This window comes from Lemur catta, chromosome 1 (assembly GCF_020740605.2).
Source record: "Lemur catta isolate mLemCat1 chromosome 1, mLemCat1.pri, whole genome shotgun sequence".
Classification (NCBI taxonomy): Eukaryota; Metazoa; Chordata; class Mammalia; order Primates; family Lemuridae; genus Lemur; species Lemur catta.
Window position 1 is genome coordinate 48,694,425 of NC_059128.1, and position 144,179 is coordinate 48,838,603.

General features: G+C 35.6%; 3 protein-coding genes and 1 pseudogene across 11 annotated transcripts; 2 read left to right on the top strand and 2 right to left on the bottom strand.

Moving 5' to 3' along the window:
• Nucleotides 1-3,109: 3,109 nt before the first annotated feature.
• On the top strand, nt 3,110-3,170 carry LOC123631244 (annotated as a pseudogene).
• Nucleotides 3,171-3,433: 263 nt separating this feature from the next.
• On the bottom strand, nt 3,434-87,746 carry TOGARAM1 (TOG array regulator of axonemal microtubules 1). 8 transcript variants are annotated; one of them, XM_045567946.1, is made up of 21 exons: nt 85,474-87,746; nt 64,643-64,799; nt 60,746-60,871; nt 56,170-56,466; nt 54,336-54,598; nt 51,300-51,532; nt 48,733-48,833; nt 44,163-44,315; nt 40,126-40,224; nt 38,840-39,015; nt 38,188-38,341; nt 33,845-33,998; nt 20,433-20,538; nt 19,904-20,139; nt 19,365-19,523; nt 16,688-16,814; nt 15,055-15,173; nt 9,334-9,523; nt 6,344-6,563; nt 5,194-5,280; nt 3,434-4,570 (listed from the first exon to the last, which is right to left on the bottom strand). In XM_045567946.1, the coding sequence occupies exons 1-21, from the start codon at nt 87,517-87,519 to the stop codon at nt 4,305-4,307; spliced, it is 5,469 nt and encodes a 1,822-aa protein (XP_045423902.1). In that variant the 5' UTR covers nt 87,520-87,746; the 3' UTR covers nt 3,434-4,304. The 8 variants fall into 8 exon arrangements, with proteins under 8 accessions (XP_045423902.1, XP_045423895.1, XP_045423918.1 ...); XM_045567939.1 differs by having other exon boundaries at nt 56,158-56,466; XM_045567962.1 differs by lacking the exon at nt 44,163-44,315.
• Nucleotides 87,747-87,966: 220 nt separating this feature from the next.
• On the top strand, nt 87,967-115,102 carry KLHL28 (kelch like family member 28). 2 transcript variants are annotated; one of them, XM_045567994.1, is made up of 5 exons: nt 87,967-88,097; nt 98,183-99,081; nt 106,556-106,999; nt 108,475-108,683; nt 110,566-115,102. In XM_045567994.1, the coding sequence occupies exons 2-5, from the start codon at nt 98,183-98,185 to the stop codon at nt 110,727-110,729; spliced, it is 1,716 nt and encodes a 571-aa protein (XP_045423950.1). In that variant the 5' UTR covers nt 87,967-88,097; the 3' UTR covers nt 110,730-115,102. The 2 variants fall into 2 exon arrangements, with proteins under 2 accessions (XP_045423950.1, XP_045423958.1); XM_045568002.1 differs by lacking the exon at nt 87,967-88,097 and adding an exon at nt 88,114-88,176.
• Nucleotides 115,103-124,867: 9,765 nt separating this feature from the next.
• On the bottom strand, nt 124,868-133,573 carry C1H14orf28 (chromosome 1 C14orf28 homolog). The gene is made up of 5 exons (XM_045568014.1): nt 133,302-133,573; nt 130,176-130,700; nt 127,431-127,520; nt 126,184-126,318; nt 124,868-125,316 (listed from the first exon to the last, which is right to left on the bottom strand). Exons 2-5 carry the CDS (start codon nt 130,697-130,699, stop codon nt 125,133-125,135), a joined length of 933 nt encoding a protein of 310 aa, XP_045423970.1. The 5' UTR covers nt 130,700; nt 133,302-133,573; the 3' UTR covers nt 124,868-125,132.
• Between the last annotated feature and the right edge of the window lie 10,606 nt (nt 133,574-144,179).

Consider the following 144,179-nt stretch of genomic DNA (forward strand, 5'->3'; position numbering starts at 1 on the left):
CTCTTCTCCCTTGTTTCTGGTTAGGTGTGGCCAACACAGAGTCCTGACAGAATGGAAGGGAAGAGTGAGGCCACGGTATTTATTCCCTAGCTCCCTCTATGTGGGAATCTCAGCTCTGATCAAGCTGACCCTCTCTACATATCTCTTTCTTCTTCCAGGTTCTGGGTTTCCCTAAACCCTGTCTTTTTAAATAGTCCCTTCTCAAATTATCCTGATTTTGGTTTGCCATCTATTTCCTTCTGGGGTCCTGATTTATAAAAGAGTAAAATGTTTCTTGTGATACCTATTGTTAATCACAGTTTCTTTCTGAGCTATTTAGTACAAGGTTCCTGTTTATTCTCTTCAAAATGTAACATGCAATGAAACGGTGTAGAAAACACCACATGGATCATTTAAATTACAGAGTATATTTGCTCTGGGGAATTGTCAACAGAAAAGAAACCAAACTCTGTAAAATAACTTTAAAGAGATTTATTCTGAGCCAAATTTGAAGATCATGACCTGGAGCCACGCCCAAGAGGCCTTGAGCAAGTGGACTGGCTGTGGCTGGGTTACAGTTTGGTTTTATGCATTTCAGGGAGACAGGGGTTACAGGTAAAGTCATAAATCAATACGTGGGACACATACATTGGTTTGGCCAGAAAAGGTGGGCCATCTCGAAGCGGGAGGGAGAGGATTGCAAGTTATAGGTGGATTTAAAGATTCTTTGGCTTGTAATTGGTTAAAGACATGAAGCTTTGTGTAAAGGCTTGGAATGTTTTAACATAGTTGCTGTTTGTCAGAGATAAGCCACCAGACATAGATTTGTTGTGTAAATTGAGGGACTGTAGGTTTGTTTTGCATACCCTGAGGCTTCTTAGTGGGTTACAAAGGATGTCCCCAAGAAGGGAGGGAGGCATGATGAGGCATAGGCATATCTGACCTCCCTCCTCCTGGCAGGCAATTTAGTTTTAGGATATTCCGTTGGCCACCAGAGAGTCCATTCAGTCAGCGGGTGGGGGTGGTGGTGAGCCTTAAAATTTTATATTAGTTCACAGAATGGAATTTGTTCATTTACATTATAAATAAATCCATCATTAAATAAATTGTGGTGGCTCTTCTATTAGAAACAGACTCCTATATTTAGTGTTTCTCCTTACTGGTACTGCAAGTAAACTTAAAACTGTAGCTCCAGGAGATTTAAACCCAAACACAACATGAAGCTTGTTTCCTCTCTACGATTACTTGATCTTTAAGATTTGCTTCAAATGGTATCTCCTTAGTTCAGTCTTCCTGAAAAGTTATTTATTTTGATCCTGTTGTTCCTCTTTCAGGATAGTTTATTAGATTATTAATTTGTGTAATGTTTTCACAGCTTTACAAATGTCCAAATGAAAGAGATATTTGTGTTTTAATCTCTTATCTTTTTCTTTTTTCCGCCATTTCCCTATTCCAGGTCTTTTGTGTTCTCTTGTCACAGGGTTACGAAACCATATTCATAATTGGTCTTAGTTGGAGCAAATCTCAATGATTCTGCTGGAAAAAGGAGAGAATTATTTTGGGCTAGATAGCTGAGTTTGAGGCACACTTCCTTCTCACCATGGCCTGCTCATGTTGTACAAGAGATTTTCAGTTTCTCCTGTGGCCACTAAAAGAACAAAGAGGTGCTAAAACGGCAAAGGGGGGCAAGTAGAAATTTCATGACTAAAGGCAAAGGGCCAGGTGCAGATTCGGATGATGGGCACCAACAGTACAAGCCTAAAAGCCTGGGTCAATGGCCCAGTCCATGGTGCAGTCTAGTCCATACACACTGAAGCTGAGACCAACAAGGTTGGTAGAACTGAGGACTGCACCAATGACACAGTGATCCCCCTCCTACATTCAGATATTTTAGCAGAAAAGAGGAAAGGGTAAAATCTGAAAAGTAAGTGATCCAAAGACTTAATGATCTATAAATTAATATCAGAAATGAAAGAGGAGTTAATACTACAGACCCATATTTTTGCCAAGCAGTCTCATCATTGTTCAGTCTTTTGTTTTTAGGGTGATCATTTTTATCCCTTATAGCAGAAATTACTTATCTTCAATTAGAAGTAGAACAAATATGTCTGGTGAATCCTATGTAGGGGCCATGAAATGCACATCTCAGATCCACTAATATGGTAAGCTAAAAATTAGCCAAACTGAAAGTCTGTGTCCACAGGTTGCCAAATTACAATATCAGTTGAATTCATAGTCTTGTCAGGACTCTTCTGTCAAGAGTAAAGGATTACTCATGAAAGAGCAGGACCAAAACAATGGAACAAGTCCCTGGCAGAATTTAAATAATATGGAGTACCCTGAGCTCATAACCAATCACTGGGTCTCATTCAAACTGTATCATCTATTCAAAATAAGTTATACATAAAGTAATGGTCTTGTTTTGCCTTTAAAATTTAAAGTTTACCTTCAATTTATCCAACAAGGGATACTGCAAATTTAGCTAGCACAAGTGCAGTGACACAAGAGCAGTGGTCATAATTAATAAAACAAAATCTATTTAATAAAACAAAATCTATAACTGTTGTTTCAATGATGCATATCAAGAAGGGTTGAAGCAAAATTTAATGATGATCTCAGACTTACAACTGAGGTCAAAAGGGTCTAAATCAGGTGTTGGCAAACTATGCCAGAGGACTATTTTTCCATGGCCTGTGCTTAGAATGTGTTTTACATTGTTAAAGGATTGTTTAAAATAATAAAAAAAAAGTCATAATTTTTCTGTGGCTTACAAAGCCAAAAATGTTTGCTTTCTGGCCCAAACAGAAAGTTTGCCCACTCTAGATATAAACTATAGGACTATAATAAAATACACTTAGAAGAAAATATAAGGCATTTTTAAAGTATGTATGTAATTATATAACAGTGTATATAAAAAATTAGCCAAGTCTTTACACTTCTTTTAGCTCAGCTTCAAATAGCAGTGAAACCTGTTTGTATTTTTCTCAGAAGTTGTGGATAAATACAAAGAATCACAATTTGAAAAGCAGCCAAATGCATTAGAAAACTGGTCATTTACACAGTGAAAAAGAATAAACATAAAATCATAAAATTTTAGAATAGGATAGGACCTTAAAAGTCATCTAGTCCTGTGCTCGCTTCGGCAGCACATATACTAAAATGGGAAGGATACAGAGAAGATCAGCATGGCCAAAAAAAAAAATCATCTAGTCCAGCCCTCACATTTTAGAGATGAGAAAGCTGAGGCCCAGACCTGGCATGTGACTTGTCTAAGGTCACAAAGCTAATTTCCTGTAAAGCTAGAATGATAACCCAGATCTACTGTTTGGTTAATAGTGATAGATAAATATCCTATCAAGTAGATCAAGTAAAAGTAATAGGTCAGTATTATAATATATATTTTTTTCCATCTTAGCATATATGGAAATTGGAAAAATAGGACATCTCACACATCTACAGAAATAAATCCTTTTATTTTATAACATTCCCTTTTTTTTTTTAAAGATGCATACAGTACTTGTAAGCCCAAGAATTCTGAGAAAAGCTATAGAAGACCTGGCACTATTTTTGAGAATTACACAACTGGGCAACAAAATAACACCTTTATAAATGTCAGGGCATATAGAAATAAAATTTAGTGCTCACACACAAAAATAGGGAAGTTACATTCAACACGTTTTCTTAAACGTGCATTTAAAATGTTTTATGTTTTCTAAAACTTTGGTCATGCTTTATTATAACCTACTAAATTTCACAATTATGCAGATAATTAAACCCAAAAGGTAAGCAAATATATCACATTCACAGCAGCAAAAGCAAGCTAATACTGCACAATTATATTAGTGGATTGATTCAAAAATACATGTTTTTCACAAATAGCACATAAAACTTAGTTTGTGATAACATAGTTCATTGACTTCCACTTCATAAAATAAGGCTGAGTAATGAGACAGAGCAGAACATGATTACATAAAAAGTATATTTTTAATTACAAATCTAATTGTAAATACAGGGTAATAAATTGCAATTTCTATCGACTAGTGCAAATGAGCAGGACTTTTCTCAAAAATATCAAAATTGGATTTATCCCACATGCCTCAGATTTCATGAATAATAGGATATATTGATTATTTTAGGGTTTTGTGTGATAGGTACAAGTAGTAGGGTGATATAGGATAGATATGTGCTCACAGGCTGCAAATAAAAATAGCCATTGACTTAATTTGCTGAATGTAAAGTACAGGCACTAAAAATGTAACTTTTAAAAAGTTCCATTTGTCATCATGTAAACAGTTTTGTTCATCATAACATATTTTATCAAAGATTCATAATTCATTTAAAATTGTCATATCGAGCAATTCCTCTAAATTCTTTTTGATATGTGGTGGTTGAGATGCAGCCTGATTTAACAGATTCTGACCCATCTGGGCAAAAAGTGCTTTTGATAATTTAGCTGTGGCTGTTCGTATATTTCCTCCAGCTCCAGGCAGAGAGCCACTATTTGTCATGTTCCCTAAGAGGTGCCATAAAACCACCAACACTTTCTGTTCTGTGGCATGGGGCTTCCTTTGATAGAGTTCCATAACAATATCTGAAACACAAAAATATGGTGAAACAGTGAGAGTTTTTAAACAATTAAGTTCACATTTTGCTAATTATAAAGCACTTAAAATATACTGAGCATCTTCCTCATGCCATTTGTTCTAAAGTTAGGCTTCTTAAGGAAGTAAAGGCAGAACCCTCCTCTTAAAGACTGAGATCTTCAAGTACAGTATTAGCATTCCATATATGATGATTAGTACATGCAAAAGTGATAAAGAGAGGAATTAAATTCAAAGTTCACCTCAATGTTTTCCAAATGTAGTTAAATAAAAATTTATACATTTTTCACCCATGGACATTTTATCAAACATAACTTTGAAATAGCAGTTTTCTGTGAGCACCAATATGTGATTTTAAGGTCTTTTTATTTTTCCTGTATTATTTCTACTAACAGAAAGATTACACACTTTCTGGAAAAAAAGAATAAAATTCTTCTGAGTAAAATTTCTGGGGTAAAAGTTGTAAAAGATCCTCTTGTGGATCATTAAACAATTTATTTATACTTCATGGGTACTGATATTGAATTGGGAGCTATTCTAAAAATAAGTTGAAATACTCATCAGTTCTTTGTTTATAAAATGTTTCTTTAGAATTACAATTAAAAGTCTTTACCAGCAAGCTTTTCCGTCATATCCTGTTTTGCTTTTCCATTTAAAAATTGAGCTTTTGTGCAAAATGGCTGTAGAAGTAAGTAATTGTCTAAACAAAAACAACAACACAGAGACATATGTTTAAAGAGTAATGAGATCTTAGTTATTTTCCATTATATAATAGCATTGAAAGGAAAAAACATACTCATTTCTAAGGTGCAAATCTTTTAAGTTTTAAAAATCTACATTGCTAATCACTATTTAAAATTCTCTATAAAATCTTTAATAGAGTAATATTGAACAAACGGGAAATAATATCTCAGAGCATTAAAGGAGCTATCACGTGGTATTAAAAAAAGAATTGCTTATCTCTAGGCATCTTGTTCTAAATGATAGCACAGGTTTATCAAAAAGCAGAAAGAGAATTTGCTTTTGGCGGGGGGAAGGTTTTACATTTACTGATTTTTAACAACGTTTTAATTTTGAAATAATCATAGATTCACAGGAAGTTGGAAAGACAGTACAGGGAGGTCCTGTGTACCTTGCACCCAAAGATTACATCTTACATAATTACAATTGACCCTTGAACAACATGGAGGTTAGGGAAAGCGACTCTTGCACTATTGAAAATCTATGTATAACTTTTGACTCCCCCAAAAGTTACTACTAATAGCCTACTATTGGCCAGAAGCCTTACCAATAACATAGTCAATTAACACATATTTTGTATGTGTATTATATACTGTATTCTTACCAAAAAGTAAGAATACAAAAGAAAATGCTATTAAAAAGATGTCAAGGGCCGGGTGAAGTGGCTCACACTTATAATCCTAGCACTCTGGGAGGCTGAGGCAGGAGGATCACTTGAGGTCAGAAGTGTAAGACAAGCCTGAGCAAGAGTGAGACCCCGTCTCTACTAAAAATAGAAAAATTAGCTGGGTGTCCTGGCACCCGGCCTATAGTCCCAGCTACTCGAGAGACTGAGGCAATATCAAGGAGTTTGAGGTTGCAGTGAGCTATGATGACACCACTGCACTCTTCCTGGGGCAACAGAGCAAGTCTCTGTCTCAAAAAAGAAAAAAAGAAGAAAAAAAAAAACAAAAAACAAACTGGACTCAGAAAGTATGAAAGTAATGTCAAAGCAATTTGAATACCAAAGTAAGATTTCTTACCTACATGCTGACTTAGTGCCTGAACAACATTTGTAGCAGCAGCGTAGATGCCTGGATTCTTGGAATTCAGATTATTATCCACAATTGCTGGAATTAGCATGTTGATTATTGGAGACAAATTGTCTCCAAGTAAAGGAATCATTTTGTACATTGTTTCCAGAGCCACCAGATTTACTTTACTATTGGAATCATGAAGTCGAGATTTAAAAGCATCAAAGATCTGAAAGTAAATTGGTAAATTATTTAAAGTAAAATAATGTTTATACCTATTATATTTAAATTCTCTTGGCATTTCATAATATTTCTCCTGCTTTACTCAGTTTAAACACACACACAAAATATCCTATTTAACCTGAACTTAGACAACAGGAACTTTATAAAAATTTGGATGCTAAATCTAAGTGAAGAATTTTCTTACAGCAAAAAAAAAAAGGCTTCAAAAATCACTGCAAAAGACATCCTAATAAAGGATGAGAAATATGGTTCAGTAAGCAGATAACTGACTTATTGTAAATATCTAAACGTGCTATTTTCTGGAGGGTGCAGGTTAGCTTAGCTAACTCTAAGAATTTAAGAAAAGTTTCTGTTTTTATTTCTATTCATACCAGAAGCAGACATGCAAGTATTACTGTAGAGATTTGACCTAGTTTTGTTTAGGTTTGGTATGAAAATTTTAGATATAATTGCAGAGTTCGATTTTTATTATTACTTCTTCACCTGATTAACAATGATACCTTTGCTCTTTGATTTCTTTATTTTTTTTAAAGGAGGGGTGCTCAGTTGCATTTTGTTTTTGTTGAGACAGTCTTACTCTGTTGCTCTGAATAGAGTGTAGTGGCGTCACTGTAGCTCACTGCAACCTCCAACTCCCAGGCTCTAAGTGATCCTTCTGCTTCAGCTTCCTGAGTAGCTGGGACTACAGGTATGCGCTGCAACACTGGCTGTTTTTTTTTTTTCTCCTTTCTTTTTGGTAGAGATGGGTCTCATTTTTTGCTCACCACGGCCTTCCAGAGTGCTAGGATTACAGGCATGAGCTACTGCGCCCAGCTGATACCTTGTTCTTTGGAATCCTTAAGTTTCATAAACTCAATATATAATAAAGTAAATGCTAAACAATCTTTTAATTATGTCAGGTGAACGAAAAGCTACTCTATGAGGCTGAAACTATTAATAATTTCCAATATTTATTTATTGTTTATTTATTATTTTTCATGGACCCTGATTCAAGTAAGCAAACTGTTAAAAAAAAAAAAAGAGACAAGGTAACATCAACTTGGATATTTGTTTTTTATTTATTTATTTAACGGCCCATCACTTCAGAAGATATTTGTTGATATTAAGGAATTAATGTTTTTTTGGCATAACAATGGTGTTGTTTATAATTTTATGGGAGTCCTCTTCATTTAGAGATACATGCAGAAATATTTATAGATGAGATGATACAGAATGCAATCCTTTTATAATTTTCCTTACGGTGAGGGGATAGAGTTAAGATACATACAAATAAGATTAGCCATGATCTGATAACGGTTGTTTTTTTCTTTTTTTGAGACATAGTCTTCCTTCGTTGCCCTGGGTAGAGTGCCATGGCGTGATCACAGCTCACTGCAACTTTAAACTCCTGGGCTCAAGCAATCCTCCTGCCTCAGTCTCCTGAGTTACTGGGACTATAGGCGCATGCCACCACACCCGGCTAAATGTTTCTATTTTTCTATTTTTAGTAGAGACAGGGGGGTCTCACTCTTGCTCAGGCAGGTCTCGAACTCCTGACCTCAAGTGAGGCTGCTGTCTCGGCCTCCCAGAGTGCTAAGATTATAGGCGTGAGCCACTGTGCCCAGCCTGATAATTGTTGAAGATGGATGATTTGCCTATTGAGTGCTTTATCTAATTTGTCTTATTCCATTATAGGTTTGAAATTTTTTATAATAAAACATTAAAACAAAAACAAAAAGACCTCCTAAACAAACAAACCCAAACAGTCTTCCCAAGAGATTTATTTTTATTCAACAGATATCAGAAAATGTACTTTCTGGCTCCCATGACATGGTAATGTGGTACTTTCCTTCTGAAAAGTGACACAACACTATTGGAATTAAAGAACAGTTATGGTATGTTTGCGAAGTTTAATATATATTATGTAAATTTAAAATAGAATTTAATGAATAAGTTACTAATAGAATTAACTGAACTAAATTCTGATGAGACATAATTAACCTAGGCTCTGCTACTATGAACATTTATTAATATTTCCTTTTCTTTTGTTTGTGGTCTTCCTAAAGATAGGTATATAAAATCAGTATATAGAGATTTATAACCCACATATGAAAAGTTTTATTCTAAAACAATATCAAGTCTCTTAAATGTCCTTGTTTACTTTCTATTACTAATATTTATTGATTCACTTAACATATATTTACTGAATGCCAGGTTCTGAGATCACCATCTTGTGGGAGGATTCAAAAAAATAAGTGGCTATTTTTTTATTTTTTTCCCAGTCACCTTGAATTGTTCTAGTATGCCTATAACATAGCAAAACCTAGGCAATCGATTCTTTTCACTAAGCTTATTTTAACACTTCAAAGTAATATATGTAAAGTTTTAAGATTTAAGGCAACAGTTTATTAATGAATTTTATTATTATTTTTTCTGAGACAGGCTCTTGCTCTGTTGCCTGGGCTAGAGTACAGTGGCATCATTATAGCTCACTATAACTTCAAACTCCTGAGCTCAAGCAATTTTCCTGCCTAAGCCTCCCAAGTTGCATGGACTACAGGCATGCATCTCATCATACCCAGCTAATTTTTTTATTTTTTTGTAGAGATGGGGATCTCACTATTGCTCAGGCTCGTCTTGAACTCTTAGCTTCAAGTGACCCTCTCCTCTCGGCCTCCCAAAATGCTAGGATTACAGGCATGAGCCACAGCACGTTGCCCTAATGAATTTTATTGGCTGCAGATTTCAAATGAATATTAATTTTGACAGGTCCTTACCTTCACAATGTTTCCAATAACAAGCTCTTGATTATTTTCAGTATCTGATAAAAGCTGCTTAATCCCATTAATACGATCACGAAAATCTTTTGCATTTAATAAACCTGTTATGACTTTAATGTACTCAGCACTTTCAAAGGAATTACGAGGAACTGATTTTCTAATGACTTCACGAACTTCAGTCACCTCTCTAAAGTGAAAGAAAGGTTAATTTAATTTCATTTTTACTTTCCTATAAAAACTACAAATATAACAAAAATTCTCATCACAAATTCGCTTCCCAAAATTTATAAAATGATCTAACCTACAGCCGCAATGTCTGTTGGGGGTCCCCAAGATCTCCTCTAGGATTGATTTGCTAGCAGGATTCACAGGAGTTAGCACATAATTTTACTCATGGCTAAAATTTATTACAGCAGAAAGATACCAAGCAAAATCAGCAAAGGGAAAAGGTACATAGGTCAAAATGCAGTGGAAGCCATACTCAAGATTTCAAGGGTCCTTTGCCAGTGGAATCACACAGAACACACTTAATTCATTCAACAATGAATTGTCACAACAGATATGAAATGTTGTCTACCAAAAAAGTTTATTAGAGACTCCATGCCCAGGTTTTTTATTGGGAACTGGTCACATACAGACTCTTTACCTAGGACACACCAAAATTCCAGACCCACAGAGAGAAAGTAGATCTTTAGCATAAGCCACACATTGTTTGCCCAAACAATTTAGGCACAGTAAACTATCTTATCAGTTAGAGAATAGTGGGGATCTTCTTGAAATCCCAGTTTCCCATGCTAGCCAAAAGCTAACCTTGCAAGCAGGCCTTTTTGTGTTTTTTTTTTGTTGTTTGTTTGTTTGTTTGTTTAGAGACAGAGTCTCACTCAGATATCTGGGATACAGTACAGTGGCATGGTCATAGCTCACTGCAACCTCAAATTCCTGGGCTGAAGCAATCCTCCTTTCTCAGCCTGCAGAGTAGATGGGACTACAGGTGACTGCCACCACACGTGGCTAAATTTTGTGCCTCCAACAATCCTCCTGCCTTGGCCTCTCAAAGTGCTAGGATTATAGGCATGAGCCATTGCACCCAGCCAACAAACAGCCCTTTTTAAGGATGGTAGTTTCAGGGCTGCAATGTTAACTCTTTTCTGAACAGGTTTCCTAGCCCCTTAGGATCTAGATAAATTTAACTTGCACCTCTTTCTCAATCCCATCCTCCATGCAAGATCAAGTAGGCCACTTTTATCAGGGAATAGTAGGAATCTTTCCAGAATCCAAGTTCATTGATGTCAATCAATGGCCAATCTATCTAAGCAGGCATTTTTCTGAAAAATAGCAGTCTTAGGACTGCTATGTTAACCTTTTTCTACAAAGTAGCCATGTGAACACATATGGGAAAATGAGAAACTTGAAACCCGCAGGACATACTATGACAATGACTTAGTAGTATATATGTTTAGCATGGCTATAAAGTGGTAAAATAATGTTTATCATGGCTCTAAAGGGGTAACTCAATGTGGCAGATGATGATCCCCTTGAAACTAAAAAGTCATGCAAATTGTCAGGTCTTCAAGACAACGGTAACAATTACCAGTTACCACCATGTCTATGACTAGCATTACTAAAATCAGCACTAAGGTTGTCTTAAGGGCAGTGATCAATGGATGACTCAGAATCATTTTGAAAATGGATACATGATTGTAATCTAAAACGCAGATTCCAGATATATTTATCATTAGTTTTAATTTGTTTAAATGAATTAATCAGGTTAATTTGTACAACGATTAATTATATAATAAGAGAAAGAGAATTAAACTTATATTTAAACTGAGGGCTATACGGTATATAATAGGTGAATAATCACTTCTTGGCCTTTCAGCTAAGATCAAGTGTAAAAGGTGAGTAAATGAAAACAGTAAAACAGAAAAACACCTCAAAAATCCATCTAATTACTGAAACTGGTCTTTAAAGATGGATTTTTTTGGTTAAAAACAAGATGGAGGGGGGAGGGGATGGAGGTATGACTACATGATGAGTGCCAGGCGCACTGTCTGGAGAATAAGAACGGATGCGCTTGGGACTCTGACTCGGGGGGATGGGCAGGACATGGACAATGTATATGACCTGAACTTATGTACCCCCATGATGAGCTGAAATAAAAAAAAGAAAAAAAAAAAAAAGAAAAGAAAATGATGTGAGTCAAAAAAAAAAAAAAAAAAAAACAAGATGGAGTTGATAGTAAAATAACACTTAACATACCTTGGGGAGAAAAGGTAAAGTAACAGCCAAATGGAGAGATTTATCAAGTATATGAACATTAATAAAATTTAGAAAAAAGAAGACATTAAGAATAAACAGTCCATAGTAGTATTATTTATATAATACACTGACTATTCAAAGCAAATATAATAATAATGTTTTGAGGGATTAGACTACAGGTAGAAATAAAATGCATGACAAAAACAGCATAAAAGATGATGGGGAGGAATCAAATATACTGTTGTAAGGTTCTTACATTATACCTAAAGTGTTCTAATATTATTAGAAAGCAGATTGTGAGATGGTAAAGATGCATATTATAAAGTATGTATATTATAAAGCCTAGACCAGCCACCTTAGACAAAAGAACCAAGAGGTATAGCTAATGAAGGAAATGAATGAACTACCAAAATAATCGCTTACACCCCCCTCAATCAATCTGAAAGAAGTCAGAAAAAGAATAGAAATAGAAAATATAAAACAAATAGAAAATAACATCAAGATGAGAAGCTTAAACCCAAACATATGAATAATTACATTAAACATAAATGGGAAAACAACCCAATTAAAAGGCACAGATTGTCAGATTGATAAAAAGACAAGACTGAATTACATACTGCCTACCAAAAAAAAAAAAAACACTTTAAAAAGACATGTCAGGAAATGCAAGTCAAAACTATAATTTGTTAAAGAAAAAATTATTCTGACATTTGTTAAGATGGTAAAAAAAGACTTTATTCAAGAGGAATCATGACTCTTGAAATAAAGGAGAAAAATTATGCTTACATCTGCATACAATGAAGACAGCTAGGGATTTATGGCCAACAAGCAGAGTGAGGGGGGCCAGTGGATGGAAAATTACTAAGAGGTAGGGGGGTCTCTTGCCAAACTGGACCAATGAGGTTCTGATTAAAGGCAGGCCAAGATCCTATACATAAAAGGTGGGGGGATGAGGAACTTGATCAAGTATGAAGGGTGATCACATATTAAGGGTGGAGAGACCGGCTAGGTGCAGTGGCTCATGCCTGTAATCCCAGCATTTGGGGAGGTCAGGGGAGCAGGATCACTTGAGGCCAGGACTTTGATATCAGCCTGGGCAACACAGTGAAACCCCATCTATACCAAAAAAAACAAAAACAAAAACAGCTAAGTGTGGTGGTATGCACCTGTAGTCCTAGCTACTTGGGAGGCTGGGGTGGGAGGATTGCTTGAGCCCAGGAGTTCAAGGTAACAGAGTGTTATGACCATGCCACTGCACTCCAGCCTGGGTGAGAGGGAGACCCTGTCTCAGGGGGAAAAAAAAAAAAAAAAAGGGCAGGGGAGATGACTTAGCAGGTTACTTTGATAAGACTGGGGTTAGGCAGACCAAGGACACAATCCAAGGACAAGGCCTAATTGAAAAGAGGACTCAGAGGAGCCAGTCTAATGTTTGGTTAAGAAAAGTCTTTGTCAAATGAGATAACAGTTACACCCACTATGATAATAACAAGTGAACAAGTGTTGGTGAGGATGTGGAGAAATCAGAACTTCTACACTGCTGGTGCGATGTAAAATGGTGCTACTTTGGGAAAAAAGTCTGGGAATTCCACTCCCATATACCCAAGAGAATTGAAAATATATGTCCACAACAAAACCAAATGTCCAACAACTGGAGAGACAATATGTCATAAATTTATATGCAATGGAGTATGATTTAACCATAAAAAGAAATGAAGTATTGATACATGCTATATAACATGGATGAACCTTGAAAAACAAAGCTAAGTCTAAGAAGCCAGTCACAAAAAACCACCTATCATATGATTCCATTTATATGAAATGTCCAGAATAAGCAAATCCATAGACACAGAAAGAGACTGTCTATGGATTGGGGGAAGGGTTGGGGAAAGGAGGGTTGTGGGGAAATGGTAAGTAACTGCTAATGAGTATGAGATTTCTTTTGAGGGTGATGGAAATGATCTAAAATTGATTGTGATGACAGTTGCACAACTCATTGAATATACAGATGCTTCTTGACTTACAATGGGGTTATGTCCCAATAAATCCATCCTATGTTGAAAATACTGTAAGTAAAAAATTCATTTAATACACTTAACCCACTAATCATCCTATCTTAGTCCAGCCAACTTTAAACGTGTTCAGAAGTCTTATATTAGCCTACAGTTGGGCAAATCATCTAACACAAAGCTAGTTTTAAAATAAAGTGTTGAATATCTCATGTAATTTATTGAGTACCATACTCAAAGTGAAAAACAGAATGATTGTATCAGTACTCAAAGTATAATTTCTATAGTACTAAATGTGTATTGTTTTTGCACCATCATTAAGTTGAAAAATCATAAGTCAAACCATTGTAAGTTGGAGACCATCTGTACTAAAAAACATTGAATTGCATGCCCTAAATAGGTGAATTATATGGTAAGTGAATTATATTTCCCTAACACTGGAATTTAAAAAAAAGACATTCCATGCAAATACTATCAAAAAATGCCTAATATCAGATTAAACTAGTCTACTAAAACAGATTTCAGGACAGGAATATTACCAGAGATAGAGGTACTTCATAATGACAAAAGGGTCAAAAACTCACAACCATCCTAAATGTACCTGAACCTAATCACATTGTATCAAAATATATGAAGCAAAAAATGATACAATTGAAAAGTATAAATTTAAAAATCCACAAAAATTGTTGGAGATGTCAATACTCCTATTTCAGTAATTGACAGAACAAGTAGACAAAAAATCAGTAAGGATATGGGAGACTTGAACAACAATCAACTTAACCTAACTGACGTTTTATAGAACACTATACTCAACAAGAGTAGAATGTACTTTCTTTCAAGTAGAAATAAAATAATCACTAAGATAGAATACATACTAGACCATAAAAAAAGTTTCTCTCTCTCTCTCTATTTATTTATTATTTATTGAGACAAAGTCTTGCTGTGTCACCCAGGCTAGAAAGCAGTGGCTAATCATAGCTCACTGCAGCCTTGACCTCCTGGGCTAAGGCAATCCTCCAGTCTCAGCCTTCCAAGTAGCTGGGACTACAAGCATGCACTTCCACACCTGACAAAATTCTTGTTATAATGTTTTTATTTTCTTAATTTTTTTCTTTAATCATAATTATGTATTACTTTTATCACTGGGGGAAAACAATAAAGGGTATAAATTAAAGCAAAATTAATCAGAGATGTCCAACAGAGACCTAATATTGACAAGTTCAATAATACTAAAGCTTTACTAAGGTTTAGTGAATATAAAAGCAAACTGCTGTAAATATATAATTGCCTTATTAAATCTAATTATTTCATACTTTCTAGGTCTTTACCAAACTTTTAAAACTCCATTAAATTTTGGAAAATACCCGAGATAGTTCATGAAAACATCCAAATGAGACTACTATCACTAGGGAGTAATTTCTCTAATGATGTTGACTATCAGAAATCATCTTACCTTTCAGCTGAACTGAAAGCATCTCTAGAAACAGACGAAGATCTTGTATTTCCAACACTGCCAGGATGAGATCGTCTTCCTTTTGCTGAAGGAGTATCTAGTGGTATCTCTCCCAAACCCTGTCAGTAAACACAAACAAAGGTAGCATAATGGAAGTCTTACAACTAGTAGTGAAATAACTTGCAGAATGTAATTTTCAAAGTAGCCATTATTGACTTTTTTAAGATTAATAGCATTTTAATAATCTGCTAAACTTACGCTTTATAGAGTATCAGATACGTAAAATACTTTATAATTAGTAGTAAATTAACAAAATATGTGACTAATAGGAAATTATGAACTGACTTAAAACAAATTGTTTAAAAATTAAAATGCTACATTTTATAACCACTCTTCTTAAAGCATAAAATCTATACAGAAAATATGAACACATTCCATAAATGATGAATTTCTCTGCAACATTAGGAGTTTGAGAATAAACATTTTGGAAAGAACTATTTAAAACCTTTTTGTTCCTGACAATTGTACTGGAAACGACTCACAAATATAATCTGCCTCATTTTAGTTAGATAATTTTTTGCAGTTATTTTAATAAGTTCTATATGAATTAAGCTGAAATCATCAAGAGCAATGAGCAGGAAAAAGTCTATTACCACATGTCTTTGTAATATTACCCCTTCATAAATGAGTCCTGAGTCCAAGGTCATCAGAGAAAAATGACGTAAATTACAATAGAAAAATTGTATATTATTAAGTTAAACATAGTCTTCAAAAATAAGATATAAATAATCCGGGCGTGATGGCTCATGCCTGTAATTCTAGCATTCTGACAGGCCAAGGCAGGAGGATAGCTTGAGGTCAGGAGTATGGAACCCTGTCTCTACTAAAAATAGAAAAAATTAGCCAGATGCAGTGGCTCGTGCCTGTAGTACCATCTACTCGGGAGGCTGAGGCAGGAGGATGTTTTAAGCCCAAGAGTTTGAGGTTGCACTGAGCTATCATGACACCACCACACTCTAGCCTGGGCAACAAGAGCGGACTCTGTCTCGGGAAAAAAAAAAAAAAAGAAGATGTAAATAGACTACTGTTCACATTTTATTTCACTTGGTATTCTCTCACTCGTTTCACAGACATTACTGAATCCCTACTATCTATCAGGATGTATTCATGCGGCACTTATCCTCAAGGGACTCCCTAGTAATGCTCTGCAGTGTGGTAAGAGCTCTAATAGTGGGATATACAAGGTAAATACAGCAGGGACCAAGCATGGTAAACAGTACTATCTGCATTTTATAAAAATTAAAATTCTAGTCAAAGAAATGAGTGGCATACCTCAAGTTACAAAGCTGCTAACTGTCAGAATTGTGATTCAAACCCAAGTGTTATAACTCCAATAAGCCAAACTATATTCTACCAAACATCAAGCTTCTTCTGTTCAACAAACATTTACTTCCAAAGGCTGACACTCTGTATGTCTACTTAGTATAATATTTTAGTTGTTGAAATACTGTTACAGATATATTTCAAATGATTAATAGAGAAATAATTGAAGTAATTATTTCTATTCTTTGCCTTGATGGAAAAATATACTTTGCTTTTAAAGTTGTTTATTTAACTAACTTTTTCCACATACCTTTTGCCGTAAATTTTTAACAGATTCCTTAATATATGGCAAATCTTTAGATGGGACATATTTTTCAAGCATTTTTTCAAAGTTAGGATGACACATCATGAGGAAAAGCATCTTTCGACCATAATACCTATGAATATTTGAGAAATAGGTAAATAATCTTACATATGTTAACTAGCTGTTTCTGTCCTTAAATGCAATTTTTTTTCAGTAGGAAAAAAATCTATCAACGTCAAGATTACCATCCCTATTTTAAGGAAGCCACTGAAATGTAGATACACTAACAGTGTAGTACTAGAAAGTACAAATAGTCCCCAATTTACAATGGTCTGACCTATGATTTTTTGACTTTACAATGGTGTAAAAATGATACAAATTTAGTAGAAACTATACTTCAAACTTTGAATTTTGATCTTTTTGCAGGATAGCAACATACAGTATGATAGTCTCTTGAGATGCTGGGCAGTTGCAGCAAACCGCAGCTCCCAGTAAGGCACACAATCATGAGAATAAACAACTGATACTCTGTAATATTCTGTGCTACCAGATGATATTGCCCAACTGTAGGCCAAGGTGAATGTTCTGAGCACTTTTAAGGTAGGGTGGGCTAAGCTATGTATGATGTTCAGTAGGTTAGATGTATTAAATACCTTTTCAACTTGATATTTTCAATTCACAATGAATTTTTCAGGACATAATCCCCTCATAAGTCAAGGAGCATATGTATAGGAGTCTCCTGTCCTCTCTCTACCTGCTTTTAAAATCACTATGACTTCAAATCTTTTAGTCATGGCTCAGATGGAGAGCAAAAAGCTTTGATTCTATTTTTCAGGCATCCCAGGGTCCATTATCCAGGTTGGCACTTGGCAGAATTGTGAGTTAGTATAAGTTTGTCTTTGTTCTGGGTTCCTTGCACAGATATTTTGCACCCACCTACTGGCCCAATGTTCTGGCCTGAGCCAACTTTTCCTAGATCCCATATTTCTCTCTCTTTTTCCCTAGTCAAAACTTACCTGGGTCCTAATTCTTCAAAATCCTATCCTCTGCTACCTAAAATACACCCACGTTAGTTGATAAATCATGGGTGAGTATGTTAATAAATGTTGTTATAATCTCCAAACTAGGGTTTTTATGTTATATGAATTTTAAAATAATCCTCTTAGGATAATACCTTAAGCCAAAATATCATTCTAATGGTAGAAAGTCAGATATCATTGAAGTACACATTGGAGAATCTTTTAGCACAGAGACATCTTATAGTACCTCAAAATAATACCACATTATTAATCTTCAAGGAAGCCTGGCCCTAAAATATAGTTATACATTTGCTTACAATGTGCAATATACGGGACTAGAAGAACTAGAGGACAGACTTTTGTGGGGGAGGACTATAGGATGATCTTAAGATCATCTATATCAACCAGACCCCTTCAAATGTAACGAAATTGCAGAAAGGGAGGTGATGTCAGAGAATAAATATTACCTTTCTCCACAACCAGAATAAGGTTTATACCCAGATAAGCAGCTCCTAATCAGTTACAGTTTCAAAGACAATTCTGACATTTAGCCTGGAATATTAAGGACTGTAGGTCTATTATAGGGCCCAACAATATGGGAAAGGTTAAAACAAACAAGTAAACAAACAAAAGGGACACAAAATGTGAGAAATTTGTGTTGCCTTAAGCTGCTATGTCTGTTGATTTTTTACATAGCAATAGAAAACTAATATATTTACTTCCTTCTTCTTCTTGTTTTTTTTACATTCACTTTCTTTATTAGCTTTAGGTGTAATGAGTTCCACAAGATTAACTCCAGTTACCTAAACTAATGAACATCTTTGTCTTAAAATATTAAAAATTTTATATCCTTCTTTACTTTAATCTTTATAACTTCAGGATCCTCTCTCCCACTTTTAATTATCTTCATATATTACTGCCATAAAATTTTAGATTTTGTGTGGGACATTGCTAGCTACCTAGTCCAAACTTCCTGATTTTATAGACAAGGAAACAAAGACTAAAAGAAGCTAAGTTACTTGCTTAAGGGCAAATAATGATGGGCCTAGGATTTTAACCTAGGCTTCTGACTATGTCCAAAATTTTTGTCACCACTACTGCTATTGTACTATCCACATCTTAATTATTTTGCCTTATTTGTCTGATTGCTCTTAATGTTCATAAAATTGTTCTTCATATATAACCACCATCACAAATTCATGGAGGTTTCCAAGTGCAGATATCTCATGTTTCAGGGCATAATATACTATTATGCATTATTCTAGCATTCACAGGTACCTACTTCCTTGATTTTACCTGATTGCTTGGAAAATATATCATCAACCCCTAAATGCATTACCTTACATTTGCCCATAATGAAGTTCTTCTGCCACTTTTCTGCCCACTCATACAGTCTTGTGCCGTTTTCGTGAAGTTCATCCCTGTGACTTGGCATCTCACTACCCAGAAGTATGTAGTGTCATCTGTAAATTTGGAGAATTCACTGTGCACTCCCTCAAGATCATTTACAAATTGGTTAAATAAGACTATCCCCCAGCACCAATCCCTAGGGACCCCACTTCTCCATGTAGAAAAATGTTCATTAGTTTTTAACTTTTATTTCTTTTCCTACTTTTAAGCCCTTACACTAACAGATTTAGCAAATATTATTAGCAGCTATTCACCTGGTTTCTTGTGAGCTGTCTTGAGCAAACTTAGTAGCAGCTGGTAATATACGTTCAGCCATATCCTTTGCTCCAGATAATATACGTTCTGGTTCCATAAATTCCACTATATCTGATAAGTGCTGGGCTGTACACCTTCTTACCGCAATGTGTAAATGGCTACAAGGACATATGATCAGTTAAAACAGTTGTATGAACTATTTTCCAAAGATCTATCTTAAATGATTAAACAGCCCAACATCATCCTGGGAGGCTAAAATGACAAATTATTTGTATTAGTTATCCCTCCCCAACAAGTTAAAAACAAAACAAACTCATAATCACTGACATTTATTTAGCTCCAGATCTATGAATGTTTAAGTATTGTTATTAAAATACCAGTGTTATTATTCTTTTTATGCTCAACATGTAATATGTTTATCACATAGGAATTATTTTTTACTGAAATAATATTGAAATTTGCTTGTTTGTTTCTATACCCTAGATTGCAACATTCCATTTTTAGCTTAAAGCCATTTCAAGATTATTTTGAACAATACCTTTGTCCTCCACTGATAAGAGAAACAACTGCACGTGTAGGAGTTACATTATTAACCATAGCTCTCAATGCTTTGTCAACATCTTCTCTTATAAATGTATTTGATTCTCCAGCCTTGTGCAACAAAACTTTAACTGTAGTATCTAGTTCTTGATCCATGTTCTTTTTCAGATAAGTGAAAAGATCACTTAAACAGACTACAGCAGCACGAGAAACTCCAGAACGTAAATTTTTCACCTAAAAAAAAATTTCCAAAAGTTAGGTTTTGCTGATTCTGAAAGAAAATAAGTAGCAATTACTTTGAAATGAATCTTACTATTAAAGTAATATATTTTAACATTATCTTTTGTCCTAATAATCAACATCTAATAAATTTTTTTAAACATTGCAAATTAAGACATGGGCTACTTTAACAAAATATAAGCCTACTTATGTCATATAGCACAGAAAAATTTAAAGGTCAAATAAACGTGGCATATTTATTCTTTGTTATTCAAACAATCTTTTTCTCATCTGAAAAACACATTTACCTCTTGAACTACTGCAATAGTTGTTTCATGCAACTTTGTGTTCAATATCTCAGAATGAAAAGCAGCTAAGCATCTAATAAAATTCAGTCCCTCAATTTTCTTCTCCCTATGGGAAAAAGAAATGACAGAATCATTTATTAAATGGAGTCAACTGAAACAGAATCTCAGATGTCTTCTTTTTTGTGTATGGAATACTGCCAATGAGGAGATCTCATCTGTTTTCCCTTACCATTTAGGGATCTCAAATAAAAAACATATAAAGATCTTTTAAGACCTAAAAGCACTAATGACAGTCAAACTAAGTTCATTCTTTGTATTACAAATAAAAAGAAATACTTCTTCCATATTCTTTCTAGATAGCAGAAGGACAGAAAGGAATGACAAAAGACATGGAAAACAATAAAACAAAAATGGAGTAGAAAATTAACTACCTGTTACTTTATTGGTGAGTACAAGTATGCCTCAGAGACATTGTTGGTTCAGTTCCAGACCACCACAATAAAGCAAATGTTACAATAAAGTGCAAGTTTTTTAGTTTACCAGTATATAAAAGGTTATCTCTATATTATATTGTAACTTAATATACAATAGCAATATGTCTAAAAACATCTATGTACTTTAAAAGTTATTTCATTTCTAAAAAATGCTAATGATCATCTGAGCTTTCAATGAATTGTTTTCTTTCTGCTGGTGGAGGGTCTTGCCTCCACATTGATGGTGGCTGACTGATCAGGATGGTGGTTGCTGAAGGCTGGGATGGCTGTGGCAATTTCCTAAAATAAGATGACAATAAAGTTTGCCATGTTGGTTGACTCTTCCTTTCACAAAAGATTTCTCTGTGGCACGTGATGCTGTTTGATAGCATTTTACCTACAGCTGAACTACTTTCACAATTGGAGTCAATTCTCTCAATCCCTGCCACTGTTTTATCAACTAAGTTTATAGAATATTCTAAATCTTTGTCATTTCAACAATGCTCACAGCATCTTCACTAGGAGTAGATTCCATCTGAAGAACAACTTTCTTTGCTCATCCATAAGAAGCAATTCCTCATCCATTCAAGTTTTATCATGCAATTGCAGCAACTCAGTCAAAGCTTTAGGCTCCACTTCTAATTCAAGTTCTCTTGCTATTTCTACCATATCTGCAGTTACTTCCTCCACAGAAGTCTTGAACCCCCTCCCCAAAGTAATTCATGAGGGTTGGAATCAACTTTTTCCAAACTCCTGTTAATGTTGCTATTTTGATTTCCCATGAATCATAAATGTTCTTAATGGCATTTAGAATGGTGAATTCTTTCCAGAAGGTTTTCAATTTATTTTGCCCAGATCCATCAGAGGAATCACTATCTATGGCAGCTATAGCCTTAAGAAATGTATATCTTAAATCATTAAGACTTGGAAGTCCAAATTACTCTTTGATCATGGGCTGAGAATGAATGTTGTATTAGCAGGCCTAAGGACAACATTAACTCCTTGTACACCTCCATCAAAACTCTTGAATGACCATGAATGACCAGGTGTGTTGTCAATAAGCAGTAATATATATTGTTTTATTTTATTTTTTCTTCTTGAGGCAGAGTCTCACTCTGTTACCCTGAGTAGAGTGCCATGGTGTCAGCCTAGCTCACAGCAACCTCAAACTCTTGGGCTCAAGTGATCCTCCTCCCTCAGTTTCCCAAGTAGCTGGGACTACAGACACTCGCCACCACACCAGGCTAATTTTCCTAATTTTAGTAGACACAAGTTCTCACTCTTGCTCAGGCTGGTGTCAAACTCCTGAGCACAAGCAATCCTCCTGCCTCGGCCTCCCAGAGTGCTAGGATTACAGGTGTGAGGCACTGCACCTGGCCTAATAAGCAGTAATATTTTAAAAGGAATCTTTTTTGCTGAGTGGATCTCCACAGAAGGCTTAAAGCATTCAGTAAACCATGCTGTATGCAGATATGGTGCCATCTAGCCTCTATTGTTCCATTTATAAAGCACAAGCAAAGTAGATTTAGCATAATTCTTAAAGACTTTAGGATTTGCAGAATGGTAAACTAGCACTGGTTTCAACTTAAAGTCACCACTGCATTAGCCCCTAACAAGAGACTCAGCTTGTCCTTTGAAGATTTGAAAGCAGGCACTGACTTCTTCTCTCTAGCTATGAAAGTCCTAGATAACATCTTCTTCCAAGATAAGGCTGTTTCATCTACACAGAAAATCTGTTCTTTAGTGCAGCTGCCTGGATCTATTACCTTAGCTAGATCTTCTGGGTAACCTGTTGCAGCTTCTACATTAGTACTTGCTGCTTTACCTAGCACTTGTATGTTATGGAGATGGCTTCTTTCCTTCAACCTCATAAACCAACCTCTGCTAGCCTCACACTTTTTTCTGCAGCTTCTTCACCTCTCTCAACCTTCATAAAATTGAAGAGAGTTCAGGCCTTGCTCTGGATTAGGCTTTAGCTTAAGGAAATGTTGTGGTTGGTTTGATTTTCTATCCAGATCACAAAAACATTCTCCGTATCAGCAATAAGGCTGTTTTACTTTATCATAATTCATGTGTTTGCTGGAGTAGCACATTTAATTTCCTTCAAGAACTTTTCCTCTGCATTCACAACTTGGCTAACCAGCACTAAAGGCCTAGCTTTCAGCCTATCTTGGCTTTCAACATGACTTCTTTACTAAGCTTAATTATTTCTAGATTTTGATTTGAAGTGAAAGACATGTGATTCTTCTCTTCCTTTGAACACTTGTAGGGTTATTAAATAATTGACCTAATTTCAATATTGCTGTGCCTCAGGGAATAAAGCGGCCTGAGGAGAGGTAGAGAGATGGGGGAACGGCTGGTTGGTAGAACAGTCCGAACACATGCATTATTTATTGACTAAATTTGCAGTCTTATATGGGCGTGGTTTGAGGTGTCCCAAAACAATTGTAACATCAAAGATTACTGATCACAGATCAACATAACAGATATAATAATAATGAAAAAGTTTGAAATACTGCAAGAATTACCAAAATGTGGGAGACAAAAGTGAGCACATGTTGTTAGAATAATGGTGCCAATAGACTTTCTTGACAGAGGGTTGCCCTTTGTAAAAAGCACAGTATCTGCAAAGTACAATAAAGCAAAACAAGGAAACAAGGAATGCCTGTACATGATTCAACAGTAGAAAATGGAAAAACACCATTAGTTGTTTCTGTAATTTTTATTTCTTCTTCATTACCTGACCTAATGAGCCAAATAAATGGTAGGTGGATACCAACAAGAGGGTGTGATGCAGATGGGATTTAGATATAACCTTTCAAACTTTATGGTCTTCATCTTAGAAATTTGAAGAATGTGAGTTAAGAAGAGTTCCCTTAGTTGGTAACATTGCTAGTGGTCATTTTTTAAGCTTTTAAATCCCTTGAACAATTATGGAAAATGGAGAGAAAAGATCTAAGAATTCAATGTGGCAAAAGTAAACCTATTTAACAGCTGTCCAGGTCAAAATTTTCATTGTTTGGATAAGCATAAAATATTTACACATGAGGTTTTTAAAAATTTATTTATTTTTATTTCCATAGATTTAGGGAGTACAGATGGATTTTTGTTACATGATGAATTGTACAGTTGTGAAGTCTGGGCTTTTGGTGTACCCATCACCCAAATAGTGTACATTGTACCTAATAAAAAATTCTTCATCCCTCTTCTACCTTCCCTCTTCTGAGTCTCCAATGTCTATTATGTCATTCATATGACCATGCATACTCAAAGCTTAGCTCCCACTTATAAGTGAGAATATGCAGTATTTGATTTTCCATTCCTGAGTTACTTCACTTAGGATACAGTTACAGCTTAGCCAGAAACAACCCAATTCTATACACATAATCAGAAAATAGTAGGAAGTGGAGTCAAGAAGGGGCACAGAAAAAGCAATTAATAAATAGTGGGTGAATTTTCCAAATTTGATCAAAACTATAAAGTCTCAGATTCAAGAACAAGCCTCAAGCAGGATAAACGACAGAATATCACAATGTGGAACAGCATAATCAAATCACTAAAAGGAGTGTTAAAGAGAATATTCTTAAAAATACCCACAGAAAAAAGACACATGACATACAAGAGAGCAAATATTATAATTACAGAAGCTGTCAGATCAGAAATATGCAAGTCAGAAACCAATTAGTTGAACAAAATCTAAGTACTAAAAGAAAAACAAAACAAAACAAAAAAACCCCGACTGTCAATCTAGAATTCTATAACCAGTGAAAACATCTTTAAAAAATGAAGGCAAAATAAAAGTATTTTTAGATAAGAAAAGCTAGCTATGCTACATGAAATATTAAAAGAAAATGTTAAGGTAAAGAAAATGAGACCAGCTGGAACTAAGATCTATAAGAAGGCATGAAGAATAGTGGAAATGATAAATAATATGTGAGTAAATATAACAGACTTACAAAAAACTTAAGAGATAATTGACTGTTGGGAGAAAAAGTAAGAACAACATATTATTGAGTTTATACCATATGCAGAAATACAATGTATGACAACAACAGCACAAAGGACAGGAAGATGGAAGGCCATTATTATAAGATTCTTATATTATATATGAAATGATAAAATAGCATTTGAAGCTAGACTGTGAGAAGGTAAAGATACATATTGTAAACTCTACAGCAAGAACATAAAAAAAAGAAAAAGGCATATCATTGCAGCCATGGGAGATAAATGGAATATTAAAAATATGCAAATAATCCAAAAGACGGCAGGGAAAAAAATAATAAAAACAACAATAGGATAATAAAAAATATGTAGCATGGACTTACCAAGATAAAAACTTTTGGGCACTAAAGGTCACTATCAACAGAGTAAAAAGGGAGCCCACAGAATGGGAGAAAATATTTATAAATCACATATATGATAAGGACTTAATATTCAGGATATATAGAGAACTCCTAAAACTGAACAACAAAAACAGCCCAATTCAAAACAGGCAAAGGACTTGAACTGACATTTTTCCAAAGAAGATATACAAATGGCCAAGAAGCATATAAAGGGATGCTCAATTTTACTAATTATTAAGGAAATGCAAATCAAAACCACAATGAGATACCACTCCACACTCATATTAGAATGTCTACTATTAAAAAAAAAACCCTCACAAACAACCCCTCCTCCAAAAAAACAGGAAAAAAAAAAAAAAACCCAAGTGCTGAAAAGGATGTGGAGAGAATGGAACCCTTGTAAACTGTTGGTGGGAATGTAAAATGGTACAACCACTATGGAAAACAGTATGGTGGCTCCTTAAAAAATTAAAAAGAGAATTATCATATGATTCAGCAATTCCACATCTGGATATATACCCAAAAGAACTGAAAGAAGAGATAATAAAAGATATTTGTATACCCATGTATGTAGCAGCATTATTCACAACAGTCAAAAGGTAGAAGCAACCCCAGTGTCCATTAATGGATGAATGGATAAACAAAGTGTGGTTATCTATACAATGGAATATTATTCAGACTTAAAAAGGAAGAAAATTCTGACACATGCTACAACATGGATAAACCATAAGGATATTATGCTGACTGAAATAAGCCAGTCACCAAAGGACAAATACTGTATGATTTCACTCATATGAGAAAGTAGAATGGTGGTTGCCAGGGCCTGAGAAGAGGAATAATGGGGAGTTATTGTTTAAAGGGGATAGAGTTTAGTTTTGCAAGGCAAAAAAGTTCTGTGACTAGTAGTGATAGTTGTGCAACAATATGAATGCACTTAATCCCACTGAAGTATACATGTAAAAATAGTTAAAATGGTAAATTTTGTTATGTGTATTTTATAACAATTTTTAAAAAAGCAAATGTAGCAAGATGAAAGACTTGAACCCAAACAAATTCATAATTACATGAAATATAAATGTTCAAAGCAGCTCAATTAAGTTAGAGAGGGAATGGACAGAGATGTTGGAATGGACAAAATAGCAAAATCCGGCTGGGCGCAGTGGCTCACACCTGTAATCCTAGCACTCTGGGAGGCCGAGGCGGGTGGATCGCTCGAGGTCAGGAGTTCAAGACCAGCCTGAGCAAGAGCGAGACCCCGTCTCTACTAAAAATAGAAAGAAATTGTCTGGCCAACTAAAAATATATATATATATAAAAAAAAAAATTAGCTGGGCATGGTGGCGCATGCCTGTAGTCCCAGCTACTTGGGAGACTGAGGCAGTAGGATCGCTTAAGCCCAGGAGTTTGAAGTTGCTGTGAGCTAGGCTGACACCACGGCACTCACTCTAGCTGGGCAACAGAGCGAGACTCTGTCTCAAAAAAAAAAAAAAAAAATAGCAAAATCCAACTCTATGCTGTATATAAGAAACATACTTTATAGATACATATAGACACAGATAAATTATAAGTAAAAGGATAGAAAAAGATACATCTTGCCAACACTAATCATAAGAAAGAGAAAGAAAATCACCAAAGATAAAAACAGACACTTCAGAATGAAAAAAGGGTCAAGAAGACATATCAATTTTAAATGTATATAGAACTTTATAATAAAGAAAAAACTGATAGAAATTTAAGGAAGAATACATAAACCTACAATTACGGTTGGAGATTTCAGTAACTCCTTCTCAGTAATTGATAGACCAAATAGACAGGAAATCAGTGAGGATATAGAAGACTTAAACAAAAACTATCAACCAACTTGGCCTACTTAACAGAGAATACTACAATTCAATAGCAGCAGACTGGAACTTCTTTTCAAGTTCATGTGAAACATTCATTTGAAAAAGATCAAAGTCTCTGCCTTCATGGATCTTATAATTTAATGAGAAAAATATATATAAGGGATAAGAAATAATGCAAGGGATATTAGGAAAAATAAAGCACAACCTGAGCAAGAGTGAAACCCCATCTCTACAAAATATAGAAAACTTAGCCAGTTGTGGTGGCACATGCCTATAGCCCTACCTACTAGGGAGGCTGAGGCAGGAGGATTGCCTGAACCCAGGAGTTTGAAGCTACAGTGAGCAATGATTGTCCCACTGCACTCCACCCTGGGTGACAGAGTGAGACCCTGTCTCTAGGAAAAAAAAAAAAAGAAAAATAAATTAGAAACAGAAGGGCAAATGAAGCCCAAAGAAAGTAAATAATAAAGATCAGTGTGAAAATCAGTGAAATAAAAAACAGACAAACAATAGAGGAAATCAGTGAAAGCAAAAGTGGGTTCTTGGAGAAGATCAGTAACATCAATAAGCCTCTAGTCAGACTGATCGAGGAAAAAAATAAGAGAAAAATAAATTACGAACATTAGGAAAGAGAGAAGGAACATCACTACTGATCATTCAGCTGTATTAGGTAATAAAGGAATATGATAAACAGCTTTATGTCCATAAATTTAAGAACTCTGGTGAAATGGACAAATTCTTTGAAAGATTCTAACTACGAAACTCTCACTCATAAAGGAATAACCATATATTGTATAACCCAATATTTATGAAGGAAGGGAACTGAATATTAGTTTAAAATTGTCCCACAAACTATCCAGGTTTGAATAGTTTCACTGGTTAATTATACCAAACATATTAGGAAGAAACCAATTCTATATAATTCCGTATTACTAAGGGACAGATACTGAAGGACTAGCTTACATGGGTCTTCATTATCTGTCCCTTACCTCTTTCTGCAGCTTCATTCCCTACTGTGCGCTGCCTTATTTATCCACTCTCATCTTCTAGCTGTTTCCGGGACACCTGAGCTCATTTGTACCTCAAGATCTTTAAACACTCACCCAATGGCATTTTCTCTTACTTCATTCAGATCTCTGTCAAATATCAACTCCTCAGAAAAGCCTTCTCTCATGACCCTAACTAAAATAGTATTCTTTTCCCCATCCTCTCAAGTTGCTTATTTATTTATTTATTTTTGAGGCAGGGTCTCACTCTGTTGCCCACACTGGAGTGCAGTGGCCTCATCATAGCTCACTATAACCTTTTACTCCTGGGCTTAAGTGACCCCCCTGCCTCAGCCCCCAGAGTAGCTTACTGAAAGCTACAGTAATCGATACAGAACTTTTCTTCTTTTGTAATATAAGTGTTATAGTGCTATACATTTCCTCTAATTTAGCTACACCCCACAAATTTTGGTGTTTCATTCTTTATTTCAATAAATTCAAAATACTTTACAATTTCCCTTTTGATTTTTTCTTAGATACACGGGTTATATATATTAATAAGTGTTTGTTTCCAAATGTTTGGGAATTTTCCAGATACCTGTTACTAATTTCTAATTTAATTTCACAGAACAAAATCTATATAAACTGATTACCTTTAAATTACTTGTTTTTTGGCCAAGAATAAGGTCTTTCTTGGTAATGTTTTTTCTTGTGGACTTGAAAAAAATATGAATTTTGCTGTTTTAGGTGGAATGTCCTATAAATATTAATTTGATCAAGTTGGTCAATAATGTTGTCCAAGTCTTCTATATCCTTCCTGATTTTCTGTCTACTTGTTCTATCAATTAATGAGGGTTGTTAAAGTTCCACCTACAATTGTGGATTTATTTATTTCTCCCTTGTAGTTTTATCAGTTTTTGCTTACTATATGTTGAAGCTCTTCTATATGGTAAATAAATGTTCAGGATTGCTATGTCCTCTTGATGACTTAACTACTTTATAAAATGACCCTCTTTATTCTGCATGTGGTACACAGAATTCTAAGATGGCACCTATGATTCCTGCCCCCTAATGGACATTCTCTGTATAACATCCTCCCCGTGGTCATGAATATATGATAGGATATCACTTCCTGTGATCATGTTAAGTTAGATGGAAAAGGGATTTACAGATATAATTAAGGTCTGTACCAGCTGACTTCAAGTTAATCAAAAGGAAGATTATCTTGGGTAGGCTTATTAGGTGATCTCTTAAAAGAGATAAAGAATAGCAGCAAAGATTCTCCTAAGAAGTAAGCTGCCATGTTGAGAGGGCCTATGTTTGTGTGTGTGGCCCATAACAAGGACACAAGAGTGGCCTCTAGGAGTTGACAGGGTACCCTCCCTGGCTGACAGGTAGCAAGAAAATGAGGACCTCAGTGTCACAGCTACAAGGAACTGAATTATTCCAACCATTGAGTTTGGAAGAAAATTGGGAGATGAGATTGAATCCCTGGCTGACACCCTGATTAGCCTAGTGAGATCCTGAGCAGAGAATTCAGTTAACTGGGATCTGAATTTTCTTTTTTTTTTTTTCTTCTTTGAGACAGACTCTCTGTTGCCCAGGCTAGAGTGCCATGGCATAAGCCTAGCTCACAGCAATCTCAAACTCTTGGGCTTAAGTAATCCTCCTGACTCAGCCTCCTGAGTAGCTCGGACTACAGGTGCATGCCACCACGCCTGGCTAATTTTTTCTTTTTTTTAATTTCAAAATATTAAGGGGGTACCATATCTCAACTCTTGACCAAGGAAACTAGATAATTAATTTGTATTGTTTGAAGCCACTGCGTTTGTGGCAATATGTTATATAACAATATAAAATAAAAACATTAGTATCTTTGCTTTGAAATATACTTTGATATTAATATAGCCATGCAAACTATCTGTTGATTAGTGTTAGCATGGTATATATCTTTTGTGTTTCTATTTTTAACCTGCTTGTGGTCATATATTTAAAGAGAATTTCTTATAGGTAGCATATAGTTGCATCTTGCTTTTATATCTAATCTCACTAGACTGTTTTGTTCATTTTATTAATATATTTAATGTGATTATTTAGAAGGTTAGGTTTAAGTCTTACCATTTTGCTATTTGTTTTCTATTTGTCCCATCTTCTCTTTTCCTTTTTTCCTCTTTTTTTCTGACACTTTTAAATTGAACATTTTTATAATTACATATTATCTCCTTTGTTGCCTTACCAATTACAATAGCTATGTTATTTTACTGGTTGCTTATGGATATGTAGTACACATCTTGAAATTACCAAAATCTACCTTGAAGTGATATATTATTTCACATATAAGAACCTTATAACAATACTTCCATTTCTCCCCTCTGGGCCTTTGTATTATTGTCATACATTTTATTTCTATATACGTTATCTACCCCACGATATGTTATTTCTTTAAACAGTCAACTGTCCCATAAACAAATTTAAATAATAAAAAATGACTTTTAAAATAAAAAAAAGAATGAGTTGGAATTATATCAAATAAATATACAAAATTTTATGGTTTTCTATATATAACCAATCACAAATTAGAAAATAGTATAAAAAAGAATACAATCAAAACAGTAATCATAAATATCTAAAAATAAACTTATGAAAGAGTTCCATTGTTTTTTTTTTTTTAATTTTTAAAATTGTTTTTATTTTTCCATCAAGAAAAAGCATGAAGGAAGAAAGAGTTCCATTGTTAAAAGAAAATGCAAAACTTTAATTATGGTCATGAAAAATCTTAATGTATAGATATGTCATATTTTAATAAAACCTGTATGAGATATGAGAAATTTTTTAGTATTATAATTGATCTTAAAAGTGATCTGGATGGATAAATACACAGCTATATAACAGCTATATTAAACCAAGATGGTACTGAAGAAAAGAAAATAATGAATGGGAAATTGTCCTAAGTGATAGGAAACTTAATGCAGCAATTAAGCAGTGTGGTTCCGAAATAGGAATTAACAAATTAATTAATGGAAAAGAATAGCAGGTCCAGAAATCAATTCTGGTACACATGAAAATGACACACACATGCTATAGGGAAAGAAAAAGAAAAAGAGACTGAAAGAATCTGACTGCATTCTAGAGAAGCAGCAGAATTCATTTCTGCAGGAAACTCTCTTATCTTTAGAAGAGATGAGACTCTGTAGATCCCCATTACCCGACCCCTGCTGTCAGCCCTGGAAGATCCCAGGGAGAGGTGGCCAACTGATTCCAGTGGTGCTTCCTCCTACTTCCTCAGGAGGCTCTGTTATCTGCTTTCAGAGGCTCTCAGGGTAGAAGTTACTAGAAGACATACACAATCACTTCCCAGGTGGCACAATTATGGAGTATTACAATGAAAGGATACAGAGTTAAATCAAGGCACAAAGGGCAGAATCCTGGAGAGTTCCACACACAGAGCTTCTACTTTTCCTCGCTGCGTGGAGTCACAGACAGCACTAACTTCTCCCCGTAGCACACTGGATCCCTGTGGAGTATAAAGCAACTCCATCTGGGATGATAATCCACCATGGTGACTTCTGATTTCAGCAAAAACAATTTTATATTTATCCATGTAGTAACCATTTCCACTGCTGTTCATTCCTTAGTATTTTGATTCAGATTTCCATTTGGTATTATTTTCCTTCCATCTTTCCTGTGGTGCAGGTATGCCGATGATGAAACTTTTCAGGTATTACAGGTCTAAAAAAGTCTTTATTTCACTACTCCTATTTTTGAAAGATATTTTCACTGGATATAGAATTCTAGGTTGACAGTTTTTTTCTTTCAGTACTCCAAAGATCTTGTGCCAGTGTTTTTGGCTTGCAGTGGTTTTTGATGAGAAGTCTGATCTTTGTTCTGTATGTAATGTGTCTTCTTCATCTGGCTACTTTTAAGATTTTCTCCATCATTAATTTTAGGCAATCTGATTATGATGTATGTCCCTTGATATAGTTTTTATCATATTGCTTGCACTTGATGTTCATTGAGCTTCTTGGATCTATGGGTTAATAGCTTTTACCAAATTTGGATAAATTTTGTCCATGGTTTTCTTCAAATATTCTTTTCTGTCCCCCTTTCTGTCTGGTAACTCCAGTTATATATACATTAGGCTGCTTGAAATTATCCCACAGTTCACTGATTTCCTGTTTTTGTTTTTTTTTTCAGTTTTTTTTAGATAGTTGCTATTGCTATGTCTTCAGATTCACTAATATTTTCTTCTGTAATGTCTAATCTTCTGTTATGCCACCCAGTGTAATTCTGATCTCAGACATTATAGCTTGCATCAATACATATTATATTTGGGTTTCTTAAATATTTTACTTGTCTTTATTTGCTCAGTCTTTCCTCTAGCTTCTTTAATGCATGGAATAGAGTTATAATGTCTTTGTCTACTAATTCTATCATCTGTGTCATTTTTGGATTGGTTTCAATTGTTTGCTTTTTCTTCTCACTATAGGTTATATTTTCCTGCTACTTTGCATGTCTAGTAGTTTTTTTTTTTTTTTTTTTTTTTTTGAGACAGAGTCTCGCTTTGTCGCCCGGGCTAGAGTGAGTGCCGTGGCATCAGCCTAGCTCACAGCAACCTCAAACTCCTGGGCTCAAGCGATCCTACTGCCTCAGCCTCCCGAGTAGCTGGGACTACAGGCATGCACCACCATGCCCAGCTAATTTTTTCTATATAGATTTTTAGCTGTCCAAATCATTTCTTTCTATTTTTGGTAGAGACGGGGTCTCACTCTTGCTCAGGCTGGTCTCGAACTCCTGATCTCGAGCGATCCACCCACCTCGGCCTCCCAGAGGGCTAGGATTACATCTAGTAGTTTTTTATTGAATGCCAGACATTGCACATTTTACTTTAGGTTTTGTTGTTGTTGTTTTTGTTTTGAGACAGCGTCTTGCTCTGTTGCCCTGGGTAGAGTACAGTGGCGTCATCATAGCTCACTACAACCTCAAATTCACAGGCTCAAGAGATGTTCCTGCCTCAGTCTGCCGAGCAGCTGGGACTACAGGCATACACCACCACACCCAGCTAATTTTTTCTATTTTTGGTGGAGATGGGGTCTTGCTCTTGCTCAGGCTGGTCTCGAATTCCTAACCTCAAGTGATCCTCCTGCCTTGGCCTCCCAGAGTGTTAGGATTATAGGCGTGAGCCACCTTGCCCAGCCTAGCACATTTTAAAGTTGATGAATATGCTCTAGCAGAGAGGCAAAACTAAAGAAGAGGTATAGAATGGGGACCAAGGGAGATACTGAATGAATAGGGAAAGAAATGAGACAAAGGCAGTGAGCAAGTGAGTCCTCAAGCTGAAACAAATGGGATGCCTGTTGTCACTGTCTTTTTGTTTCCCTGAAGTTATTGGCTGAGCTGGCTGGGTAGCTGCTGTAGCTGTAGGACGAGCAGATAAGTATTTCCAGGATTGTTCCAGGTTACATTTCACAGAGAAATCCTCTGATAAATGGTGAAATTTATATTCCAATACCAATGAGTTTATATAATCCATAATAAAGCTAAACTAGGTCCTCATGGTACATAAGTTATAATACAACTGGTAATACAGTACTGCTAGGGCCAGAGTTCATCTACATTAATAAGTTGAAAAGACTCCAGTGCCTAAGAACTAAAATAATCATTTCTAAGACTATTTTAATAGGAAATATGTTTCAAGGTTTTTAATAAAAAATTTACAGAAAACTTTTAGAATTCAACTTGGTTTTAAGTTAAACATGGTGAACTTACCAATCCTCATCAGCTAAAAGTCTCAGGGCTTCTATCAGTGCTATTTCTGGTTTGGAAAATGGCCGTAGTTCTGATAAATCCATTATTTCTGGACTATGAGTGACAGAAGGCATCCTTTCTTTATACTGTGAAGTAGTTCCAGGAGATGCTTCACCTAAAACAAAACATATTTAAAAAAGCATAAGAGAACCTCAATACAACAGACACAAATAGGCCAGGCATGTTGGCTCATGCCTATAATCCTAACACTTTGAGAGGACTGAGTGGGAGGATCACTTAAGGCCAGAAGTTCGAGACCAGCCTGAGCAAGAGTGAGACCCCGTCTCTACTAAAAACAGAAAAAATTAGTTGGGTGTGGTGGTACACACCTGTAGTTCCAGCTGCTTGGGAGGCTGAGGCAGGAGGATCGCCTGAGCCCAGGAGTTTGACTGTACTAAAAATAGAAAAAATTAGTTGGGTATGGTGGGACACACCTGTAGTTCCAGCTGCTTGGGAGGCTGAGGCAGGAGGATCGCCTGAGCCCAGGAGTTTGAGATTGCAGTAAACTATAACGATAGCACTGCATTCTAGCCCAGGTGATAGAGTGAGATGCTGTTGACCCCCACCTCCACCCACAAAAAAAGGACTAAAGTAGTATTCTGGCTACAGATGTTACAAATATTTTAAACTAGTACTATTAGTTTAGTCTTCAAAAAAATTTTAATACTCTGAAACCAAAGTTATTTAAAACTTTACTTTTTGTACATAAAATTATTAAGAAAGTACATTTAATATAAATGGTTTTTTAGTCATGAATCATAACAAAGCCTAGCTTTATTTTAATAGCTAAAAGTAAAAGAAGCAGTATGATCCCACTTTGTAAAAACATGTGGCTATATACCTGTTTTACTATATAGTTGACAATTGAAAATGAAGCTTCATGGTATCTGCATATAGAATTCTAACTGATTTTCTCTACTGGTATTGAATTAATCATCTATTACAAATCCTAAGACCACATGTAGTAAGCAGAACAATGTTTCTTCCATAATCAGACATTTACTAAGCATTTTCCATATGTAAGGCACTAGCGTAGATGTTGGGGAAACTAACCATCATCCTTGAGTGCTCAGAGTAATGCCCCAAGAGCACCACACAATCCATGACATGTGCGGTGGAGGTGTTAGAAAGAACAGGATCAAATAGACTGAGCCTTTGTAAGTGGGTAAAGATTTACTTTTTTCCCATGTTAAGAGATATTTTTAAAAAGAAAATTTTAGCCACTAGAAAATGACTATCAAAGATTATTCACCATGTTATTTATGAGAAAATGTTATATGAAATCACAAATACAAGAAATTTCATTTGATGTTGCACACTAATTACATATTTAGATGCTTCTCTCACTCATTTAAAATCCAAGGGCAACAGGTATTAATGATATTAGCTAAAATTTATCAAAAACTTTGTACCAGACCTTGTAATAAATGCTTTACAAACTATACTGCTTTTAGCTATCTCAATACAGCTAAGGCAGACACTCTTATTATTTTTATTTTGCAGCTGAGAAAATAATTGAGTTCCACAAAGGTTAAGAAATTTGTTTGAGGTTCCAATGGTAATGAGTGGCAGAAGCAGGACTTATATTGAGGTCCACTATCACCTATGATTTCATATAAAAAGGTCTAAGACAGAATCCTTGCTTTCAAAAAATTTATCACATACCTAACAAGAAAAGATATGTGAAAGGATAAACATGATGCTTTAGATTACTATAGTAATAAATCAGTACTAGTTTTTGTTAGAGTAAATCATACATGAGGAAGATGATGTGCCAATTATAGTATATAATAAATAGACCCATTTCATTTTTTTTCATGGTTCAGATATACACTCATTAGGCTTCATATGTAAGACTGATATAGATAGGTAGGTAGATAGATAGATATATAGATGATAGATAGCTAGATATAAAAATAAAATCCTCCAGCTTTGGAATATCACAATCCTGAAAGAATAGGAAATACAAAATAGCACTACTATCATTTATTATGTTGCCTAGTATTGTGCTAAATGCTTCATTTACATTACCTAATTTAATTTATCCAATTTAATAAATTACATTTAACATAAATGGTTTTTCAGTCATGAGTCATAACAAAGCCTAGCTTTATTTTAATAGCTAAAAGTAAAAAAAGCAGTATGATCCCAACTCTATGTAATGGTTATTATTATTCCTACATTATAGATGAACCCAGTGCTGAAGCTTTAAGAATTCCCTTCCTATATCTAATCCACTCCCATTCTCACGAAATAATAACTCATTAGGAAGAGATGCAGATAAACATCAAATTATCAACCCTGAGGTTATACCAGTGTGAAATACCATCACTTATCTTTACTTTGTTTTCACCTGAAAAATACTATTCTGGAAAAGAAGGTATACGGAATATCTAAAGCAGTGCTGTTCAAACTAAGGGTTTTTTTTCTGTTAAACTTCCATTGTGTGACAGGTGGATACTTTTCTAAATGCAATAAAAGCACTATAGCAGTGTCTATTGTTAAAACAATTTCTAAAAGATGAATACTTTTTGTATTTATTTTGTCACAGGTGAGTAATAAACAGTTCATCCAGTCCATGGCCCATACTTTGAGTAGCAGTTATGTAATGGACAGAAACTTCTTAAATGGAGACATACTTAGAATTTTCCTATTAGAAATTATTTCTGACAATATGTTCATAACTATAAGTGGAGTTAAACATTTATATTTTGGGTTGATCGACATAAAAATTTTGTAAATATATTATTATTTTCAAATAACATAAGGGTGATTTCAAGGAAGCACTGTCCTTATACTATAAAGATTAGGCAAAACTCACAAAATTAGTTGATGTCTCTAGTAAGCTTAACGACCCCAAAATTTATGATTTATTACCATTTGTACTATTTGCTACTATTTGTACTTCTAGACCTACTTTTAATACTGGCTAAGTTAGGCAAGAAGTTTTGTGGGGTTTTCTCTCCTTAGATTTTAAGACATTATCTCAGAAAATTTATAAAATTACCTGAGAATGCTAATAGGCTTAACTTTCACAAACGCCTACATTTAACGGGTTCTAACACCATGTTTAGCTAGAAATTTTACAGGTAACACTTCTCATCGGGCATTCTCAACAATGATTAGCTTTGAGAATACAGAATTTTAAAAACTTTTCTATGTTTCTTGCATTATAAAAGAAATAAAAGCTAGGAAAAACCGCAGACATTAATTTAGTTTAAATCTCTTTTATTTTTATCTCCAAGAGAAGCATGCTGTCCAAAAGTACATTTATAGTATTTATTTATTTCTAAACTTTTTGGGTATTTTGTTGGTATCTAGGTTTCAGATGCAGCATAAATTTAAGAATTTTTACAGTTTACATATTTTATTCCTTAATAATATTTAACAAAAATAAAAATTAATAATACTTAATGTTTATTATAGTTCACATTTTCATTTCAACCTGTGATTTTTTCCTAGTTGCTACTATACTTAAGATCTATGCAATGTTTTAAAACAGCACAGGAAACATAAAGCCAACTCTTGGTCAAGCACAGAACATAGCAGGTACTCAATGACAAGCTGAATAAATGATAAATGCAAGGACTTTTCTAGGTCATGATCTAATATAAACCAATTTCACTATCTCAGTTACCTTAGCTTTAAAATGGATACCAGTCCTTAGGCAAAACAGGACTATTTGCAGGGAGTATGGAAGGAATCCTTGAGATAATCTTAACCTTTGAGATAATTTAGATATTTATAGGGGCAGAAAATTGAGGCCTGTTTCCAGGTCACATAGCTAATTAAAGGCAGAACTAATACTTAAGAAGTCAGGTCTGTCTATTGACTCCTAGTTCAGTGGTCTTTCTTTCACAAATGCGCTGAACCACATGTAGTGTCTTCAGCTTAACAAGCATTTGTGACTTTACTCTTCACATTTAAATAAGTGACTTACCTGCATCTGAAAATACTAAAGATGATGACTGTTCTAAACTGGACCCTCCTTTTAATGGAGGGCTGAAGGCAATGTTTTCTAAAGGGGAACTCTCATTTTTTGATATCCCCACCTCATCTCCAAAATTGTTTAAATCTAGAAGGGAGAAAAATAATCATATTTCTTTTTATGAGAATGAATTAGTATTATAATAGTTATATATAATTATAATAGAAGCTACTGGGTCTTGCAATTTTAGTGTTATAGGTCAACATATTCCACTCCTAGTCATATATCAACCTTAGTTAAATCATATTTCACCAGCTTTAGAATATTACTAGGAAAAAAAAAAAAAAAACTATACCAAAACTTAAACTCCCCTTACTTTCAGATGCCATTTTCTCAGTTCCTGTGTGTTTCATCTGTTCCCAGGGATTCTGTTCCTTCTTTTCACAGTCTTTAATGTCAAAAAGTTCTTTTTCTTCTTTTCTCTTTTGTCTCATCTTGTCATAGGTAGACTTTGAAATAGAAACTTTAGTCTGCATGAAAAAATTGAAATCTCTGAAAGTATTCAGGTAGTCTGACATTTAAAATATCTTCACCTAACTATATATATGTACATTAAATGTCTAGGCAAAATAAATTATATCTTTCTTAGTCCTAATTCAAGGAATCCTAAAATCTACTAGAATTACATACTTCTAATATCCAATTAAATTTGTGCCTGAGGATATTAATTTGTTACTACTTGAGTGAATCCTAAAAAATTATTGAATATATACATATACATATATGTATATAAAGTACATGTATAGTATAAAGTATGCTAGATACTTTATCACCAGAATGAGAATGCATTGATTTAGTGGGAAGGGAGAATAATATATTATTTTAATGATCAAGGATCAAAAATTTTAATTATACCAAGATTTTAAAAATGTTAATTGAAATACTTTCACCACCCCACATCTGATATACACAAAACAGTGACATATTGTAAGCTTAAATTCATTCTAATAATTAGCAAATAACCTTACATCTTTTTCATTCTCAACATCAAGATATGACGGAACACTCTGCTGGACTGCTCTTCCATAAATCCCTGATGGTGGTTCAAAACTTTGTTTTTTTGAAAATGTGTCCCCATTTTCCACAGAAGATATCACTGATTGGCTGCAGGTTGCTGGTGCTGAATTTGGACTTCCAAATACACCTAAAATCAACCAACCATCAAATAGTCATTAAGTATTTATGTGATGGCATTCAGGATAACAAAGTTTAAGACAAGGCTCTTGCTTTCAAGAGGTAAATAATATAGTTAGTGAGAAAGATATGCTAAGTAAGTACAAAATATAAACCCAAATACCCTAACAGGATAAATACTCTAACAGGACAATAATAAGAGGTGCCAAAAGGCAGTTCGTGATAACATCAAGTGAGAACTGCATATTATAAGTGCTGAGTTCATAAGAAGGAAATGTTGGTGTGAGCTGGGTTTTTAAGCTGGTTTTAAGGGGCAAGGATTTGAGCTGAAATTTGAAGACAGGAGGGATTTGTGTACGTAAGTAAGGAAGGGGAAAAGGAAATCCTATGAGATAGAGATGTTTATACAGAGAGATGAACAAGTATAAAGCATGTATGTGCAGTAATAATTTAGTTTAGTTGTGCACAAGGCAAATAGAGGAATAACAGAATATAAGTCTGCAAGAGGAAGCAGGAGACAATCTAAGGAGGGCCTTAAATTAACCTAATGAGACTTATCAAGCAAAAAAGTTAAAAAGGATTTCAAGAATTTTATTCTAGTTAATTATATTGAATAAAAATAAGATGTACACCCTCAATGTATACCACAGCATTCTAGTTTTTCAATTAAAAAAGAAACCAGCTTTCAAAGATATTTGCAAGTATATTGTTCAAAGGTCCCCTAGCCCCTCTAAAATATGTAACAGGTTAATTTTTACTTCATTTAGACTTTGTATGGAGTATACAATTATATTAATTATATTGATTATTAAGCTGATAAATAAGGACTACCATTTGAATTTAAACTACACTAAACCTATGTTAGCTATCCTAAAACTGTTTTAGAAGTAACTAAACTGCAGTTGTCACATAATATATCTCTGGAAATAACTAACAAGAAATTATTATAGTTTCATTAGAGGGTAGAAATGTGAAGGTAAGCATTCATTTCTAATTCTTTCAACTTAATTTTTAAGAAGTTCTATTTAACCCTTGAATCACATTCTTCATTCTTTATCCATATGCTTTGCTTATGTGTGAAGAACACATACAATTAAAAAGCTAAATAACTTTGAAATACCTTTTCCAACAACTACTACTGAGTCTTCTGATAAGGTATTTGTGGGTATGATGTCAAAACTGGAAATTTGCTGTAAATTTGATGATGACCTTGTAAATCCTATAAAAAAACAAAAGAAAAAAAAAATATATATTTAAAAATATTTCTGTAGTATTTCAGGATATTGTAAGACAGTTTTTTAAAACTGAAATGAAGACTTTATAATTTATTTATTCATACATGTTCATTAATTCAATAAATATTTATAATTAAAATACCTAGTGTGGACTAGGCACTAGAAAGAAAAGAAACTTTCCTTCCCTTGAGGAGTTTACACAAGCCAGGGATGAAGGTGGGAGAGACAGCAAATAACCACAGCATGATAATCAGGCAATAAAAGAGTCATCAAGAAGGAAATCCTTTGACATCCAAAACAAATCAGGTCAATTTCACAGCAACCTGTACTTTTCCAGGTTGACGTTTATCTCAGTTTCTGATTATTTAATTATTCTCTTTCCTACTAGACTGTAAGCTTCAGGGGGTTAGAATCTATGTTCAATAAATATATGTTAGATAAATATATCATGGCAAAAAACAATGAAAAGCAAAATATAATTAATTTAGGGTCTATGAAAGAAAAGCAATTAATTACTGATAAATTTAACCAAATAACTGTTTTTTAAAAAAAATAAACAGATTGTTTTGCTAACCTAACTTATTTTGGCTTTGTGTGAAAATGGCAGAGATGAAAGAAAAAACTCATGTAGGTGATCATTTTTCATATATTCCTTAAGTATGGTTTGAAATAATCCAAATTTATGTGCACTTTTATAAGACATACTGACTAATAGAAACATTAGATAGTCCAAAAAGGTGTTCTGTGACAAAGGGAAGCAAATCTTAGTAAACGGAACAATTTACTCAATGGTCCACAAACAAAACTATACATAAACTGTCAAGAGATGAATGAATAATCAGACAAACCTCATAAGGAAAAATATGAAGGACATGTTATCTTAAAGTAATTTAACTTCATTTATAAGAGAAGCTAACAAGCACTTTTAGCATACTTTAATTTTTACACTATATTTTCTTCTAAACAAAGAAATGTTGAAAGAAATATTGCTCATTAATTTTCAATTCTAAAATATGAGGAAAAATGTTTAAAGGCTTCTTCACACACAAATATCCTTAAGTAATTTTGCTTCATTACTTCTGTGTAATTCAAAGACAGAAAGAATATCAACTCATGGCATGTAGTTTGCTAATATTCCAAGCATCCACCATTAATCACTTTCTCAAGTAATTAATTGGGCTACAGGTTATGTAGAAAATGGGTATGTTCAAAGGGACAGCCAGCCAGGAAAGGAATGGGAAAAAGAGGTGGTTCTGAGAGCTAATCCTAAAAAAGTCTGAGGTTTCTTACAAAATGGATCCATTTGGCCACTCATTACCAGCATTTCTTTTGGAAGTCTTTTTATTCCCTTTAATATAGCACTCAATGTTCACTTTAACTTAATTATTTGAGGATGCAATTTTTTTTTTAATTTTCATTTTTTTGAAAAAAATTTTAAGACTTATCAAGTGCAGTAGTGAGAAGGAGAGAAAGAGTAGAACAAGGAGTTTCATCTATAATGGACTATGAAAAATCAATTGAGGTAATTTACTACCTTTACTACCAGCCAGAATGCAATTTTTGAGTGATTGTGCCCAAGGCTACACTACTAGCTCTGACTGGCTAATCAATACTTCATACATTTCACGTGTGGTCATTGAACACAACGCTATACAAAGCAAGATGGACATATAAAGATGACAGTATTTTACTCTTAAAAAACTTATAATTTAATGTGAAAAATATTAAACATGAATGAAAATTAACTATAAGGTAGAATGCGTGAACACAAGATGGAAAGACTACTCTAGACCAGGAAAGTGAGCAAAGTTTTCTAAAGAAGTGGTTCTTAAGCCAGTGTTCAAAAAGCAGACATGATTTGGACACATTAAGATTGAGAAAATGCTTCTAGGCCTTATACATGCAAATTAAGAAAATTTCTAGTATTAAAAGTGCTAGAACATAAGGCATGAAAAGAGGAATAGTAAGAGGTAATGCAAAATAGTTAAGCTGAGGCAAGACTATTCAGGGTCTTAAAAGTTATGCTACAGAGTAGGAACTTTATTATGTGGGAAATAGAGAACCACTCAACATTTTAAGCATGGAAAAGATGATGACTGTATTTTAGAAAGACAATTCTGGTAGCTTATGCAGCCTGGATTTAAGAAGGATGAAAATAACACATGAGCCTTACCAGAAAGCTTTTGTAATTATCTAGGGAAGAGGTAATGAAGGCCCAACTTACAACTGTGGCAGCAGATATATTAAATTAGACTGAAGGAAATAGCAGGATGGACTGCCACCTGAACTTGAAAGGTAAGGAGAAATGGACAAAGATGACTCTAAAGTTTTAAGCCTCCATTATTGGGAAAGTGATAATGCTACTAATAAAAATGGGTAACAAAGGAAGAGGAGCAAGTCTGGAAAGGAAGATAAATTTGGTTTTGATCATGTTTGCTATTGTTGCTGAGATAGATCTAGTAGGTTATTTGGCTTAGAGTTAGATGCTTGAGTATGAAGCAATTAATTTTCTGGAGTAGGACCAACTGTTGGTTAAAAGATGTAATGTGTTTATTGAAAGAATGGCCTTGTTAATAAACTAGCTAACAGAGAAAAAATAAACTATCAAACAGAAAGAGGAATAAGCTCACAGCACATAATTGCCCCTTTGAAGAGAAAATTCACCACAACTGCCCTTTGTTTTATTTGATCTACCACCTGGGACTCAACTTATTGTCTTTAAGATTAAAATTGTTTTATTTGAGAGTTTTGTTTTCACAGTCTTTTTTTTTTTTTTTTTGAGACAGAGTCTCGCTCTGTTGCCCGGCTAGAGTGAGTGCCATGGTGTCAGCCTAGCTCACAGCAACCTCAAACTCCTGGGCTTAAGCAATCCTACTGCCTCAGCCTCCCGAGTAGCTGGGACTACAGGGTATGCGCCACCATGCCCGGCTAATTTTTTTTCTTATATATATATATTTTTTTAGTTGGCCAGCTAATTTCTTTCTATTTTTAGTAGAGACAGGGTCTCGCTCTTGCTCAGGCTGGTCTCGAACTCCTGACCTCGAGCAATCCACCCGCCTCGGCTTCCCAGAGTGCTAGGATTACAGGTGTGAGCCACCATGCCCGGCCCTGAGTTACTTCCACACACAAAAAATTCACAATTGCCTGCACATACGTGATTTAGGATGATCAGAAATAACAAAGAACAGAAGGTGACCTTACCATGACCACAGCTGCTACCCAAACAAAAAAGTCAGCTCCTTACTTACTTATTTAGATTACAGGTACCTTCTAATTACTCTACTTAAATATTCATACCTTTTATAATCACTTATTTTTCACCCTAAGGGAAATTTTTAAAATACAACTGTAACACAATTTCTTAAGAAATGGACAGAGCTGTCACAGAGGTGCTGCTACCTGCTACTACTCAGTTAAAAAAGATGTAACTGTTAACAGTGGTTAGTGACAACAAAGAAACTTTCTCAGGTTTTACCACAGGGAAATTACATTCTTTTTGCCACAGCTTTATTCCATGGTTACACTCTAACTAGGCATCTGGGAGTCATTAACTCCCATGATTTCCTCCACCTCATTTTAGTGGTAAAATGCCTTGTAAGAACTGTGTGTATGTGTGTATTCATATGTGTATACCTGGTGCATGTCCTGGGGGTAGAGTTTAGCAGGGATTCCCTAGTTTTAACCTCAGGGGTAGTCACTTCCCTGCATTGGCTCCTCAGGCAAGCCCATAAACCATATCTGAACCTATGAGTTCTCCAATTCGGCAAAATTATTTAAGCAACAACACATCAACAGAAGGGAAACATGAAAAACCTCAAAACTGAGAATTCTCAGTAAATTTTTCTTTATTGATATGCTCAGGGAGGATTCTGATTTAGAGATACTCAATCTTAAAAATTAACTTATCATGGAATTTACTAACCTTTTGTATGCTTATAATGTCTTGAGTGTTCCTTATTTTGTATTTTTACAGCACTAGATGAAATGTCATGTGACCTATCATCTTCAAAATCACCACATCCAAACCTATAGTTCATACGTTGACCAATTATGCTCACATTGGGTGTTGTAATCCCTATAAAATAAAATAAATATTTATTTGAATAAGTTAGGGACTATTATATGATAGGTACACATCTCCCCTCTTTTAACCTTTAAAAAGGTTGGTAACATATTAGAAATTATAAATAATATTATAGAAATTTTTAAAGTTCTGTCTTATTTTATTTTTTTATTTATTTTTATTTTTTGTAGAGATGGGGGGGGTCTCACTATGTTGCTCAGGCTAGTCTCGAACTCCTGGCCTCACGCAATCCTCTGGCCTCAGCCTCCCAAAGTGCTGGAATTACAGGTGTGAGGCACCACACCTGGCTTTTCTGTCTTTTTTTAAATTATGTAATATTTTTTATCTTACTAACAGATAAGAACATTTATTGTAAACTGCCCAGTGCAGTGGTTCACGCCTGTAATCCCAGCAATTTGGGAGGCTGAGGCAGGAGGATTGCTTGAGCCCAGGAGTTTGAGACCAGCCTGAGTAACATAACAAGACCCTGACTCTAATAAAAAAATACATATATATATTAGCCAGGTGTGGTGGCTCACACCTGAAGTGCCAGGTACTCGGGCAGCTGAGACTGGAGAACAGCTTAAGGAGTTAGAGACTGTGGTGAGCTATGGTCACACCACTAGCCTGGGCGACACAGTGAGACCATCTCTCTCTAAAAAATAATAATAATAATAAAGAACATTTATTATAAATGATATTACAATACTTCATACAACAGGCTTTAAAATTACAGTGCAATACAAAATGCAATGTATGATAATCAAATATACTATATGTTTTTAAGAATATAACAAGCATTTAATATTTAAATGACATTTTTAACTTTACGCTAAAATGAAAACTTTTAAAATCCAGAATTTTTAAACTGGCTTGAGAGATGCCTATACTCTCCATTTAAATCTACCCTTTCTCCTACTTCCATGTAATGATCTATACTGGCCTGTCTGGTGAGGCAGTGAACTACATAGTGATTAAGAGGTCAGTATTTGAAATCATGCTTCCTGGCTTTAAATCATAGCACTGCCACTTAAACTGCTGAGAGAACCTGGGCAAGACACTTAACCTTATTTGTAAAAGGTTAAGTGATAATAGGGATAATAGTAGTACCTCTTCTAGAACTGTTATCAGGATTAAATAAAAAAAAAATACATGTAAAGGGCTCAGCACAGTATTTTACACACTGTAAATACCCACGTTATTATACCTCTAATTAAAAATAAAAGCAAAACCTTAATGTAGGCCTCCTTTTTTAACAAATAACAAAATTTTCATATACACTTGAATGTTTAAACTGATATTCCTTTACTAATATTTTGCAACTATTACAACCACAAAATGTCTTCTAAGTGAAACATCCTAGGCAATGTATATTTGAGCCACTGTCCATTTTTATATTTAGTTCCAATGCAAATCATTAAGTCATAATAAAATATACCTTGTTTTTTAATAATGTATTTTAATAAAAACAAGACGGTAGAGAGAGGAGGTAGCTGATAGCAGCTGAGCTAGAAAGGACTGTAAAGGATACTAAGTCAGTTCATAGGGAAAAGATTCAAGAAATATTTGATGTTAAATGATAGAGAATTTCTGGAAGTAACACAGATATCTTTCTAAATTCTTAGTTTTGATAGTTAATTCATAAAAGTAAGACTGACAAAGATACTGGCTTTGGGTGGAAATGTTTTCTATTAATAGTTGACACTAATCTAAAAAAGAAATTTAGCACAATTTGCTCTAATAGGTAATGGTAGAATATATGTGGAAACTTTTATTAGAAGCATTGTATAATTTTTACATAATTGTTATTTATTTATTTATTTTTGAGACAGAGTCTCACTCTGTTGCCCTGGCTAGAGTGCCATGGCGTCAGCCTAGCTCACAGCAACCTCAAACTCCTGGGCTCGAGCTATCCTCCTGCCTCAGCCTCCCAAGTAGCTGGGATTACAGGCATGCACCACCAAGCCCGGCTAATTTTTTCTATATATATTTTTAGCTGTCCATATAATTTCTTTCTATTTTTAGTAGAGACAGGGGTCTCACACTTGCTCAGGCTGGTCTCAAACTCCTGAGCTCCAACAATCCGCCTGCCTAGGCCTCCCAGAGTGCTAGGATTACAGGCATGAGCCACCGCGCCCGGCCCATAATTGTTATTTTTATCTTCAGATAGTCTTTATTCTGAGCATTGCATTGCCATTTTTGTTTTACAAATGAAACCATAATAAACTTGCAGGAATCACTTACTTACTGAAATCAATACAAAACCAAATATATAAAATCCTAAACCATTAGCAACTTATTTTGAGAGAATATTAAATTTAATTAACATTCAATAACAGCAGTGTTAAGTAGTAGTCTAAAACTTGATCCTTGAAATACTTAAGTTACTTATTAAAAATACAGATTTCTGACAATGAAGATGAATTCAAGAGGTATGAGGTAGGGCCCCAGAATCTGTAGGTGTTACACACACCCAAGTGATTCCTAGGATTAGGCAATTTGGGGAAACACTGAACATTGCACATAGAAGTATATGCTAGTATCAGATCAATCACTCTATTGAAACTTAAATGACTCCCACAACTCACACAACTAGGGTCAGAAGGGAATTCAAATCCAGGTTTTCTAAATCTTACTCTTTTCCATTTCCAAAGATATTCTTCCAAAAGAGGGTTCCATTTTCACAAACTAGATACAACCTAGCAATCAGATGTCTCTTCAATCTTATATAAATAGTTGTAAAATTATAAATAGATTTATTAGGATGATCAGCCTTAAAAAGCATTAAGGATAAGTTTATGTATTTCTTTGGGGTCTCTCCCTCTAGGGCAACAAATGTGTACTGAGTGCCCACTATGAAGTAGGTAATTTATATATACTTAAATCTTCACTACCCTCCTCAAGGTTTATATTATCAGATCAGAAACTAAGTTCCAAAGCAGTTAAGTAACTTGTATAGTGTGAATACTATTATTAAATATCAAAGTAGGATTTCAGCTGGGATCTTTCAGACTCCAAAGCATTTATACACTGTTTTCGTGTGCCTAGTAGACTAGCTATTTCTTTGTTAACATTAGTTTTGCACAAGCCAGTATACCAGGCACAACTGGTCAGTCAGGCATCCATGATTATGACAGGCACATGGCAGGTAGTCAGAGGTAAATAATCTCTGGGGATCAAGAATCTGAAAGTTGAAGAAAAGTAAAATAATTGCTATACCATTATAAGTGCAAGATGTAATGGTATCACACAAGAGGTAATAATCTTGTTTGTGAATTAGGGAAGGTTTCCCAGAGAAAGCAACTGAGCAGTTTTCACAGCTGAATAAGGTGTGGTATGGATTCCAGATTTCAACTAGAAAAAAAAGAATATGTAATTTCAAAGAGATAGTACTGAAATGGTATGGAGGGTGGTCCAATTTAACTGGAGCACAAAGATAATAGTAGGAAAGTGAAAAATGAGGCTGAAGAGGTAGGCAGGTACCAGATCATGGGAAGATGTCCTAAATGAATACAGACTGGCCAATATAGTCAGATTTGCATTGTGGGGAATAGAATCTAAGTGAATGAAATTGAAGATGGGGAGAAAACTTAGGAGGCTAACTAGGTAAGAAATGAGGAAGAATGTGAACGAAAGCCATGGTAAAGCCATGGGAATTAAAAAGAGGGGATGAAGTTAAGACATATTTAAGAGTAAGAAATTAAAAATCTTAGCAATCACATGTATGTATAGCTTTTTAGGAAGTTAAGTATAATGTAAAATAAAGTAGCCTTAAAATTGTTAGAACTTTTATATTGAGATGATCATGTGAAACTAAATGTCATATCCAAATTTGTTAGGATTCATTCACAATTCAATATAGTTTTACTAATCATAAAGAAGAATCAGTGTAGTTTCCACCTTAAATAGATAAATAGATCATGGTGCAAATAATTTTCTAATTGATTACTAGTTACTAATTTATTTTCTGAGAAGTGATGTTATAAAATTAGAGACTTCCACATTAGTTCACAAAAATTCTTAACACAAGATACACATGAAGTTAGTTACTAGTTAAATATTTTTTTTAAAGGAAATTGTCTTGTGATGCCCAGTGGTTCCGAAACTGTGCTCCACATTAGAATCAACTGTGAAGTTTTCAAAACTCTGAAAACCTGGTCACTTTCCACATCAACAAAATCAAAATATCTTGGAGCCAAGCACAGGTATGCTATGGGCTTAAAAGGAGATCAGTGATTCAGGAAAACGAATACTTTTTTCTTCCAAAAATAATATAATATTTATTCCTATCAAAATATTTTAAGAAGTTAAAAAATGATTAATATTGATTGGTAACTACAAACCTTGAAAATCTGAAATGCACTTGCCACCATTTTTGACATCATTTAAAAATTATACTTTTTAAAAATTATAAATAGTCATAGAATACCTGCATTGGGGCTTTGTTCAGCAATATGAGAGTTTTTATTCCTTGCAGAAGAAAGTCTTGTTGAACAAGGTTTTGATCCAAATGTTGGAAATACGTCTGACCTACAATGAAACAAAAGTAATTTCAATAAACATTAAGATTCAGAGCTGTTCAACACTCGTATCATACATTCTCTATTCTTTTATAACTCACTAAACGTTTATATAAGACAGCAACAAGTATGAAAAACTATAGCTAAATGGTATTCTTAATTCACCTTTTGAACTTTCAACCTTTTATCATACGGCCAATTCCTAATTATTCATAAGAGTATTGCCACAAGAAATGACTCTCTGACTTATACTGTATAATCCCTGGGGGAGTTAAAAAAAAAATTGATTCAAGAGAATTCATTCCAAAATCAAATCAAATGATTCCTAATCATCTGTCATATTATCTACCCTCATATGTCACCAAAAATAGAAACTTAACTATATTATAAATAAAAGATCAGCAACAAGTTGAGTTTGGTAAATATCACTTTCTTCTTAGACTATTCTTTGCTATACTTTCTTGACATTATAAAGGCCTACAGGCCTTGTTTTCATAAAGAAAGCAAACCAAAGAATGTTAAATCTGACTGTAAGGAAATTGCTTTAAATCAGTATATGGTGTAATGTCAATAAGTCAGTGATGAATATTATAAAGAAGAGATTTTACAAGGAAGTACAATTCTTAGTAGTTGGGTAGATATATTTCTCAATGAGCCTAGTGAGAAATATCTGTTAAATATTTTGAAGGAATAATTTCTCTAGAATAGACTACAGTAAATTTGGATTCATGTTGAGTATATTTGACTTGGATGAAAGAAAAAACTTGAGTCTCTAGAAGGGTAGTTTTCAACAACTTTTCATCCCTAACTCACCTAAGGATAAAAGCCTTGCTTCGGGGAGTAGTAGCTTTCTTTGGCTCTGAATCTTAGGGCAGGATGCAAGCTGATCAAGAATAATTATTGTTTTAAACTATTAAATGTGAAAATTGCATATTCGTTGAAGGTAATTCAGTCCATAAATGAGGGTGTAGTGAACTCCCTTCTCACTGAATTCAGTATCTGAAGAGAATAACTCCATAAGGCAATATAGGAAATACTGGATTTTAAATGTTACAATATAAAATGAACTTTTCTTCCCAAATGGTTTCCAAATTACCTTGCAACTGTAGGAGTATATAACATAAAATTTCATCTTCATGGAAGATCAAAGGAGGACTTTAGGTCTAAAGTCTAAATACATATATTTTAAATGTCTGATAACTTAATGTAAACAGTTACTTCACCAGCCCATTTATTCATTCCAAATTCATTTTGTAAATGTATTATATTTTTCTACCAAGGTAATTACAACAGAGGAATTGTTGTAAGAAAAAAATTACCAAGTGAGAAATAAGCTGCTATTTAAGTTAAAAGTATGGAGGGAAAACTATGGGCTGAGACAAACTTCTAAGAACGGGACACAAAAATTCAGTTTAATTCTATGAATTGCTGAAACAAAACACCCCTTTCTATTAAAGTTACTACAATACCACCTCTCCTTTGACTATGCAATCTCCATTTACCCACATTTTCTTAGAAATTCCAATTCACTAAAGTAAAATTAATTTTAATTAAAAAAATTTACTTCTAATTGCAGTAAACATGGTCCAGGATAAAATCAAGGAAAATAAAATTTAAACAACTGACCACACCAAATATTAGCAAGAATATTAAACAACCAGAACTCTCAAATCATTTTAGAAAACTATTTAGCAGTTATTTAAAAAGTTACATACACATCTACCCTATGCCCTAGCAATTCTACCCCTAAGTTTTTGTCCAAAATAAAGGAGAAATGGATTCCTCAAAATCCTACAATAAGGTCACAGAGATCCCCACAAATCTGGATAGGATCTCTTAGAGGTTAAGGGTTAAGACTTAGAAGTTATAGGAGTAATCTGGAAAAGCTGGTCCAATTGCTATGCTGGAAAACAATTTTCTGTTGCCGTGGGGTGGCCAGGATTCTAATTTCAGCACCAATGCTGTAGAGAGACTCCTGAGAAGGCTGTGATAGCTATAGTATGGAGTCCTGAACTTCTACCAGATAATGGAAATAAGATACAAAAAAATAGTGGGATAACAGCTACATGGAACATATACATAAATTAGAGGAAATTGGTGCTGAGTTTAAAATGAAAGCAGTAATATTAGCTACAGGTAAACTGGCAAAAGAGTCAATGATCCAGAAAAGAGCTAAAAGACAAAGAATATTAGGATAAATCTTAGGAAGAACAACCGTGGCTTTAGGAATGAGGTTTATATTAATTAGGTACTCTAGATTACAGTTGGCATTGTGTTTTCTCATTCCACCCCATCCCAAACCAAAGCCTGGCAAAGTAATATCTGTGAACTTTTCCATTGTCTTTCAAATGTATTTTAACATTTTAAAAACTATTAATAAAAAAATGATTTTAAGTTTTTTTCCAAATATGATATTAGGGCTCTAGATCATGAATTACAGATGAACATTCATTTAACATGCCAAAAAATAAAATACATTATTCTCTTCCCCTGGGGAGTTGTAGACAGAGAAGAAGTCAATGATTCTTGGCTGTAAACTCCACTTTCACTGTAAGAGCTGATGTTTGGAGAAGAAGACCGAGATGGGGAGTCCATAGTCAAGTCAAGTTTCATTGCAGAATCAGGGCTTTCAAGATCAGAAGTACTGCCACTTAGTTTAGCTCTTTTCTTAGCTGCACTATTACGAAGGGACCTAAGAGAGCTCTGCATCTAAGAAAAAATAAAAACAATTAACTTTATAAGATAACATAAATTCCTTATATTAGTAAAAGTTACCCTTAGATTTTAAATTCTATTAACTATACCTAATTAACAACTCCATAATCCAGTATTAACAAGATGAATGCTAATATATATGTATATAGTATAAATACACAGATTTCATCACCTGGGTATTTATAAACAATGTATTAGGTTGTAAACTTGAGAGGAAAAATCTCAGGTGTTGTTCACCATGGTATTTCCAGCACTGGGCACAATGAGTAAATATATTGTATTAATTCAATTACTTAATAAATGAATCACTGAATCAGATGGTAGATATCAGAGTTGAAGTCACAGGTACAACTGGTCTTGGATCACTGGTGTGCTGATGTGGCTACTTAGAAGTTCAAGGAGAAGGTTAAAAAGTAAAATGAGTTTTCTAAAGTTTGACATTTATATCAAGCTTGTAAGTGTTAAAGGTCAGAGAATTAACAGAATCATTGTATGTCACTTCTGAAGCAAAGTATTTTTAGAAATGCATAATAGAAACTTATTACAAACTATTAAGGCTGGGAATAGAACTTTGAACAAATTAAGGAACATAAACACATATGTAAACTGCTTTGTTTAAATTTCAATTCATAAAGTTAAGCATTTAACGAAAGTATCTGTCTTCTATTAATGAAAATGTCCATAAATTTCTTAAGTCTTCACACTTGGAAGGCACGTTCAACAAATCCCTTAACGGATTTATCACAGTGCAGTGCAGTTAGGTGAACCAGGCTTGAATTCTAGCCCTACTGGTTACTTTCTGACCCTGAGCAAGACACATAATTATTTCTGAGACCCTTCTGTAAAAACAAACATAAATATCCACAAACTAAAAACACAATATTAATAGATATTGCCTTGCTTAACTTGGGGAGTTATTGTAAAGATTAAGTGAAGTAATGAAAATTAAAGTGTGTGATACATTATTAAGTACTATAAAAACTTAAATATCAATTTAAATATAAAAATGTGTATGGAAGAATAGAATTGAAAAAGTTGATTCATGTACTTTACTTTGTGACATAAGAATGCAATTTTAATGTATAAAATATGTAATGCCTCTTAAAGTCAACTCACACCAAAGAAGATAAATAGCGACCCACTCAAAATAATAAATGAAAGTGTCATATTAGCAACTATAAGGCAAAATAAGTAATTCTCAACTGATTCAATAGGGCCACTTCTCTAATAAGAACTTGAAAGGCTGAATATCTAAAAACAACAGTATCCCCTTGTATTTACTAATAATTGTATAAAAGAATCTCTCCTTGCAATTATCCACTAAAAGAAAAAAAGGCTATTTTTAAGTTAACATTAAAATATAATGCAAGGCCAGGTACAGTGGTTCATGCAGGAGGATGGCTTGAAGACCTGCCTGGTCAACACAGTGAGATCTTCACTCCATAAAAAATAAAAAAACAGCCAGGTGCGGTGGCCTACACTTATAGCCCTAGCTATTCAGCAGGCTGAGGCAGAAAGATCACTTGAGCCTAGGATTTGGAGCCTGCAGTGAGCTATGATTGCATTACTGCACTCCAGCCTGGGTAACAGAGTGAGACCCTGTCTCTGAAAAAAAAAAAAAAAATGCGAAATTGTGTAGGATCAGGTGAAATTTATGAGTTACGTAGAAAAATGCGTTTTTAAAATATGTTTCTTCTCTTCAAGTGAATTCCCTTTCTAGCACCACTGAAGTACAAATGAGTTGGAAAAAAAAAATCAAGGAAAGATTTCACAAGCAGTTAGAAGTTGCAGTGACTATTTTAATTCATTAAGAACCAATTTTGGTACTTTAGAAGTTAGTTTTAAGAATGTTTAATGTTAAAGACATATTTTTAAAATGAATATGCATTAATATTAACTCTATTTTACTGAGCAAACTATCATTACAAGAAGCTTACATCTTGAAGATTGAAACAAGACCAGAAAATATCATGACTGTTTACACTTACATATTTAATGTAAAACATTTTTAAAACCTGACATCAGGCAAATTGAAATGGAGGCATCTATGGAAATAGTGCTCTGAACCCAAAGTAATACAGCAACCACATTCCTTCTCTGACATAATTAGTATGTACAGAATTATTATATTGGCAATACATTTTTACAGCATAGAGTGATCGCGTATTCAAAGATAAGTGTACAATATGATCTCAATTTCATAAAGATAAATAAACTTGCACATACACACAAAGGACAGGTTCAAGCATGCTTATTGCAGCATTGTTTGCAATAGCAAAAGACTAGTTATAAGTCAAAATCAATTGTGTGACTATACCATAAATTAATGCATAAAAATAATACATTAAAATAAAAGGTGCAAAAATACATAAAATATGAATTTATAATAATAGTGGTTGTCTGTGGTGAAGAAGGGAAAAAATTGGATTGGGATTCCTATTGTTTAAAAAGTAGGAAAGAAATATGACAAATTGTTCATTGGGAAGGGTCAGACGTATGTGAGTGTATTGCTGTATTATTCATACTTTTAATTTAAAAAGGAATAATATATGAATAGAAAAATACTGCAAGTAAAAACAGTATTAATAGTAAATTTTTCTGGGTAGCAGGATCTAATATGAATTTCCTTTCTAATCACGGTATTTTCCACATTTTCTATAATGAACATGAAATATTTTTATAAATAAGAAAAAATGTTATGAGATAAAAAGTACTTGATTTTTCCTTACATAACAACTGATATTATAGAAAATTACAAATATTTTTGAATTATTACAAAATGATATTTGGTTCTAACCTCTTCTTGATCCAAATCTTTATCCCCGAAATTTAATTCTGAAAGATCAATTGTAAGACTATCTTTTTCATGCTTCCAAATATCATCAGGCTCTTTCTTTTTGTGTCCTACTGTGCTTAAATCGGCTTTATCAGGCAAAAGGCTTATTCCCCTTGGTATGGGAGGGACAGGCTTTGTTCCATTTAGGCCTCGTCGGGAAGATGGTGATCTCACCAAGGCAGGTGTAAGCTGAACTGGAGGCGGTTTCTCCTGAGAATTTTCTCCTGCATGAAAAATATATATTTTACTTTAATTTCTTTTCAATTTCAGAGAAAGGGTGTTATAGTCACAAGTGTTTGGAATACAGTGTTTTTGAATTTAAAAGCACATTATCTTTCATTAGAAATGAAGATTACTATTTAAAATGAGATTTTGAAATGAAAATATCAGTGTCTCTCCTAATGAATATAACAAAAATGAGCGACCCCAAATCCTTGCATATTATATAAAACCATTACATGCCAAGTTAAATTTTTGTTATTCACCTTCATAAACATAATCATGACTAGTATTTGCTATGGTAAAGTCTATAATAAGCCAGAAGAGCTACTTTTCTGGCTTGACTTAACTATATAAGTAACATTTGAATGACTACTATATGCAAAAGCTGTTTAACACTGGGCAGTGGGAAGAACAAGCTGAATAAAGTCTCAGTTTTCAATACAATTTTTGATCTTGTAGGAAAGACAAATAGAAAGAAATTAATAGATGGGAATGAAGGTTCAGCACTAAGAGAAAGTAATAAAATTGACTGAAGGGGCTGGGCGTGGTGGCTCACGCCTGTAATCCTAGCACTCTGGGAGGCTGAGGTGAGAGGATCGCTCAAGGTCAGGAGTTCGAGACCAGCCTCACCAAAAGCGAGACCCCATCTCTACTAAAAATAGAAGAAAATGATCTGGCCAACTAAAAATATATGGAAAAAATTAGCCGGGCATGGTGGCGCATGCCTGTAGTCCCAGCTACTCCGGAGGCTGAGGCAGTAGGATCGTTTGCTTAAGTCCAGGAGTTTGAGGTTGCTGTGAGCTAGGCTGACGCCACGGCACTCACTCTAGCCCAGGCAACAGAGCGAGACTCTGTCTCAAAAATAAATAAACAAACAAACAAACAAACAAATAAATAAATAAATAAAATTGACTGAATATGCAACAGATTGAACATTGGTGCTGTGGGGTAGTTTAAAGGCAATCTAAAGGCAATCTTACCTCAATGGCTGGGGACAGAAAAACATGTGGGGTAACAGGGATGCCTTTAATAGACTTTTTATTTTGAGACTGGATGTGTCCTGAATGAACTTATATGTGCTAACTTCGTGATTTTGGAGTGGGTTACTGTTAAGAAAAAAACACTTTATAACAAATAATAGAAAACTTTTCAAAATAATGTTAGCATATAATAAATATTCAATAAATGTTGAATAAATGAGTACTAGGCATTATTTATCAATGACATTTTATATTTGCAAAGCTAAAATTTGTTAGTAGGCTCTCAGGCAACATATGTCTGTTACAAAGCAATATGATTTGCCTGATTCTGAAACAAGATTTTAAATGGCAATATAAAAAAGAAAGAAATGACCGTTTCAAATGAATTTTATCTTATCTTGTATATTTTATCTATTTAACACAAGTTAAATTTTAAAACAAATTTACTTTCCCAAGTATTTAATAATTCGGAGAGAGAAAATGTAACTTACCAGCTTTTAAAGATCTAACAACCCTATTTATTAACTCCAAAGAACTAATTCAAACACACAAATAAATCTGAACAAAGTATTGACTTTTACCATCATTTCTACCTGTAGGGTCAGATGATTTTGAGCTGACAATCTTTTTCTGTGGACTTGGTTTTGATAGCCCTTCGAAGCTTTTAAGAGGCCAGGAATTTGAGAAATTAATGGAATTATCTTGAGACTTCTTCGGAGATATAATAGGAGGAGATGTGTGCTTTGGACTAGTTCGAGGTGATGAGAGAGGATAGGATGGAAGGATGTAGGCTCCTGGACTTGGAGTTGGACCACAGTATGACGAAGTACGCTCTGTTTGACTACCAAATGTTTGCTGTGTCTTACTGCCAAAATTTAGGCTACTATACACTGTAATAAAATAAAAGAGAGTGTTACTTATGCAAACACATCTTCAAAGAGTTTAAAGTTTTTCTGCTTTTCACAGTCAGGTTTTCATCTCATCTAGCATTTATATTTTTATAGGTGTGAGGTAAAGATCTAATTTAATTTGTGTTGTTTGAACATTCTGTATCTTCTAATACAAAACTTCTTTATGCTATTAAAATTTTCTTACATTTATAGATTTATTTTCTCCTGATAATTCTGTCAAACTACACATATACATACATACATGTATACACACATATATATCAGAAAAGTCTTACCATCTTAGTGAATTGTGCTTTTTCTCATTATGAGATACTTTATAGCACTAAAATGTTTTTAGCTTTAATGCTAGCATAATTAGCATAATGTTGGCATATTTTCCCTATCATCAACATATTTGAGACTCTGTCTCAACAAATACCTGTTTTTCTTTGAGCATTTGCCTAGTATACCTTTTCCGTGCTTTACTTTCTCCCCATCTATTTTGATCTATTTTAGGTGATGCTCCTAAAAATAGCACTTCAATGAAAACAGAAAAAATAAAATCTACACTGGATGCAGTGGCTTATGTCTATAACAGCACTCTGAGAGGCTGAGGCAGTAGGATTGTTTGAGGTCAGGAGTTTGAGATCAGCCTGAGCAAGAGCAACACCCCGTCTCTACCAAAAATAGAAAACTCAGTTGGGCCTGGTGGCAGGTACCTATAGTCCTAGCTACTAGGGAGGCTGAGGCAGAAGGATCACTTGAGCCCAGGAGTCTGACATTGCAGTGAGCTATGATGATGCCACTGCACTCTAACCAGGGCGACAGAGTGAGACTCTGCCTCAAAAATAAATAAAAAATAAAAAATAAAATAAAATCTGATCATCTCTGTTATTTAAATGGTAAGTTCTGCCCATTTATATTTATGGTAACCACTGATATATTTGGCTTTAATTCTATCTATCTTATTTTGTGCTTTCTATGTATTGTGTTTTTCTTTATTACTTTTTTGTTACCTTTTATTGATCTTTTCTTTTTATTCCTCAACTAATATAAAAGTCTACTTGTAATCTTTTAGGGATTCCCATGAATTTTCTTTTAATATTTTTTAAAAGATTTTCCATGACAAAAGACCTGCCAAGCTTACGTATACTAACAAAACAAGCATGCTTCTGAAGACTTAAATGACTGTATATATTACATATCCTTTATTTTTAATTCATTAGGACCTCTACTTCTACCAAAATCTTATTTAGGTGGAGGGGACTACAAAACACTTAACTAGTCACAGATTTACATATAGAATGAAAACTTTCAGTGTCCTGATTTCAATTACAGTATTCCATTAATAGATTTTGATGCTTTCATGGCAGTGTCTCATATATTCCTTTTCAGAGATTTAAAAATATTTCTTACAAAAAAATCAAACATCAGATCTTTTGTGGTTATAAATAAAAACAATTCAATGCAACATACACCAACATTTCCAACATTTTGTGTGGATCACTACAACATTTAAAATTGGGATGGGACTCTGGGAGGCCGAGGCAGGAGGATCGTTTGAACTCAGGAGTTCAAGACCAGCCTGAGCAAGAGTGAACCCTATCTCTACTAAAAAAAAAAAAAAAAAGAAAGAAATTAGCTGGAAAACTAAAAATATATACAAAAAATTAGCCAGGCATGGTGGTGCATGCCTGTAGTCCCAGCTCCTTGGGAGGCTGAGGCAGAAGGATTGTTTGAGCCCAGGAGTTTGAGATTGCTGTGAGCTAGGCTGATGCCATGGCATTCTAGCCCAGGCAACAGAGTGAGACTCTGTCTCAAAAAAAAAAAAAAAAAGGGATGGGGGCTGGGTGTGATGGCTCACGCCTATAATTGCAGCATTTTGGGAGGCCAAGGCAGGAGGATTGCTTAAAGCCAAGAGTTTGAGACCAGGTTGGGCAACATAGCAAGACACTGTCTCTATCAAAAAAAAAAAATAATAATAATAATAACAAAATTGGGATAAGAATGTCCATATGGTTTGGCATCCACATCTCACGTCCTTCAGAGATCCCACGGGGAATATTAGCTGAGATGGTGGTCCTGGCAGAATTTTTAATGTATAGCCAACTATTAAGTTAAATTCTATTAACTTTAGAACAACTTGATATCCCTTTATACTTGCTGCTCTAATTAGTAAACTGAGAAGTTATGGAAAACTAGAGCCACTACACAGATCTGATTAAATACTAAAAGTGAGGTGGTCTTCAAACGTAATACAATCATTCAGGGATAGCCTAGACAGAAACAGGCTAAGTGACACAGCAAATGCTCTCTGGTTCTACTAATTGTGAATCCTAAAGGTATTCAAGAGTCAAAATTTAGAAGAAATTTAGTCAAACTTTTATTGTGGTGTGGATAATACCACAAAGAAAAACTTTAAGAGATCATGTGGGAGTTTGGGATTAGTGGAGAAAAGAGTAGCTAGAATACAAGTGCTATATGCACTAAATCTTTACTAATTTTAAATGATTATTATTTTTTCCTAACAAATATAGAAGTACATCCCTACCACTCAAAAGAAAATTTTAGTAAAGGACATACAACAAAAATTAAAATACTTCTATAAATATTTAATTTGATTCTACTTCTACATATATTAATAATTGTTATCACTATTAGCATAGAAATTCAAGAAACACCTGCAACCCCAAAATTCTTATGACCAACAACCAGCCTCAAATCATTCCTTTTCTTCTGTAACTTATGTCTTATCTGAAATAATAACCTGTCAGGAAGTTATGGTTCCTAGCAAGAGACAATAAATTTTAAATAGTCTTAAAATTTAAAGCTGTTAGAGAAAATCATCATCTGCTAACACAGTCCTCTCTAATGGATGTTACTTTCAATGACTTTGTATTAAAATGCTCTTCACTCTGATGATGAGTGATGTTAAGCATTTTTCCATATACCTGTCGGCCATTTATAAGTCATCTTTTGAAAAATGTCTATTCAGATCTTTTGCCCATTTTTAATAGGATGATTTAGTATTTTGCTATTGAGTTCCTTATCTATTCTGATTATTTATCCCTTGTCTGTTGAATAGTTAGCAAATATTTTCTCCCATTCTGTAGGCCATCTCTTCATTTTGCTTATTGTTTCTTTTTCTGTGTAGAAACTTTTTACCTTGATATGATCCCAAAAGACGAAAAGTAACAGATGCTGGCAATAATGTGGAGAAAAGAAAATGTTTTTACAGTGTTGGTGGGGATACAAATTAGTATAGCCACTACAGAAAACTGTATGGAGGTTCTTCATCATACTAAAAATAGAACTCCCATATAATCTAGCAACCCCATTGCTGGGCATATATGCAAAAGAAGGGAAATCAATATACCAAAGAAATATCTGCACTCCCATGTTTATTATAGCACTATTCACAACAGCCAAGATTTGGAATAAACCTAAATATTCATTGACAAATGAATGGGTAAAGAAAATGTGGTACATATACACAATGGATTACTATTCAGCTATAAAAAAGAATAAAATCCTGTCATTTATAACAACATGAATGGAACTGGATGACATTATGTTATGTGAAATAAACCAGGCACAGAAAGACAAACAGCACATACATGTTCTCACTTACATATGAGAGCTAAAAAAAATTGATCTCATGGAGATAGAGTAGAATGATGGTTACCAGAGGTTGGGAAGGATATTGGGGAAGAGGAGAGATATAGAAGGATTGGTTAATGGGTTAAAAAAAATACAGTTAGACAGAAGGAGTAAGATCTAGTGTTTGGTAGCACAACAGTGCAACCATAGTTAACAATAAATTATCACATATTTTAAAATAACTAGAGGAACAGATGTGTAATGTTCCCAATACAAAGAAATGATAAATGTTTGAGGTGATGAATATCACGATTACCTTGATATCATCACTACACATTGTATGCTTGTATCAAAATATCATATGTACCCCATAAATACATAAAACTACTATGTATACATAAAAATTAAAAACAAAAAAATTAAAAAATAAAATGCTCACCTCTACTATGGATGAGTTTCTAAATTCTAATTTCAATCAGTCATATTTATATCAAGATTAAAAAATCTAACATTTTACGGTAACAATTAGAAAAAAGTTATTAAATTGTTATTAAAAATATAACAAAATCCTTCCTTTTTTGTGATGAGTATATTACACAAAATAACATATATGTTAGTACTGTAAATCCCATATAACATTTATAAATTATTTGCTTCCAAATAAATTTGGAATTTATACCTTTATCTTGATGACTGTTAGTTGTCCCCAGGAATTGTAAGTCAGAATCCACACTGCCAGTTTTACCACATATCTGTGAAAATCCAAGTTGTCCACATTTCCCAGAAAGATTTGTTTGATGAGTACCTTTTTAATGAAGGAGGGGAGAAACATAAAAGTCAATGTTAACTTTATTTCATAAATATATCTTTTTTCCACAAATGTTGGCATAATTCAGGTGGGAATAAACATAGGAATACAAGTGCAGTGAGGCAGGCAGGCAGGCAAAAAAGGGATAAAGCTTTTAATATTAGCAAATCTGATTAGTGGCAGGAGTTAAAGGACGAAAGATAGACTGGTAAAGAACAGGGAAAGGAAAGGTATATTGAAGAATATATACAAAGGCAGTTTCTTCCTACACCCTCCTTTCACCACAGAATGTTTCTCCAGACATGGCTTTCCTTCTTTCCAATATTTGTAGTATACAAACTACCTCAAAAGTTGTACTGCAGAACTTTTACTTTCTTTCCTATTATACCACACAGTAGTCACGTAATTTCCAAGCTTATCCAGGTACATTTCTCAGATCCCTTTCCCTCTCTTGTGCCTGGGTAAGGTTATTCCTGGGCTGGTAAATACGTCTTAAGAAAAGGAGGTGAGGCCGGGTGCGGTGGCTCACGCCTGTAATCCTAGCACTCTGGGAGGCCGAGGCGGGTGGATCGCTCGAGGTCAGGAGTTCGAGACCAGCGTGAGCAAGAGCGAGACCCCGTCTCTACTAAAAATAGAAAGAAACTATCTGGCCAACTAAAATATATATAGAAAAAATTAGCCGGGCATGGTGGCGCATGCCTGTAGTCCCAGCTACCCGGGAGGCTGAGGCAGTAGGATCGCTTAAGCCCAGGAGTTTGAGGTTGCTGTGAGCTAGGCTGACGCCACGGCACTCACTCTAGCCCAGGCAACAGAGCGAGACTGTCTCAAAAAAAAAAAAAAAAGAAAAGGAGGTGATAATGACCTCTCTGGCATTCTAGTTTATTCATCTATAAAATGAGCTGGTCTTCCCTTGTTTGGAAATTCCATGATTTAAAAAAAATTCTCTCCCTATGATATCAAGCCCCTTTATCTTTCACGTACTAGATATCTTCTAAGTTAATTCTTATGTCCATGCTTTTGGTTATACTTTCTCCCTGCCTTCAACAGTTCCTCTTGCCTCACTGCCTTTGGTAAACCCCACCCTTCTCCATCACTTTTTTTTCCCTCACTCTGTTGCCCAGGCTGTGGTGTAGTGGCAAGATCATAGTTCACTATAACCTTGAACTCCTGGGCTCCAGTGATCCTCCTGTCCTCCTGAGTAGCTAGGACTACAGGCATGTGCCACCATGCCTGGCTAATTAAAAAAATATTGTTTTGTAGAGACAAGGTCTTGTGATGTTGCCCTGGCTGGTCTTGAACTTCTGACCTCAAGGATTACAGGCATGAGCCAGAGAGCCTGGCCTCCACTCTTCTTTAAAGTCAAGTTTAACTTCTTTCCTGTGGTTTTCTGAAACCACTTCAAAACCTATAATCTCTTGCTTTCTTGAATTCCTGTAAGTATATATATATATATGTATATATATATATATATATTTTTTTTTTTTTTTTGAGACAAAGTGTCACTTTGTTGCCCTGGCTAGAGTGAGTGCCGTGGCATCAGCCTAGCTCACAGCAACCTCAAACTCCTGGGCTTAAGCGATCCTCCTGCCTCAGCCTCCCGAGTAGCTGGGACTACAGGCATGCGCCACCATGCCCAGCTAATTTTTTCTATATATATTTTAGTTGGCCAGCTAATTTGTTTCTACTTTTTTTTTTTTAGTAGAGACAGGGTCTCGCTCTTGCTCAGGCTGGTCTCGAACTCCTGACCTCGAGCAATCTACCCGCCTCAGCCTCCCAGATGGCTAGGATTACAGGCGTGAGCCACCACACCCGGCCCGTATTTTTAATTTATGTCAACCAATCTAGCATTACGCTATATATTGTCTTATTCTCCAGTTGTTTACAATCTGTACAACTAGGTAATGAGCTTCTCAGTGGTACAGAAACAATGACATGTATGAAAATTCAAAATAATGGATATATTCCTGCATTTCTTTTTCTCTATTAAATAAACAAATTAACCTATGTAATCATTATATTAATAACATTTTATTTTTGTGTGAAAATACTATAGAGTCTTACTGCATAAAAGTTTATAAATTCTCCTAGAAAACAATGTTTGGTGAATACTGTATCCAAACTCATAGCCAACAAATTTCAATAACTGATATCATCTGGATATTAAATAAATGCGAAAGTCTGTAACATACTCAGTCTTTACCTTCTAAACCATTTTCCCTTCCAGCTTGTATCGTTTTGCTAACACACTACCATTTTTCTAATTACCTGGGTATTAAGTCTTAAAATCCTTCTCTACTCCTCCTTCTTCATCTTTTATAACGAATCACCATATCCATCATATCTTCCTCATTATGCCTTCCTATTCCACTTACAAACAACCTTATTACCCTAGCTTTTTTCCTTAATAAAAGAAAAGAAATCTCTATTAGTCCTTATAGCTTGTAAGTACAAACTCAAATTTTTGAGCCTAACACACCAGAGTTCCCCTTCTCCCAGTTTATCTTTCACCATCTAAAATGAACCTTGTCTTGACACAGCTCCCACAATTATCTCCAGCCCATTCCTAATGTAAGCCTTTGCTCTCTTCATACTGTCCTTCTAACCACTTACATCACATGTACCTCAAAAAGATGCAGTTCAAGTACTAACTCTTCATTAATGCCTCTTCTAACTAACATGGCCAATGACAATGTCCTCTGAACTACCATAATATTTACTTTGTGTAATACTTCGGTAATTAAATATCTTTCCAATTGCTCTGGCCAAAAATCCTTACAGCATTCTTGACTCCTTTCTCACATTTTATACCTAATCTATCAGCAAATTATTTCAACTTTTCCTTTGACATATAATAAGAATCCAATCACTTCTCACTACATTTACTGCTTTCCTGGTTAAAGCCTCCATCAACTCTAGCCAGGATTACTATAACAGACTCTTAATCAGGCCCCGTTTTTGCCCTTGACCTCCTTTCATCTATTTTAAACATAACATGCAAAATGAACCTTGAAAACATGAGGCAAGTGATTTCACTTCTTCCCTCAAAATGCCCTTCATTCAGAGTAAAAGCTAAAGTTCATTCAGTAGTCCACTAGGCCTTATAAACAAGGATTCCTATTATCTCTTTAATTATCTACTTCTCTTCCGCTTACTCATTTCATTCCAGACATACTAGCCTCTTTTATCTTTCTCAAACATGTTCCATATACTTCCATCTTATTCACTCTGCATTGACTGTTCCCACTTCCTGAAATTATTTGCTCTTTTCTCCTAATATTTAGTGGTTTTCTTCAAATATTCCTGTCTAAATATGGCCTTCTTTCACCACATTATTTTAAAAAGACCCTGGTTCATACTCTTCTCTGCTTTATTTTTCTCCATAGCATTTATCACCATTTAACCTACTATATCTTGCATTTATTTCATGTCTGCTCCCCTCCCCAACTAGAATGTAAGCTCTATCAGGCAGATCCCCAGTACTAAGAAAAGTACGTAACACATAGCAGATGCTCAATAAACATGGGTGATTTATTAAGCAAATATTACCCTACATTACTATTTAATAAATTTTAATGAGAAATCTTTCTGGTGACTTACAAAATTAATAATGTCAAAAAGTGTTAATTTTCATCAGATCTTCAATAAGTGGTTTATTGAATCTGAATTGCCTACTAGATTGCAAGTTCTTTGAGTCCTTGAATGGACTAGAAAGTTTAGAAAAATCTTTAACTTAGTTCAACATGTCCATTACCTGTAACTTGTACTTACCAGCAGCACATATAGGAAGAGAATCTGGGTTAAAATCCCGACTACTTTGAAATAAATTTCGTGATACTCTTTTTCTGCTAAAACATAAATCATCATTGGCTGGCATTCCTTGAGAGGGCTTTAATTTTGGAGATGGGATGAAATCATATGCTAAAAACTATAAGAACAGAATAATAAATTAGCAAATTTTAAGCCTAGCTGATAATAAATATGATAAAATAACATCCAATTAAGAAATTATAAGAAAACAATTTTATCAAATATACAATGATACAAATAAACATCTGCATTTAGTATGGTACATTAACAGTATTTTTCATTCTATGATAGAAATGCTAATTTTCTTTTGCCTTTCTTACTACCTTCACCTCAACCCTTTTTTGTATCTTATCATTCTACAGTACACATCTGGCAACTAAGAAGGAGAGAATACAAATGACAAAAAGGATGAAATGACAACTGGCATGAAGAAAAGAACATTGGACTCAGCAGCATAACCTCTCAAACTATGCTATCTTTAAGCATCAGATAATAAATGCCAAATGAAGTCTACTAAACAAGCAAGCATTCCACTCTACTATTCTTACTGAGGCAAATTTAGTATCCATATTCTGTAACTCAAATGTAAAAGATGTGGTAACCTGTGTTACAGTTCCCTTAGGAGATTTTCTTTTTCTTTCTTTTTTTTTTTGAGACAGAGTCTCGCTTTGTTGCCTGGGCTAGAGTGAGTGCCGTGGCATCAGCCTAGCTCACAGCAACCTCAAACTCCTGGGCTTAAGCGATCCTCCTGCCTCAGCCTCCCGGGTAGCTGGGACGACAGGCATGCACCACCATGCCCGGCTAATTTTTTCTATATATATTTTAGTTGGCCAGATAATTTCTTTCTACTTTTTAGTAGAGATGGGGTCTTGCTCTTGCTAAAGCTGGTCTCGAGCTCCTGACCTTGAGCAATCCACCCGCCTCGGCCTCCCAGAGTGCTAGGATTACAGGCGTGAGCCACCGCACCCGGCCAGGAGATTTTCTTAAGATAGATCTCTTAGTTAAAACCAAGTATATAATACTTCATATATCTATAGTACTTTTATGGTTTCCAAGTCCTTTCTCATAAACCCCACATGATCGTAAAGAGACAAAAGTGCCAGGATGTAATATTGAAGTTATACATAATCAGTTAAAGAACTAAATGGAAGCATGTTCAAGTTTCCAGAATTCTTCACTAATGATGACCTCAATTGTTCTGGATCGCTTCACATTCAATATGGCTATAAAACATTTAAAAAATTGATTTGACAAGAAATTATATATATTTATTTGGAACTTAACAGATACAATCAAATCTACACATGTGGTTAACTATAAGCCTTGTCAGTATGCTTCTTTAGCAACTTTGCCAAGTATCAAAATAGTACAATAAAATTAAAGATATATCTATTTCAAAATTTCTTAGCCATTTGACTATTACAAGGTAAGACTGTAAGCTACCTAATATACCTCAGGGAACTCATTATTCCTCATCAAGTTTTGTGAAAAACCTATTAACTCCTTCAAAAATTAATGCAGAAAAGACAAATGAGGAATAAAAAATGCCCAGAAGAAAAAGGACTGCTTTCTCAAAATCCAATATTGTAATTCCTATGATTGATTATATAGTCAATATTAAAAGGATACAATAAAATAAAAATGAAACCAATTACAGTCAATTTCTGATTAGATACATTAAAAGAAGACATTAACACAGCTAAAATAGTAAATAATCTACAAATAATTCTTCAGTGTGGAATACATTTTACATTAGATTTACTTTGTAATTAATTTCTGCTTAGCCAGCAGAACATTAGTATATGTGCCAAATACATAAAACAACTAGTAGGGGTGGGAGTGGTGATGGGAGTAATGGGAGCAGGGGTGTGCGTGTATGTACGTGTATGAGTCTGTGTGAACATGGCATTTTTGGAAATCTAGAATTCAGGCAGAGATTCAGTTTTGCTATAGAAAATTGTGCAAATATTTGAAAGGAGACCATACGACACACCAATTATTATTAACACGAGAGGCTCTTTTTGATCTCTCTTAAAAGTAGTTTAGTGATTTTCATCAGAGTAAGTTTTGATGGGACAAAACAATGAAAAAAGGGAAAATAGTTTAGAGTAAAAGAGAAAAGTATAGATAAATTTTGAAAGAGTTGTGAGCTAAATTGACAAAATGTGAAGCACTCTATTTAGAACAGCACTTTATGACACTTAGAAATTGAGTGTTCAGTTTTTGAAGTTAATACCTAAAAATTTATTTAATTCCTCAGTTATAAGCATTATAAAAAGCAAGTCTCACACTTAATTTTAACAATGGTTTGAAATTTACATAGTCTTATATACTCTTTCAGTCTTGCTATTTCTTATTTCATATTAACTTTTTCATTTGATTCTTGTGTGTATATATATTTTTTTAATCTACCCATCTGCCCACTGAGTGATTCTTATATATTTTTCATTAAAAGATTATACAAATTTATAGTCATTCAATCCTTTGATCTAATGCATCTTATTTTAGCTTTTGGCAGAGGGTGTTAAAATATCTCAAAAATAGTTTTAATTCTATTTCAGTAGAGTTAGTAGCAAATGACTAATTCTCTCAGAAATCACCTACACTCTTGCCTTTACTGAACTCATACTAATCTTTATCTTGACTTCCAGTTTTTGGACCTTTTACCTTTTACCAGTTCCTTCTGGTTTCACCTGGACTCCAACCTTGCCCTGTAATGGTGGCCATTAAAAGTGTTTATTCCCATTACCTACAGTCACCTTCTGTAAACAACATCCTGTGTTTCTTTCAAATCATTTCCTATGTACACTTTAAGAGTTATAATACTGTATGTAAATTTTATATACTGATTTTACACTTTTTAAAAGTATTTCCTGGCCAGGTGTGGTGGCTCACACCTGTAATCCTAGCGCTTTGGGAGGCCAAGGTGGGAGGATCGCTTCAGGTCGGGAGTGAGACCAGCCTGAGCAAGAGCGAGACCCCGACTGTACAAAAAATAGAAAAATTAGCCAGGCATGGTGGTGCGTGCCTATGGTTCCAACTACTGGGGAGGCTGAGGCAGAAGGATTGCTTGAGCCCAGGAGTTTGAGAATGTAATGAGCCAGTGCACTCTAGCCTGGGCAACAGAGTGAGACCCTGTCTCCAGGAAAAAAAAAAAAAAGGTATTTCTTATGTTGCTAAAACCCCTTATAAGTGCTATAAACTTTTTTTTAAATTTTTTACAGACGAGATCTCACTATGTTGCCCAGGCTGACCTTAAGCAATTCTCCTACCTGAGCCTCCTCAGTAGCTTGGACTACAGGTGCAGGCCACTGTGCCCCGCTATAAACTTTAATTACAAAATAGTAACTGCTTATTGTAAAAAATGCAAACAATATAGAAATAAATAAGTTATAAAGTCAAATTCTTCTTTGGCTCCCTTCTCACTGGAATACTATTGAAAAACACTTTTAACACGTCTATTTATACATACAAACATTCTTCGACAAGCTTTTTTCTTTTCTTTTTTCTAAAAACAAGAGGAAAAAAATAAGTTTTTGAAAAACAAAAATAGATCACAATATTCTGGCACCTAGTAAATATGAAAATATCTTTCTGTGTTAACATATACATATCTGCTTATTCTTTAAAACACACACACACACACGCAACATTTTTTTTTTTCTTTTTTCTTTTTTTTTTTTTTTTAGAGACAGAGTCTCACTCTGCCACCCAGGGTGAAGTGCAATGGTATGATCATAGCTCACTGCAGCCTTGAACTCCTGGGCTCAAGCAATCTTCCTACCTTAGCCTCCTCAGTAGCTGAGAATACAAGAACACACCAGCACCTAATTTTTAAATTTTTTGTACAGACGGGAATCTTGCTATGTTGCCCAAGATGGTCTTGAGCTTCTGATCTCAAGCAATCCTCTCTCCTCAGCCTCCCAAAGTGCTGAAATTACAGATATGAACCACCACGCCTGGCCCAGCTTATTCTTTTTAATGGTGGCCCAGTATTCCACATTAGAGTTGGACTTATAGTTTCCTATTGATGGACATTCTGTTTGCCACAACTTTTCACTATTGCAAACAATCTTGCAGTGAACAATGTTATGCATATATCCTTGTGTATTACCCAAGTATTTCTGTAGAACAAAAATCCTAGAAATGAAATTGCTGGGTCTAAAGATATAAACTATTTTCAATGACTGCATAATATTACACTGACTAGATGTGCCATTGTTCTATGATGTAACACTTGGGTTGCTTCCAATTTTTTTTTCATATTGATAAGGAAGAAATTCCAATGAGGGAAATGGTACATACATGGCTTAAGGTAGCAGTGCTGATAGAAGGAGACAGGCAAACCTTAGAAATTGACTCATATATGTTACATAGCTAAAATCTTTTATAAAAAAACTAAAATGATTTTTATATCTTTAGTCTTTATACAAAGGCAGAATAACCAGCCCATAAAACGTGCAAACAAAATTTACTATGTTCAGTCTGCAATATTTTTTCTCTCTTTTATCAATCCTAATTTCTCCTTGATTCAGTCTATTACAAAACCCTTTTTTTAACTTGACAACAAACTGCATGCAAAATAACAAAACACTGTATGAAATAACCAACCAAGTGTCTCTGATTCCTTGTTTAACATTTATTTCTAGCAGTTTCACTAATATATTAAATAATATATTGTCCCTCTGTGTCATGAGAGTTAAATGTGTGGCCTGAAAGAATATCCTTTCTGAGACATGGACCTTTAAGTTCCCAATAACCTTCCCTTATACTGAGCAATATGGCTCTTGTACACTAAATTAAGATTCTTGGCAAAGCCTGGCGTTGGTTCTGAGTACATGGACAATCGTGTCCACATAGATGGCAGCAGTGGTGAAACTGGGTTTTGATTTTATGGTCTGACTGTTAAGTGATTTCTGCTACATAACAATATCCTGGTCAGGTAGCAGCTGACAGGGAATCTGGAATCTGGCTTCCTTATTGGTCTTTTTGTTTATTTTTATTTTTTGAATGGGCTCCTTTATTCTCCTTCTCCATCTAAAAGGTAAGGCTTTTTCATGTTTACTTATTACAGACCCAAAACTGGTCAATACCTACAAAAATGGAATTCCTGTACCAAAGATGAAAGAAAACAAAATTCATATCATTCAATGGTCAGCTTTCTTTGATATCTCTAAATAATTCAGTAACTGTAAATTAACATTACTTCAAAACTCTAAAGCAAAAGAGTGTTGAAGAAACTTAAGTATAAATTAGGCAAATTCAATTAGAAAAATGGTTTAAAAAGCCAAATAAAACAATATTTAATAGTTTTCCAAACCTTAAGCAAGTTTAGCCTTTTAAAAACAAAGAAAATTCAATGTCATTATTATATGGACATTGAAAAAAAAAGTATCTCACCAAATTTCTGGGAATCACAACTCTCAATCTATTAGTTATTAATATTTATTGCTGTGTAATGAATTATCCCAAAACAGTAAGTTAAAACAACAAACATTTATTATGTCTTTTTCTGTGGATAAGGCAGATATATCTGGAAGCAGTCTTAGCCAGATGATTCTGGCTAAGTGGCTTAGCTGGATGGTTCAGGTCTCTCTGAGGTTGCAATCAACATTTGGGTAGGTTGCTGTTAACTGCAGGCTTGACTGAGACTGGAGGATCACTGAAGTTCACTCAGGTGGCTACTGTCAGGAGGCCTCTATTTCTTGCCATTTGGGACCCCCCCAGGGGTTGCTAAAGACATGACAGCTGGCTTCCTTCAGAGCAAGTTATCTGAGCAAGAACCACCAAGATGGAAGCTGCAGTGCCTTTTTATGACATAGTCTCTGAAGTCACACACTGTTATTTCTACTTTGTTAGAAGTGATCCATTAAATACTGACACACTCAAAGAGAGGGGAATCAGACTCCAACTCTTCAAAGGAAGAATCTCAAAGAATTTGTGGAAATACATTTAAAACTACCATATTCAATGATGTTTCTGCAAGGAACATAATGAATCTATGTTTTTGCTTCTTTCTGTTTTCTTTTTCATTTTAGATCACAGCAGTTCATTCCACTAAAAGCAGCACCTCAGGGATCACCACAATCATACAAATAAGAATACACTTTCACCCTTTTGCCCGAAATGAATCAGTTATGTTTTTCTTGCAATTCAAATGTAATTTTTACAACTATCTTCATCAAAAAAGGTAGAGTTTAGATTTCATTTCATTCTAGTAAAGCTCTCATGAAACATTTTACCCATCATTTTAGTTACATTATATACAAAGTAATTTCACTGTATTTTTCCAGATTAAATATAAACAAACAATAAAATTAAATTGAAGTGAAAGATTTTCATAATATAGTAAAATTCACCTTTTATTTCTAGCTGGGGAAATGGAAGAGCAGCACTTATCAAATTTTAAAAAGCCCAAGCCAATATGTTTTTGTTTCTTTAGCTGATCAACATTCTTAATAGACTGGTACCTGCTTCTACCTTAAATTCTACTGCTTTATCATAATTAGATCCTCTAAGTTATAAAGGGGTAAAAATTTTCCATTTCATTAACAAAATACTTTTTGAATAAATTGATATAACTTATCTATCTGTGGGCAATACTAATAAATCAGGATAAAAATCAACTGGAACAAGCTCCTGTTTCAACTGGCTTATAAATAACATATTAATATAGTAAGGGCTTATATCATACTGAACTAAATAAAACTCAAAAGGTTTTTAAGATTTCTTTTTACTTAAGATTTAAACGTATTTTCTCTTTAAGGAAAAAAAAATGTTCTTGCCAAAACCTGTTATTCAGGAGAAAACAAAAGTTAATTGTGAGTTTAAATAATATCCTTGGTCACTTGCTTAAAGAACAAGTAAAAAAATAGTTCTAATTAAAAGCTTTAATATCTGGTATATAACTGTATAGAAAAAGTTCAAATAACAACCTAATTAAGATGTCTCTTTGGACAAATTAAACTCACTTTGTCTTTGTCCAGATCTTACCAGCATGTAAAAACAATATTATGTATGATATAGTTGCTTGTGCAAATCTTCAACTTATCTTCTCAGGAAAAACCTAACTAACTGAAATTTCTTCTACTGGTTTCATGGGTTGTATACATTAACATCACTGCTTTTCAAAATACAAAATTGTAAAATTATGTGTTCAATTAAGTTTTATAATAGATAATACCTTTATAAAAAGAGATCAATTCTTATAAAGCCACATATCTTGGCCGGGCGCGGTGGCTCACGCCTGTAATCCTAGCTCTGGGAGGCCGAGGCGAGTGGATCGCTCGAGGTCAGGAGTTCGAGACCAGCCTGAGCAAGAGTGAGACCTCGTCTCTACTAAAAATAGAAAGAAATTATCTGGCCAACTAAGAATATATATACAAAAAAATTAGCCGGGCATGGTGGCTCATGCCTGCAGTCCCAGCTACTCGGGAGGCTGAGGCAGTAGGATCGCTTAAGCCCAGGAGTTTGAGGTTGCTGTGAGCTAGGCTGATGCCACGGCACTCACTCTAGCCCGGGTAACAAAGTGAGACTCTGTCTCAAAAAAAAATAAAAAATAAAAAAAAATAAAGCCACATATCTTATAATGCTTAATATATAAGCTTATATTGCAATTTTCAGACCCTTAGTTAACTTTAAGATTTTAGACTAATATAAAATTGAATTAATGAAAACTCTTTAGATCCTGAATAATTTCTAATTAAGATAAAAATGAAAATCACTGATCCCTAAATATGTTTTTCTGATTTATCCTTGTGTCTTATATTTGCACATTAGAGAATAACCAACAAATGAACAGGTTAAAGAATATATAAATGCCTTTGGATGATATGTTAATACCACGTATCCAAATATACAATCTTATTTTTGCCATTTAAATAATTATAAAAAGGATATGAATGTATATTCACATGAACAAAATGAAAAGTTTGTTTGGGATTACATGACTTTTCTTTTCTTTTTGAGACAGAGTCTCACTCTGTTGCCCAGGCTAGAGTGCCGTGGCGTCAGCATAGTTCACAGCAACCTCAAACTCCTGGACTCAAGCAATCCTCCTGCCTCAGCCTCCAAAGTAGCTGGGACTACAGGCATGCGCCACCATGCCCAGATAATTTTTTCTATATAGTTTTAGTTGTCTAGCTAATTTCTTTCTATTTTTTTTAGTAGAAATAGGCAGGGGGGGGGTCTCGCTCTTGCTCAGGTTGGTCTTGAACTCCTGAGCTCAAATGATCCACCTGCCTTGGCCTCCCAGACTGCTGGCATTACAGGCGTGAGCCACTGTGCCCTGCCTGGATTACATGACTTTTGGTTTTCTCAGCGTTTGAGAGGAAACAAAAGTTGGTTTCTTTGGGTAATATTGAATGTAATATATACAGCTGACACTGTCCTTCGTACAAAAGTTACAGGGAAATAGAAATATGTATGTTAAGATAATGGATATGTTTTGTCCATTGACTAAAGGAACTGTTACAGCCTTAAGATGGCAGAATCAATATAACATATACCTTGTCTTATTTTAAATGCTTTTAAGGTTAATTATTTTAAAAAATTTTAAACTTTACTATTTAAATCCATGTTTGTATACATCTAAAGATATATTAACAAACACAGACATGATAAAGAAGAAAACAGTTCAGAAAAACATGGATATACTTTTAATATTATATATATTACAGTGTTTTCCAAGGCCAGGCATGGTGGCTCATGCCTGTAATCCTAGCAGTTTGGGAGGCTGAGGCCAGGAGGATTGTTTGAGGCCAGGAGTTCGAGACCAGCCTGAGCAAGAGGAGACCTTGTCTCTACAAAAAAATACAAAAATTAGCCTGGCATGGGCCTGTAGTCTCAGCTACTCGGGAGGCTGAAACAGGAGAATAGCTTGAGCCCAGGAGTTTGAGGTTGCAGTGAGCTGTGATGATGCCACTGCACTCTAGCCCAAGTGACAGAGAGAGAACCTGTCTAAAAAAAAAAAAAAAGGTATTTTCCATGTCTTTACCTGTTTTAAATAATTTTTAAGAAGTTTATCTCTTCTAAAAAAGACCTTGATATTCTCACTTTCTTACTTTGTTGCAAATATTGTCATTCTCAAAAAAGACTGTAACATTTGTCCACAGACACTTAGGTCTCATAATCATATGCTAATAGAATAACCAATTTTCTCTTACAACTAACTGTCTTTCTTAAATTCAACTTCTACATGAAAAATAAAATAGCCATTAATACTTAGTGCTCTGCTCATTTTAATTAGCTTACCCACTATTCATCTAAGCTGACTAAAACAAATGCCTCAAGACTTACATACAATAACTTCTAAATTTTCTGCTATAAAAAATTCTGTTACCAACAGTTCATTCTACTTAGCTCTGACATAAGCAACATCTGCACTTAAAGTAGATATGCTTTTCGATTGTTCATTATTTTTATAAGCATTAAAAATAAAAGTTTATTTAATTCTTCAGGTACCCCAATAAAATTTTAAAAAGAAAACTAATGACTACTTATGGGAAACAATCCAACATCTATACTGATAATAGATATGTTTGCCAGGTAGTTCATGATTTTGACGTGCTTTAAAATAAAAATATTTCTTATTCAGATACTCTGAGCATATTTTTAAAATTCTATTCATTTTATTTATTTACTGAGACAGAGTCTGACTCTGTCTCCCTGGGTAGAGTGTACTGATGTCACTGTAGCTCACTGCAACCTCAAACTCCTGGGCTCAGCAATCTTCCTGCCTCAGCCTGCCCAATAGCTGGAACTACAGGCGCTTGCCAAAGCCTGGCTAATTTTTTCTATTTTTTGTAGAGATGGGGTCTCACTCTTGCTCAGGCTGGTCTCAGACTCCTGGCCTCAAGCTATCCTCACGCCTTGGCCTCCCAGGGTGCTAGGATTACAGGTGTGAGCCACCATGCCTGGCCAATATTTTTAAAAGAAAATTAAAGGTTACTTATTGGAAATAATCCAACATCCAAGGAAAATCTCAGGTTTTAGAATTAAATCCTTACCAAACACATTAGCACAATTTCATAATTTTAGTTTTTCTGATTCCGTATCAAATTTGTTATATTACTTACTCTAGATCTTTCCCACATTTTTTATTTCAAATTTTTTAAAATTTCAAAATATTAAGGGGGTACAAATGCTTTCGCACATTCTTTAAATCGCTGATGCTCTGTTTTCCATTCTTAATTGTTTCTTAATTGAATAGAATCTGGAAATCTTGATCTCAAAATGTGGTTCACAGATCATCAGCAGCACAGAGGAGCTTATTAGACATGTAATCTCAGGTCCCAGTCCAAACAAACTGAATCAGAATTTGTACTTTAACAAGATCCTGAGGCAATTCATATGCACATTAAGTGTGATAAACATGGCACTAGAGCTACTTCTTCCTTTCTTTTGACTTAAAAAAAGAACAAACCCTTTCTTGTTACCTCAAAATTTTTTTATATTTTATGTCCTCTTCCTTTTGCTTTTCCTTTAGTTTCAGAGGAAAAAGCTTTTCTTCTATTTCAAAGCTAACCTCTCTATATGCATGGGTTTTTTGGTTTTTTTTGTTTTTAGACAGAATCCCACTCTGTTGCCCCAGCTACAGTGCGTGGCATCATCATAGCTCACTGCAACCTCAAACTCCTGGGCTCAAGTGATCCTCCTGCCTCAGCCTCCCAGGTAGCTGGGACTACAGGTGTGCATCACTACGCCCAGTTAAAGTTTTCTATTTTTAGTAGAGATGGGGTCTTGCTCTTGCTAAGGCTGGGCTTGAACTCTTGAGCTCAAGCAATCCTTCCAGAGTGCTAGGATTACAGGTGTGAGCCACCATACTCAGATGCAAACTTTTAAATTGTACTAAAACATTCTACTAAACCTGCTCTTTTTCCACGACTTTCCAATAAGCAAATCTTTTACCTTGAAAAAACGACAGATCTAGAAACTACATACACGTGAAACAAGTATATTGGTTACTTTTCAGTCGAGGTTACTGACTACTATGACTCTTAACACATTATAGAGAAATCTGTTAAGAAAACTAAAGCTAACATGGTAGCCAGCTAGTGATGCCTGATCACTTGCCTCTACTACCCCAAGAAAACACTTTTAAAAACACAGAAAGCGATACAAAGAATATCACAGGAATCTGACTATTATTCTGACTATTATTCTATAATATGTCAGAGCACAAAAAGGATCAACTACATGGTAGAAACAAAAATAATTAAAAAGCCTAAATATTCACAAGAGATCAGTTAACATACCATGACATATGATCCAATACTAAATAGCCATTAAAGATCCTACTATATATTATTTGATATAAAAGAAAAAAATGTTCATGATAAAGTAAGTGAAAAAGGAGATACCTTCATTCATGGAAAAAAGAATCTACACCTGTATACATAAATTGAAATGATACTGAATAGGCAATAAAATATTGACTGTAGACCTCTCCAGAAGAGAGACTGAGGAAAATTAAAAATTTTTTCCTTTGTGCTCTTTTATAGTTTCCAAATTTTCTATAATGTGCATATATTATGTAACTTTTTTATAATCAGAAGAATTAAGAGGACATATTTGCTCTCTACACATCAGATAAAGGGCTGATAACAAGAATGTATCTAGAATTGGCCGGGCACAGTGGCTCACGCCTGTAATCCTAGTACTCTGGCAGGCCAAGGCGGGTGGATCATTTGAGCTCAGGAGTTCGAGACCAGCCTGAGCAAGAGCAAGACCCCGTCTCTACTAAAAATAGAAAGAAATTATCTGGACAGCTAAAAATATATATAGAAAAAATTAGCCGGGCATGGTGGTGCATGCCTGTAGTCCCAGCTACTTGGGAGGTTGAGGCAGGAGGATTGCTTGAGTCCAGGAGTCTGAGGTTGCTGTGAGCTAGGCTGACGCCACGGCACTCACTCTAGCCCGGGCAACAGAGTAAGACTCTGTCTCAAAAAAAAAAAAAAGAATCTATCTAGAATTTTAAAAAATCAAGAAGAAAAAAATCAAACAACCCCATCAATAAATGGGCAAAGGAAATGAACAGAAACTTTTCAAAAGAAGATAGAATAATGGTCAGCAAACATATAAAAAAATGCTCAACATCTATAATCATTAGAGAAATGCAAATCAAAGCCACAATGAGATATCATCTAACCCCAGTGAGATTGGCCTCTATCAAAAAATCCCAAAACAACAAATGCTGGCGAAGATGCGGAGAGATGGGAACACTCTTACACTGCTGGTGGGAGTGCAGATTGGTGCAACCTCTGTGGAAAAGAATTGGGAGATACCTCAAAGAGCTGGGAGTGGACATAACTGTTTGATTCAGCAATAGCACTGTTGGGCATCTACCCAAAAGAGCAAAAGACATTCTATAATAAAGACATCTGCACCCGAATGTTTATGGCAGCACAATTCACTATTGCAAGGATGTGGAAACAACCCAAGTGCCCGTCAATTCATGAGTGGATTACTAAAATTTGGTATATGTATACAATGGAATATTACTCAATTATAAGAAATGACAGTGATCTAGCACCTCTTGTATTTTCCTGGATTGAGCTTGAGCCCATTATCCACAGTGACTTATCACAAGATCAGAGGAACAGTCTACACGTATACTTGCCGTCAAATTGGTACTAACTGATCAATTCTACGGTGCTCACATGGTAGTAATATTCTCCAGGGATTAGGGGGTTGGGGGTGACAAACTCACAACTAAGGGTCACAGACATGATGAGCATTGTAGAGGGGAAGGGCATGCCTCTAAACCTCGCTTGGGTGAGGCAAAGACATAAAATGTAACCAGAAGATATTTGCACTTCAGTGTTTATTGCAGCATTATCCACAATGGCTAAAATATGGAATCAGCTTAAGCGTTTATCAAGGGACGAGTGGATAAAAAAGATGTGGTGTACGTACACAATGGAATACTATTTTGTCATGAAAAAGAAGGAAATTCTGTCATTTGCAGAAACATGGATAGATCTGGAAAACATTATTTTAAGTGAAATAAACCAGGCACAGAAAGACAAATATTTCATTTTCACATTCATATATGGGACCTAAAAAAAACTGATCTCAAGGAAGTAGCGAATAGAATGGCGGCTACTAGAGATTGGTAAGGGTGGTGGGAAGGGGTAATGAAGAGCTGTTGGTGAAGGGGTAATTCTGTTAAATAGAGGGAAGAAGTTCTGATGTTCAGTGGTACAATGGGGCAACTATAGTTAACAATACTTCATTATATTTCAGAATAGCTAGAAGTTTTCAAATGCTCCCAACGTAAAGCAATGATGAATGTTTCAGGTGAATCATGTCCCAGTTACCCTGATTTGATCATTGTATGTTGTGTGCCTGTATCAAGATGTAACATGTACTTCATGAATATGTACAATTATTATGTGTCAAGAAAAAAAGTGAAAAAAAAGATAAAACTAAGAGAAAAGTACCTTAAAAATTATTTTATAAGTAGTAGGATATAATACATAAGAATAAATGATGCTTTTTCAGTTTTCATTCTCCTCAAGCTCTGTCTGCATTTAACAGTTCTGATCACTTCTTCTTCCACTTAGCTTCTAAACCTTGTTCTTTCTTGGTTCTCTTCCAACCCTTAGACATATTTTCTCTTTGCCTTATTTGATTGTATCTACTACTCCTATTCCCTAAATGGGCTGTATACCAAGATTTGGTCCTAAGCTCTCTGCTCTTGCTCTATATCCATTGGAGAACCCACCCATTCTCACAGTGTCAGTAATTACATCTCAGTATACTTTCAGAATCTACATTTGCAATTCTTTTCACATCCCAGTAGTCTCCAAATTCAACTAGAATAGTCCATCTTCCTTCACAAAAAATTCACATCTCCCCCTATTTAACTTCGTCCTTTTAAGGCTTCCTAAGTCTAGTCATAAGTCTATGATGTATTTAGTTATATATTAGAAAAGAAAGATCAATCTTAAATCAAACATCTAAGCTTGCACCTTAGGAAACTAGAAAAAGAAGAGCAAATTAAATCCAAAGTAAGCAGGAGAAAAAAAATAATAAAAATTAGCACAGAAATGAATGAAACTGAACACAGGAAATCTGAGAAAATCAACAAAACCAAAAGTTGGTTCTTTGAAAAGATCAATAAAATTGATAAATTTCTGGTCAACTCAACCAAGAAAAAGAGAAGACACATTACTAACATTAGAGATGAAAGACAGAACATTGCATGGACATTAAAAGAATAAAGAAATATTATTAATAATTCTGGCCAGGCGCGGTGGCTCACGCCTGTAATCCTAGCACTCTGGGAGGCTGAGGTGGGCGGATCATTTGAGCTCAGGAGTTCGAGACCAGCCTGAGCAAGAGTGAGACCCCATCTCTACTAAACATAGAAAGAAATTATACGGACAGCTAAAAATATATATAGAAAAATTAGCCGGGCATGGCGGTGCATGCCTGTAGTCCCAGCTACTCGGGAGGCTGAGGCAGGAGGATTGCCTGAGCCCAGGAGTCTGAGGTTGCTGTGAGAAAGGCTGACGCCACGGCACTGTAGCCTAGGCAACAGAGTAAGACTCTGTCTCAAGAAAAAAAAAAAAAAAAAACAATTCTATGTTCACAAATTGGGTAACCTAGATGAAATGGACCGATTCCTTGAAAGACACAATCTACCAAAACTCACACAGGAAGATACAGATAATCTGACTAGGCCTATATCGCTAAAGAAACTGAATAAATAATTAATAACCTCCAAAAACAGAAAGCACAAGACTCAGATGGGTTTACTGGTGAATTCTACTAATCATTTAAGAAATTATACCAATTTTCTACAATCTCTTTCAGATGACTGAAGTAGAGGAAATACTTCCTGACTCATTCTATCAGGCCAGCATTACTCTAATACCAAAACCAACAAAGACATTATAAGAAAACTACAGACCAATATCTCCCATGAACAAAGATACAAACATCTTGAACAAAATATTAGCAAACTGAATCCAACAATGTATAAAAGGACCACTACACCATCACCAAGTGGGATTTATCCCAGGTATGCCAACCTGGTTCAACATTTGAAAGTCAACTAATGTAATCCATCACATTATCAGGCTAAAGAAAAAAAAAAATCACGATTGTATTAACAGATGCAGAAAAAGCATCTGACAAAGTCTGACACCATACATGAAAACTCTTAGCAAACTAGGAATAGAGGAGAATTTTCTCAACTTGATAAGAACATCTATCATAAAACCTATAGTTTACATTTATATTTAATTGTGAGAAACTTGAAACTTTCCCACTAAGATAAGGAACAAGACAAGGATGCCCCCCCCCTCACTACTGCTTCTCAACATCATACTGTCAGTCCAAACTAATGCAATAAGGAAAGGAAAAAATAAAATTGTCTTTGTTCACAGATGATATGATTGTCTATGAGGAAGTCCAAAAGAATTGACAAAACAAAGCTCCTGGAACTAATAACTGATTATAACAAACTTGCACGACACACAGTTAATGTACAAATGTCAACTGTGCATGGTGGCTCATGCCGCAATCCCAGCACTTTGGAAAGCTGAGGTGGGAGGATCACTTGAAGCCAGTTCAAGACCAGCCTGGCAACAGCAAGACCGTCTCTACCAAAAAAAAAAAAAAAGTCAACTGCTTTCCTATAAGACAGCCATGAACAAGTGGAATTTGAAATAAAAAACACACTCCCATTTACATTAATATACACAAGAATGGGATTACAAAGGTATAAGTTTAAGAAAATATGTACAAGATCTATACAAGGAAAAGTACGGAACTCTGATGAAATATATCAAACAGCTAAATAAATGAACATAATTTATGTTCTTGGATAGGAAGTGTTAATACTGTCAATATGTCAGTTCTTCCCAACTTGATGTATAATAGACTCAATGTTATCCCAACCAAAATCTCAGCAAGTTATTTTGTGGACATTTTCAAACTGATTCTAAAGTTTATATAGAGAGACAAAAGACCCAGAAGAGTGAACTCAATATTGAATGAAAGAACAAAGTTGGAGGACTGACACTACAGAACTACAAGACTTATTATAAAGCTACAGTAATCAAGACAATGTGGTACAGGTAAAAATAGACAAATGGAATAAATGGAACAGAATAGAGAGCCCAGAAACAGGCCAACATGAATACAGTCAGCAGATCTTTGACAAATGAGCAAAGGCAATACAATGGAGCAAAGGCAGTATTTTTAACAAATGGTGCTGGAACAACTGGATATACTCATGTAAAAAAATTAATCTAGACATAGAACTTACACCCTAAGAAAAAATTAACTCCAAACAAATCATAGAACTAAATGTAAATGCAAAACTATAAAATGTCTAGAAGACAACATAGAAGAAAACCTAGATGACCTTCAGCATGGTGATGACTTTTTAGATACCACACCAAAGATACCATCCATGAAAGAAAGAACTGATAAACTGGACTTCATTAAAATTTAAACACTTCTGCTCTGAGAAAGTCAATGTCAAGTGAATGAGAAGACAAGACCCAGACTGGAAGAAAATATTTTTAAAAGATACATCTGATAAAGGACAGCTATCCAAAATATACAAAGAACTCTTAAAACTGAACAATTTAAAAAAAAAACCAAAACCTGATTAAAAAATGGACAAAACACCCTAACGGATAATTCGCCAAAGAAAATATACAGATGGCAAGTTAGCATATGAAAATATGTTCACCATTTGTCTTTAGGGAATTGTAAATTAAAACAATGAGATGCCACTACACACTGACAACACAAATACTGATGAAGATGTGGAACAAGAAGAACTCTCATTTATTGCTGGTGGGAATGCAATATGGTACAGGCACCTTGGAATATAATTTGGCAATTTCTTACAAAACTAAACATACTGTTAACATATGATCCTGTAATCACACTCCTTGGTATTTACCCAAATTAACTGAAAATTTATTTTCACACAAAACATGTGCGCAGATGTTTATAGCAGCTTTAGTCATAATTGTCAAAACTTGGAAGCAACCAAGATGTCCTTCAGTAGGTAAATGGATAAATAAACTGTGGTACATCCAGACAGCAAAATATTATTCAGTACTATTAAATAAAAAGAAATGAGCTATCAAGCGACAAAAAGACATAGAAAACTTAAATGTATACTACTAAATGAAAAAAGTCAGTCTGAAAAGGCTACATACTGATATGATTCAAATTATAAGACATTCTGGAAAAGGCAAAACTATGGAGAAAGAAAAAAGATCAGTGGTTGCTAGAGGGTAGGGGTAGGATGTGGGAGGGAAGGATGAATATGCAGAGCACAGATTTTTAGGACAGTGAAATTATTCTGTATGATACTATAATGGTGGATACAAGACAGATACATTTGCCAGAACCCCATAGAATGTACAAGAGTGAACCTTAATGTAAACTATAGACTTTGGGTGATTATGATATGTTAATGTGGGTTCATTGATTATAACAAATATACATCTGTGGTATAGGATGTAATGGGACAGGTTATTCCTGTGTATCGACAGGAACTTTCTGTAACTTTCTCTTCAATTTTGCTTTGAACCTAAAACTGCTCTAAAAAAATAAAGTTTATTAATTAAAAAATATATATGTATATATATATTTTTAAAAACTACACACATAAAAATATGTAAATATTCACCCCCTGTCCTCCATTAAGATAGTTTCCAATGTAGCTTCTCTACAGACCATTTCTAAGCAAGTAATTATAACTTGATTTCTGGGTTATGTTTTAATTTCACCACAGCATCTTTCAAAAGCAAAATATGTCTATGCTAGCATTTCAGAAATGCACTTATTTTCAGGTTCTTGTTATTTAGGCCAGCACCAGAATCTTCTTAATAAATATACACTGACATCTTAGACATGACGCATAACAAGCCACAAGATCAATGCTTACAGAAAATCATTTACTGCCAGGTAAGGTTTACAATACATGAGAATAACCATATAACCAGATTATATAAATCTGTAAATTAGTACAAAAAAAATCTACAAATTTTGGAATAAAAAGGAACCATAGAGAACACTTAGTTCACCTCCATCCACTTCAGGTCTATTACAAAAGTCCAAACTCATTATTTGCAAAATATGATCTGCATACTTTACTCCTACCTACATCTCCAATATCTGCAATTTCCCACTAGATCCCTTGTGTCAACTGGGCAAAAACTTCCATTCTCTTATTAATTTGCTAAGTGTTTTTGAACATGTTGTTCCTTCAGTCTGAAATTCATTGGGACCCAACCACACTTAACAAACTTCTATTCATCCTTCATCACACTGTCTGAATAATAATCACTCAGATAAAAAATTAAGAAAAGTTTGAATATAAAAAACTCTGAATAATTCTAAATACAAAAAACTGTAAATAAATCTTGAACTTTATTTAGTAGGTAGTTGGTGGTTGTGCTATTGGTCTAGTAATTTTTTTGTATATTGTAGGATACTGCATATGAATAAATATGATCAATGCTGGGAACCAGGGTTTTATTTTGAGAGAAGGGAGATTCAAATATGGAATAAAGGAAGATAAGGAAGAATCCTGTAAGGCTGGATTTTAATTGGAGGAATTAGTATGAATTCATAAAAAAAAAAAACCAAAAATCTGGTACTTCCTGGTTCTGTCCAATGAAAGGGCCAATCCACAATGGGAAGAAACAGCAATGAGCAAATCTATACCCAGATTTCGGTTTTTAAATACCACTCTCCACGAAAAAAGCAGTACCAACACTTTTGAAAAATGGATGTTCCAGGTCTGGAGCAAGAAGAATACAAGCTAAGTCTGGGCATCATGCTATGTTTAAAGTTAAAAAAGTACTCAAAAACTAAAGAGTGATGTCAAAAGGACTTTGGAGCCAGCCACTGGTCAAATTTGGGACAATATCAGCATCAAAAACATTAAAATATTTTTAGTATTGAAAAGTTAAGATGTACTTAATTATTAATATTGCACATAGAAGAAAAAAAGAGTTCCAGGTAATATAGAAGAAATATTAGAATTTCTTTTAAAATTACCCTTTTTGTAGTTCCCAGTGCAATAAATGATACAGGTAAAGATCATCAGTGGACACTAAAAATAGTGGGTGAAAGGTTGTTAGGGTATTCATGGGGTCTCAAAGTCTCATCCTACAGATTATATAAGCTAATTATAAAGTGGAAAATATACCTTCACAATGGAAAGACCTGGCCATCACCATCTTAACCAATTATAAAATTAAGCATCAGATCATTGGACAAATAATATCAATCATTACTTGCCCAGTGAATCATAATGTGGGACAACTTGATATTATTTGCCCAATGATGTGACATATTGTTAAGTTCACATTACATATCTCCTATGTAATATATACCTATCTCTTATGTAATATTTTTGCTAAAAATGTTTATCTTCAATCTAATCAAGGAAACAATCAGATAAATTTAAAATGTGAAACACTGTGCAAAACATCTACCCCAAACTCTTTAAAAAAAAAGTCAATGTCAAGGGGGAAAAAAAGAAACAACAGGTGGGGATATTATTCTAGATAAAACAGACATTAAGGCCAGGCCAGTGGTTCATGCCTGTAATCCTAGCACTCTGGGAGGCTGAGGCAGAAGGATAGATCGAGGTCAGGAGTTCAAGACCAGCCTAAGCAAGAGCGAGACCCTGTCTCTAATAAAAAAAAAAAAATAGAAAAATAATTAGCCAGGCAACTAAAAAAGAAAAAATTAGCTGGGCATGGTGGCACACGCCTGTAGTCCCAGCTACCGGGCAGGCTGAAGGGAGGATTGCTTGAACTCAGGAGTTTGAGGTTGCTGTGAGCTAGGCTAATGCCACAGCACAGTAGCCTGGGCAACAGAGGGAGACTGTGTCAAAAGAAGAAAAAAAAAAGAGAGAGAGACATTAACTATCATGAACCTCTCAACTGGATCCTGGATGATAAAGGTAAAACAAAAAATATAAAACATATTTTGGGGACAACTGACGAAATGTAAATACAGGCTGTCTGTTATATATTACCGAATTACTACTGATATTCTGAGGTGTGAAAATGGCATTATGGTTATAAAGGAGAATGTTATTCTTAGGAGATATATGCCAAGATATTTAGGAATGAAATGTCAAGATATCTGCAATTTACTTTCAAATGGGTCAGCAAATTTAGAGCAAATACCCGCAAGAATTTAACAACTGGCAAATACAGATGAAGTATATGGGCAGCCATGTATTCTTAAATTACTGGTAGATTTGTAATTTTTAAAATAAAAACATTAAGGGAAAAGTCTCAGTTCTAATGTCCCATCTTCTCTGAATGTTTTGACTTTTCTAGTGGAATTATTTTTCTTATCTTCAGTATCCCCAATGGACTCTGTTTATATTTCTATTTAGCACTTAACAAATTTGTTAATTACCAGTTCACAGGTCTGACCTTTTCCCTATACTGTGTGGAATTGTATTCTCAGAACTTAGCTCTTTATCCGGCACTGAGGAGGCAATTCAGCATTTGTTGTATGAACTGACATTCCAAAGTAACAAACTAAAACTGAAATACAGATATTATCTATTTCACACTGTGCCTCAAACTTAATCAAATACATCCAGCAATAAGCCTATTAAATGGTCCTCTGTGACCTGTACCATTATAACGAATACTCACATCAGCATTCAAATTGACTGGAAACAAAGCATAACAACCATCATGCAGCCTCACCCTTAAGTCATTACAGGAGTATTTTTATTTTAAATTCTTCAATTTCAACTCAAGGAAATTAGAGAAGCATACCTGTTCCATATCTTTGGAATTGGAGGGCTGGCTTTCTCCCAGGATTCCAAGCTGCTCACTTTCCCATGGTAATTTATTTTTTCTTTTGCCTGCACTTAATACCCTTCGGGTACAGATAGTTGGACTGTAAGATCCATAAATTTGCATGTTATCCCTTGTGTGGTCTCCACAGTGACAGTGTGCACTCTGAGTTCTGTTACCAGCCAAAAGCCAGTCTGTATCTGCTCCATGTGCCAAATGGCTTGACATACTCTGGGCAGAAGATGGCATGAGTATTGCATATTCTACAAATCCCTGTTCTGTTAGCCTTGGTAGGGTTTTCCTAGCCAATCTGGCCTGTACAGCATTCATCACTCCATCTCCATTATCTTGTAGTTCAACAGTATCCACAGCTTTGAAAAGAATGCTGGTTTTACCTGAGCCCATTGATGATGCCAACACAGCAAAAGCTTCTAGAGCTGCTTGTCGTACCCTGCGTTTGCTATCTACAAGAGCTGGGGCAAGATCAAAAGACAGTTTGGGTAAGTCAAAATCCTCACTGGGATAGGTCAGCAGGGAGCAAATGCAAATGTTCACCACCTCTTCTCTCACTCTGGAATGCTTATGTTTGAGATGTTCCAGGAGTAAACAAAGCACCTGTTGAGGACCTACTTCCTTCATTAGCTTGAGGAAGATTTTCATGTACTCTTGTTTGATTACCAACTTGTTGTCTGCCAGAACTTTGACAGAAGCTGCTATAACGGGTCCCAAGAATGGTTGTACCTGCTCTCCAAGGCGAATAACCAGTAAATGCAGGACCTGAAGCGTTCCATGGACCACTTTGAAGTTAGAATCATCTAACAAATTATATAGCAAGCTAATGAAACCAACAAGACTAGAATGAGGAGTAGAACTAGGGTTAAATTTTCCCAGCACCTGCTTTAGTTCTTCAACGGCCTGAGTCCGGTTCTTATAGTCTTCCTGATCCAACAATCTTGAATGCAGCTCCTGAGGAATAATCCCAAATTTAAGATTGCTGCTGGAAAAAGTCACAGCACAGGGAAGGGGATCTTCAGGAAATCCAGAGGCTTCAAGTTCCAAATAATAGGGAACCTGACTTTCAAGCTGGGACTCCAAGCGGCGATTGTAATGTCTCCTCAGGGCAGAGGGCAGGCGAGAGATATAGGATTGAAACCTGTCTTGGCCAAGTCGCTCCCCAATTTGTTGAAGTGCAGAGAAAGCTGTCTCAGATTCTTCTTCTACGTCCTGATCAACAAGCTTTCGGGCTAGGGATATTACCACCTCGGTGAGATCCAGGCCAAGCAACAAATCCTCAGGAGTAAGCAAGATAGGGAGGAGTAGTGCTGTGGAAGCTCTAAGGCGGGCATCGTTACTTTCCAGTCCTTGCTGTATAAGCGTTCTCAACACCTGTCCAGAACTACGTTTCAGACATACGTGCAGGATCTGCAGCGCATCTTTCCGCAAGGCTGGATTGTCTTCTCGTAAGGAGGTTACCAGTTGAGGCAGAAGAGCTAAGCTAAAGGCCTCTTCCAGCTGGCCTGCCTCCCCCTGACCCCGGAGAACGTCCGAGAGAAGTTGCAAGCAGAGTCGCTTCTCATCACTACCTCCTTCCACAAGCACTCGGCCCAGCGCCCGATACAATGCTTCCTTGCGTCGTTGGAAGCCAAGTCGCCCGCCCCGCCGCGGCAAAGCAGCCTGCAAAGCCTGGAAGGCCTCGGAAGGATCCGGAGCCGTCCGCAGGAGCTGAAGGAGCCGAGTCTCCTCTTCATCTCCCCCTGACAAAGCGCCCCCAGACCCAGACCTGCTACTTGACACTGCCTCCGCCGGCATCAAGAGGGCCGAGGCCAGAGGCAAAGGTGTAGGCGTACAGGAACTGTGGTCTCCCGCAGCTCCACGGCAGTAGTAGTTTTTTTCTCCTCTCATAGTGTCCCCAACTCGACTATCATCAGTCTCTGTGGCGGAAGGAAGATTGCGGCTCTGGAGGCGATAAGCACAGAGAGCTCGAAGGGGTGGCAGCAGAAGCAGCGCAGAGGGCGCAGCCGCCATCAAGGGTCGTCAGGTGGTGGTGGCGGGAAGGAACCATTGCCGTCTCCAAAGGGCTCGATGGAGCCCAGTCTTCCAGTTCGTCTCCAAGCCCTACGCTGCAGAAGAGGAAAAAGACCAGTTTCACCGAGCTGCCAGGCCGCCCCCGACTCCGGCAGGGAGCGTTAGGCAAAATGGCCCCCGTCTGAGCCTCAGACCCCCACAGCAGCCACCGGGCGTAACCAGGGGCACCACGTGACCAAACCGATCGCTTCCATGGTGATGCACCCAGCGCGGACCTCTTGACCCGGAAATAAACCTGCCGTGGTGAATGCTGGGCCATGTAGTCCACGTCAAATGGAACTACTAGGCAAAAGTCGGCTGGAAGAGGAAGTCAAAACGTTGAGAACGTTGCTAAAGCGCAGAAGGAGAGGCGGGGTGAAAACAGTAGGCGGAAGTGACGCTCTCCTTGCTCCGGGCGGAAGTTCCCCGCCCCACCCGTGAGAGTTGGGGTTTGACCAGAGCTAGTGAGGATCCTGCCCAGCCTCCAGTTGTCCACAACTCCTCCTCCTGTCTCTGCTGGAGTGATTCCTGGGACTCAGGTATTTTCCTTTTGCTGTCTTCCAGCGGTGCAGGCTTTGGCAGAGTTTTTCCCGAATGCTGCTGGTGCTAGAATGAGAGGTAAAGGAATGAACGGAGCAGGTGGGAAGAGGCGACATCTTCTTGTGCAGGGCTTGTTACCTTGTAAATGTGTTTCTCCCCAATCCTGAATAAGTGCGATCCTTTCCTCCTGCTTGTGCTGAGACAGAAGATCCGGACCAAGGCCAAAATCATAGATCGGGTACTCTTTTTCAGTTCCTGGTCTTTTGGGCCCTCACCCTCCCCGTTCTCCTCCCCCTTCTCTCCCTTTTCTACTTCTCTTAACCCTCCGGCTGTGGAGCGTTAATGGTTTTCTGTCACTTTTCCTTACTCCCGTCATTCTGAGTTCTCTTTAAAACGTACATAATCTGAAGATAAGTCTATTTGTCCCTGTAGCTAACTGCCTCTCCCTTATGCGTTCTCAAAGTCTTCCTAATGTCGTTCTTCTGTGGGACTCACCCCTTCGCCCCGCCCCCTCCCCCCAAGCTCCCGGCAGGATCCTCCTGCGGCTCTGCAGCCTTTCAAGTCTCCTGGAGACAGATTGCAAAGACGGTTTCAGTTGCGGTGGGAGTTCTTGGCGTCACGGTCCTAAGAGAATTCTGCCCTGTGGATTTAGAAATGATAATAGACATTTCTTTGTTTTAGACTGAGAATTTGGTGGACATTTTCTCCTTCTCAGAAATGAAACTTAAGCGGACACAACTGAAGAGTTGGAGTTCTAGTGTGAGGCTAAATGCATTGGTTTGTGGAAAAAGGATTTTTTTGAAGGAATAACACAATTATTTTTGAATGAGCCAGTGAGAAAAGTTTGAGTTATAATTTGAAGTCCCAAATTCATACACTTCAAATGCAAGGATTCCTACCCTGCTCTGTACCAGAGGGGATGTCTTTTAAATACTTTTAATTAATTAATTAATTCAAAATATTAAGGGGGTACAGTTGCTTTTGATATAAGACTTGACTCAGGGCTATAAATGTGCCCATCACCCCAGATAGTGTTCATTGTACCCATTAGGTGGGTTTCGTAAAAGCTTTTTTTTTTTTTTTGAGACAGAGTCTCACTCTGTTGCCTGGGCTAGAGTGCCGTGGCGTCAGCCTAGCTCACAGCAACCTCAAACTCCTGGGCTTAAGCGATCCTCCTGCCTCAGCCTCCCAAGTAGCTGGGACTACAGGCATGTGCCACCATGCCCAGCTAATTTTTTCTCTCTCTCTATGTGTGTGTGTGTGTGTGTGTCTGTGTGTGTGTTTAGCTGTCCCTATAATTTCTTTTCTATTTTTAGTAGAGACGGGGTCTCGCTCTTGCTCAGGCTGGTCTCGAACTCCTGACCTCGAGCGATCCGCCCGCCTCGGCCTCCCAGAGTGCTAGGATTACAGGCGTGAGCCACCTCGCCCGGCCTTAAAAGCTTTTTAAAGTCTAGGAATAATCCAGCCATGTATGCCAAACCACTTTATAAATAATGTTCATGGCCGATGCAAGTTCAAAAATAATTTCTGGACTTTGCCTTAAAGTACAGTTTGAATATCATAGGTTTCTTTTTTCTTTGGAGAATAAAGTATTCATGTAAATAAAACTGTGTAAACATGCATCCTGTGTTTTGGTTTAAATTCTGGGTTGTTACTTTCATGTTAATTAGTCATTTTGGTGTTGAAATGGATCTACCTAAATTTGGTTTGGCTAGAGTGTTTCATTTTAGGGGCAGGTTAACCATGATGATTGTAGCAGTTGTCGATGAGAAAGAGTGTCTGGTTCTGCTATTTCCAACCTAAGAAACTCAAATGTATACTTTTACTCTTGCATGCTCAGACTTGAGGAACCCAAATTCAAACTAAACAAGAGAATGATGTATACATTGGAATGTACACATTAGAATGCCAATTTCTGTTGGAATAGAAGATAAGCCTTTCTAGGAGAACTGAAAATCCAGTGGACTCTTTCCTGTATCTAATAATTTGGGAAGCCAAATAAATAAATAACTAGAGGTTGTGTGGTAATCATGAAATCAAAGAAAAGAAACTTGGAAAGTCTTGAATGGTATTTCTTCATCAAAATTATGGTTAGAAGAATTATCCCTTCTCTCTATAAAGAATGCTTTTCAAGGAACCTGGGTACTTAAATCAAGCAGTTATGCCCTTTTCCTGGGAACAAAGCAAGATAAGTCTTCTTTTGACCTGTCTTCGCCTCAGGTTTCTGTACATTACAATATGTTACAGATTCCAATTTATTTTATGTCTGTTACTTTTTGTCTCCTTGGTGAGTACTTGGAAGATGCATTAGTCTACATGGTGGATATTTAGGAAATGGGACTTCATTGGTATCACTTAAGTTACTGATTATCTTTTAGGGTTATTTTGTGGAACATAAATGTCGTCTGTTTACTTCTGTTATAAAGCGGGGTTTTGTGTTTGTTTTTGAGACAGGGTTTCACTCTTTTGCCCAGGCTGGAGTGCAGTGACATCATCATAGCTCACTGCAACCTCAAACTCCTAGGGTCAAGCAATCATTCCACCTCAGCCTCCTGAGTAGCTGGGACTACAGGCATGCACCACCATGCCCAGCTACTTTTTCTATTTTTTGTAGATACGGAGTCTCACTCTTGCTCAGGCTGGTCTAGAACTCCTGGCCTCAAGCAATCCTCACACCTCAGCCTCCCAAAGTGCTAGGATTATAGGTGCCCCTCCTGGCCTACAAAGCAGATTTTTTAAAAAATTTACTTTTGAATTCTAGTGATCCTCTGTTTATTAACTAGAAAAGCCTTTTATATTTAATCATAGATATAAATAGGATAGAAATTTTTAATCAAATTCCAGAACAGTGGGATACACTATTTGGTATATTATTAATACACATCAGAAAGTTGAAAGGAAGTAGTTAAGGATACATTGAAAATTGCAAATTCAGGTAAAACAAGTTAAAATTTTTAATAATTTCAAGAGTTTAGTTAATGGATAATAGAAATGTGTGTGATACATACATTAATTTTTTGACCTGAACTTCCCTAAAAATATCTTTTATTTCCACAGTCATAATATATAATGCGTTGCATGAATCTCTATAATATTTCTGTGTTCATACTCAAATTTTACGGACATCCAGGAATATTGGAAATCAGTGTGAATTCTGTAAACTATTAGGGATTTTGTGTAGTTTAAGAAGTTCTTGTGAAAAATGCTATGCAAATGAAAGGTGCTATTAACAAATAATTATAATAATATCATTTATTGAGTGTTTGTTATGTGCCGTACACTGTGCTAGGTACTTTATGAGCATAAACTCATTTAATCCTCACAATAATTTTTTTAGGTTACATCTACTTTTGTCCTATGGCACATTTTATGAGTGTTTCCACTGCAGAGTGGACAGAGGAAGAAAGTAAAAGTTAGTCAACTTAGGTATTTGCTTAGAGGTTTGGGAAAATTTTGGTGGGAGAGAGCATTGAAACTATAGGATAAAATTAAATTTTCCCATTATTATTCATATCTTTGATTATTATTTGATTATATATATTTTAATCTATCCTTTTGGGGCTTCTATTCTAAACCTTTTTAATTTCTTATTTGAATCAATGCTTTAATAAGGTTAAGAAATTATAAACTGATTTTTTTATATATAGGATTAAATAGGTTTTCTTGATGTATATCGGTGATATATTTTCATCTACTTAGGTTTATGTTACAAAGCCATTGCACATTTCTGTCCTGAGTCAAAACTATAATTTTCAACAAAACTCCAATTTGTATTGCATTTTAAACACAAATCTGTATAAGTTAACAGGATTTCACATCTGTTGTAACCAGTTTTTCAGTGCACCAGTTTTTCAGTGCACAGGGGTTAATTATGTAACTTAGAGCTTTTACTGGATGTAGTAATGGCTTTGGGGACTTGTGTTATCTATATTATTTCTTAATCCATGATAATGGTGATTCAGTTATTACAGCCTTGTAATTTTCCTTTTGTTTGTCCAGATATAGTAAAAGTCAATCTCAGAGAAAAGGAAAATATGCCTACTTGTTCCATAGGCTCACTGGTGAAATTATATACCATCATTTGTTGAATTCTACTGTGAGGAAAATTGAACTGTGGGAAAGAAATTTAAGGAAAGAGCAGTTTATAAAATACTTAACTAATTTCATAAATCATGCTTTTTACAGAAATGTGTCTGTTTGAATTTTTGTTTTTAAGCAATCCTCATTTCTCTTCACTATTTACTCTGGTTGTGCTCTGTATTTATATGTTGGCAGATAATTGCCTCCCAACTGATTTCAACACACTGCTTTGTAGCTTAGGTGTCAATTAAGTAGATCCTACTAGGGATGGGGAACCTGTGGCCTTTTGATTTCAAGAATCTTAGTTTTTAAGCATGAAAGGAGGCAAGAAAAGCTTCCTCTTTCTCTGCTGCACCCCTTTTAATAAAAAGATTGTTTCTGCAAAATTTAGATTCAGTCAAAAGACTGTCCTTAAGGACCTAGAAGGTCATGTTTTGCTTTAAGGCCACAGGTTCCACACCCGTCTCCTAAGCTCACAGCTTGACGTTTATTATCTTGGTTTCAGAACCTAAAATTGTGAAATTACTGTAGACTATGGAAAAGTTTGATTTTATTTTAATTTCATCTACCATTATTTGTATATTGTGGATATTGATACAATAAGAAAATGATTAGAAGTGAAGTACAATACTATTACCTTGTTAAAACTTTTCATATAGATCTTATTTATTCAATATTGACGAATTCAGTTACCTAGATTTAGAATATTCCTTTCCTTTCCTTTTTTCTTTTCTTTTTTTCCCTTTCTCTCTTTTCGTTTCGTCTTTCTTTCTTCCTTCCCTCTCCTTCCTTCCTTTCCCCTCCCTCCCTCCCTTCCTTCCTTCCTTCCTTCCTTCTTTCCTTCCTTTCCTTTCTTTCCTTCCTCTCCTTTCTTTCCTTTCTCTTTGTTTCCGCAGAGTCTTGCTCTGTCTCCCATGCTAGAGTGCAGGGGTATCATCATAGCTCACTGCAAACTCAAACTCCTGGACTCAAGCAATCCTCCTGCTTCAACCTCCCAAGCAGCTGGAACTACAGATGAGTACCACCATGGCTGGCTAATTTTTATATTTTTTGTGGAAACGGTGTCTCACTCTTGCTCAGGCTGCTTTCGAACTCCCATCCCCCTGCCTTGGCCTCCCAAAGTGCTACGATTACAGGCATCGGCCATTGTGCTCTTAAGTATTTGTTTTAGGGTAAAAAAAATTAAGAACAAAAAAATATGGCAGGGATGTGAGTGACCCTGCTATATCAAATCTGTTATTACATGAATAATGGAAGGGAATGATTATTCTATGGGTCCTTCTTTATTTCATTTTAAAGCCCTGATATATTTTTATTTGATGGGGATGTGTGTGTGTGTGTGTGTGTGTGTGTGTGTGTCTGAATGATCTCTCCTTTTTGGGTTCTGTTCTGTACACTTTCAGTTTCTTGTTTGAGTTAAAATTTTAACAGTATTAAGAAATTCTGAGCTTCTTATAGTAAATGAGGCAGTATAACATAGTATTTAAGAATTCTGGAAACAGAGTGCCAAGGTTTAAATCTTGCCTTAGACTTAATTTCTGTGTGCTTCAAATTGCTTCATCGATAAAATGGGAATAGTAATAATAACAGTGCTTGTCCCCTATTGTTGCTCTGAGAATAAAGGAAATTAATACATATAAAAAGCTTATAACAGTACCTGTTACATTATGACAATTCAACAAAGAAATTCTAGATGTTCTTTCGTAGAATAATTTAGACTTATCAGAGTAACAACAAATTGGTTCAGTAAATATTTTAAGCAGCTCAACGTTGTTTGGCATTGTAATTTTTAAAATGTGATGTGTGGAGAACATTGTTCTTATTCTAAGATTAAGAAAACTTTCTAATCCCAGTGATGCCTCTTACTAGTTGTATGATTTTGCTAATTCACTTAAACTCTCAGAATTTAAGATTCTTGGCCGGGCGTTGTGGCTCACGCCTGTAATCCTAGCACTCTGGGAGGCCGAGGAGGGTGGATCGCTCGAGGTCAGGAGTTCGAGACCAGCCTGAGCAAGAGCGAGACCCTGTCTCTACTAAAAATAGAAAGAAATTATCTGGCCAACTAAAAAAATATATACAAAAAATTAGCCGGGCATGGTGGCGCATGTCTGTAGTCCCAGCTACTCGGGAGGCTGAGGCAGGAGGATTGCTTAAGCCCAGGAGTCTGAGGTTGCTGTGAGCTAGGCTGACGCCATGGCACTCACTCTAGCCTGGGCAACAGAGCCGAGACTCTGTCTCAATAAAAAAAAAAAAAAAAAGATTCTTTATCTATAAGTCTTACTCGGTGTTTAGTGCTTTACATTCTCATTTCTTTTCACAAAAAACCTTTTTATTGTGCAAAATTTCAAAAACATATACAAGTAGAATAATATGATGAACCCCACGTACCTATCACCCAACTTCAATAGTTATCAACTCATGACATCATTCCTATCAGCTTTTTCATCGCTTATTATTTTGAAACAAATCCCTGACTTCATATTATTTCATCTAAAAATATCTCAGTATATATTTATAAAAGATAAAAGCTCTTAAAAACATAACTACAATAGCACTATTCAGCAACAAAAAATAACAGTGATTATTAATATAATCAATAGTCTAGTCAGTGTACAAATTTCCAGTTGTTTTCTAAATGTCTAGGTACGCACACATGTATGGTTCAGAGGTTGTATTCGGTCTTTTAAGATTTTTTTTTTTTTTTTTTTTTTTTGAGATAGGGTCACACTGTTGCCCCAGCTAGAGTGCAGTGACGTCATTACAGCTTACTGCAACCTCAAACTCCTGGGCTCAAACGATTCTCCTGCCTCAGCCTCTGGAGTAGCTGGGATTACAGTCGTGCGCCACCACTCCCATCTGATTTTTCTGTTTTTGTAGAGACAGGGTCTCACTCTTGCTCAGGCTGGTCTCCAACTCCAGCCTCAAGCAGTGCTCCCACCTTGGCCTCCCAGAGTGCTAGGATTACAGGTGTGAGCCACTGTGCCTGGCCTATTGTTTTTTTAAAACAGTCTCTAGTCCTGTGTCACTGGCAGTGATTCATGGATCTCATTAGCAGACTCTTTAAAATATCTTGGAACATAATTGTTTGAGAGAGATATGAACTTACAAAGTAGCTAGGTCTCCTTTTTCAGTCCCTTCTTTTATTTTTCATATCCATTCACCTTTCATGCTTTTTGTTCTTCACTTTTCAGTCTGTCATTTTCCTTGTTAGACAAATGAGAGTCAAGGTGGGGTATGTTTTCGGAACAACACATATAACTAAATTAATTGCATGTAAAAGAATGTAGTACAAAAATGCTTATCGACTTCCAGGGAAAGTTAATTTTGACTTAGACTGTTGAGAATTTGAATTAGAGGAATGGAACTTAGAGGAAAAAGATTATAGAGAAAATCTAACATGTAGAAGAAAATATTTGGGAGACAGCAAGTTTTATAGACAGCTCTTGTCATTGCATGAGCATTATTAGAATGAAAGGTCATTATGGGAAAGAATGGGAATTATGTGAAGTGGGGATCATGTGAGGAGGCAATTTTGTGAAGTGACACGTACTCCTGGCACCTCATGTTGTATGGAACTTTATGCTTTACACAGTCACTTTCATGTAAACTGAGATAAGTAGGGGTATTCTTATGTTGTCAATTAAAAAATTAACACTTAGATTAAGAAATGTACCAATTCCACATAATAATACATGACCCAGTTGGGACTCAAACTCATTATCTTACATTTCCAAATCTGTATTCTTCATCGATATTGTTATACCTCTATGGCCTCACCATAGGACTCTACATGTAAAACTCTTACAGTTTATTGTGCTTTCATGTACACTGTCTGATTTGACCCTCAAAAACCTTGTGAGGCATATAGTTCAGATATTATTATGATCTCATTTTGCAGATAAGGAAAATGAAGGTGAGAAAAGATAAAGTTAACTAGATGTAAAGTAACTACCCCATTACTTATTTTCTATATCTACTTGCCTTTCCTCTTTTTCATCACTTTTTAGTCTACTTATTAACTTTTCCATAAAACTGAGGCTAAAAGAAGTTAAACAGGTTAAAAACATCAATTCTATATAAGTAACAGAACATACCCAGACCCAAATTTCTGCTTTCTGATTGCTGTCTTCTTACCAGTATGTATTTTGTTCTGGAATAATGTACCTACTGGAAGACCTAGAAATTTCTTGAGACTTGTTCATACCCTGATTGAAATAATGCTTGAGAATTGTACTAGAAGATGTATGTGGGATTATTTGGAGAGATCAGAAGTGGAGGCTGATATCAGCTGTAAGGTGGCCATATTAACATAATATGCTAACTGACTTAAAATGCAGTGTTAAACAAGTGTCAAATGATGAGGTTCTTGACAAAGATAAAAGTTTCAATATTGGTATTTTTTCCACATAGAAATGCACAGGAATGAAGTGCTAAACTTTCCAGGTCCTGCCAGTACTTATATTGTTAATATTTAATAGTGTCCAAAATGTTTAATTTGGTAACACTTTTGTGATAAAAACCAAATCTACTTTTTTTTTGTTATCCCTATAACCTTTGTTTAAAGTGTGAGTGAGACAGGGAGGAAGCAGCTTACATTGTATAGATGTCCTATGTTACTTTTGTCTATTCTAACTAACTGCTACAATCCATTTTGAAATATCCATGTATTAATTTTTATGGCAGCTGTAACAAATTATCACAAACTCAGTTGCTGAAAACAACAGAAATGTGTTTTCTCACAGTTCTGGAGGCCAGAAGTCTGAAATTAATATTAGTGGGCTAAAATTAAAGTGGCAGGGCCATGCTTCCTTTAAGGCTCTAAGGGAGAATCTGTTCTTGCTTTTTCCAACTTACAATGGCTGCTAGCATTCCTTGGTTTGTGGCTGCAGCACTCCATTCTCTGCCTCTGTAGTCACATGACCTCCTCTTCTGTCTCTGTCAAATCTCCCTCTGCCACCTTTTTTGTTTTTTTAATATTTTTTTTCTTTTCTTTTTTCTTTTTTTCTTGCTCTTCTGTTACGGCAGATCCCTCTGCCTTCTTTTAAGGTACATGTTGATTGTATTTTGGGCCCACCTGGGTAATCCAATATAATCCCCCCCACTTCAAAATCCTTAATTATATCTGCAATGTTCTTTTTTGCCATATGAAGTAACATTCACAGGTTTCGTGGATTAGCGTGTGAATGTCTTTAGGGGAACCAGTATTCAGCCTACCACCGTCTTTATTGTCATTCTGCTTTCTTTCTTTTCCTTCTTATTCCTTTTCTTCTCTCTTATTTTTATTCTTTTTAATCTTCCAGAAACACAAAGGGGCAAGTAGATTGAGTGGGCATGATCTAAATTAAGGATCAATAGTTGAGTGGCTGTGGTGTAGATCAGTAAGTTAGCCTTATTGCCTTCACTATAGAACCTTGGATTCTGTTCACAATAATTTTGTTGTTGTTTTTGGATGAATTGACAGTCAATTCGTTAAATTCAGCATTCTCTATCAAAGCAATTATTGACTTTTTGGGTAAAGTGTTTGCGTTAACATGAAATTTAAATTAAAGCATCCATCAGTTGGCAAATAGCTAGTATTGTTTGAAAACTAATTTTACTTTAAGCAAGTTTCCTCTCCCCCACCCCACCCCACATTTGCATTTTGTGTCAGTGATAGCTCATGACTTGAATTTAATGAAGGGAAACAGAATGAAAGAGTTGGTAGAGTTCTCATCCAAAAGTTCATTGCCTAGAGACCGTTATGGTTTGGGGTATATCAAGTAAGCTTTTAGGCCTCCATTTTAATATCTCTAATAAAGGAGTTGAATTATGTGCCCTTCTATAAAGAGTTAAATCTCCTCTTACTCTAAAAGCCTCTAGTTCTACTATTTAGTATGAAGTATTTAAAAACCAATGAATAGGCAAATAAATAACAAAGATGATTTATTTTCTACTGTTTGAAAAACGGAATCATATTGTCAAGATTATTTTGAAATAACTGTGCATGCTTTTTGTTTTTCTGTAGATGGACCACACATCCCCGACCTACATGCTTGCTAATTTAACCCACTTACATTCTGAACAACTTCTACAGGGCTTGAATCTTCTTCGCCAGCATCACGAACTCTGTGACATCATTCTTCGAGTAGGTGATGTTAAAATTCATGCTCACAAAGTGGTACTTGCCAGCATCAGCCCGTATTTCAAAGCTATGTTCACTGGAAACCTTTCTGAAAAAGAGAACAGTGAAGTTGAGTTTCAGTGCATTGATGAAACTGCTCTTCAGGCTATTGTGGAGTATGCCTATACAGGGACTGTTTTTATTTCTCAGGATACAGTTGAATCTCTCCTGCCAGCAGCAAACCTCCTCCAGATAAAACTTGTCCTGAAAGAATGTTGTGCATTTCTTGAAAGCCAACTTGATCCTGGTAATTGTATTGGAATTTCTCGTTTTGCAGAAACATATGGTTGTCACGACCTTTATTTGGCAGCCACTAAATACATATGCCAGAATTTTGAAGCTGTTTGCCAGACTGAAGAATTTTTTGAGCTTACACATGCTGATTTGGATGAAATTGTTTCCAATGACTGTTTGAATGTAGCTACTGAAGAGACTGTTTTTTATGCATTAGAGTCTTGGATCAAGTATGATGTACAAGAACGCCAGAAATACTTAGCGCAGCTGCTAAACAGTGTACGATTACCATTGTTGAGTGTTAAGTTTCTCACTAGACTATATGAAGCAAATCATCTTATTCGTGATGATCGCACTTGTAAACATCTTTTGAATGAAGCCCTAAAGTACCACTTTATGCCTGAACATAGACTCTCTCATCAGACAGTCTTGATGACACGACCTCGCTGTGCTCCCAAAGTACTTTGTGCAGTAGGAGGGAAATCTGGACTCTTTGCCTGTTTGGATAGGTAAATAGAAGGCTTCCTTAAAGGAGTGATGCTAGTAGATTTTATGCTTTTTAAATGTGTAAATTTTCTATATTTTTAAAATACTTTGATTTTCCTTTTTACTTTATTTGCTTCTTTTTATTTTTTCTCTCTTCCTCAAATACTTATGGAGTTGTTTTAATCACATTGTCCTCCATTCCCTACAATACTCTCAATTATTAACCATTCCCCAAAGCATGCATACTTTATCCAGCCTGGTTACCCACTAACTGTTCTTCCATTTTATATCTCTTTTTTCTTTTTTCCTGGAACCATTTACATCTTCATTTGAGTCAGATGAGGTCAGAGGAGATTTATTATTGTCAACTATACCAGAATATGCTAAAGAAGAGAACTAGGAACCCGTGGTGAGGGCAGACTGGGGAGACGAATGTCTTTGAGTGAAAACAGTTAATCAGAACTACCACCAAAGAAATGAGAAAAAATAGGATACTGATAGAAATCATGGATTTTATGTGTAATTTATTTTCTTTAGTATAAGCATTTTTTCAAGACAGTAGTAAAAAATGCTTCCTTTTCTAATGACTTAAGACCAGGAGTTGTCAGAATTTTTCTATGAACGGCCAAATAGTAAATATTTTAGGGCCATATGATCTCTGTTGCATCTACTCAACTCTGCCATTGTAGTGTAAGACCAGCCATAGATAATACATAAATGAATGAATGTGGATGTATTCTAATAAAACTTCATTTATACAGATAGCTGGTGGGCTGAATTTGGCCCTCAGCCATAGTTTGCCAACCCTTGCCTTAAGAGCATTATACAAGTAACTTTTATACGTTGAAAATACAGCTTGATGTTATCTTTGGTTTTTCTTTGGCTAGGATGGCTTCATGAAAACTTCTGTGTTTGATGTATTTCTTTAATACTGTGGATTTCTTTCTGGCCATTTCCAAAAATTTGATAAATTGCTTTTCCTTCTCCAATGGTAGGAAACTATTGATGTTTCATTAGTGGCAACTCATGTATTCTGCATCTTTTATTATAAAAAGTGTGACTATACATTTTAATTGTAGGGGTTTTTTTTAATTGAGACAGGATCTCACTCTGTTGCCTGGGCTAGAGTGCGGTGGCATCATTATAGCTCACTGCAACCTCAAACTCCTGGGCTCAAGTGATCCTGCCACCTCATCCTCTTGAGTAGCTAGAACTACAGGTACATGCCACCATGCGTGGCTAATTTTTCTATTTTTTATAGAGACAGGGTCTTGCTCTTGCACTTGCTCAGGCTGGTCTTGAGTTCCTAGCTTCAAGCAATCCTCCCACCTCAGCCTCCCAGAGTGCTAGGATTACAGGCATGAGCCACTGTGCCCGGCCTTAATTGTAGTCTAAATTGTTTCATGTTGAGATTGGGCTACAAGTAGAACATTAGTTATGGTAGCTATACGAATTAATTGTTTAACTTTAATTCTTAAAGGCATTGATTATTGGCATCAAGTATTAGTCAATGTCATAACAAAAACTTCCAAATATAAATTTACATTGTAAAAAGTTTTGAACAGGTGCCTCTTAGTTTGTCACATATTAAAAATAACAAACATAAATTACTGAAGTCTTAAGAACTGTTCATATCTTTAGACCCAATAATCTTTGATCATAAAATCTATCATAAAATTTAAAAATTAAACATATCATTTGTACAGAGCTATTTACTGCAGCATTATTTATAACTCTGGAAAAATTGGAACCAACTTGAATGATTATTAAATATAATTCTACAAAAAATATTAAACATCTTTGTGACTCTGGTAGATAATGGGCCTTCAACAAGTTTTAATTTAGTAAAGGAGACAAATATTTAAATAGATAATTATAATGCATAGTGTTAATGCAGTGATAAACTTAATGTTATGGAAACATTAAGGAAAGGCAATTGTCTCATCTGAGGAACTTAGGGAGGATATTACAGAGAAGTTAATGTCCAAGTGGAGTATGGAAGGCTAAGCAAGAACCAAGTGAAGAAAGGGGGATCGTCACAGGGAATGTGCAAAGACACAATGGCATGATACAGTATAGGATCTGTAGGCAATGAAAAGCTGTTTGGTATTCAGAAGCATAAGGTTCTAACCAACAGGTGTCAATCGATGGTCATGATGAACCAAGTCAAAGAAATTATTGTAACTCAGAAGCCAAAAGTCAAATATCACTTTCTCAATTATAAGTGGGAGCTAAATAATATCTACACATGGGCATAGAGTGTGGAATAATAGACATTGGAGACTTGGAAATGTAGGAGAGTAGGATGGGAGGGAGGGATGAGAAATTACCTAATGGGTGCAATGTTCATTATTTGGGTGATGGTTACACAAAAAGCTCAGCCTTCACTACTACACAATTTATCCATGTAACAAACCTACACTTGTACCCCTCTAAATCTATTTTTACAAAAAAGAAGTTATTGCATGCTATGATAAAAAGAATATTTTTATGCGAGCTACAAAACTATTCTAAGGAGAGTAGTGAAATGATGAGATTTGTTTATTGGGTCATTCTGGCTGCATTATGGAGAAAGATTGAGAGGCCAAGATTAGCATCAGAGTGATTAGTTTAGAGATTATTATAGAAATACAAACGAGATTATGAGGTCCTAAATTAGGATAGAAGTAGCAAAGATAGAGAATTTAAGAACTGTTTTAACAGAGTAAATTGACTAGATTTGGTGTTTGGATTGGGGGGAGGAGTAGTGAGGCAAAGAGAGGAATCCAAGATGAGTGAGATTTTTTCTTTTTTTTCCCTAGGGAAGGTGGAAGGGTGGGGAAAGAACTGGGCAAGTGAGATTTTTTGATTAGATGATTGGGTGGATGGTTACATAGAGAGAGAATGAATGAATGTGGGAGGAGGAGTTATTTTACGGGGAAAAATAATGTGTTTAGTTTTGGACACACTGAGTTTGAAGTGTCTATGAAAAATATCCAAGTAAAGGGTTTCCTACTGCTAGCTGGATATGAGTGCACAGCTCAAAGAACAGATTAGGGCTGGAAATTGGGAAGTCATCAACATATACATAATTTAGAGGTATAAACTAAAGGCATGAAGTCTTCTAGGGACTTCTTGACTAGTTCCACCTTTCGCCTAATGAGAATATACAGAAAGGAAAAAGGATTGATTCATGAATGAAAATCTAAGGAACACTAAGATGAGGACAACAGGAACAATTTTAGAGACAGGAGACCCAAGAGAGGATAGTGCCATGAAAATCAAGGAATTTAAGTGTGTCAAGGAAAGAATGTGATCAATGATCAAAATGCAATGGAAAAATCCAGAAAGCTAAGGATGGAAAGGTAGCTATTAGGCTTGGCAATATGGAGATCATTGATGACTTTTGATGGAGTAATTTCAGCAGAGTTTTAGGAATGCTGTAGATACATTATAGTGGGTTGAGAAGTGAACAAAAAGTAAGGAAATAAATTGTGAATGAAGACTGTTGTTTTTTTGTTTTTTTTTTTTGAGACAGAGTCTCGCTTTGTTGCCCAGGCTAGAATGAGTGCTGTGGCGTCAGCCTATCTCACAGCAACCTCAGATTCCTCGGCTTAAGCGATCCTACTGCCTCAGCCTCCCGAGTAGTTGGGACTACAGGCATGCGCCACTATGCCTGGCTAATTTTTTCTGTATAGATTTTTAGTTGGCCATATAATTTCTTTCTATTTTTAGTAGAGACGGGGTCTCGCTCGTGCTCAGGCTGGTCTCGAACTCCTGACCTCGAGCGATCCACCCTCCTCGGCCTCCCAGAGTGCTAGGATTACAGGCGTGAGCCACCACGCCCGGCCCAAGACTGTTGTTTTTAGAATCTTGGCAGAGACAAGAAAGAGTTAAGACAGTACCTGATAGAGTCATGGGAAGATTTTGTTTGGTTTTATTTTGTTCTTGAAGAGAGAAAGACTTAACTGTGCTTATAATCAGATGCCAGAAAATAGGGATAGCATGAAGATGTAGGATAGAGGAATGGTCATTGGTGGAGCAACATCTCAGAAGAAGTAGAAGGAGACGGTATCAAAAGCAAGGATAGAAGGTTTTGAATAGGAGAAGAGGAACTCCTTATGCCTCAAGATCAGAATATAAAGGCAGGTTTACCTGTCGGGGGGAGAGGTGAGGGCAAAGATTTAAAGTAAGATCCTGCCCAATAGCTTCAATTTTTTTCTTTAACTAGGGGAGGAGATCGCTAGAGAAGGAAGTGGGGCTTGGGTAGGCAGCTTAAGGAAATTAGAAAAACTCCCACGATGTTATTGTTTCTACTTGCCAAAAGGGAGTCATAAGGATGGCAGTACACCAAAAGTGTTTTTGAATAATTGTGCAAATACATTAAATGTTGAATGGATGTTTAGCCATCACTCATCTCAACACTATAAACCATAGGTCTAAATGCCAAGAAAGAAACTCTCATTGGAACTGATTATCATTTATCCTCTGCTATGGTTTGAATGTGTCCCCCAAAAGTTCATATGTGTTGGATACTTAATTGCGATTGGAACTGATTCAGAGGTGGGGTCTTTAAAGGTGATTAGGCCATGAGGAATTTCTCAGCCTCCTGAACCATAAGCCAAATAAACTTCTTTATAAATTACCCAGTCTGCGGTATTCTATTATAGCAGAAGAAAACAGACTAAGACAGTCTGAAAAGACCATAGGACTAATAACTTTATATGTTGTATCTATTTACCTAAATCATCTCCAGAAATCCTTAACTTCTAGGTGATCCATCAAGGTTTTTAGTCTTACTATCACTGAGAGGTTTTTTCCCTCACGCCAACTAATTTTCGAATTCTCCAACACCAGCTGAGTGTCTAACAATTCAGTTCATCTGTCACTAACTCTTCAGAGTTAGCCCATACCCCACAGGTTAAGGGCTCAGTCTCATAAGACTGTACCTACTTTAGGTGCCAGCCTTTGTCATTACCAATAACTTCAACACGTTTAAAATCTTGGTTCACACATTTCATTCTCTGACCACCACCTCTTTTCTTGCCAGCTTCTTTATTTCAGTACATATACTCCAGTGATTCTTTGTTACCTTCAGGATTTTTGATCCATTGGCCCTATACTCAGTCAGGAGAACTGACTGCCATTCAACCACATGTTCTCACCTTCCCAGCTTAGATTCCAGGAACATGACTGCCATCATTCCTTTGAATACGCCCATGGCTTCCTTGCCTTTGTGTCCCTCCTTCATATTCATCTAGTTAAAATCAATTCTCCACTTAAGCCATGGCTGCACCTGGGCAGCAGGATGTAGCTAGAGAAACACACATACCCATTTTAACTGGTTTCACTTGGGGCCCTCAGCACTCCCCAGCAACCCCTCTGCATTTTCCTAATCAGTTTACTCTTTGCCTTCCTGGGAGGACTGTCTCACACCTTCTGCTCTCTCCATAAAAATATCTATAACCTCTTCCCCTCACCTTCTAAATCTTAGCTTGATTGCCTTATCTCTTATTCTACTGAGAGGATAGAAGCAACCAGAAGAGAACTATCTCATCTTTCCATCACCAAATCTACCAAGTTATTTCTGTCTAAGACCAACCCCTCCACTTCTCTCCTTATTCACCAGATTCCATTCCCTCTCCATTACACAAGGACTTTGCTCTTCTGGTTATCCCGTCCTATATCATCATCACCTTCTCCCACTGTAGTGCATCATTGCCATCAGCATACAAACATATTCTGGTTTTAATTCCCAGATTAAATTAATTTTCTGTCGTCCACGTGGTCTTTCTCTGCTCTACTTTGCAGCTACCTCCTAATATTTATTTTACTCTTTATAGTAAAATCATTGGAAAATTTGTACCCGCTGTTTTTGCTCCCTCATCTTCCATTCCCTTTTGAACCACTCCAGTTAAGATTTATTTCCACCACCTTGCTAAAACTGCTCTTGTTAAGGTCAGAGTGTTCCCTGATATATCAGTGTCATTGGAACAAATTCACATTGTAAAAATAAGCATTATAACAAAACTTAATATAAATAGGAATTCAGTAACTGTTGGATGAATGAATGCACCTTGATCATACTGGATGGAGAATATGTATTTTCATGCTATTACATTATTATTGAGTTTGGGGACATTGGCTACTTTTTCCCAACTTTTGGGGAGTAATGCAATATATATACATGCAGAAGACCATAAATCATATGCATCTAGGGTATCAAAAATAAATACTCAAGTACCTATCAACCAGATTAATAGACTATTAATACCCAATGTGTCCTTCCTTAATTCATCTCCCTCCCTCTCCCAGAAATAACCACTCTCCTGAATTTTCTATGTATTATTCCTTTCTTTTCATTATAATTTTGTCACATACTATATGTGCCCCAATATATTCTTGGGTCTTACATATTTTTATATAAATGCAGTAATACTATATGTATATGTTTTTTAGAGATGTGGTTTTTCACTAAACAGTAAGTTTATGGAATTCGTCTGTGAGCTTGCATGAGGAAATAGTTTAATTGCTATGTGGTATTATAGTATATGGGCATAATACGATTTTTGCTTTCTGAAAATGTTAATTTTAAATATTTTAAAGTGTGAGACACATACATAAAAGTATACAAATCCCAGCTGTATAGCTCTATGAATTATCAAAAAGTGAACATTACAAATTAGTTCAAGAAACAGTACATAACCAGCACCTAGAGGCCACCCTTGAACTCCCTTCTTCTCCCCAAAGGTAACCACTCTCTTCATTTCTAATTTATAGATTAGTGTTACCTATTTTTTTAATTTGAATAAATGGAATTATACAGAATATATTCTTTTGAGTTTGACTTCTTTCTCTCAACATTATATGTGTAAGATTCACCCCAAGTAGCTGTAGTTTGTTCATTTTCATTGCTGTAAATAATATTCTGTTATACAGTATGCCACAATTTATCTACTTTATAGTTGATGAATGTTTAGATTGTTTCCAGTTTTTGGCTATTAAAAATAATGCTGTGAATATTCTTGTACATGTACATATGCATGCATTTCTCTTGTGTACATATCTGAGAGTGGAATTGCTCAGTCATAGGACAGATAAACCATGCCTTATTTAACCATTCTCCTTTTGATGGATGATTGTATTATGCTGCTGTGAACATTTCGGTGTATGTGTCCTGGTACAAAACTGACTATAGTAGACATTCAATAGAGTAGATACGTAGACATGTAATTACAGAGTCAGGGCACGTGTATATCTTCAACTTGATTAGATAATGTAAAATTGTTTCCCAGAGCAGTTTGTGCCCGTTTGCACTCTCACCAACAGAGTATGCATTCCTTGCTACACATTCTTGCCAACCGTTATTATCTGACTTTACATTTTTGCCAAGGCGGAAGATGTGTCATGGTGTATTGTGGCTTTAATTTGCATGTTCCTGATTACTAATGAGGTTAAACAAATTTTTGTTTATGGACCATTTTGGGTTTTTAAATTTTAAATTTTTTCTTATTCTAGCGTGGAGATGTACTTTCCTCAGAATGACTCTTGGATTGGCTTGGCACCCCTAAACATTCCTCGCTATGAATTTGGAATATGCGTCTTAGACCAAAAAGTGTATGTTATAGGTGGTATTGAAACTAATGTGCGTCCTGGTGTCACTATCAGAAAACATGAAAATTCAGTGGAATGCTGGAATCCTGATACAAATACCTGGACTTCTCTAGAGAGAATGAATGAGAGCCGAAGTACCCTTGGAGTAGTAGTCCTTGCAGGAGAACTCTATGCTTTAGGTGGTTATGATGGGCAATCTTATTTACAATCTGTAGAGAAGTATATTCCCAAAATAAGAAAATGGGAACCTGTGGCACCAATGACTACAACAAGAAGTTGTTTTGCTGCAGCTGTATTGGATGGAATGATATATGCCATTGGTGGATATGGTCCTGCCCACATGAATAGGTATTTAAATTAATAATTAAATTATATTATGTTTGTAGATTTTTTTAAAGTATCATAAACAATGATTTATGAGTTGTAAACAATTTTGTATGTATGAAAAATTTATTTTTAAAGTTTTTGAGTAATATCAATAAGCTTTTGGGAAATTTAATCTGCTCTATGAGTATAATGGTAATTGTTTTACATGGGAATTTAGTACAAACCTAAGAATCAAATCCCTTGTATTAAATTTTCCATTTATTCACTATAAATGGATGAAATTTTAAAACTCAGGAACCTGAAAATAAGATAAAGTTAGACAATTTTAGATTTTGTGTGAGTATATATGTATGTACAGTATATATATGGTCTTTTATTGCATTGCTTAATAGAATAAAGAAGTGGGAATTTAATTCCTTTATGTCTACACAATATTTTAATGCATCATAAACTTAAAGCCTTATTTAAATATTACTTTCTAGCTTCTCTTTTTTTTTTTTCCTTTAGAGATGGGGTCTCGCTATGTTGCCCAAGCTGGTCTCAAATTCCTGGCCTTAAACGATCCTCCTGTCTTGGCCTCCCAAAATGCTGAGATTACAGGCATGAGCCACTGCGCCCAGCCTGGATTCTTACTCTATAATCATACATGTATATGAGTTGTACTGGATTCTGAATTTGAGATTCCTATATTCTGTAGTATTTGCTGAATAAAGGAGAAATATATATGAGAGCATAAAAGTATAAAGTTACTGCTTGTATGGAAAATTAGTCACAATTTTGAACTTTTACTGAAAATTGATGTTGCAAAGATTTTATCTTTAATAGTAATCAGAGTGGTGTGTGTTTTATTGATTATAAGTGTTTTAATGAAAGAGTGTACATTTGGCCCTCCATATCTGCGGGTTCCACATCTGCAGATTCTGCATCCACAGATTCAACCAACTGTGGATCGAAATATTTGAACAAAAAAAATATACAACAATTAAAAATAATACAGTATAAAACCTATTTATATAGCATTTACATTGGTATTTGGTATTATAAGTAATGTGGAGATGATTTAAAGTATATGAGACGATGCGTGTAGGTTATATTCAAATACTGCACTAGTTTATATAAGGGACTTGAGCAGGTGAGAGGAAATTACTTATTCAGGACTACACAAATCCAAAATAGTGGAGCTAGGGTTCATTCAGCTCTAAGTATGTAGCATTAGTACTTGAACCCAGGTCTTCTGACTCCAAGTTCTACCCTTTTAATATACTTTGCTGCTTATACAATATAATGGAATAGCATATAGAGTTGCACCTTGTTCACAAGGTAAGCTTTTATCCCTGTATCTTATCAGGAAAGTCTAAACATTTGGAACAAACTATTCTTGTTTTCTATCTATTTATTTGAACTTTTAAAACTATGGTGTGTTTTAGTTTTGCTTTGGCAGGAAGAGTGACACAAATGATCTGTAAATTAATTCTTTCTTTTGTGAATATTTGCAGTGTGGAGCGTTATGATCCCAGTAAGGACTCCTGGGAGATGGTTGCATCCATGGCAGATAAAAGGATTCACTTTGGTGTGGGTGTCATGCTAGGCTTTATTTTTGTGGTGGGTGGACATAATGGTGTCTCACACTTGTCAAGCATTGAAAGATATGACCCTCATCAAAATCAGTGGACTGTGTGTAGGCCCATGAAAGAACCCAGAACAGGTAATAATAATTTATTAATTTTTAAACATAGAGGGTGATGTTTTCTATAGTGATGTTCTTGGGATAATAGTTCTTTAGAATATAACAGTAGGGATTACTTGTCCAGAAGAAAACTTTTTTGTGGTAAACTTGAAAGATAACTAGCTAGACAAAACTATAAAGATTTCTTTATTGTAATTTTAATATATCAGCATGCATATTATCATTTCTCAGAGTTGGAGAACACAATTTGGAGAATGCTGTTAATAGAGTGTGTCTTTATCGAAGCTCTTTTTGTCCATATAGCCCATGTCATTTCTTAATATTTTATACACACACACACACACGATCCTTGGATTATTATGTTTTGTTTCTTATTATGTATCAGCAATCTATATATTCACTTCCAATGTTCTTTCCTTTCCAAGGGGTATAATTGATGAAAAAGTGTTGGATTTCAGGGTTCATTCAGAAAAAACAAGTATATCATTGTGGTTTAGAAGAAGTTGTTATCTTTGAACTCAAACTCAAGTCACATCATTTTAAAGGGAAGGTTTAAAGCTACTGACGGAAATGCTTTAGGAGTATTCTTTATGCATGCTGAATATCCCTTATCTGAAATTCTTGGGGTAAGAAAGTGTTTTGGATATTTTGGATTTTGGAATATTTGCATTATGCTTACCAGGTTGAGCATCCCAGATCTGAAAATCTGAAATCCAAAATGCTTCATCTAGCACTTCCTTTGAACATCATGTGGTGCCCAAAAAGTCTTGGATTTTGGAGCATTTTGGATTGCAGATTTTTGGATTTGGGTTGCTCAGCCTATTTTTATGATTAAAGAAACTCTTGAAACATAAACATACAAGGGAAACTGAAAGGAAAAACTGGAACTAGCTATTTCAGTGCTTACTATAATTAATTTCTTTGGTATCCTTGAGAAGGAAAGCCATAAAAACAATGAGAACTTATAAAATTTGGGTAGACTGTTTTGAGAACTATTATGTGTGAATATCTAAGTAGAATTTTTAAAAGCATAAATTATATTTTATATATTCTACATATTTTAATGTATTTGAAAACCTGATAAAATATATTATTTCTAGAAAAATATATGCAAATATAAGTTGATAAGAAAGCATATGGAAATATACATACTATATTCTTTTTATTTTAGTTTTTGTAGAGATTAGGTCTCACTATTTTGCCCAGGCTGGTCTCCAACTCCTGGACTCTAGCGATCCTCCCGCCTCAGGCTCCCAAAGTGCTGGGATTACAAGCGTGAGCTACCATGTCTGGCAAATATACTACATTCTTAATAGTACTTTCCTATGGTGCAGGGAGAGGAAGAGTAGAATTGGAGAGGAGAAGTGAAAGAAGACTTCAACTCTTATATTAAAGGGACTTTTTTCTAGTAAGCACACATTGCTACATTAGGCCTCCCCTTATCTGCAGGGGATATGTTCCAAGATCCCCAGTGGATACCTGAAACTGTGGATAGTACCAAACCCTATATATGTTATGTTTTTTCATATACATATATTTTTTGTATGTAAGTTTAGTTTATAAATTAGGCACATTAAGAGATTAACAACAATAACTAATAATGAAATGGAAAAATTAAGACAATATATTGTAATTGTAATAAAAGTCACATGAGTGTGATATCTCTGTCAGAATATACTGCGGTACCGTATTCACTTATTTTTGGACTGTGGTTGACCTCAGGTAACTGAAACCATGAGAAGTAAAACCTCAGATAAGGGAGGACTACTGTATGTTGCTTATGTAATTAATGACAGATTGTTTAAGAAAACATTAAAATACAAATTTGTGAATTTTTAGTGAGAGAAAGTATACTTCATGGTTAACATGTTTCTTTCCTCTTTTAACCGACCTCTCCTAGGAGTTGGTGCCGCAGTAATCGATAACTACCTTTATGTAGTTGGTGGTCACTCAGGGTCTTCCTATCTGAATACAGTGCAGAAATATGACCCTATCTCAGATACGTGGCTGGATTCAGCTGGCATGATATACTGTCGCTGCAACTTTGGATTAACTGCACTTTGACAAGTGTGAACTCTTCGAAATAGTGTGGTAGCAAAACTTGTGCTGCATGAAAGGATGCCCAGTTTTCTGAAACCCACGAACTGCATTGCATTCTTTTTAACTTAAGGTGGCATGAAGATTCAAAGTTTTGTTGGATACTTTGAATTGACAAGTAGTTTTGGTTGCTCTTGATTACACAGTAAATCAATAATCAAAAAAAAAAAAAAAGGAAAGACCTTGCCAATTGAATTGTGCACTTTTTCCCCTAAGGCTGGGATAGACTAGTTTTATGTTCTTAAGTGTACATGTAGAGAAAACCTTGCTGCCTTTTATTTTTAATTTTAGCTCTCCTTCCTTGACATGTACTATGATTTAATAGGATGAGAGATGTTTTAGATGGTGGAGTGTATTGAATGACTGGACAGAGTGCTGATAAAGCTTGTTGGATGTAAATTCATATGCGTCACATTTTTTGTTTGTTTTAAAACAAACAAAGGGCTGCTTTTTCTTTTGGTACTTTTAAAGGTTATAAATAATACGACATAGTGATTCATCTGAATACTCTTCCTGGTAAATGGTTTTAGGGCTGAGTATGTAACAAGTTTGTAAGACAATTGCTTTTACTATCATGATATTTGGGGCCCTATTTTAAGAAGTCAGATATTTACTGTTTATGCCTTTTGCATATGGGCAGATTAATGCTGGATGAATTTATCCATCTATGCTACAATAAGCATAGATAGAAAGAGTTAATCCTATAAGTTGTTTAAGTTTTACTTTAATTATACAGCAGGCTTCCCGGTGTTGATGTAAATATTTGAGAAATGTTTAGTACAATTCTTAGTACCTATTGATTTTTTTCATCCTTATAATAATTTTAGTTTTCAAGGATCTTTGCTTTTTTGAAGTGTTCAGATATTAAAATGGTGCTAACTGTAGGATCTATAACAAGGCTATAACCAATGTTCTTTTGGATGTTCACTATGAGATATGCATGACATGTTTTGATAGTCTTTTCGTCTTTACTGGCTTGATTCATTTTTGCTTATTTAAAATGTTAGCAATTGCACTAATGTTAACATCCAAAAATCATCAAAATGGCCTATGTTATGCTCTTCATAGTTCCTGAATAGTGATTTAAAGAAAGATACATTTTTGATCTTTTTTGTGCTAGATATTACATGTCCTTTTTAAAAGCAGAAATATATGCATTAAATGTAAAGCACTAGACAAAGTTATGCATTACTTTGTACATTTCTTAGGTAACTGAATATTTTAAAGTTATTGAGGAAAACTGGAACTCAATGTTTACTTGAGTAGTGGTTCTAAATTTAGTCCTACTTTGATTAAAGAAATGAGCTTTTAAAGCAGAATTATTTGCTGTAGCCAATGACAGCTTATTTAAAAGAAGTGGTTAACTTATTTTAGCATGTTTTAGTAAGTATCTGTCAGTTTTAAATACATTAACTTACATTTTATTATGATGTAGGTACTTGTATTTTTGGTACTGTAGTTATTTTGTTTTCTTTTCCTTGATTTTTTTTTTACATGTCCACTCTTTATAAAGTCTCTGCAAAGCAGTGTATATTTTTTTCTTAAAAACATTCATACTTCATTCTTAAGTGCCATACTGTTCTAGACTATTGTTAAGAAGCCATTTACACTTATAAAACTTAGGCTCATTTTAGCATATGTGTTATTTCTTGAAAAATGTAGCTGGGCAATTTGCAGTTTTCCTTGTTCTTCCATAAACTGCCAGTTGTAGATTTGAATATATACTACAAAACTGTAAGATCATCTTTAATCATAAAAGTAGTATCGTGCTTTATGAATATTTGCACAGATTATAAAACCTTGCAAGTGATTTTTAGTCTCTTCTAATTTAAAACTCAACAGGAGCTATTAATAAAATCTACAGTCTGATTCTTTTCTATGTTGCTTGTTTGAATAACATAATGATATATAGCAATAACTTTTTCATTGATTTGAATAAATCTATTGCATAGAAATAAGGTGCACTATTATGGTTGGCCTAGACTTTACTTAAGGAAAAGCAATTTAAAATAGATTCCTTCAAATACCTAGTTTTTAATCCCCAACTCAGTTTTCTTTGTTCATATCAATCAAATTATTAAATATATTCTACTATACTATTTTTAATCCCTTCCCCTCAGAAGATAAGGGAATTCGAAAGACTATAGAAAATTATTTTAATTGTAAGCACAGCTGTACTATACATTTTATTTTAACAATGTTTTACTCATGTATTATCTCCTCTATCAAATTAGTATAAAAATATAATCACTTAGTAAATTAGATCAAAAGCATATAATCATTGTTTTTGGAAAATCTAAATTTCATCTTGGTAAAGACTAAACATGAAACATCTTGGGCAATAGTAGAAGCCATATGCCAGTGAACTAATTATGAAAATCTGTGATGGGAAGAGAAAAAACATTCAAAATTCAGAAATATATTTATTGTAGTATTGCTAAACCTATACTGTTCATAGCAACCACAGCTACTAATCTGACCTGACAACTGATAAGTTTACAATAGAGCCTTCTGTTACAAATTTGTGAGATATTCCATTATGAATACTCTCCTGACAAATTGTGAATTTAAAGCCACATGTTTCTTATGTTAAAAAGGATCAAAATGTTTGGTTATAAATCCCCAGGATTAAAGGTATTAGAAATAATTATATATATTCAGGCAAGGAGGGAAAAGCTATTTAAGATTGCCCAGAAATATTCTGGAAAAGAGCAGCATTGGGAAATAGAAATTAATCAGTTACAAGATAATTGCCATCTATAATTATGTTATAAAGAGTTAATCTGTCAGGAATCTGGCTATTTAATATTTGTTGGATGATGTAATAGAACTTAGTGATTTTTAATTCAATCCCAAGGATATTTACAAATTCCATATGTTATTACTAACTTTTAAATATGAGTGAATATTAAATTCCAGGAAGTGGTATCAAATGATAGGACAATGTCATTACATTTTGCAAGTTTATTTTGATAGTTAATACATATGGAGGGTCTACTACATGTATAAGACATTCATTCTGTTAGAGGCTTTGGGAGCTAGAAAGATAAGATATACTCTTTTCCTTCAGTGAGAGTTAAATATAGTGGGAGAGACCTGTACCCTAGTAATGATTAAGATAAAGTATGAATCTAATTCCGTATCTCCAAAATCGTAAGAAGTAATTAGAAATCTAGTTTATGTATAAACAATTATTTAGTATCCAATTAGGTTTTATTGGCATGAAAAAGAAGTATAGAAAACCTAATGTTTATAGAACTCCAAATTTCCTGGAATTGGATAATGTATTTTCTAGTAGAAAAACTATAGACATTTTTTTTAAAAAAGTCTATTTCCTGTAGTATCAAGGCTCTGGCTAACAATGAGGAAAATATCTGTACATATAATGCTGTTTATTTTCAGTTTTGATGTTGGATTCCTGGTATTGTCACCTAAGTGCTCATTTTCAGGAAAATCAGATTCTACAATAAACTTACTGCTTAAAGTTCAATAAACTTGTGATAACCTTTTAACCTCTATAGTCTGAAAGTTAAGAAATTATAAGATGTCACATGTCAAGTTAACATCCAGTTCTACTTCTTAACCTTTTTTTCCCTTTGTAAACAGCACTTTAATTAGACATGATTCAATTAGATAGAAGTTACTCTGTAGCTGGATATGTGTTGGATTTTCACTTAAAGTACATTGATTCAGTATTGATAAACATTTGAAAAGAATGAGGAATACAATATGTTTTAAATACAGTAGGTTTACAAATTTTCTTACTGGTGTAAATATGGAGTAAAAAATCCAGTTTACATCTTTGCAGAGAGAAAAATTGTTATCCATATGTCTTTTATATTATACATATTTAACTAGAAATAATTTATTGTTAATTTTGTCCAGGTTATCATGTGTAAGTCCCATTTATTTCAAAATACTAAGCAAAAAGTTCCAAGTTTGCCTTAAAATATAAGTGAAATTAAAGAACTGGATGATAATGCCTATATTTTTGCCTTATGAATTGTGCTGTATAATAAACCAGCAATGGTTTTGATTTTAACAGGATTCTGAAATTTTGTAGATGTAGAGTACTAATATTTGTACTCTCTTGCAAAGAATGTGATCTAGTTGTGGACTATGTTAATGTTTAAATGTTTTTGTATGTGTATTTTACCTCTAAATATGTACCTTTTTAGCATCAGGGTTTTATTTTATTTTTGTTTACATAGTAAAGTGGCACTTGTGTTCTTTTTTTATTTTAAAAGTTCTTTGTGTATGTTATTGTGGTAATGCTCTGTAATGATTATGGTCAAATTTCATTTCATGTAAAATGTTTAAAATAAAATTGAAAAATATGACTTTGTGTATGTCATCTGATAATTTTTGCAAGCTGAACCAAGCTAACTTTGTCATGTGCAGCTCTTAGGGTGTATTTGGTAGATAGATAGTGGCCTCAAAAGTTGAAGTAGGTATGGGGTAGCCACTCCTTTACATCCTCATTACTAGGTTACAACGAAAACATGTTCAGGCCAAATTCTGCCACTGATTCAGACATTTACTAAAGAAACATTCATTAGCAAAAAAGTCACAAAAGAGTTCAGTCAGTAAGCCCAAGGCAGTCCCAGCTTTCTGTCCTTTTAGATTCTCTAACTGGGCAGTAGAAGAAAGGTTTGCTTGAGGCAGACAAGGCAGTATTTCAGATGATTCTGTTACTTTAATAATCAGCATCAGGTAACCAGCAATCCTAAAGAACGGACTGTAAAGAAGTAATTTGAGATTCAGTTGCCATCTTTAAGGAAGTTTGTAAATTATAGGCCTGAATGGATTTCAGTCTTTAATTTTACTATTAAGAGCAATTTTCTGATATCATGTTAGTCAATGAGCCACTTCCCCTATAAATGCTCCTGACATTTAATATGCTAATTAGCAAAACATTGGACAGCCATCAAATTATGGATTAACAGAAGTAATTGCAGTTGCCATAAGCATGGGTTTCCTGGTTAGAATGCCAGCTAACCATCCCCCAACTGCATTCTTGATGAGGGCAACTCTGGAGTTGAAATTGGAACTTAACAGATATATCCTGAAGTATTTAGAGTGTCTTATAGGTAATATAAAACATATAAATATGCATTTTAAAAGAGGTACATACTAAAACATTAAGATTTCTCTGCTAAGTGGATGCTTTTTAAGTTCTGCCTTTTTCTAAAGCATGCACAGATAGCTTTCACATTACCCAGAAGTCATTGTAAAATCTATCAGCAGACAGTTATTGAGAGCTTGGTATGTGCAAGACATGATGGAAGGTGTAAAAGAATATAAGCCATACCCTACAATCCACTTGAAGAATGTAAAAACACACATCAGTTTTTTGTTTTTTCTTTTTTTAAACACAGGGAAGGAGAATAGAAGAAAGTGCTACTCTGACAGAGGGTCTAGCTGTGCCTCTTGGGTACATTCACAAAATTACTATATGGTTCTTTTCATTTGGGGCCAGTAATAGGGGTGGAAGTTTCAACTCTAATTTGGAAGACAGTGTGATGTATGGATTGTAGGAGTCAGCAATAGACTCCTAATGGGATACAAAAAGCCCTTGCAGTGCAGAACTAGAACTCAAGGCTAGGAGTAAAATTGAGTGCTGTGATGAAGAGACAGTATGTATTAGAATAGCTCAAGTGAGTGTTGATATGCTTCCCAGGCTTTTTATTTTATTTTTTCTTTCTAATAGAAATAGAGCCTCCACGTACCCATCAAGCAGCTTCAACTATTAACTACATTTTGCTAATTCTACTTCATCTATTCACTTTTTTGTTTTTGCTGGAATATTTTTAAGAAAATCCCAGACACCATGTGATATGACAAGTAAATGATTGAGGCTGCATCTCCAATTGAAAAGGACACTTTAAAAATTTAGTCTATAAGCCACCCTGATATAATCACACTTAAAAATTATTACTTTTATAATATTTAGTACTCAGTCTATATTCAAACTTCCCTGATTGTCTCAAAAAAAATTGTTACCATTGGTTGCTTTGATTCAGGATCTAAAATAAAGGTTATACATTGCATTTAATTGTTATGTCTCAAATCCCTTTTAATTTCTACCAGTCACTGCCCCTCACCCCCAGCACCGCCCCCCCAGCCTTTTTTTTATGTCATGTATTTGTTGAAGAACTGAGATCATTTGTCTTGTAGATTGCCTCACATTCTGGATTTGGCTAATGCTTTCTTGTCATATTGATTAACTATCTGCTATCGATTTATCCTTGCTTATAGCTATTCAGTAGGCAGAGTCAGGAAATACCTTCTTTTTTAAGAGAGAGAAAAGGGGCTTTTACTGAAATTCTTTGATTTTACTGTATTTTTTTTGTCTGAAAATTTTTGTCTATCAATATTAACATAATTATTTGCTTTATCTTACAATAGTTTCAAATAATATGATATAGCTATAAATATAAGTAAAAATACTTATATTATTATTATAATAGTTTTAAAATGATAATACTGATATAGCTATAAATAATAAGACCAATAAATGCAGTTAAGATTGCTTTGTGATTCTTTTGTCCTTAGATAATATTTTATAAGGAGGTACAATAAGAACACTGGCTTTAGAGTCAAAGTAATATTTTTCTTTTGTTAATAACATAATTTATGTGTAGTTAGATTATTTTAATTCAGGTTTTAATTTTTAGGGATATATGTTTTTATTTAATTTAAAATTTTAATTACATAAAATATTTACTTTAAAGTATAAACTATATGACAAGGTGCATTTACAGAAATTTTGTCTACATTTCTATCTTTTCCACCATGTTCAGTTTATTTCTCTATAGGTAATCTTTTTTATTAGATGTTGATTTCATTGTTTCACTTTAAAAATAGAAATATACCTCATTCCTGATTTCCTTACAAAAAAGATAGCATAGTATAAAAACACTGTTTTTTGACTTTTTTTTCACTTAACATATTCTGGAGATTTTCACATAGCAATATATTTAGATCATTACTATCTTTTTTTATAGTTGTACAGCAATTTACTGTGTGGATATACTGTAGGACTTTTAACTAGTCTGCTCATGGGCATTTGGGTTGTTTCTAGACTTTTGCCTTTACAAATAATGCAATAAATGGCCCTGTGCATTTGTCATTTTGTATTTTGGGGATAGATTTTTAGAAGTGGAATTACAGGGGCAGGGTAGATGATATATAACTTTGCTAGATCTCACTCAATTCTCCCAAGAGTTTTTACCATTTTGCATACTCATCAGCAATGGACAGGAGTGCCTTAAAGGCTGTTTTTATTAGTCTAGCCACTCAGGGGCTTATTAAAAGGTGACACTTGGCCTCAGGTTATGTTTGCCTGAAATTATGTACAACACTAAAATGTAATTAAAGAAATGAAAAGTTCCTTATGTTCTAATGTATATTAAAAACTGATTTAAATATCTTATTGAGTAAGGCAGGATGTAAATAAGGATAGACCAATCACTTTTGTCTTGGTGATCAGGAAGTAAGTCTTGGAAAATATATTCTTGTGTGTGCCCTGAAGAGAGTTAGTTTAAACAGGCAGGAGTCCTAGAATTTAATAAAGTAGGTGGTTCCCACTTAAGAGAAGAATATGTCTCAAAAAGTTTTAGAGCCAGATTTTGAGAGACTTTGAAATCCTCCCTCTCTATCTCTCTCTGTGTGTGTGTGTGTGTGTGTGTGTGTGTGTGTGTGTGTGTGTGTGTGTGTATGGTGGTGTCTTAGTCCATTTGGGCTGATATAAAAAATTACGGTAAAGTGGGTAGTTTATAAGCAATAGAAATTTATTTCTCCCAGTTGTGGAGGCTGGAAAGTCCCAAGATCAAGGCAGATTCACTATCTTGGTAAAGACTTTTTCTGGCTCATAGGTAGAGCCTTCTCGGTGTCTTCATGTGGGAGAAGGCGCTGAGATCTGTCTTCTGGGTCTCTTTTCTAAGAGCACTAATCTCATCCACGAGAGCTCCAGTCTCGTCACCTAATCACCTTGTAAAGGCCCCACCTCCTAATACCATCACCTTGGGAGTGAGGATTTCAACATGTATTTTGGGGAGACATAAACACTCAGACCATAGCAGGGGGATAAATGGTTTTGGACAGTATCTGGCAGATAAATGATTTGGAACAGGAACAAGATGGGATATTTCACTATCATTTGATATCGAGAAAACTTTAAGCCATTCACTTTCCTCTTACATTTTTGCTTTTGCTTTATTTATTTTTGCATTTCAAACTGCACAGAATTTAGTTCATTTTCTGCAGCAGCACTACTCACCTACTAGCTTACTGTAATTTCTGGATAAAATATTGAAAGAGGAATCAATAATGGTACCCAACACTTTCATAGCTCTCATTACTGTGTGTCAGGCACTAAGTGCTATACGTAATTCATTCAATCTTCACTGCAATCTTATGAAATATGTTCTATTATTATCTCCATTTTACAGGGAGGAAACTGGGAAACTAGAGTTATGTAACAGGTCCAAAACCACACAGCCGGTGACTGAGCCTGGATTCGAGCCCAGGCAATTTGGCTTCGGATTCCAGGCCTTTAACTGCTATACTCTTGCCATACCCTCAACAGCACGAAAACTGGTAATCAAGAGCTGATAATAGAGATAATCCAGTGGCAAGGTGATCACATATCTTGATTTACTTAGAAAGTCCGCAATTCCAGTCTTAGTCCTGGGTGAAAAAGGGCAATCCTGGATCAGGTCTTCTGGCATTTTCATAAGCTGGCTAAGGGCACGAATTCCTGAGGCTTCTCAAAAGAAGAGGTGAAAAAAGAGGAGAAATTTTCAGAAACCATGAGAGTTGGGAGGAAGTAGTTGAAGAAACCCCAGGAGTCAGCTTACAAATACTATTTTAGCTAGGGTGGTGCTGGCAGAGAGAGAACACAGCCAATCGTATCAAAGATGTCATGATTGTATGTTTTCCCTGAATTGTGAGTGTATGTAGTGTCATAGAACAGAAGAAAAACTGGACTTGCTTAGCCCAAATTGTAAAATAGATCAATACTTTTAAGGCCAAATAGTCCAGGTGTGTTTCTTTCTCTCCGGAATCTTTACATTCCATACCGAGGAGCGTCTGCCACCTAGTGTTCATAAAGAACACTGCAAAGATGAGACTCAACAGTCCCATCCCTCCAGAAGTCCAGCGGACAACTCAGTCATCCAATATTTAAAGAGGACCCATCCCAAATGACCCTCTCATTTTCCTCTCGTCTCTTCCCTCTTATCAGAAACAGGAAAAATTTGATATTAATCCTTGTAGATTACTTTAGCTACAATATATTTCTTTTAAACTTTGAAGTTGCCTGAAAATCTTTTATCTTTAAATATGAGATTTATAGCATTCTAATGGAAATTAAAGGCAATTAAGCTTTGAGGGTAGAGGTAGAGGCAACAGGACCTTAAAATTGCCCTTGAAATCACAAGATAAATGATCTGTAGTCTCTTTCCTCCACAAACCTCCTCCAGGAATACTAGGCAGCAACTGTGAAAGGCCTGTTTCAAAGACTTCTCAGCAGTTGTCTGTAGAGATGCTTCTCCTGTGGACTCTCAAAGCCTCAAGTGCCCTACGCTGCCATAGTACTTCGCTCTCTATAGCCATTATTTTTTTACTCATGCAAACACTTTAAGGGCAGAAAGCATACCTAAATGAATTAGCAAATAACAGATACTCAATAAGTATGCATTAAATGAATGCTGCAGAGAAAATATGTCTGATATTACCTTGTAGCTTGCAGCCCCCAAATCAAGCTTAGCCCACTTGCGTAAAGATTTCCCTAGCCAGCCAGCCATTTCCTCTAAACCTTAACCTGGTCTCTTCTTAACTTGCTCTCCTGTGTTTTCCCTTTCTTCTCCCCTCCCTTCCTTTCATATTGCCTTAAAATTTCCATATGTTGGGTATGCAGAGATATGCATCATGCCTACTTCCTTCCTCTTTGAAAACTTGCTCAACCAGCTTTTTTCCACCCTTAAAGCTAAAATGTTCAGGGTATTTTAATCTTTCCTTGTTATACTTCTGTGTTAGGTCAACAGGAAAACAGGAAATCAATTTGGTTGTATCTATTTTGGGACAATTTATACTATCAGAGTCTTGCTCCCCAATTCTGGCACCTGGAATACCGTGACTGAGATGTAGGTAGAGAAGTGTAAAAGAATGACATTCATCATAATATAAAAGAATGAGTTCTTGAAGGTTTGAGAAGATGTTTCTCAAACTGGGTGGATTTTTTTCCACCAGAACACTGATGGCAAACAAGCTCTAACTCCTTGGTTCTTGGTTCTCTTCAGTACTAAAGAGCCATGCTGGACTTTCCATGAAAGTTTTACTAGTGTGAACCAATGGTTATCACTGAATAGAGAAATTATGGATTATCTTTATTTTCTTCTTTACACTATTTTTGTATTTAGTGATTTACATATTATTTTTATAATCCTATTAAAAATGGGACTTTATGGCATTCAAAGAGAAAACAAACAAGTAATGAAAATACAGCTAAATGTGCAGTCAGCAATGTTCTGATTCTGCCATGGCTAGCTTGTCTACACAGCTCCCAAAGCTTCCCATTTCTTTCCACACCCTTTTTGAGGTCTCTGCCAAAGCAGCTCACCTTTTCAGTTTTAAGTGATATTCCTCTTGATACCTTGCAGAAGACCTTATTGAGAAAACAAAAAATGGACTATGGAACTAATTGAAGGTAAACAGGCTAATATACAGCCTCAGGAAGATATAAAAAAATCTTCTAGCTACAGAGCCCTCCCTACTAACTTCCTCCTCCTCAACTTCCTAGAGTTTATTTTCCCCAGGATCAATTTTTTTTTTTTTTTTTTGAGACAGAGTCTCACTGTGTTGCCTGGGCTAGAGTGCCCTGGTGTCAGTCTGCTTATAGCAACCTCAAACTCCTGGGCTCAAGCAATCCTCTTGCCTCGGCCTCCTGAGTAACTGGAACTATAGGTGTGCAGCACCACACCTGGCTAATTTTTACTATTTTTAGTAGAGAGGGGGTCTTACTCTTGCTCAGGCTGGTCTCCAATTCCTGAGCTCAAGCCATCCTCTCACCTCGGCCTCCCAGAGTGCTAGGATTACAGGCATGAGCCACCACACCCAGCCCCCAGGATCAAGTTAAATTTGAGATTAAGGAGTGTCTTAGTCCATTTGTGTTGCTATTACAAAACACCTGAGATTGGGTAATTTATAAAGAACGGAATTTATTTCTTACAGTTCTGGAGGTTGGGAAGCCCAAGAACAAGGCACCAGCATCTAAAGAGGGCCTTCTTGCTGCATCCTCACGTGACAGAAGGTGGAAGGGCAAAAAGGCCAAACTCATCCTCTCAAGCCTTTTTATAAAGGCACCTAATCCCATTCATGAGCACAGAGTCTTCATGATCTAATCACCCCCCAAAGGTCCCACCTCTCAACACAACTACCATGGGGATTAAGTTCAACATGAATTTTGGAGGGGACGTGATCATTCAAACCATAGCCAGGAGGCTGTCCAGGTGACTGGAGAGCGAACCTTGGGCCAGTTGGGTGGGATGTAGGAACTCCTGATTGTAAGGCATCATATTTAAGACCTTTGTATAAATAAAACAATAAGATGAACTTAAAAAGCTATGCTATTTTAAGAAGGAAGAGTTCAATGTGTATTTTAAATGTTAATGCATGAAGAAAGGAACATGGGAAAAATAAAAATATTTGCTTTGGCTGTAGTTTAGTGGCACTAAATACAGTCATTTTACATGAACTGCTCATCCTTTTCTGCCTACTTACAGTGCATTAATTTTCAAATATTAATAAACCCCATTAAATCATTTAACACTAAACTGATCATCTGCTCAACATGTACAGCTTTTTGTTTATCATAGTACTTACTGCTTATATAATTTAGTTGTTTGCTCATACTCAAGAAAGAAATAGAACGTGGGACTCACCCTAGTAAGCAAGCCTGTGGTAGTCAGTTATCCTTTGTTTCTCTTTTTCTTTCATTGAATCAGACCTGGTGACAGTGTCTCAGATATTAAGTCAACTCTAATAATTTATAAATGAAAACCTACTTTGAAGGAATAATCTAAGTCTATTTGCAGAAGCTGGAGAGGAAATTGTTTCTTTTGCGGAAGAGAAGCTAGGTGAAGAGTCCTCCTTAAATTTCCTTTATTTGTTCTTTCAAAGTTTTAAAATTATCTTTGCTCTCCTCATAAATATAGTAGTGGTTTGTAGTGTTTTGATTAAAAATATATTATTTCCTCATATCTTTTGCCACCGTCCCCTGCCCCAAGTAGATTATTCTGATTTCACTAAGGGTGTTTAGGGTTACAAAGGATTTTCCATACCCTCACCTTCCCATTCTGTATATAATCTAGTTTAGCCCATTCTTTACCCTTTTCTATTCACTGTTTGGTCAGCAGGGGATAATTTCTTCTTTCCCTCAAGCACCCACTACCATAATAATAAACCACCTGTTCTCCATAAACTCTAACCATCTGGGGTACAGAAGGCATACTTAATTTCCATTATACATTAAATACATTAGCCATATGAGATACTGTCTAATTAATTTTTAAAAAGCTGAAAATTATTAGTAAGAGAAAATCTGGAAGCCTTGCCTGTACATGAAAGAGGTAAAAAATATGTTTTTTATTAGCATGTTGAAGGTAGTCAAGATTTTAACAAACATCTTAATCCTCACAACAACCCTGTGAGGTAGGTAAGTCATTGTTTCATGATAAACTGGTATTCCAAATAAAGTGCAATTCCTAAAAAAATAAATCTGCATTAGGAATAAATTTTGTTAATGACAACATTTACGTATACACTAATATTTGTGTTTTTGTATACTTTGATTCAACCAATAAGGTGTCCCTAGAAAAGCTTACAATAAAATCCTATTTAAATATACTTGGGGAAGTATTTAAATAAACCCTGGGGCAATTTCTTTTTTTGTAAAATAAACCATTTTTTATCTTATACAAAAAAGGGAATTTTCATACTATTTACTAAAATGAGGAATTCTCAGCAATGTTTCACCCACATTTATCCATTCTTTGGTAAGTTTTCTTAACATGGCACCATGCTAATGTAAGATTTAATTGATTGAATGAAATCTTGGCAATTTGGTATATGGCAGTGATCTGTGTTGTCACGTAGAAGTCTCCAAATATACTGCTCTTAATTTCAACCCAAAACCTAAAGTGGACTATTTATTGAAATGTAAACACTAAAACAAATGGTGATAAATTTCAAAAAGTATTTTTCCTTGGGAATCTTTCTTTATTTTTTCCCTTAAATTGCAATCTTTTAAAAGAAATATAATATTCTGATAACTATAAAATTCTAGTGACTTATATTACAAGTCAAAGTCTCATGCTATCAATTACTACTTACAAGGGAGCCAGCAGATGTTACTCCAAAAGTTTAATTATTTTTTTCTCTGTGCCAATATAAAACTTCACTAGGAAAAGAAATATTCCCAGGCATCTATTTTAAACATAGTATATGTTTAAAGTACATTTCTATTATTAGTCCAATGCTAGTAAACATCCAGTTGCTAATATTTTTTATAGTTGTCTTATGTGCAAAATACATTTTTATTAGAGCATTTCAATTACATTTCATTATGAGATAAACTCTTAGGACAATTATACAATTTGTTTGTAAAAATAACTTGAATTCAACTTGGAAGCTTAGTTAACATTTAAAATCCTTTGGCAGGTTTATAATACTTTAGCAAGTGGTTAAAGTATTAGATAATTTGCCATTATAAAGAAATAGGTTAAGCTCAGAAAATTTTCTCACATAAATATTTTTAAAAATTGCCACAGGAAAATTCAGCAAATTGACAGGTAAAGTAAACTAAGACATCCGTAAGTTGTACAATCAAATCCATACTAGATCCAATAGTGCACTTTGGATTACAGTGAGGTAGGGCAAAGAAATACATTTTTAACTATTAAATTTATATAAACTGCAATACTGACTTTTATCCAGGTTTTACTTGGATCTAAAAAGAAAAATTTAGAATTCTGATGAGAAAGTATTTTCTCGTACTCAAGGACAGAATTGTAAAAATCTTTGAGGTATATATAAATAAAAAATACAAAGGCCATAAGATATATTTTATTTCAACATAAAATATGCTTGTATAAAAATAACCCAGGAAATACAAAAAAGAAATACAAACACTTCTGCATAGATCCTCTATATAAAAGATTTACCTGGGGCTAAACACTGGAAAATACACCTCTGAAACTATTATAGTTGAACTATCTCCTTGGATACCAAGTATACACAAAATAAAGCCCTTCATCTGGGGGAGCATGGGCAGGAGGGAAAACAATTTAATTTAGCATCAGTCTACATTTATTTCTCTGTTGCTCGAATATAAACCAATGATGACAAGAGGAGAAACTCTGGGGGTTTATTTAACAAAATTAAATTCACATTTCTGAGGCCATCATAGTGCATCCAATGTCCATCAATCTGGAAAGCTGCAGAATAATGATGTTCTTCTTTGTTAAATAATGTGGCACCTTCCAACAAATACCTGCAAATTAAGTAACAAAGTGTAGCAGAAAATTATAATTTTTTAAAAGATAAACATTGCTTAAATTCTTAACTAAGGAATAAAATAATTGAGATTGTTTGCATTCTGTTCCCTGAAAAAGATATCCATCTGTACAAATCATGTACTGTAATTGGTAATGTGGAACAAAATGTTGAAAGAATGATATAATTTAAGAATTTTTACAAAACATATTTTAACAGATTAACTCATAGCCTGTGTGGTTCTATTAAAAAATAGAAAACACACACAAAAAGTTTAAAGGCAAAATGCTAAAAGAACCCTGTATTTCTTGATTTGTATGCAAATATTTTTATCATATGATTTTATTACATAATGATTAAAATGATGGCATTTTATATTTAAATGATGACTCCTGTATATTACTATACACTTCTTCGACTTAAAATACCAATAATAGCAACTATTTTCTGACTGCTTACTATGCATCAGGCACTATTCCTTATCACTTAGCATGTGCTATCTTATTAAATCCTCACAATAATGGCACCTAGTAGATGTCATCTCTGTTTTATATCTAAGAAAACTCATGTGATAACTGGTTAAGTCACTGGCCCAAGGTTATATATCTGGTAAAAGATGGGGCTAAGATTTGAAAAATCTTAGATTTGAAACCAATTCTGTCTATTCTATAGTCCAAGTACCTAACCACTACTGCTAGTGACTGACTCTCTCTAGTAGATTCTGTCCTATTCAGAATACATAAATTTAGAGATAGCTCTGATTTTTTCCAACAATATCTTCTTAAGGGCTAGTTAAAATTATGATAAATGATAGGATAAAAAATTTATTTTCAGTCGTTTTATAAAAAAATAAAAAAACACCTACTTGTGGTCAGATAAATCCAAGTAATAGGGTACATATGCCAGATCTTCAGATTTCCAATGCTGCATATTTAAGACAACAAAAGCGGGTGCCCCATGGCAAAAAACTCGCTGGGAAAATTCTCTTAAGCCACCACACCTAAAATAGAAAATAGGCATGGGCATTATTATACTTGGGTCAAAGCTGCCGTTCAATACTTCTGGGCTGTCTTTATGACTTAAATTTTCTTACAATTATGTATCATAGATATAGGTGGATGTGTGGCTATATTATTAGCTTGTTTACAAGCTGTGTTCTCTATATGAGAAATGATACTTTAAAACTCCAGGAAAAGCTAGCTATTTCTACCTAAGCCTATAAAAGTGTGATTCTGCTGAACTGATATATAAGCTTTTATTTGTAGATACATTTTTCTCTTTAAACTGGTTTCAAATAATGGCAGAGAGGGGAATAATGAGTCTAATTGCTTCCTTTTGCCTTTAGAATTTTCTATGAGCATGAAGCAAATTTCGTTTTGTTAGTATTATTAGGCATTAAGCATATGGATCAGAATACAATAAATACAATTATACAGTAAAATCTCGATTAACCGGAATGCTCAGGGTACAGTATTCTGGTTAACAAACATTACTGACTAAACCAAGTTAACCAGAAAATCACCCGTTTGAGGTATTTGTTGCTAAAATATAATAGTTCATTTTCTGGACTTAAGTACAATTAACTGAAGGTGTTTTTATCTTTCTTTCTTTTGTGATTAGCTGTAAGATCACTCTTCTAAATATTAATTCTCAGTGTGAAATAACGTAGATACAGAAATTGTTAAGAGATTGGGATAAATATGTTCTGCCCCCTCTTTTTTTTTTTACTATGTTAAATTTTTTGATTGTCATTTACCTCTTTCTTCTAAATGAGGAATGCAGAAAAAATTCCAGTTAACTGAGGGTCCCGATTAACTGGGTTCCAGTTAACCAAGGTTTTATTGTACCTACTCAGCAGTGGGGAAAAAAGAAAGGCATTTGCTTTTTGTTCATTAATTATCTGTAGTACCATAGTCTATATCGTGCTACTTGAAAATACAGCATAAGATGAAATAGTAAACTGAGTTTGTTAATAAGATTAAAAAGTGTTAGGCTTCCTAAATACTTGAATTGCCATTTCATAAAGCATGAACTTCAAAGAGCACATCAGTTCAGGTTTCCTTATAAACAACATAGAAATACTTTCATCGTAAATGTCTATCATATACTTACCCACGCTCTTCACACAGTTCAATCTTGGAACAGAATAACTCATCCACAGCCAGTCGTATCAAGTTTCCATGTGGAATTTCTTGGGGAGGACTACAATAATTGTAAACTGTATGTAAGAACTGCTTCAATATTTTACAGGCTAAAACATTATTAGGATAACAAATTTTACAGGTCAATCTGTTAGTAGCAAAACCAAGTATACCAGCGGTCCCCAACCTTTTTGGCACCAGGGACTGGTTTCATGGAAGACAATTTTTCCATGGACCTAGGGGCAGAGGATGGTTTTGGGATGGTTCAAGTGCATTACATTTATTGTGCACTTTATGTCTATTATTATTACATTGTCACTTACCACTCACTGGTAGGGTTTTGATATGAGTCTGCAAGCAATTGATTTATTATGATCTCTGTGCAGTCAAATCTCTTTGCTAATGATAATCTGTATTTGCAGCCACTTCCCAGCACTAGCATCACTGCTTCAGCTCCACCTCAGATCATCAGGCATTAGATTCTCATAAGGAGCATGCAACCTAGATCCCTTGCATATGTAGCTTACAATACGGTTGGCTGTAAGTACAGATGAAGCTTCCCTCGCTTGCGTGCCTGCCACTCACTTTCTGCTGTGTGGCCCGGTTCCTAACAGGCCACGGAACAGCAGCCCCAGGTTGGGGACCTCAGAAGTATATACCAAGTACAACCTCTGTCATCTATCTTTGTACTTCTTGCAGGTAGTATAGAAACCAGTTGAACTCAATAAACATTAATGCATGACGTTTTCTAAGAAACATCACATTCTTCTGTAAACAATCCTGAAATATGCAGATGTGGCTACATTAATCTAAAAAATTTGTGAGAGGATTCAAAAAAGGCAATCTGGTCTGGTGGGAAAAACTTGGACTCAGTTTCAGGAAAGAATATGATTAGTTACCTGACTAAATGAAAGTCACAACCACTCTTGGCCTCAGGTACCTGATCTGTTAAAAAAATTTTTCCTACATACTTCAGAGGTTGTTTTAAATACAGGCATAAAATGTAGGCAAAAACTTTAAAAAGTTATAGAGTATGATGAAAAATATTTTATTAAAAGAGAGAAGTATAAAATATTAGTATTAATGGAATTATAAATATTTTGTTATGGTTTCAAAATATTTACAAATTGAAACATACTAGTTTTTAAACAAACAAGATAAACTTTTGAAATACTTTTTTAAAAAAACCTTACTTATTTTATTTTTTTGGAGACAGGGTCTCACTCTGTCCCCACGCTAGGGTGCATTGGCATCATCATAGCTCACTGTAGCCTCAAACTCCTGGGCTCAAGTGATTCTCCTGCCTCAGTCTCCCTAGTAGGTAGGAATACAGGCACGCACCACCATGCCCGGCTGATTTTTCTATTTTTTGTAGAGACACAGTCTCACTCTTACTCAGGCTGCTCTAAAACTCCTGGCCTCAAGAGATCTCCCCACCCCAGCCTCTCAAAGTGCTAGGATTATAAGCGTGAGCCACTGCCCTGCCTGAAACACTTTTTAGACCGTTATGATGTAGACTAAGAAAATTTTACATTGACAGAGATTTCAAAATCAGCATGATCATATCAGTAATAATATTTCAGAAAAAATGTGAGTTTAATAAATTAGGGTAGGTGATGTACATTTCCAAGTGGGAACATCTATTAGGCTGTTTTTCTGGATCACAGGGCCAAATACCTTGTCTGACAACAATGTGTTTGGGTCTGTTTTTCTTCCACTGGCAATCATCCCTTTTCCAGCTCATGTCCCCCGGGGGCTTTAATGTTTCCCAGCACTCCACTAGGGCTTGCCAAGTTGGACTCCCTCCCTGTCATTTACCAGCTTGGAGGTCTGCCTTCTCTCTGAAGGCCAAAAACACTCAGCTGGCTCCCAGCACCTTTCCTAGTCAGTGTAAAAGCTTCTCACATCCACATCTCCTTCAGCTGTGAGTCGCCAAGTTCGAGGTTTCTGTCTATAATTATGCCCTGGCTATGATATGAAAAAATACTTTTTAATCCTCTTGTTCATGTGAAACTTGCCTTCCTGGCAGAGATCCATTCAAAAGGTGAAACATTCCAAAACAGTATTAAGGGCTTTTAAGAGGTTAAATTTGTAACACAAAGAATTACATAGTCATAGTAGTAAACTCAAAGCAAGAGTAAAACATTTTGCATACTGACTAATTTATTACTTTGCTACTAAAAAGGTTTATTGTAAAGTAATTCTAAGGTGTTTGGATGTAATAGACTAATATTTTTTTCAGGGGACCTGCAGAAGGGTCTTACATTTGTGTGGCTGGTTCATGGATAAGTAGTTACACAGGCTCTACTTTAACAAGTACTTTGGCAACACAGTCATGCTTCACCCAACAGGGATATATTCTGAGAATGTGTCCTTCAGCGATTTCTTTGTTGTGTGAACATCATAGAGTGTATTTACACAAACGTAGACGGTGTAGTCTACTACACACCTAGGCTATAGGGTATAGCCCATTGCTCCTAGGCTACAAATCTGTACAGCATGTTACAGTACTGAATACTGTACTTAACTGTAACTATTCGTGTATCTAAATATAGAAAAGGTATAGTAAATATACGTGTTATAATCTTATGGGGCCATCCTCATATATGCAGTCCTTTGTTAACCCCAACATCATTATGTGGTGCATGACTATATATATTTAAAGCAACATTCATTATAAAAAGTAAAAGTGACAAAAGACTTTAGGGCAACTTACTTTATGTTAATTGTGCGCTGCTGATCTTCCTGTATGCGAGTTGGGCATCGCCAGTTGGAACAGTAACTCTCTTGAATGGTAGACATGAGATTTTCGAGATTTTTTGTAAAATTATCATGCTCATTCCCAAACAAATCAATTATTAGTGAAGCTTTATGAACTTCAGACTTGTATTGCTGTTTTTCCATCTTGTCCCAAATCCAAAGTAGCTTCACAGTTGTAAAACTGTAGGTGTCCATTAAATAAAGAAAACAGTCTACAAACTCTCTACCAAAGTGAAGAGAGAGTTCCCTGGGGAAATTTTCATTTTCATTAAGAATGACATATAATAGCATCAAGAATCCATCTATGGTGCAGGTATTTTTCAGTCTTATCTCAACATAGAGTGGTGTACAGGATACTGCTTTGCGGCCAGCTTTGATAGTAAATACACCTCCCCAAGGAAGAACAGGCCTCCAAAATGATCGATCTTGGTTGTAGTTATTTTTAATTGATGCTTTGATCTCTTCAAACAGTGTCTTCATCCTGCATTTTAAAAGTTTAAAATAGAACATGTGAACTTGTGACTTTGTATGTTAAACGCAGGAGATACGTTTAAATGAAAATAAATCCATCTAATGATTCAAATTAAATTTGATTAGAAGCCCTCCCAGTGTAACAAAAAAAATTTAAATGAGCCCCTTTTGGGGGCTGGTCTCTAGAAAGACCATTTAAGAAGCTGAAATCTCTTTTTAAGGTACAGAATGGCAATCTGATAGGTCTTTATGTTAATTATATTACATTTTATCTCTGATATAAAATAAAAATTCTAAATGAATATAAAGCTGTTTAAAGATGCAAAGTATAAATAAATCCTAAATGAAAATAAAGCTGTTTAAAGATACAAAGTTTGGTTAGGTAGATTCCTAATGTAAACCTCCTCCTCCCTCCAAAATACAAGCTGTGCTTCATTTTCTTGTTAATATAGGTGGTTCCACTTAAGAAACTAATATAATGGGATCCTTAGTTGGGATATAGAATAATAGCTATTTGATGGTCTTTATATTACTTATACTACACATTTTAGTGTAGTATACCTCCTATTGCTATAGACTAAGGCTAATTCTGATAACCAGGTTTGAAAGACAACATATGGGGAATATTAATCATGAGAACTTACGTGACTAGTAGCATAGCTAATATTTCCATTCACTTTGGGATTTTTATTTGCAACTTAGAATTCTTCTATTAATTATGCAATTTAGATATCCTGTAACTTTTAACTGCAGAGGCCAGGCTATGAAGATCTGATTCAGAAACTGACAAATATATTGATTATCCCCCATGCATGTTTTGGGAATGAACTGAAGTCTCCTCCCTCTTTAAACTGGCACCTATCCTTCCCCAACGTTGAGGATAATTAAGCATTTTGTTTTTAAAGCCACTGACAGTATTTTAATAAACATGCTTATGTCATATGTATGTTATATAAACCTCACTTTTTAAAAACAAGGAATGAGTCCCTTTTGAAATTGTATTGAAAAAATTGCTTCACTTTACTTGGGACAAACAAATGTCTAAACTAAGATCAAATTGTTTTACAATATGTTACTTTTATGGAAAAGTGTATTTTTATGAAAAAAGGGAAGCACCTGACGAATAGAAACAGAGAAATGAGTGACTGAGATCAGTGTCTAATATTTTCACCATCTTTTCAAGTGCCACATCCTCCCAAGCACAGCATGAACTCAACACTCAATAATAATGCAGACCTACGTGTTTTATTTGTGAGAAATTAAGTTCAAAATATCTGCAATACAAGCAGATTAAAATTCAGTTCTACAATATATTAATATTAAACACACCCACATACAGCGTTTTCAGCTTCAAGCAATACCAGTGAAAGTAATATTCAACACTATATTTAGTTTGAAGTGTAGATGTTTACATCTAGTCTGTTAACAAGTTGGTTCTAGTCAACTACTTAGGAATAAGAGGGTGTGGCAAATCTGTAGTTTACGAAAACAGGAACTCAATTTCTTAACAGAAACTGACTCGTTTTCATTTAAAAAATCATAAGGCATTCAAATAACTCTAAAAATGAAAATAACTCTATGGTTTGATTTCTTTCTGTTGAATTTTAAAGAACTTTGTAGCACGGCTTAAGGTTGCTTAAAGAGCCTGAGTTCAGATTCCTAAACATTGCATTGGAAACATAAATCTCTAGTATTTTCCTTCAAATTATCTTTTAGACACGACCAAGTTAAGATAAAATATAGCAGTGTAAAGCAATAGTTATATTCTAAGAGAATTAACCACAATGATAAAAATGCCATGAAACTAACTTCTTTAGTCTGTTTCTGGAAAAAAGAAGGGAAGGAAGGGGAGGACTGGAAAAAGTAGGGGTAACAATCGTTTCAGCATTGACTTGGTGACTGCAATAAAAATGGGAGGAGGGAGATGGAGAAATGGCTGTAAAAAGCTTTACTTAAAATTGTCTAGGTTTTCGTCACATTGTCAAAAGACTGTTAAGCACTGTATTGGAAGCTCTGGAGGATGTATTCAGCTGGCTTCATTTTCCTGCCTCAACAGGCCCTCCAGTTTGAATAAATGTGGAAAACTCCCCGACCTCTATTTCCTTAGCAAAACGACGCCTTTCTTTAGCGGTCATTTCCACGTGTGGCACTCTGTACCCCAAGCTGGCTGTGGGGACCAGATCATTGCCCAAGGCACGGAATGCCGGACTCCCTAAGGGCTCAGGGGTTCTCAGGGTCCCCTCTGGAATCAGCGCCCCGAAACATTCCTCGGAAAAAGCGGCCACGCGCTCCCCCTTGAAGCAGCGCGGGGCTCTGAGGCAGGGACCGGCTGGGCGCGCGGCGGGCGCCCCCTCGTAGCCCGCTCAGTCCGGCCGCGCCCACCTTGCCCCCGGCGGGCCGCGCCCAGGAGGCCGGGCGCCGCGGCCGGCTCCGCACGAGAGGCAGACGCCCACACCCGGGGCCGACGAGTCGGCCGGGTGCCCCTGCCTCGGTCCGGGCAGTGAACCCGCTGCGCGTCCGGGACTGCGGGCAAATGAGCGGGAGGGCCGGGCTGTGGAAGGCGTTCCCACACCGGCCAGTCTCCGTCCACCAGGAAGCCGACTCCTCGTACCTCCCAGGGGACCGAAAACCGCCGGTGCCGCCGCACCCGTCGCCGCCGCCGCTTGCTCATGGAGAGCCCGGGCTGCCGCCGCCGCCACCGCCGCCTCATCTACTAGCACCGCCGGCTGTCTCGGCCTCCCCCGGCATGAGTGCTGGGCTTCGGCACAGCCTCCATCGCACCCGCCAAGGCGGGAGCCACAGTAGCTCCAGCGCCCAGGTCCAATCCGACCGGACCCACAAAGCCAGGGCCGCGGGACGCGTCGCTTGTTATTACGAAGGAAGATTCGGCCTGACCTCCGCCCCCCTCCCCCCAGCCCCCCCTTTCCAGCGGGCTGACGGTGCTGCTGCGCAGGCGCAAAGACGCCCCAGCCAAACGTGCGTGTGTCGGGTGTGTATACAGCTTCTAGATTGGCCAATGGGAACCAGGATCAGGTGCAGGGGGCGGGATCTCGAATAGAGGGGCGGGGTTCAGTATTTGAGGGTGGGTGGGGCAGACGGAAGTGGGCAGGGTTTGCACGGAGGCGGAGCTTTATTGGCAAAACCTCGTTGGCTTTTTGAGGTTTGTACCATTTTACTTGAGTTTACTTTGCTTTTAGGTCTTCTCAAGTTCTTAAGTCAGAAGAAGAAAACTTAAAATTGTAATTATTTAAGCTTTTTATTTAAGTATATATTTAGGAAAAAGTTGAATTAGTGTGTTAAATGCCAGCTTTAGTGTTCAAGGTGATGATTGACCAATAGGCTGTAATTTACATAGAAGTTAACACTATTTAAAAAAAAATAGCTTTAGCCTCATTGTAGAGTTGAAGAAATTGAGTTTGGGAGATAGAGCCCCACACAACAAGTGATGGTGCTGGAAACTGAAGTTAGGAGTGCTTAATGTTAGTTTGTGGGCTCAACCACTATTTCTGTTCCTTAGACCCTAGTTTTTGTATCCTCCCTTAAAGAATCAAAACCCCACATGCCTCTACGTCTGAAGAACCCAGGCTACGCTGGAAAACTACCTCTACCTCCAAGTACAAATGAGATACTGTGGAGATTTCTCCCATCCAGCTATTTAACAAATGAGTGTCTGGAAAGTGAGGCCCAGCCTCCAGAATACATGAGGGCTGATGTGGAGAGCTCGAGGCCAGCCTGGTAGTTCAGTGTGTTTCAGCCACAGGCTGAGCCTGGGGGAGGTTGAATGGCTTCTTCATCAACGTGATGGTCAGCCAAGGCTGTGGTAGGGACCTTCCTCATGGACTGCTTTCAAGGAGTCTAGTGATAGAGGGATGGAGGCTGGGAGAGAAGCTTGACTTAATCAAGATAATGGCTGCTGATGGAGAATGGGAAGAAATGATGTCTCTTGGAGCAGCGGGGGAAGAAAGATGGTTCTGCCCCCCAAAAGAATAATTAATAACTCTAGCAAAGCCTGCTCTTTTTAGTTTCCTAGTTTTTCTTATTTTTTATGGAGTTTTATAGATGAGGCTCTGAGAGAGTAAATAAACTAGTGCGTTGGAATTCACACACGTGCAGAAAGTTCACACTCAATATTAAACCTATCCTGCAAGTAGAAACGCTTTTAAAATGTGTGTTAATATGGATTATATGTTTAACTGACAATCTCTCACAGGACATGGAGTTCATTTTATACTGATTAGGTCATTCTCTTCCCTAAAACAGACATGATATGGTGGTTGACACCATTTCTGGAGAATAGTAGTGAGATGGTTTATTAAACTCTGCCAAGGCTCAGCAAGATGGAGGAAGCACAGATTCCTTGCATACTTGGATAATTTACAAACCTCACTGAGGCCTTTAACTGAGATTTCCATTCTGCTTCTTTTCCACTCCCCTCAAAATCTGACAGCTGAGTTGCAGTGTTTTTTTTTAAGATAATTTTATTGAGGTATAATTAACATACAATATATGGAACATGTTTAATGTGTATAGTTTGATAAGTTTTGACATGTGTATACCCCCTTGAAGCCATCACTATGATCAAGTATGTCCATCACCCTCAAGTTTCTTCTTACCCCTTTGTAATTTCTTCTTCCCTCCCTTCCTCCCTCACCTAAGCAACCACTGATCTTTCTGTTAGTGTAGAATCATCTGCATTTTCTAAAGTTTTACATAAATGGAATCACTGTATACACTCTTTTTTGGTCTGGTTTCTTTCACTCAGTATACTTGTTTTGAGATACGAAAGATTCATAGCAGCTTTGTTTGGTAATACCCCAAAACTAGACACAACCCAAATGTTCAACAAATGAATGGATAAACAAATAATAGTACATCCATATGAAGGAACACACTCAGCAACAAAAAAGATTTTCAGTAAGGCCTCTCCACCTGCAGATCAAAACAAGAATACCTCCTAGACTTGGGTGACTTCTAGTAGTTGTTCAACACACTGCTGCTTGGTAATTATTTTTTCTCTACTAGTTGTTCCTTGTGCAGCTTTGTAGGTTCACTCTGTGCACAGCTTAGTGTTTGGCAAAAGACTCAAGGGAACCATATGCAGATTTATGGATCTTTTTCTCTGTGAAGCTTCCTTCTGTCCAGTAGTCAGCCTTGCAACTTCCAGCAGTATCAATATCCCTAATTTCTGATCGTTGTCTGCTAAACTTAGCAGGATTGCTGCGACTATGAAGTGCCTCTAGGAAGAACTCTGGGTGATTGTAGGGCTCACCTCGTTTGTTTCTTTTCTCTAGGTTCACAGTCTTGAACTGCTTATTGTCCAACATATGAAAACAGTTATTTCATATATTTTGTCTAGCTACATAGTTTTTTAAATTGTGGTGGTGGTGGAAAGGGATGGTTCACTACCAGTTGCTTCTAATGATTACAAATTTTCAAATATTTTTGAATAAAAAATAAAAACTGACAAGTATTGTGGCCAGGGTAGTGATCATTGAATTATAGCAGACAGTCCATATCAAATGAGTTGAACGAGATAAATTAGAGACTGTATTTTAAATAGTCCTCAGAATCTACTTGTCATATTTCAGATCCTTGTAACTTCTCACCAGACTTTAGTAGTTTCCCTGCCTTCTATCTCATGTCTCAAACCCTCTGTCTTTAGTTTTCTTACAATTGCCAGAATGTAGTTTCTAAATTGTAAGAACAGTCCTGTCACTTTGCTACTTAATATCATTTAGTGGCTTCCAACTACCTTTAGGGAAAAACAAAAATTTCTTAGTATAGCTTAGAATAGGCCTTGCATGATCTGTGTCTCTCTCCCATCCCCATCCACCTTAATTCCCATCTTCCATTGTAACTGCTTTGGGAATGCTTAACTGCTTTATACAAACTCTATTGCAAAATCCTCTCCAACTTCCTACAGTTGCTATCTCTATGATAGAGTTCTTTTTAATGATTTTAGTATCCTAGTTGATAACTTTATATTTAGTTAGCATTTATTTATATTAAATTATATATTTGAATAACTGATATGGTTTCTGTCTCCTGACTGTACCCTGACTGATAAATCACCCATAACAACCAGGAGAGATTTTGACCCCAGGAACCTTTGGCAATGCGTGGAGACATTTTTCGTTATCATAACTTGGGAGGGGCAGCTACTGGCATCTAGTGAGAAGAAGCTGGGAATGCTGCTAAAACATTATACAATGCACAGGAAAGCTCCTTACAACAAAGAATTATCTGATCCAAAATGTCAATAGTACCAAGGTTTAGTAACCCTGCCCATAACAGATTCCAGGATTAGAACCCGGGGAAAATGGATAAGGTGACAAGAGATGGGCCCGGGAAGCAGCTAATAGACTCATGTTCTAGATGTCATCTCTAGCATAGAGCCATTTTAATGGTTTGTGTGAATGGCCTATGTCAGCTTTTGTGGTGTTGTTTCTTATAGGTCTCCCTGGCACTTGGCAGCTTTAACAACTGAACAAATAACTCCCATCCTTTAGGCCAAGAAAAAGGGCAAATCTTCACCAAACTCAGCTGTCATAGTTTGTCTTTTGTTTGATTGTTTACTCCTGCGTTCCCCAAACCCCAGGCCGCAGACTGGTACCAGTCCATGGTCCGTGGCCTGTCAAGGTCCTAGGGGGCCCAACCTCAGAGCTCCCCGCCCCACCCGAGGCCCGTGGAAAAATTGTCTTCCATGAAATCTGTCCCTGGTGCCAAAAAGGTTGGAGACTGCTGCTGTTTTACTCGATTGTATTTTTTTTCCTATTCTTCATTTGTTCCTTTATGTTTCCCCTCCAGCTATGATATATGCTTATTTGCTTCTGATTCTGTTTGTTGGTTCTATTTTCTAACTTGTTTTAGTTTTTCCGTCCTTGACTGCTATTGCTTAAGTCACATCTAATCTATCATAACAACTCCACCCCCTGTGCCCAACCCCGACACCTATGTCCGTGTTTTGCAATGTCTGGAACCTTGTATACACAATAAGCTCATAGGCAGCCATTATCAGGGAAGGTCAGACCACACAGGAGGGCACAGATTGGAATTTTCTAGCAGTCAGATAGAGAAGGATAATTATTACCAATTTCCTAGCAGCTGGAACAAAGAAGGAAACATGATGGGTTATGTAACCATGACTATCTAGTAAGAAACATATTAGTCTATAAGAAAAAGACTCTTTTTCCTTAGGTCTGAGGATAATTTACCACAGAGATCTTTTTTTAAAGACAGTGAATAATATAACTAATGATATTCTAAATTATAATTTTATAAGAAATGAATAGAAAATCCTCATTTGGCTGGTTTTTATATTGGCCATTTATGAAAGCCAAAGACACAGTATTCATTTGTTTATTAATTAATTAATTGATCTATTCAGTTATTTAATGAGCACCCATTGTGTGCTTGGGACTGTATTAGCTTGGGCTGCAATAACAAATACAATAGACTGAGTGGCTTAAGGAACAGACATTTACTTCTCACAGTTCTGGGAGCTGGAAGTCTATGATTAGGGTGTCAGCATGGTCAAGGTCCTATTGAAAGCACTCTTCCTGGCTTGCAGACAGCTTGTGGTCTGCAATTTTATTCCCAGTATGGTCTGAGGACTTGCAGCACCAGCATCACCTGGGAGCTTGTTGGAAATTCTGGATTCTAGATCCCATCCCAGAACTTCTAAATCAAAGCTGCATTTTTAGCAAGATGCCCAGAATGATTCACATGCAGTTTAAAGTTTGAGATGCACTGTTGCAGATTGCATTGAGGAATTGTGTCTCTATCCTGAGAACCATGTGTGAGAGCCATGAAGGTGTGTGTATGTGTGTCTGGGAGGCAAGGGTACAGGAAGGGGATGCTACACAAGAGAATATATTTCTGAAGGGACCACTTGGTAGGTTGTTATCAATGGGTTTTTGTGAGAATTAAATGAATTACTACATGAAAAAAAAACCACTTAAAATAGTACCTAGAGGAGAGTACATACTCAATTGTAATAATAACAGTAATTATCATAGTTGACACATTGAGAACTCCCTAATTGTTTAATATACAAACTCCTACTGGAATTCTTTTTGAAGTGGAAAGACTTTAATAGTTTATAACCCATTTCAATTCTCTCTAGTCTATCTGCATGATTCAATTAAATCAAGCACTTATTAACATGACTCCTGCTCCCTGTTTTTGGCACATGGACAAAAAGGAAAAGTAAAATGGTTTAAACCATCCAGCACTTTTTTTCCCAATTGCAGGCCCTAAGCTGGAACACTGATTTGTCTGGTAGTGTTTCTGCTTGAATGATGCATCCTATACAGGACCCATGTATCAGGTAGAGGATGATAGCTTTCTCATTGTTCTCACCCCAGGGACTTTGGGAGAGTTGGGTTGGGTCTAAGGGTATCAATCCCAGCATACAAGGCTCCGACCTTTTAATGTGTCCTTTCCACACCAGAGCAGAACCAACTTCTTACTGGCCCCTTTCTCCCGATGCTATAACATCAGAACTGTATGTGTGTGTACATCTGCATGCAGGCTTAAATTCTCCTTTCCTTTTATTTCCTAATAATCCAGATGGAAAATGCTGTGTCTAGCCACTATTGCTTCATCTACTTTATTTTACTTATGGAGAGACAAGTTTACTATATCAAGACATTTTTTTTGTCTGACTGAATGATTAAAAATTAGTTTTAGTTTTGAGCCAAAGCATACTCACTGTCTTAATTCTCGTCTCTGGCTGTGACTCTAAGAGGAAGAAAAAAGCATTAGGAGAGCAAGTAAGACTGCCTACATAGACCGAAATCTATTTTACCTTTTTTCATTTCATAGCCCAAGGTTAGGTAATCACACACATAACTTTAAGGACTATCCACTGTATTCTTCTTTATGATTTCCAGAAGTCAATGTAGCCACACATATTTTCTTGCCACTAAAGTGGAGGAGATTAATTAGATCTATTAGAAAAGGATATGGTTGTAGTAAGTATATTATAAGTCAGTTGCAATCAAGACATTCTCCCAGTTGGCTATTCCAGTTTGTCAAGCAGATGCTTTTAGGTCAGGATCCGTTTGTCCTTCTGAATTAGAGATCCAGTGTCTGCCAATATAAACATACGTCACTCGCCCAACAAGTAAGAAAGCACTTCTTTAACAGAGAAAAGCTGTTCAAAATGGCGCCAGTCTCTCAAGCATTTTCAGATCTGAGCATGTGATGAGGTCATTCCTCCAATTGCTAGCACATGTGGAAATGATGGGCTGCTGTGGCAGATTCTGCTGCAGCAGAATCACTAAAGATAGTAAACATGTCAAAGAGGTAGGCATAACAACCAGTTTTAGGAACATCTCACTAGCCAGGGAGTTTCTGGGAGATAAGATTACATGCCAGTTAGGCAAAAGGGAGAGCCCTTGGGCTTATACTGGGTAGTTGATCTTCTGTTTTTGGTACTACTATTTTTAGTAAATATGCCTTGATGGATATTAAGAAAATGCCATACTTTTATGTGGGGAGTGTGGGTTAAATTCTAAAATAAGCCTTTGATCACAATAATGTCTTTGTAACATATTGACCTTTGAGCTCACTGGGATGTTACTTAGTAAATGGATTTTCAAATGACTAATTGAATTAATCTATTGAAAAAGATATTCATCTGTATACTAAAGTCTCTGTCAAACACAAATTGATTTGGCTTAATTAATACCTTAGTGGACAATAATTGGAAAACATGCTCAATTGCTTTTTTAAGATTTTATTTTTATTTTTTTGCATCACATGTTAAGACCCAGAGCTCAATTACTTTTTGAGGTTGTTTTAGAAAAAAAATTGGCCAATTATCAGGAGAGAGTCTCTTCTTCTTGCCAGGCCGCAAATTAATTGTTTCTTTTTATAAAGCAATGAATACATCATTCCAAACTCCGAGAAATAGGTATCAGTCAGAAGTCTTTTAAAAATGAAATCTCTTTACTTTTGACTCAAGATAACATTAATAATCAGATATTAACTCTGCTGATTTCTCATCTTGTCCTCTCTCCCCTGCTGATGAGATCCTGGTACTTAATTTTTCAACGGTGTAAGCAGAATTGGAAATACCTCTCCCTCTGTCTTCCATCTTAGAAGAGGTGGACTGAAAGAGATAAAATCATAGTCAAGCCCTGGAAATTACCCAATTACTGCATAGTCCCTCCATGGTGACCTGTTTCCTAATTTTACACCTGAGATGATTGGCAGTGATGACATTTAATTGCTAGTTTTCTTCTTATTAGGAACCCTAAAAGGTGTCTTCATCTAGGAGTTAATGAAAGAAAACAGCAAACATGCAAAGGTTCCCATAACTGTTCAGGATATAAAGACTGTAGAAGATCTCTTGCTTTTGTTCTCTTCCCTTGATGTAACATGTAAATTATCTTATGGAAGCAGATAGGCCTAAACTTTGCTGTACCATCTAGTGCCAGTTTTCAAATGAAGGAATGTATCCAGATTTAAAGGAACCATTGAGGGCCAGGTGCGGTGGCTCACACCTGTAATCCTAGCACTCTGGGAGGCCCAGGCGGAAGGATCGCTTGAGCTCAGGAGTTCAAGACCAGCCTGAGCAAGAGCAAGACCCCGTTTCTACTAAAAACAGAAAAAATTAGCTAGGCATGGTGGCGCACACCTGTAGTCCCAGCTACTTGGGAGGCTGAGGCAGGAGGATCGCTTGAGCTCAGGAGCTTGAGGTTGCAGTGAGCTATGATGATGCCACTGCCCTCTACCTGGGGTGACAGAGTGAGACTCTGTCTCAAAAAAAAAAAAAAAGAAAAGAAAAAGGAACCGTTGAGCCATTGCAGATGGCTGAGAAGTGCTCTGCCTCACTAGCATGCCTCACAGAATTGCCCAAAGGTCTCCCAGCCAGAGGTTTCCTATATCACCAACTTGAAATCTAGCCTTGATATCATTGTTTTAAAAAGTTACTTTTTCTTTGCTCTTACTAAAATATTAGAACACAAGATTAGTTTACCGGTTTGTCTAGGTACAGATGTAAAAAGATGTAGGATCATGGCTCAGCTCTGTTTTGTGCCGTTTAGTATAGATCTTTGCATCAGAAGGCCATTTGCATTACTGCGCACTCTGTTATTATGCTCGTTTTATGCTAGAGAATTAAAGGAGCATTAAACCAATATTGCTACCTTTGCGATGATAATACTGTTCCCACCAAGGATTTCTATCCATAGAATTAAAATAAATCAATAAATGCTACAAAAGTATTTTACAAATGTTTCACTAATTTTTCATTTGGGAGAAACAGAGCTTAATGGTGGGATGTAGGGAAATCTATCTGTTTCCTTTGCAGGATCTATGCCTACAGTTCAAGTAAGAGAAAGCCAATTTAGAATTTGGAGTTTGTCCAGGTGAAGATAGACTAGTTTGTGTCCCTCACCCCCCAGATTCATATGTTGAAATCCCAACCCTCAATGTAATGGTATTAGGAGGTAGGGCCTTTGGGAGGTAATTATTAATAGTTCATGAGGGTGGAGCCATCACAAATGGGATTAGTGCTCTTATAAAAGGGGCCCCAGAGAGCTCTCTTGCCCCTTTTCTACCATGTGAGGGTACAATGAGAAGTTGTCAGTCTGCAGCCTCGAAGAGGGCTGCATTAGAACTCAACCATTGTGGTACCCTGATCTCAGACTTCCAGCCTCTAGAATTGGAGAAATAAATTTCTGTTATTTATAAGCCTCCCTGTCTATAATATTTTGTTATAATAGTTCAAACCAGACAAATAGATTACTGGGTGTCCTTACTGGCTAGGCTTCAGAACCATTTGTTGAATTTAAAATAATACAAATGTGAGGATCCTACCCTGAAAGATTCTGAAATAGTTGGTTTGAGTGGGGCCTAGAAAGCTATATTTTAATAAAAACCCTTTTCAGGTAACTATGGTGTGTTTCCTGGTTTGAGAACTACACAGAAATGGAATATGTTTACTAATTAGTAAGAAGAAACAGGACTGTTTTAGCCAAGACTCAGTTGCAAGCAAATGTCAGAAACTCAAACAAGTTTGACCAAATTGGGATTTATTGGCTCATCTAACTGGGAAGTTCAAAGTGGAGCTGGCTAGAGTGCTCTGCGATGCTCTATAGAAGGTCAAATGGGGTCATTAGCTTTTTCTCTCTCCTTTCTCCTTCTCCCAGCTGTACCAACAAGTCATTTTGTGTAGTGGGGAAGGTGGCTTCTGACAGATGTAAGATTTAATTTTTATTGTTCATGATTCAAAAGGAAGAGAGATGAGAGCTTCCCTCTTCCAGTATCCTAATATCAATTTGCATAGATGAACTCTGGCCATCATGTACCTACCTCTTCGACCAATCACTATGAAAAGGATGATGGTTGCCTGAATAACCAGGGGTCAAGTAGGGCCCAGTGATTACCAGTTTTATCAGAACCATACGTGATGGAGAAGGGGCAGTTTTTCAGTGGAAAAGGTGCGCAGAGCAGATTAAAACACAGATATTCTCTACCGAGGCCCACCTATCTGAATACAATGTAAAGACTTTTGGTGGTTCAGTGATTTATCATGGGGCCTACTTTAGCATTAAGTATTTAATCAAATGATGTAAAGCTATTGAGATCACCTAATTTCAAACAGGGAAATTTCTGTTTGAGTTATTGTACAAGATGAGTATATGATATACATATTACAATTTGGAAAATATATCTGCAGTCTCTCAACCGTCATCTTCATAAGTGTAGTAGGCAGCCTTTTAAAATGGCTTCCAATGATTCCTCACTTCTTTGTATTCACACCCTTATGTAATCCCCTCCCCTTGTGTGTGGGCTGCATCTACTGGCTTGCTTCTAATTAATAGAATACAGCAAAAGTGTGGAAGGTCACTTCCAAGATTGGGTTCAAAAGACTATGACTTCCATCTTGTTGGCACTTTTTCTCTTGCCTTTCTGGCATGGTTGCTTTGATGAAGGAAGATGCATATTAGAGAGGCCCAAGTGGCAAGGAACTGCAGGCAGCCTCTGGCCAACAACCAGCAAGGAACTGAACTTTGCTAACAACCATGTTAGTGAGCTTAGAAGCACATCATCCCCCAAGGAAGCCTTGTGATAACTACAGCCCTAGCCAACATCTTGATTGGAGGCTGTGGGAGACCCTGAACCAGAGGACCCAGCTAAGGCATCCCCAGATTTGTAACCCAAATGTACCTGTGAGATAATAAATGGTGTTGTTTTAAGCCACTGATCTTTAGATAATTTGTTCTACAGCAGTAGATAACCAATACAATGAAAGGCTCGAAATAAAAAATTTGATATTCTAATAATATACTCCATGGGTTATTAGGACATGGTAGAATGCACTTGTTCTCTTAGACCTGGGTCTTGTTATCCAGTTTTTGTGTCTTGGCTCCTACTCTTATAAAATTATTTGTTTACCTGTGATAGTGTCCTAACACTCCTCTAGAAATTAAGCTTTGTCCTATACCCAAGCCTAGATAGATAGCCAGTGTGTGTA

What these genes read in the sequence shown, in the direction of transcription:
- C1H14orf28 (XM_045568014.1), bottom strand. Translation starts at nt 130,699, where the DNA reads ATGAAGACACTGTTTGAAGAGATCAAAGCATCAATTAAAAATAACTAC. An exon ending in GAACTGTGTGAAGAGCGTGG is followed by an intron (nt 126,319 to 127,430) that starts GTAAGTATATGA and finishes TTTCTATTTTAG; the next exon opens with GTGTGGTGGCTTAAGAGAAT. An exon ending in TTGGATTTATCTGACCACAA is followed by an intron (nt 125,317 to 126,183) that starts GTAGGTGTTTTT and finishes CTTAATTTGCAG; the next exon opens with GTATTTGTTGGAAGGTGCCA.
- KLHL28 (XM_045567994.1), top strand. Translation starts at nt 98,183, where the DNA reads ATGGACCACACATCCCCGACCTACATGCTTGCTAATTTAACCCACTTA. An exon ending in GGTCCTGCCCACATGAATAG is followed by an intron (nt 107,000 to 108,474) that starts GTATTTAAATTA and finishes GAATATTTGCAG; the next exon opens with TGTGGAGCGTTATGATCCCA. An exon ending in CATGAAAGAACCCAGAACAG is followed by an intron (nt 108,684 to 110,565) that starts GTAATAATAATT and finishes GACCTCTCCTAG; the next exon opens with GAGTTGGTGCCGCAGTAATC.
- TOGARAM1 (XM_045567939.1), bottom strand. Translation starts at nt 87,519, where the DNA reads ATGGCGGCTGCGCCCTCTGCGCTGCTTCTGCTGCCACCCCTTCGAGCT. An exon ending in ATTCCAAAGATATGGAACAG is followed by an intron (nt 64,800 to 85,473) that starts GTATGCTTCTCT and finishes CTGTTCTTATAG; the next exon opens with TTTTTAGCATATGATTTCAT. An exon ending in TTATTGGAAACATTGTGAAG is followed by an intron (nt 6,564 to 9,333) that starts GTAAGGACCTGT and finishes ATTTACTTTCAG; the next exon opens with ATCTTTGATGCTTTTAAATC.